Below are 144,179 nucleotides of genomic sequence, written 5' to 3'. Positions count from 1 at the left end.
GTTGGAACATTTGGATTAGGTTGTTTTCATGGAGATGCGCCCCACCCAACTGTGGATGATAACTGATGGGATATTTCTGTGGAGGCATGGCCCCACCCATTTGGGGTGGGCCTTGATCAGTGGAGCCATATAAATGAGCTGGCTCAAAGAGAAGGAACTCAGTGCAGCTGTGAGTGACGTTTTGAAGAGGAGCAAGCTTGCTAGAGAGGAACGTCCTGGGAGAAAGCCATTTTTGAAGCCAGAACTTTGGAGCAGACGCCAGCTACATGCCTTCCCAGCTAACAGAGTTTTTCCGGATGCCATTGGCCATCCTCCAGTGAAGGTACCCAATTACTGATGTGTTACCTTGGACACTTTATGGCCTTAAGACTGTAACTGTGTAGCCAAATAAACCCCCTTTTTATAAAAGCCAATCCATCTCTGGTGTTTTGCATTCTGCAGCATTAGCAAACTAGGACAAACATTATATTAAGGGAAAAGTGCAATAGAGAGGATTTAGTATGAGAAAATCTATCTGGAGGAAGTGGATATAATACATCATATTTATGCACAATGTTTTATATTAATCCATTGCCATAATAAATATTTAGGGAGATATCAAAGAAGAAAAATTATTTAAGAAAAGTTAAGCAGAATAAAGGCAGTGGGGTAATCTAAAAAAAAAGAAAAATTTGTAATAGACAGCATTTAATGTTTACACTAATACTGAGGAGAAAAAGGATCCAAGAGGCAAAGATATATAAAAGGGTATTATATATATATATATATGGTGGTTATATATAAACGACGGTTACTAGAATGATAGGGAGTGCATTTTCCTTCCATGATTTTCCTTTCTCATTTGAGTTTTACCTTAATAGCCTTTCACATAACTATCTACCTTTATCAGACTAATAATGGCATGGGTACACTTCCACAATAGGATGCTAGAAATGCACTACTAGTTCAAAACAGCAAAAGTCATAAATTGTTGAAGCAGTAGGAAAATGATGGAAATTATCACAGGCCAGAAATTACTAACAATATGATTTTTTTTAACAGGGTATGAGGCACTTTATTTTTTTAAATTCATTTTTATTGAGATACATTCACATATGCAGTCATACAAAGCGTACATTCAGTTGTTCACAGTACCATTACATAGTTGTGCATTCATCACCAAAATTAATTTTTGAACGTTTTCATTACCACACACAAAAATAATAAGAATAAATATTAAAGTGAAAAAGAACAATTAAAGTAAAAAAGAATACTGGGTGCCTTTTTTTTTTCTTCCCCCATTTTTCTACTCATCCATCCATAAACTAGACAAAGGGGAGTGTGGTCCATATGGCTTTCCCAATCACATTGTCACCCCTCATAAGCTACATTGTTATAAAATCATCTTCAAAATTCATGGGTTCTGGGTTGTAGTTTGATAGTTTCAGGTCACTCCGCTGGGTGTCAGATCTCACGTAGGGAGGAGAGCAGTGATTTCACCTGCCAAGTTGGCTTAGCTAGAGAGAGAGGGCCACATCTGAGCAACAAAGAGGCATTCAGGAGAAGACTCTTAGGACACAATTATAGGCAGGCCTAGCCTCTCCTTTGCAGCAACAGTCTTGCCAAGGACAAGTCCCGTGGTAGAGGGCACAGCCCATCAAACCACTGGTCCCCTATAACAACATGAATTAAGAGAAAAAATGAGTGTGTAAGCCAGCATAAATCTTGGAGGCATCAGTCCATTCCAGTGGACTGGATTTGGTATTGATTGGACAATGTATGTGTTTGCTCATGTTGGAAACAGGAGACAAAAGAAATCTGTGGTTCATTTGGAGCCCTTTTTAAAAGTGGAAAGTAGAATTACAGACACCAGCATAAAGCTGGGACCACAGAACATGTGTGTTCTTCTGGACAAATAAGAAACAAATTCATCTGACCAAGAAATAGAGTGGCCTGATTTCCTACCTTAGTTTTAGTTCTAGATAGAACAGGAGTAAACAGATATATCCTTTTCCACTTCCTACCACAAGACTACCCTTCTTTTAATTTGGAACTAATTCTTATTACCTCAAAGCATATGATAGCACAACATCATGAACTAATTAACAGCACTGAATTGCATATTTGAATGTAGTTCAAAGGGGAAATTTTAAGTTGTATATATGTTACTGGAATAAAAATTAAACATATAGGATTGGACAACACAAACAGGGACCCTAATGTAAACCATGGAATGTAGTTATTAGTTTAATTATACTAATATTCTTTATCAGTTATAACAAATGTACCATACAAAGGCAAGGTGTTAATTATAGGGGTCTTTGTGGAAACTCTGTATTTTCTGCATGATTTTATGTGAACCTACAACTTATTTAATAAAACAAAATGCAGTGATCAGCAAAACAACAACATAGCCAACAAACAATATAATCAAAACCAGAGCTGAATGGTGCTGAAACAACAAGGAAAATGCAAGCAAGAAAGTTAACAATAATATTTTCAATCCCTGAGTCAGGTCATATTTCAATCCACTGGATGGGCCAATGAATTAGTTTTGCTGTTGTAAAAAAAAAAGCATACTGAGTTTAAATTTGTAACCTTAGACACCCAGTAAAAACAAGCCAAAAACAACTGTTTCTGGTTGAATGTGCAAAAAACAGTCTCAACGATTTCCCATAGTTAAATTTCCAGAGATCAACTAACTAAAAAATATAGGAGACCACAGTCTACCATGGACAAATAAAAGTAGTGGAAAAATATCAGACTTGCAAAGCATGATGATATTAGAGTTATTCAGGAAATCATATTCATATTTTGTTTCTTAAATATTAAAGGAATGTGAAATGCATGACTAAAGAAATTATCAGAATTGACCAGGGAACTTTGAAATACCTATAAACAGAGCTTCTAAAAATTAAAAATGCAAACATCTGTTTTAAAATTATTACATGATAGTTACAGAAAATTTGATTCATCTGAAAAGGGAGTTAGTTAAAATGAAGTTAAATCTGTAAAAATTATCTAGAACATATCTCAAACAGTCAAAGAAATAGTCTCTGAAAGAAAGATTAAGAGAGATGAAGGCTAGAATGATCTAAAATGTTTTCATCTAAGTTTCAGAAATTGTATAGCTGAAGTTTAGAGGAAGCTGATGAAAGACACTAATCCATAGATTAAAAATCCTCTGCACATTGTTAGCCCAGAATGGTATGCTCAATGAAATGATATTTCAGAAATACTTATAAAAATAACATTTCAAAACAAACCTATACTGAGTTTATCAACAACCTTGAATAGAATAATTTCTACAGGACATAATTTAAGAAAAAAGTAAAATGAATACAAAATTAGATCATAGATGAGTCTTTTTTTTTTTTTTTTCCGAGAAATTAACAGTCTTTATTCCATATACTCTTCCTGACATAAACCAAGTAGATTTAAGCTCCCAAAGAAGAGAGGAGACCTACATTCAAAAAGGAATGAGAACATTATTGGGTCAAGCAACAAAATTGGAATACGAACTGTGAGTTAGATAAAAGCACTCTTATCAGTGATAAAGTCTCCAAATTTGACTATCGCACTGTGTTTATGTAAGAGAACACCCTAGTCTCAGGAAACACACAAGTATTTGGGGTAAAGCTTCACTGTCCAATAGAACTCTGTGTGATGATGGAAACGTTCTGTGATCCATGCTGTACAATACAGTAGCCATGAGCTATGTGTGGCTATTAAGCACTTGAAAATGACAGTAGTGTGACTGAGTAACTGAATTTAATCTTGTTTAATTTTAATTTAAACAGCTACTTCCAGTGGTTACCATAATGGGCAGCACAAGTGTAAAGGGCATGGTCTTTATAACTTAACCTTAGTTCATTCAGGAAAAAAGTATATGCAAGTGTTATACAGCAAATGAGGAACTTATTTGTGGGTAGGAGGTTGGAACTAAGATTTAAAGACATTCTAAAATTTGGAAAAAAAATGGCATAGACCCCACAGAACATTACACATGCCTCCCAAAGCCCAGCTCCTCCAAACCCACCACTTGGTGCTTCTTTCCAATGGCAAGATCAATCCCTACCCTGTCCCAATATGCACTTTCCCACCTCTATTCTCTTGCTCCCTAGCCTACATATGTCCCAAAGGACTTTACTGAAACGGCAAGTTCAGGGTCAACTTAAAAAAAAAAAAATAACAGCTTTGTTGAGAAGTAATTTACGTACCATGAAAGTCATCCCTTTAAAGTGGACAATACAGTGTTTTTTAGTATATTCAGAGTTATCAACCATCACCACTACATAGATGAATCTTAAGAACATGCTGAGTAAAACAAAATGCATTACACAAAAGAATTTATGTCATATTGTTTCATTTATATGAAGTTCCATAATAGATAAATCTAACCTGTGTTGAAAAAAGTAAGAAAATATTTAGTCTCTGTTGGATTGTTTGACAATGAGTTTGAAGGGATTTTTTGGATGATAGTGATGTTCTTTTTCTTGAAAGGTGCCTGGTTTACACATGTGTATGTATCTGTCAAAACACATCAGATGGTACATTAAGATTTGTGCATTCATTATATACAAATTTAACCTCACCTTCCCTATAAATGCATATCTGAAAGAAATTAATGAATTAATGATACATATATATGCTAAAGTGGTTCAGATTGAAATGTACTTATATGTTCTGCTTATTTTGGGATTTATCAAAGTAAGATGTATTGGTGGATGGAAACATAATGCACATATGGCAAGTGATATGTCAAAGCAAATTTGGTAAGACGTGTGTATGTATATTCTTTTACCTTTGGACATATCCTGGGTGGGAAAATCAAATAATCTACCTTAAGAATTAACTTTGCCAATATTAGCAACTACAGAGAAGTTTTTCGTCCAATTATAGAATGCACATGGCATGATATAAATAAATATTTTCTCTAAGGTGCAAGACTGCATAATTAGATATATATAAAAAACAAAAAGAGAGCTATTTTATTTCTCAAATGGATCATTGGCAAGGTTCAATTCAAAAATTTTAACCATTACTTAAAATCTGATGCAAGCAAAATTTCTCAAATAGTTCAGGCTTATTACGAATTTGAACCAAAATCAGTACTTCCTCCCCATTCCAATGGGTGTCACTTGACATGTGAAAATTGTATTGAGAATTAGGGAATTAAGATGAACAGAGAAAATTGTGGTTTTTTTTTTTTTTTTTTTTATTAGTTACAGTCTCTAGTTTATGCTGATTGCATCCCTCCCCCAATGCCTCCCCATTTTTAAGACCTTGCAAGGTTGACATTTGCTTGTTCTCCCTCGTAAAAGAACATATTTGTACATTTTATCACAATTGTTGAATACTCTAGATTTCACCAAGTTGCACAGTCCCGGTCTTTATCTTTCCTCCTTTCTTGTGGTGTCTCACATGCTCCCCACCTTCCTCTCTCAACCGTATTCATAGTTACCTTTGTTCAGTGTACTTACATTGTTGTGCTACCATCTCCCAAAATTGTGTTCCAAACCACGCACTCTTGCCTTCTATCACCCTGTAGTGCTCCCTTTAGTATTTCCTGTAGGGCAGGTGTCTTGTTCACAAAGTCTCTCATTGTCTGTTTGTCAGAAAATATTTTGAGCTCTCCCTCATATTTGAAGGACAGCTTTGCTGGATATAGGATTCTTGGTTGGCGGTTTTTCTCTTTCAGTATCTTAAATATATCACACCACTTCCTTCTTGCCTCCATGGTTTCTGCTGAGAGATCCACACATAGTCTTATGAAGCTTCCTTTTTATGTAATGGATCGCTTTTCTCTTGCTGCTTTCAGGATTCTCTCTTTGTCTTTGACATTTGATAATCTGATTATTAAGTGTCTTGGTGTAGGCCTATTCGTATCTCTTCTGTTTGGAGTATGCTGCGCTTCTTGGAACTGTAATTTTATGTCTTTCATAAGAGATGGGAAATTTTCATTAATTATTTCCTCTATTATTGCTTCTGCCCCCTTTCCCTTCTCTTCTTCTGGGACACCAATGATACGTACATTATTGTACTTTGTTTCATCCTTGAGTTCCCGGAGACGTTGCTCATATTTTTTCATTCTTTTCTCCATCTGCTCCTTTGCGTGTAGGCTTTCAGGTGTTTTGTTCTCCAGTTCCAGGGTGTTTTCTTCTGCCTCTTGAGATCTGCTGTTGTATGTTTCCATTGTGTCTTTCATCTCTTGTGTTGTGCCTTTCATTTCCATAGATTCTTCTAGTTGTTTTTTTGAACTTTTGATTTCTGCCATATGCATGTCCAGTTCTTCCTTTACAGCCTCTATCTCTTTTGCAATATCTTCTCTAAACTTTTTGAACTGATTTAGCATTAGTTGTTTAAATTCCTGTATCTCAGTTGAAGTGTACGTTTGTTCCTTTGACTGGGCCAGAACTTTGTTTTTCTTAGTGTAGGTTGTAATTTTCTGTTGTCTAGGCATGGTTTCCTTGGTTATCCAAATCAGGTTTTCCCAGACCAGAACAGGCTCAGGTCCCAGAGGGAAGAAATATTCAGTATCCGGTTTCCCTGCGGGTGTGTCTTAGAAAATTGCTCCACCCTTTGATGCCTCAGGTCACTGTGCTTTTCTGCCCAGCAGGTGGCACCTGTCAGCCTATAATTCTTGACTGGTGTGAGGCGGTATGGCCATGTTCCCCCAGGCTCTGGGGTCTGGTTCTGAATGGAAAGGGCCCCACCCCTTTCCTCCTAGAGAAGACAGATCCCCCAGGTGGAGGTCATAAGCATTTCAATGGTCTTGCTCTCTGCTTGTGCTGTCTCCGCCCTTCCCAGAGTCACAGCCCTGGAAACTGAAAATGACGGGCTTTCTCCACTGAGCCAGAAAAGAAACAGTCCCCTTCAGACCCAGTCCAAGGCGACCCTCCAGCTCTCCCAGGTCAGTCGTCACCCAAAGCCTCTGTCTGTTTTTGGGGATGTGTACCTGTAGTGAGCAGTTCACACTCGCTACTTAAAACCCCAGTTGGAGCTCAGCTGAGCTATATTCGCTTGCTGGGAGAGAGCTTCTGTCTGGCACCACGAGGCTCCGCAGCTTGGGCTATGGGGGAGGGGGTCCCACGACCTGGCTCCGTAGGTCTTACTTACAGATTTTATGCTGTGTTCTCGGGCATTCCACCCAATTCAGGTTGGTGTATGATGAGTGGATGGTCTCGTTTGACCCCCTGCAGTTATTCTGGATTATTTACTAGTTGTTTCTGGTTTTTTGTAGTTGTTCCAGGGGGCTATTTAGCTTCCACTCCTCTCTATGCCGCCATCTTGCCCGAGTCATGAGAAAATTGTTTTTCTAGTAAGATTACCATATTCATATAAATGGCATATATGACATGATTAGCCATGGTTAGTATGTTTCTATGACCCCTTCCCCATTTCAGATATTGTATTTGTTTAATTAATAATGTTTATTAAGCACTGATTTTTTGCACTCTGCTTTCATTTTAATACTTCAGCCTTAAGGATAGTAAGATATACAAAGATAAAATCAGGACTATATGACACATAGGCACATGACTTTACTTCAGAGAAAATAAGTGAGAGCAGAGAAATATATAAAGAACACTCCTGATTGTCAGAGGAAGGAGAGAGAAATTCGACTGCCAAGTAAGGACTGAAAGTTTTTTGAAGTATTTAATCTGCAAGTGATCAAAATCCATTATCTTCTTGTGCATTTGAGTAACTGGTAATCACATACATTAAAGACTAAACTTTTGAAAACACATTAAGGAAACAACAGCAATAAAAATAAAACAAAAGTCTGTTGAACTTTTATCATCACTGTGTTTTCCAAATGTATTTCTCCTTGGAGCACTTTTTTACAGCTGTATTTGTTATTTATTGCTGTGTAAAAAGTCACTCCCAAATTCAGGGCTTATACAGCAATCATTTATTGTCTCTCAGTGTCTGAGTATTAGAAATCACAGAGGAGCTTAGTTACATGGTCCTGGCTTAAGGTCTTTCATGAGGGTGCAGCCAAGCTATTGGTTGGGCTACATAATCTGAAGCCCTTATTGAGGTTGGAGGATCTGAAACTCACACTTGTGGTTGTTGGCAGGAGTAGTCAACTCCTGTATGGTATTGGGTGAGAAGTCCCTAGTCTTGGTTCTTCAGCACAGTAAGCTCTTGAACATGGTGGCCTGAGTATTCTTACAACAGGACTGTTAGTTTCCTCAAGGCAAGTGATGAGAGAGAGTGGGAGGGAGAGAGGGAGGGAGCATGGGAGAGAGAAAGAGAAGCCAGGAGGGAAGGAGGGAGGGAGGAACAGAGGTAGAGAGTCAGTCCCTGAAATATAAGTCAGAATCTTTTTATAAACTAATCTTTTAAGTGGCATTCCACTGTTTCTGCTCTATTTAATTCATAAGAAGTACATCACAAAGTCCAGCCCATACCCAAGAAGTATGGACACCAAGAGGCAGGGAGCATTGGATGCTGTCTTAGAGGATGTCCAGCACAATAGTCTACTAATATTTCAAGTAAATATTATTTCATAAAACTAATTCTGATAAAGCCCAGGATAGCATGTCCATGTAAATTATCTTGTTATTTTGACCTTCTAAAGTCATTGCAATATACGTACAGTTATCCCTTCCACCTCATGACTTTCCCCATTGTGGTTTCAATATATGTGGGCGGGCATAAGAAATTAAGTGGAAATGTTTTAGGAATTTTACAGAAGCCACAAAATGACAAACAAAGGCCAGCAGACAACACACAAGAGCTCAAAATGTAGAGATACCTGAAAAAGTTTAATAACTCCTGAATGTATAAAATGTATGTACTGTTATATAGAATATTACCTGTACAGTTATTTTACTGTTTAATAATATAAATAAACAGCTACACACTTTTCTTAAAATTAAATTTGTAGCAAAGTAAAAAGTAAAATTATATTTTAAATTAAAAAAAAATTGTAGTAAAAGAACTATGATTTTAGGCACTGGCTTGCGGATGCCAAGCTGTTTATGGCAATCTCTCGTGTGACATCTCACAGTGATCTCACAGTGATCTTGGCATCTCAAGTTCCTTGTATCTTGTGTCATTTAAACACCATAAACTCTATTAAAATCATGGTTCCTAAGTATATTGTTCCTAGTGGTTCAGAAAGTACTCCCAAGGAACAGAGGAAAGTGATGAACTCGAAAGGAAAAAGTAGAATTGTTATATATGCTTTTTCAGGCAAAATGGCTACTGCTGTTGGTTGTCTAATGGCATTAATGAGTTGACTGTAAGGCATATCAAGAAAAAAGAGCAGGAAATCCATAAAGCCATTGCTGTAGCTACGCCACAATTACAAAGCATTTGCATAAACCATGAGATCTGCATCTCTCTGGTGTAGAAAGTGAAATATTCTTTTGGGTGTTGGATTGTTATACTAAAAAAAAAAAAAAAAGGCATTCTGGTGGACTGGCATCATATAAGACAAGGTTAAGTCTTTATATGATTCCCTAAAGGAAAATGAAGGTGAAGGGTCTACCCCAATGGATTTTCAGACCAGCAAAGTCTGATTTGATTTTTTTTTTTTAAAGGTTTAGCCAATGCAATGTAAAAGTACTGGAAGAGGCAGCATCTACTACTCAAGAGACAGTGAGGGAGTTTCCTAAAACCCAGAAAAAAATATGCAGATTTTCCAGGTGGCAGGGGCACCGCGCCCCTAACCACCACAATGTGGAAGGGATAACTAGCTATCTCACATCTCTTTATTTGCTTACTCTTCAAATATTATTTATTTTTTCTATTTAACAATTTTTAAAATCAATGGAAACATATTTAGAAAATGCCAGCTAAACTCTACTGCATTGCTTTACAGTAGATCTTGTAAAGACCTCTAGGATGTTAGATTTTTTAATTTCCAAGAGATATGGTTGAAATATGCAGGATTTCCAAATTTATTCAACCACTGGGCTGGTTATTTTTTATTTTAGCTTTCAGATCCATTATGCTTCTTTCTCCATTCCATCTTTGTCCCAGGAGATTAATCTCTAGATTGGATCCCCTGAGCTCCCTTGTTTTCTGGTTTAGGTTTGAATTCAGCCAGTAGGAGATGGGAACAGGATCTCAAAACATGTGAAGAGAAAGGGTTTAGGGTATTCCTCCCACGTTGCTCTCTGCCTTTCCATTGCTCTGAAAGTGACTGCAGAACTGGTTTCAGATTGTGGGGCCAGTTCAAAATGAAAATGCAGTTCCCTTTGTTCTAAAAGAAGGGAAAAAGTGCCATCAAAGGTATTGCAATATAATTTTTCTTTCAAGGATACTTAAATAACTTAAAATGTAGTAGGATTAATAATGAAACATGAATAAGAACACAAACTTAAAAATTGCAAAATTCTTCTTGGTGTCATAATTTTGCACAATATAATAAATAATTCTATTAATGTGATATTTGGTGGATTGTAATATATTTTTGGCTCAGTTTTATGAAAACATTTTATTAAATTGTTAAAATTTATACTTTCAACAATTTCATTTTTAACTGATAAAATTGAAAGGAATACCATTTGCTCTAGGCAAACATTTCCGATCAATAAAATTGAGAATGATGTCACTTGCTCCTAGCAAATGCAAGATTTCAGATTTTTAAAAATATTTTTAAATTTTGATTAGGATCTTTTGGCTGATGCAACTGTTGGTGGAGCTAAGAGGATTTTATAGATTGTAGCATCAGAGTACCTTTTGATAAACTTTTTGAAAGACGTATTTTCGTATTTCAAGACTTGATAATACTTGTGAAAAAAATTTTCCAAAAAGATGTCACCCTTCATACAAATCAGTTTGGTGTAAGTCTGAATTCAATTTTACATGTAAATGTATCAAATGGCATTTGAATCTTTCTTCTGACATTTCCTGTAATCTGTGAAAGTCAAACAAGAAACCAGATGTAGCTTCATGAATGGTATTTAATTCAAAATACCTTTTTCATGCATTCTATTGCAGTACCTTAAATTACAAGGAGAAATAATTTCTGAAGTTTCTGCATCATTAATAATTGGTTCAAGCAAAGCTTCATATGAAAAGGGTGTTGTTTTTTCTGTCAAATGTGATATTCAATTTCTACTTCTAAGCTGGTGGATATTTTCTTTGCATTCTTGCAGCAGTTTTCAGAATCAGAGATTCCAAATTCCTTGATGAATTTTAATAACTCCTGCATGTGCCTTTATTCATAATGTCCACATGTACACTTCTATTTTATGATAATTGACTGACAATGTTTGCCTCTTGACATAATGGTGATGGCAGTTCCTATACAGTTGCCAAGACCAGAGTTTAAATATTTGTGCAGATGACGAGAGACGGATTCCAAAAGTGGACAGAAGAGCTGGTCCTGTGGATGTGACATGCTTGTAAACAGGACCTTTGAAGATGTTATTAGTTAGGATGTACTCAAACTGAGTGAGGGTAAGCTTTAATCTTATATGACTGAAGTTCTTACACACAAAGGAAGTTGGACACAGAAGAAGAATCCATGGGGAGGAGCCAGAAGCTGGAAGTAAATGGAAACAGGAAGAGAAAGGAGAGGACATTATCACATGATGGAAAAGCCAAGGAACCGCAAGCATAACTGGCAGCCAGGTCCCAAATGCCACAGCTTTCAGAGAGAAAACATGGCCTTGATGATGCCTCAATTTTGAACTTCTCTTTGCCTCCAAACTGTGAGCCAATAAATTCCCAATGTTTAAGACAACCCATTGTATAGTATTTGTTTCAGCAGCTAGGAAACTAAAACACTTCCTCAGGAGCCCACAGTCTTCCATACTGCCCGAGGTGTAAGCATGCATTCCAGCTGGGGAATGCATGATGCCCTCTGACACTTTGTCCCACAATCTGTCTCTTACTCTGACTGAGAGCTGCTCAGTGGATTCTCTATTGCCCCATATGACTTTACTAACATAGGCTAGTTCAAAGATAAATTACATGAGAATTTCAAGATAGCAACAGGAAGGCATTAAACCAAGTATTGGGGTCCTTTTGAGAGTCAGGCCCTGCACAGCTGCACAGAGTTGCAAGTCCTGAGTGGCTGTAAATCTCTGTGGCCAATTGCCTATTAGGTGGATCTCTCCTCAGGTTCTGGTAACTTTTGCTCCTTCTTGCTATGTGTTTTCAAAGCTTCTTGCTCTTGTAAGTCCCCAAGTTTTCATATCCTAAACTTATGTAAATAATATTTAAAATTTTTGAATTTTCCATCTCTGTTTTCCTAATGGTTTATGCAATAATAAAACCCCTTGGTAGTGGACAACTTCAGAAATACTACTTGTAAAATCCCCTTTGGAAAAATTTGGTGGAGGGAAAGGGTATCTCTCTAGCTTTTACTCTAGCCTCAGTTTGTCTAAGGAATTAGCTCTTGACTGGTTCTCTTTTGAAACCTTAGCTCATGGAATTGTTGGGATTCTAGATAATTGAGTTTCTTGTTGAGGATATTTTCTGAAGCAATGTTGAGAATATTGTCAAATAATGAGTAACTGGTATTGATGATATGCAGCTGCACCACAAAGTGGGAACTAGTCACATATTTCTGAGACACCTCCATGGCTCCCTATGTTTCAAAGTACAAGGGGTTATTTCTGCTTCCAGAGAGATAGAGCAGATGATTTTTTTTTCATTCCTCCCGCTCAGTACAACTAAAACCCTGGTGTGTGTGTATGTATGAATATATACATACATATATATATATATATATCGGAGTGTAATCTCAGTACTCAAAGAATGACATGGCAGTAAGTCTCCAGGGTTTTCTCCTCATGTACCATATACCCCAGACTTGGAGATGAAGATGGAAAACTAGAAACGTCTACAAGCAGAAAGATGGCTTAAGGAAAGCTTGCTCTCTCTAGTCAAAGAAACAGGAAAAGGACAGCCAAGCCATAGAAAACAAGTCTATCTAGTCCAATCAAATAACAGAAAAAATTGTGGCTCCACCCTCACTTGTACCAACAAACGTCAAGTGGGGAGCCTAGACTTTTTACCTTGCCAGCCTGTAGAAAGCCATCCCAAACCTTCACCTGGGGTGGTGACTGAAAGGCTGAGTAGGGAGCAAAGACTTTCATTCTCATTTAGCAGTAACAAGCTCCCATTTTCCTCTACTCCAAACTAAAGGTGTCAGTGGAGCCCACATGAGGAGGCTGGACTTTCATTCCCACTGGACAGTAATAAAGTATCATTCCATGCTGTGGTGGTATCAGAAGAAGCCTATTGAATAGTCAGAACTTTTCACCACTGCCAAGCAGTAACAAGGCCACACCCCAGTGGTTTCAGTGGGAGCATATGGGGACCAGCAGTAGCAAGCTTCTCCTACCCTGCCCAGCCAGGTATGTCAACAGAGCCCTAGTGAAGAGACTAAACTCCAGCCCCTACCTGACAGCCCATCCCTCCATTGGGTATCAACAGAGGCCTAGTTGGGGGCCTGGGCCTGACTGTCTAACCCACTGGTGCTGGTTAATTCCATATGTCAACCTCACTAGGTTATGGTGTTCAATTGTTTGATCAAGCAAGCTTTGGCTTGATTTTTACTGTGAGGGTATTTTATAGACGGATTTGCAGCTGTAGTCAGTTGATTGCATATACAGGTGATTGCATCTACAATTAACAAAGGAGATTTCCCTCAGCCATGAGGGGTGTATCCTCATCTAATCACTTGGGAGACTTAAAGCCAAAACTGAGGATTTTAGAATACAGAAAGGAGAATTTCCATCTCTACTTCGGCCAACCAGCTTCTCTTGGGGAATTCAACTTCACTTTCATAAGACTTTCCAACTTTCAGCCTGCCTTATGTAATTTGGACTTGGTACATGAGCTGACTCCAATAATACATCTCTTAATATTTACATATGTATATACCCTTTTAGTTCTGTTTCTCTGGAGAACACGGACTGATGCATCAAATGATGAAATAGAAAGTCCCAGAATAAAATTAGACATCCTCAGCAAACAAATAGAAGACATAAATAAGAACCAAGCAGAAGTTTTATAACTAAAAATAAAATAAGCAAAATAAAAAACACAATGGATAAGCTCAACAGCAGAAAGGAGGGGACAGAAGAAAGAAACAAATGAGGAAAAAGAACACAAATTACAGAAGCAAAACACAGAAAAAAATGAACAGAAACTATAGGACATAAAAATTATTTAAAATTCATTTCATCAAAGTGCCTGAAGAAAAGAAGGAAATGGATAAGACTGAAAAAGTAATCAAATAATTGTTGAAGACTTCTCAAATTTGGAAAAGGAGAGATTCAAGAAGCTAAGCAAACCCAGTGTACTATCCACTCAGTCCACACCAAGACTTACCTAATCAAACTATTTGAAGAACAGTGAATTTATCATTAAAAATCATTAGAGATCAGAAGGAAGTGGCATATTTTTCAAGTGCTGAAAAAAAAAGATTTGTTGAACTAGAATTCTATATCTAGTGCCAATGTTCTTCAGAAATGAAGGAAAAAGAGATAGATTTTCAGATGCAGGATGCTCAAAGAACTTGTTGCCAGCACAATTACCTTAAAATACAAAAGAGAAAGTAAATAATAAAATAATTATTTTGGAACAACAAGAAGATAGGAAGAACTATGGAAATAGAATAAAATATGAGTAATGCATTAGATTTTCCTTCTCGAGTTTTCTAAATTATTTTTGATTTTTGTAGAAAAAATCACTACACTGTCTTATGCAGTTCTGAATAGATGTAGAGGAAATATTTAAGGTAATTATATTTTGAACAGAGAGAGTAACATCACATATGAGAAGATTTCTATACTTCATTCAAAGTGGTAAAATGTCAGCATCAATCCACCATGATGTAATGCACACCTATGTAATATCTAGATGAAACAGCAAAAAAGTTATATAAAATACTACAGATAAATCAAATGGAATTTTAAAACATGTCAAAATAATCCAGAGGAGGGAAAAAAATTAATGAAATGAAAGACAAAGATAACCAACAGAAAACAGAACAATGGCAGACTTAAGCCCTAACATATCAATAATTACTTTAAATGTAAATGATCTAAATATACCAATTAAAAAACAGAGATTTGCAAAGTAAATTAAAAAACATGACCTAACTATACTGTCTATGAAAACTCACTTACTATATAATGAACAAATTAACCCAATTAACAATGACTTGAGGGATGGTGTTTGTGGTTTTAGAAACTTACTTTACAGTAGAATCTTATATAATGCTGTTTATTATTCCATGAATACAAATATAGGGGCACAAAGAAAAATAAGATTAGACTATAAAAATCAAGCATACTCTTCCTCTGCCCTGCAAAAAATAAAAGAAAACTCACTTACTGTATAATGATATATATATATATATATATATATATATATATATATATATATATGAGTAAAATAAAATAATTTAAAATGATATATCATGCAACATTCAAGGATACCTGAAGTGGATATAATATCGAATAAAGTAGACTTCAGAGCAAAGAAAATTAGCAGACAGAAAGGACAATTACATCCTGATACAAGGACCAATTCTCCAAGAAGACGTGGTAACCCTAAATGTGTATGCACTAAACAACAGAACTGCGAAATATGTAAAGCAAAAACTCATAGAATAAAAGGTAAAATCACACAAGCCTTCAATTATAGTTTTATACTTCAACACCCTTGTCTCAGCAATTAATAGAACAATTAATTAGTTATTTTGCAAGGATATAGAACTTAACAACACCATTAACCAACAAGGTTTAATTGGCATTTATAGAATGAATATAAGCACCACAAACTGGAAGCAACCCAGATATTCTTCAACTGGTGGATGGTTAAACAAACTGTGGTGCATCCATGTCTTGGAATACTACTCAGCAATATAAAGTTAGGAACTTTTGATACGCATAGCAAATTAGATGAATTTCCAGACAATTACCCTGAATGAAAAAAAGCCAATCTCAAAAGTCTGCTCACCATATCAATCCATTTAAAAATGTCTTTTTCTTAAAAATTGTAATTGTTCACATACCATACAATTATCCAAATATCCAAAGTGTACAATCAGTTGCCCCCAGTACCATCATACAGCTGTGCATCCATCACCACAATTAATTTTTGTTCAATTTTTAGAATATTTCAATTACTCCAGAAAAGAAAAAAAGACAGAAAAAAAAAAAAAAAGGAAACTCAAATCCTCCCATACCCCAACCACCCCTCTCTCCATTGTTGACTCTTAGTATTGGTAGAGTATGTTTGTTACTGTTTATGAAAGAACACTGAAACACTACTAACTGTAGTATATGGTTTGTAATAGGTATACATTTTTTCCTATATGCCTATTATTAACTTCTAGTTGTAGTGTCATACATTTGTTTTGGTTCATAGAAGAGATTTCTAATATTTGTACAGTTAATCTCAGACATTGTTCACCACAAAGTTCACTGTTTTTTAAACCTCCAGCTTTCCTTCTGGTGACATACATGACTCTGAGCTTCTCGTTTCCACCACATTCATGCACCATTCAGCACTGTTAGTTGTTCTCACAACATCACCTCTGTTCATTTCCAAACATTAAAGTTCAACCTAGTTGAACATTCTGCTCATACTAAGCAACCACTCCCCATTCTTTAGCCTCATTCTATATCTTGGTAATTTATATTTCATGTCTATGAGTTTGCATATTATAATTAGTTACTATCATTGAGATCCTGCAATATTTGTCCTTATGTGTCTGGCTTATTTCACTCAGTATATTGCCCCAGTATATTGCTCTCAAGGTTTCATTAACCCATTTTTTTAAAGATGGTTTTGTTCACACCCCATACATTCCATCCTAAGTAAACAATCAATGGTTCCCTGTATAATCACATATTTATGTGTTCACCACCCTCACCACTATCTATATAAGGACATCTACATTTCTTCCACAAAGCAGGAGGAAGAGTCAAAGAAGGTAGAGAGACAAAAGAAAAAAGAAAGAGAAAAAACAAACAAACAAATGAACAAACACAAACATTATGACAGTTAGGAAGCAGCAAAAGGAAAGATAACCTTAGATCAAAGTAGAATAAAGAATCAGACAACACCACCAATGCCAAGAATCTCACACCCCTCCCCTATGGCCCCGTCTTATCTGCATTTACCTTGGTATATTGTCTTTGTTACACTAAAGGAAGCATAATACAATGACTCTGTTACTTCTAGTCTCTAGTTTATGTTGATTGTATTTTTACCCCAATACTCCCCTATTTTTAACACCTTGCAAGATTTACATTCATTTGTTCTCCCTCATGAAAAATATTATTTGTATATTTTATCATAATTATTGAACACTCTAGGTTTCACTGAGTTATACAGTCCCAGTCTTTATCTTTCCTCTTTTCTTCTGGTGTCCCACATACTCCTAAACTTCCTCTTTCAACCATATTCATAGCTTTCTTTTTTCAGTATACTTACATTGCTGTGCTACCATCACCCAAAATTGTGTTCCAAACCTCTCACTCATGTCTTTTCCTACCAGTCTGTAGTGCTTCCTGTAGTATTTCTTGTAGAGCAGGTATCTTGTACACATGCTCTCTCATTGTCTGTTTGTCAAAGAATATTTTGCACTCTCCCTCGTATTTGAAGGACAGTTTTGCCAGATATAGGATTCTTCATTGGCAGTTTTTCTCTTTCAGTATCTTAAATATATCACACCACTTCCTTCTTGCCTCCATCATTCCTGCTAAGAAACCTGCACATAGTCTTATTAAGCTTCCTTTGTATGTGATGGATTGCTTTTCTGTTGCTGCTTTCAGTATTCTCTCTTTGTCTTTGATGTTTGATAATCTGATTAAATACCTTGACATAGGCCTATTCAGATCTCTTCTGTTTGGAGTACTCTACACTTCTTGGATCTGTAATTTTATGTCTTTCATAAGAGATGGGAAATTTTCATTGATTATTTCCTCTATTATTTCTTCTGCCCCTTTTCCTTTCTCTTCTCCTACTGGGACACCAATGATACCTACATTCCTGTGTTTCATTTTGTCCTTAAGTTCCCAGAGACATTGCTCATATTTTTCCATTCTTTTCTCTATCTGTTTTTTGTGTAGGCTTTTATGTGTCTTGTTCTCTAGTTCCTGAGTGTTTTCTTCTGCCTCTTAAGATCTGCTGTTGTATGTTTCCATTGTGTCTTTCATATCTTGTGTTGTGCCTTTTATTTCCATAGATTCTGCCAGTTGTTTCTTCAAACTTTTGATTTCTGCCTTATGTATGTCCAGTGTTTCCTTTATCTCTTTTGCCATATCTTCTCTAAACTTTTTGACTTGATTTAACATTAGTGGTTTAAATTCCTTTATCTCAGTTGAAGTATAAGTTTCTTCCTCTGACTGGGCCATAACTTCATTTTTTTTAGTGTAGATTGTAGTTTTCTGTTGTCTAGCCATCTGACCTCCTTGACCACCCCAGTCAGGTTTTCCAAGGTAAGAACAGGTTATGGTCCCAGAAGGAAGAAATATTCAGTGTCCAGTTTCCCTCATGGTGTGTCTTAGAGGATTGACATACCCTGTGCTTTTCCGCCCAGCAGGTGGTGCCTGTCAGCCTGTCACTCCAGACTGGTGTAAGGAGGTGTGGACCATGGCTGCTTTCCCCCAGGCTCTGGGGTCTGGTTCTTAATGGAAGGTAAGTAGTAGAACTGGGCCCCACCTCTTTCCTCCTGGGAAGATATGCCCCCTAGAGAAAGGTTATTTGCATATAAACAGATTCTTTGTTTCTCTGGCTCTGTTATCTCCATCCTTGTCTGGGTCACAGTGCTGTGAATTTAAAATGGTTGACGCTTTCTGTACTGCAGAGCACTGCAAGCTGAAAATGTCTGAGGCTTTCTCCACTGAACCCCCCTCCCCAGGTTGAGAGAGAGAAGAGAAAAGGACAGAAAGTGCCCTTTCAGGGTCAGTCTATGGCCCCCAGATTCACCCATCAGCCAGAGATAGTACCCAATCCTTTGGGCTCCCCATCCTGAGACAGATATGTCCCCTGACTCTACAAGATCAGTCATCACCAAAAGCTTCTGTGTGCTTGTTGGGGATTCATAGTTTGTATTGAGTGGTTAACATTAAAACCCTAGTTGGAGCTGGTCTGAGGTATACGCTCTTGTTCAGAGTGCTACTCTCTAGCACTGTGAGGCTTTGCACTTCAGGCTGCTGTGAGGGAGGGGACTGTTGGCTCAGGTCTACAGTTTTTACTTACAGATTTTATGCTGCAATCTTGAGCATCTTCCATTTCGGATTGTTGCACAATGTATGGACAGTTGTGGTTGTCTCTCAGAAGTTATTCCAGATCTTTTACTGGTTGTTCCTCATTTTTTATTACCTGTTCTGGGGGACTAACTAACTTCCACTACTCTCTATGCTGTCACCTTCTCCTTCCCCTAAAAATGTCTTTGAAACAAAAACATTGTAGACATGGAGAACAGTTTCATGGTTTCCAGGGATTGAAGACTTCAGGAGAGGGCAGTTGGGGGGTAGAGGTACCTATGAAGGAGCAACATTTTGGATTTTTGTAGTGATGAAAATGTTCTGCATCTTTCCTGTAACAATGTCAGTATTCTAGTTTTGATATATTAGAACAGTTTTCAAGGTGTTACCATTGGGGGGAAGCAGCAAAAGGAAACCTAGGCTCTCTCTGTGCTATTTCTTACAACTGTGTGTGAATCTAAAATTACCTCAAAATAAACATTTTATTGAAAAGAAAAATAAAAGACAGAAACAACCCAAGAACCAGAAATAATAGCTTCCCTGAGCTCAGATTCCCAGTACACACTCATCCTTCTTTGTGACCACACACATTTTGATGGTGGAATGCCTGGGGCTTGGAAAGTTGAGTTTGGCAATAGCAGGAGCCCTACAATGATGTCTCTGATGTTGAGCATGGTCTATTGTTTTCTGTCCTGATTCCTTTATTACATACAGATAAGGAAATTCGTTGCTGGTAGGAACTATAGTTTGGTTTTTTGTTTGTTTGTTTGTTTGTTTTAATGAGTTTGTGTCTCAATCTCAACACAAGACCATTACAGGTAGTTGAACTGAGTGGGAAACTTTTACATAAATGTTTGAGAATGACATATGGGAAGAGAAAAAGATGACAACTAATGAGTTAATGGAGTCAAAATAACCAATATCTGAACATAGATTAGTGGAATTGACGTTCTGAAACTCCATTTTATGTTTAGTTGATTCAGAAGGGCCCACTGTGATTATGATATGGTCAAAATAAAACATGCCTCAAGATTAAAAAAAAATACATTTTATTTAGAATGACATATTGATGGCTAATTTTTTTTTCATTTTTATTGAGATTGTTCAGATACCATACAATTATCCAAAGATCCAAAGTGTACAATCACTTGCCCCTGGGTACCCTCATACAGCTGTGCATCCATCACACTTAATTTTTGTTCAATTTTTAGAAACTTTTCATTACTCCAGACAAGAAATAAAGTGAAAGATGAAAAAAGAAAAAAAAAGAAAATGAAACTCTAATCCTCCCCTATCCCTAACCAACCCCCCTCAATTGTTGACTTCTAGTATTGAAATAGTACATTTGTTGCTGTTTATGAAAAAATGTTGAACTACTACTAACTGTAGTATATAGTTTGTAATAGGTATATAGTTCTTCCCTATATGCCCCTCTATTATTAACTTCTAATTGTATTGTCATACATTTGTTCTGGTTCATGGAAGCGATTTCTAGTAGTTGTACAGTTGATCATGGACAGTGCCCACCATAGGATTCAGTTTTATACATTCCCATCTTTTGGCCTCCAACTTTCCTTCTGGTAACATATATGACTCTGAGCTTCCCCTTTCCACCTCATTCACACACCATTCAGTGCTGTTAGTTATTCTCACATCATGCTACCAACACCCCTGTTCCTTTCCAAACATTTAAGTTCATCCTAATTGAACATTCTGCTCATACAAAGCAACCACTCCCCATTCTTCAGCCTCGTCCTATATCTTGGTACCTTATATTTCATGTCTATGAGTTTGCATATTATAATTAATTCCTATCAGTGAGACCCTGCAATAAGTGTCCTTATGTGTCTGGCTTATTTCACTCAGTATATTGCCCTTGAGGTTTTGTCATCAACCCATTTTTCTTTTAATATGGTTTTGTTCACTCACCATACATTCCATCCCAAGTAAATAATCGATGGTTCTCTGCATGGTCATACATTTATGTGTTCACCACCTTCACCACTATCTATATAAGAGCATCTACATTTCTTCCATAAGGCAGGAGGGAGAGTCAAAGAAGGCAGAGAGGCAAAAGAAAGAGGAAAAAAAAATGACAGCTAGGAAGCAGCAAAAGGAAAAATAACCTTAAATCAAAGTAGAATAAAGAATCAGACAATACCACCAATATCAAGTGTCTAACATGTCTCCCCTATCCCCCCCTCTTATCTGCATTCACCTTGGTATATCACCTTTGTTACATTAAAGGAAGCATAATACAATGATTCTATTAGTTACAGTCTCTAGTTTATGCTGATTGCATCCCTCCCCCAATGCCTCCCCATTTTTAACACCTTGCAAGGTTGATATTTGCTTGTTCTCCCTCGTAAAAGAACATATTTGTACATTTTATCGCAATTGTTGAATACTCTAGATTTCACCAAGTTACACAGTCCCAGTCTTTATCTTTCCTCCTTTCTTGTGGTGTCTCACATGCTCCCCACCTTCCCCTCTCAACCGTATTCATAGTTACCTTTGTTCAGTGTACTTACATTGTTGTGCTACCATCTCCCCAAATTGTGTTCCAAACCATGCACTCCTGTCTTCTATCACCCTGTAGTGCTCCCTTTAGTATTTCCTGTAGGACAGGTGTCTTGTTCACAAAGTCTCTCATTGTCTGTTTGTCAGAAAATATTTTGAGCTCTCCCTCATATTTGAAGGACAGCTTTGCTGGATACAGGATTCTTGGTTGGCGGTTTTTCTCTTTCAGTATCTTAAATATATCACACCACTTCCTTCTTGCCTCCATGGTTTCTGCTGAGAGATCCGCACATAGTCTTATGAAGCTTCCTTTGTATGTAATGGATTGCTTTTCTCTTGCTGCTTTCAGGATTCTCTCTTTGTCTTTGACATTTGATAATCTGATTATTAAGTGTCTTGGCATAGGCCTATTCATATCTCTTCTGTTTGGAGTACGCTGCGCTTCTTGGAACTGTAATTTTATGTCTTTCATAAGAGATGGGAAATTTTCATTAATTATTTCCTCTATTAATGGTTCTGCCCCCTTTCCCTTCTCTTCTCCTTCTGGGACACCAATGATACATACATTATTGTACATTGTTTCATCCTTGAGTTCCCGGAGATGTTGCTCATATTTTTTCATTCTTTTCTCCATCTGCTCCTTTGCCTGTAGGCTTTCAGGCGTTTTGTTCTCCAGTTCCTGAGTGTTTTCTTCTGCCTCTTGAGATCTGCTGTTGTATGTTTCCATTGTGTCTTTCATCTCTTGTGTTGTGCCTTTCATTTCCATAGATTCTACTAGTTGTTTTTTTTGAACTTTTGATTTCTGCTGTATATATGCCCAGTGTTTCCTTTACAGCCTCTATCTCTTTTGCAATATCTTCTCTAAACTTTTTGATTTGATTTAGCATTAGTTGTTTAAATTCCTGTATCTCAGTTGAAGTGTCCATTTGTTCCTTTGACTGGGCCATAACTTTGTTTTTCTTAGTGTAGGTTGTAATTTTCTGTTGTCTAGGCATGGTTTCCTTGGTTATCCAAATCAGGTTTTCCCAGACCAGAACAGGCTCAGATCCCAGAGGGAGGAAATATTCAGTATCTGGTTTCCCTGCGGGTGTGTCTTAGAAAATTGCTCCACCCTTTGATGCCTCAGGTCACTGTGCTTTTCTGCCCAGCAGGTGATGCCTGTTAGCCTATAATTCTTGACTGGTGTGAGGAGGTATGGCCATGTTCCCCCAGGTTCTGAGGTCTGGTTCTGAATTGATGGCTAATTTTTATCCAATCTTAGATTCCTTGTCTTTTAATCAGCTAGTATTGTCCATTTATAATATCATGATTAATCATATATATGAACTGTATTTCCTTCATTTTAATTTCAATGTGTGCCATGCTTTATGTGTCATTTTTTATTGTGGTAATGTATTTTTACTATACAAACATAAAATTTGCCATGTAACCATTTTTAAGTATTCAATTCAGTGGCATTAAGTAGAATTATAGTGTCCTACCATCAGCACCTTCCATTAGCCAAATATTTTCATCACCCAAACTGAAATTTATACTCATTAAGCAATATTGCCCTTTTTCCTTTTCTTCTCTGAACTAAACTCTAATCTATATTGTCTCTATGAATTTCTTTTTCTATATATTTCATAAAAGTGGAATCATACAGTATTTGTCATTTCGTCTCTTATTTCACTTAGCATGAAGTTTTCAAGTTTCATCCATGTTGTAGACAATGATTCAAGGAGCACTGGATATAAGACCTCACTGAAAGCAAAAAAAAAAAAAAAAAAAAAAAAGGTAAAGAAATATGCAACAGACTCAAAAATCTATCACTCTGAATTAGGGCAAAAAAAAATAGACTTCAAGAATTGCATAGCTTTCAATTGATAATATGGGTAATTCCCTGGAAAATCTAAGTGAAATATTGAAAAGACATAAAAAATATAATGCAAACATATTTTCCTGAAAAAAGAGATACTGAAAAAATTGAAACCATGGTATCAATAGAGCAAATTAACATATGGTATGATATGTAAGCAAAATACAATTCATTTGACCTTAAAATGAGAAATATTTGCCTAGTAATATCACTGGGGCCATAATACTTGAACTCAATTTTAGCACATTACCTGGATCCAGATTCTTATAATGCAAATGTTCTCCATTAATCTTCAACAAAAGAATGATTGCAAGATAAAATATAAAGTTTATAATTCAAGTAAAGGTATATATGTCAGTATTTTAGAAGTAAAAGAAAGGAAGAAAATTGAGATGAGAAAAATACAGATATTTATCTAAAGTTAACACATTAAAGCACAAAGGTAATAAGAATAAAGATATATAAATATAACAATTAGAGAGGAGGAGAAGATGGCAAGTGTTTCTGTACTACTTTAAATGTGCTAATTGTCATCTTTTAGGTGGATGAGTAGTCAATAGATATGGTCCAAAATTAATAAATCAAGAAATGAAAGTTTAGACACATTATTTCATGTTATGATGTCACTATGAAAATAACAAATCATAGGAAATGATTGGTATTACCTTTGAGGAGTGAAATTATTAGTAGGACAGCATGGGTGGGAAGATTTCTACCTTCCTTTACAAAATTTACTGGACTAATTGAGGTTTTGTTATGTGTAGTTAGTATTCTGATAAAATTGAAATATTTTAATCTGACATAAAATAAGGAAAAATGTGCACTCCTCTGTACCTCTAGTAATATATATATAAATTTTATAAATGCATATATAAAAGCAGATATGCTGTTATGAAGCTTACACAGCCATTTACTTAGAAAGAAATGTAAAGATAATTCATGATTTTCTTTTTCTTTTCTCTTTTCCAGTAATAGCCTTCCAATCCCAGTTGTCCCCAGTATCTAATTTCTGTTTTTAAACTCTTCTCTATTCTCACCTCCTGGAAGAAGTCTTAGGTACTTGGTAAATCTCTGTCTGAAATTTGAATCCTTCTAAGAACTAATAGACTTTAACTCCAATTGTGGAAAACAGTATCTGCCTAAAAGTTAAAGGCAGTTTGTGAACATATTATGAACACATAAAATTGCTAATATTCTTTTCTATTAAGTATTTCCAGATGGATTTGAAAAGTTCTGGGAGAGGATGGTTTATATGTTCTCATGCAAATTAAGCTAAAAAATTATGATAATGAGTTCCAAATATATCCAGCATGGAAAAAATCCCCATGAGGCCCAACATTAACTATGCATCTTCTTTGAAAATAAGACAATTAGAGAAATTTGTGAGGTTGTCATGAAAACAAACAAACAAACAAACAAACAAAATCTAGAGTTCTTGTACTTATCATTTTCAAACATTTTATGAAACCACCTGCAGAACAATGTTTAGATCTTATTTCAAAAAAACAAAAACAAACCCAAACAGGGAATAACTGACCCTTTTCAAATAGTAATTGATAACAATGCTGTTAAATAGTGGAGTTTTTCATTGAGAAGTGTGAATGAACTGCTTGAATTATCAAAGATTGAGCAAAATTTAAATTAACTAATTTCATTAAATCAAAGATCAAAGGGCTAAGAACATAATCTCTAAACATAATGGAAATGCAGTAAATGAAAAATGAAGATAAGTATGCAAAAAACACAATTCATCCAAAAATTTGTCTGAGATCAAAAATAAATAAATAAATAAAGTATTAGCTATGTTCCTATTAAACTATCACTTTGAGATATCTTTTCCTTTTTTATTTTGGCAGTGCCTAAAAAAATCCTTAAAATTTTTATTTACAAATCTGTTATTCCTGTTAGATAACTATAAATCCATGCTCTTCTGTAAGAATTCCTTACATTTTCTCCAATATAAACTGACCATTAAACATTTATTCTTTTAAATGTATGATAATAGCATTTCCCTACCCACCTCTGCATGGAGCTTTCTTCCCCAATCATGATTACCAGAAATTACAAAAAAAAAACCCTTATATTTTAAAATGTACTTTAATAATTAATGTCTCTTCTTTGCTTAATAAATCTGAAAAATGGTATTAAAAAAGAGATAAATGCCATAAACCAAAGAAAGAGTGGTAGAGTCATGCCTAGGATATAGGTCAGATGCTTTTATAATCTGCTTATTTTCAACAGAAAAATGCTTTGAATTCTTTGATATATTATTTCTGTAATAAGATAATAAATAAACTTATATTTGAATATGATTTTAGAGTTAATATAAAACACTATTTCATTTTGAATGCAAACAACCTTTGATAAATATGTTAATTTCTCTATGAAGGTAAGGAAACTGAAGTTCTGAGAAGTATTGTGTTGGTGTAAGTCACAGAGACAGTAAACAGAAAATTCAAAATCTAAAACCTATGTCTTCTGATTCAAAGTACAATATGATTTCCCCACTAGTGAGGTTCAAATTCTTCCTAACATAAAAAGCTACTTTGGAGTAAGGCTGTTTTACTTCAAGATCAAAAACAAACAAACTTAACAACAACAAAATAGACCACAAAATGGTCATATGGGGAATTTGGGAAGGGTGTAGAAAAATACATGGTTGCTCAAACAGTTCAACAAAGAACCAGGGCAGGAAGACAATAAGCTAAGTCATTTGAGTTGCAAAACTTTATGAATTATTTATTGACTATATTTTCTAGAAAAGTGTAGTGCCTGAGGCATAAATCAGTCTTCTAAACAATTTCAGAAAACATCAAGGCTGGTAGAAGACAGTTTAGTTATTGAGATCCATTTCTGTGTCCTCCTTGAATTTTATCTTCTATAAGCATTTTCACTGAACAAATGACCTAAGCATGGGCCATGGACTATGATGTAGTGTAGATTTTCCATCTACCTTAAAACCCCATAGGTGCATGCCTTATTGAATGAATGAAGAAGCTAAAAGATGGTAAGAGGTCCTAGCAGCAGTGGACTAAAAGCCTCCATCAGGCCTTAACTTGCTTGAATGAAGTGCCATGGGCTGCTGCACCTGCCACTATTGAAATGCTAATGGAAGAACCAGTGCAAGTTTTGAGCATCCAAGTTAAAGTGCCAGCCACCTTATAGCCTAAGTGGGAAAACAGTAATAACTTGTTGCCTGGGCCTCAGACTATACAAAATGGGGAAAATGAGGTCAATTGACCTTGGTGCTGGCCTATGCAGTCACATCAGCTGGGAATCCTAGGTCCCTGGGTAATAGGAGCTACCCAAAATATTGTAATAAAACCTCAGTTTACACACACACAAAAAATGTCTGTTAAAATCTTTATCACCAATCTGGGACTTCCTATTCCCATGGGAATATATGACTACATGGACTCTTCTTATGCCCAAATTAACAATTGATGTAATGGTAGATGACTCTCAAGATTTGCAGGGGGGAGAATATATGGTATTTAAAACCTCCCCATAGTGTTTCTCTGCCTGGCACCTTGTTATCAACCAATGAAACTCTAGCATGTGTATTGCTAGATCAGCCGGAATCACCCCTTATTGTTTCCACAAACATCTTTCTTTTCACCTACAGCACCCTAGAAAACACCTCCTGCAGTGGGCTTCAGTGGTAACTCAGGCCCACAATTGAACCCAATGTTGGATTTGCGTGGATTTCCCATCTTTAGGCATTACTGGCCTTCCTTGGACTGTGATCCCTGCTAATTGGACTTCATGGAATACCCTGCTGACCTGGCAGGATTCAATACATCAGAAAATCTGCAAAAGAATCTTGTCATTTAAGACTGAAATCCAACTACCATCTGGTAATGAGACTGGGGTTTACATCTCCTCCCTTGTACAAGAACAGGTGAACAAGCCCTGACCTGTACTGGGGTATGCTGTACATGATGGTTTAGGGTAGTGGCTGATGACAAAAGCTGCAAAAGTAGACCATGTTGTCCCTATCTGTATGGAACAACTTGATGAAATTCTTATGGTGGGGTGCCTACCCTTTGAATTGTGTAATTTTACTGTTAAATTACAAAAAAAAAATAGTCTTCTCCCATGGCAAATATCTCCAACTAACATGGGGCGTATCCTTCTCCTAAGGGATGGCTGTGGATTTGTGGACAATACAGTTGGCCCTATTTACCCTATAACTGGACAGGAAGTTGTATATGGGGATAGCCCTATGTCCCCACTAGCTTATGTGACTCATTACCCTGTATTCCTAATAATTGGGAAATGCTTAAAGCTAGATATAGAATAAAATGCACCCCTGGTGGTGGTATCCTTTATTCATTCTTGTACCAGGTAGAGCTATAATAGTTATTGAAAAACATGTGGCAGCTTTAGTCAATCACATTGCCTAAGCACTTAATAATTCAAAAAAGCTATATCCTTGCTATATGAAGAAGCCACACAGCTTAGGAAAGCAGTTTTACAAAATAGAATGACATTAGGTATCCTCACTGCAGCACAGGGTGGCACCTGTGCTGTAATTAATGTACAGTGCTGCATATATGTTCACAATTTTTCACAAGTTTTAAGTACATAATATTGATCAATTATCAATAGATCTCTTGTCTAAATGGTTTAATTCCCTTTCTTGGCCATGGTGGCATCTCTTTGTAGGGTTATCTCTGTGTGTGTGTGTGGGGGGGGATTTTAGTGTTCTGTTGTCTATTATACTGTTGTGGAATATGGATACAATGTCTGTCCTATGGCCAATGTAATCTGGTGCATGGGGGTGGACTGTGAGGACCTGGGGCCTGGGACCCCTCCTCCATAGTGAAAGTAAATTCCTGCATGTAGCTGCCTACTTGAACAGGAGGGACATTAAAGGTCATCAGACTTCTGTGGGGGGATGAAATAATGTACAAATTGTATTGTAAACAAAGCATTTAAAATCCTCTCTCCTGATCACTGTTGATAACAAATCTCCACACCCCTGTGTCATAAGACCCTGCCAAAACTCTGTTTTCATACAGCAATGTCTTTGTTCTAACCCTTATAAACAAGCTCCTGTTACCCCCACTCTTTCTGCACACTAACTTCCATCTTTCCCTGCTGGCCACTGCCATGGAACCATCTCCTGTCCATAAGTCCTATTAAACTCATGCCTAACTCCATGTCTGATATGTTCTTTGGTATTGGGGCTGAGCTGGTTTGGAACACCTTCCAACAACAACAAAAAGCCCAGGACCAGATGGCTTCATAGGTGAATTCTACCAAATATTCCAAGAATGATTAACATAAATCCTACTCAAACTCTTCCAAGAAGTTGAACAGGAAGGAACACTACCTAACTTGCTCTATGATGCCATCATCTTAATACCAATTCCAGATACTACAAGAAAAGAACACCACAGACTAATTACTGTTATGAATATAGATTCAAAAATTCTCAACAAGTCCTTGCAAATCAAGTTTAACAGCACAATAAAAGAATTATAAACCATAATCCCAGATATGCAAGGGTGCTTCAATATAAAAAATCAATTAATGTAATGCAGCATACTAACAAATTGAAATAATTAAAAAAACATGATAATCTCAAGTAGTGCAGAAAAAGCAACAGATAAAATCTCACATACTTTCTTGATAAAATAGGAATAGAAAAATAGGAATAGAAGGAAACTTCTTCAACATGATAAAGAACAAATATGAAACACCCACTGTAGCATCTACTAAATGGTGAAATATTGAATGCTTTCCCTCTTATATATGGAACAAGAAAAATATGCTCACCATCACCCACTGTTATTCAACATTGTACTAGAAGATCTTACCAGAGAAATTAGGAAAGAAGAATATGAAAAGTCATAAAAATTGGAAAGACATAAAACTTTCATTATTTGTAGATGACATCCTCCTATATATAGAAAGTCCTAAAAAATCTACAACAGGCTGCTAGAGCTGTTAATAAATTCAGGAAAGTGGTGGAATACAAGATCAACTGGCAAAAATCAGTAGTGTTTGTATACACTAGTAATGAGCAATCTGAGGAGGAAGTCAAGAAAAAATAATTCCATTTACAACAGCAAGTAAAAGAATTAAATATCTAAGAATATACTTAGGGAGGATCTAAGATAGTGGCATAGAAAGGAGTGGAAGCTAAGTAGTCCCACTGGAACAACTGAAAAAACCAGAAACAACTAGTAAACAATCCAAAATAACTGCAAGGAGACTAACATGACTGTCCACTCATCATACACCAATGTGAATTGTGAGGAATGCCTGAGATCACAGCATAAAATCTGTAAGTAAAAACTGCAGATCCAAATCAGGAGACCCCTCCCCCACAGCACAAGCTGCAAAGCTTTGTGGTGCCAGAGAGAAGCTCTCTCCCAGCAAGCAAATATAGCTCAGCTGAGCTCCAACTGGGGTTTTAATTAGCGAGTGTGAACTGCTCACTACAAGTTATGAATCCCCAACAAGCAGACAGAGGCTTAGGGTGATGACTGTCCTTGGAGAGCTGGAGGGTTGCCTCAGACTAGTTCTGAAGGGGACTCTGTCTTCCTTTTTTGGCTCAGTGGAGAAAGCCTCAGCCATTTTCAGTCCCCAGTTCTGTGACCCAGACAAGTGTATAGCACAGGCAGAGAGAGACCATTGAAATGCTAATGACCTCTACATAGGGTGTCTATCTTCTCTAAGAGGAAAGGGGTGGGGCCCAGCTCTGCTACCTGCCTTTCATTCAGAACTTGGGGGAAAAGAGCCACACCTCTTTACACCAGTCAAGAATTATAGGCTAACAGGTGCCAACTGCTGGGCAGAAAAGCACAGTGACTGGAGGCATCAGAGGGTGTACCAATTTTCTAAGACACACCCTCAGGGAAACTGGATACTGAATATTTCTTCCTTCTGGGACCTTAGCCCATTCTGGTCTGGGGAGGCCTGATTGGGGTAACCAAGGGAACCATGCCTAGACAACAGAAAACTACAACCTACACAAAGAAAAATGAGGTTATGGCCCAGTCAGGGGAACAACTTGCACTTCAACTGTGATGCAGGAATTGAAACAACTAATAATAAGTCAATTCAAAAAGTTTAGGGAATATATGGCAAAAGAGCTGAACTGTATAATGAAAACATAGGATGTACATAAGGTAGAAACTGAAAGTTCAAAAAACCAACTGGCAGAATCTATGGAAATGAAAGGCACAGCACAAGAGATGAAAGACACAATGGAAACATATAACAGCAGATCTCAAGAGGCAGAAGAAAACACTCAGGAGCCGGAGAACAAGACACCTGAAAGCCTACACGCAAAAGAACAGATAGAAAAAAGAACGGAAAAATACGACCAATGTCTCTGGGAAATTAAAGACAAAATGAAAAGCAAGAATTTATGTGTCACTGGTGTCCCAGAAGGATAAGAGAAGGGAAAAGGGGCAGAAGCAATAATAGAGGAAATAATCAATGAAAATTTCCCATCTCTTATGTAAGACATAAAATTATGGATCCAAGAAGCACAGCCTACCCCAAACAGAATAGATCTGAACAGGCCTATGCCAAGACACTTAATAATAAGATTATCAAACATCAAAGATAAAGAGAGAATCCTGAAAGCAGCAAGGGAGAAGCAATCTATCACATACAAAGGAAACTTGATAAGACCGTGTGTAGATTTCTCAATAGAAACCATGGAGGCAAGAAGGAAGTTGGGTGATATATTTAAGATACTGAAAGAGAAAAACCACCAACCAAGAATCCTATATCCGGCAAAACTATCCTTCAGATATGAGGGAAAGCTGAAAATATTCTGTGACAAACAGACAATGACAGAGTTTGTGAACAAGTTACCTGCTCTACAGGAAACACTAAAGGAAGCAGTGCAAACAGAAAGGAAAAGACAGGAGTCAGAGGTTTGAAAAAACATTTTGGGAGATAGTAGCACAGCAACGTAAGTACACTGAACAAAGATGACTGTGAATATGGTTGAAAGAGGAAGACTGGGATCATGTGGGACACCAGAACAAAAGGCAAATGATAAAACTGGGACTGTGTAACTCAGGAAAACCTAGGGTTCTCAATGATTGTAATAAAAGGTTCAAATATGTTTTTACATGAGGTAGAACAAATGAATGTCAACACTGCAAGGTGTTAAAAATAGGGTGGGATGGGGGAAATACAATCAATGCAAACTGGAGGCTAGAATTAACAGAAACATTGTATTATGCTTCCTTTAATGTAACAAAAGCAATATACTAAAGGTAAATGCATATGGGGGGGTGGAATAGGGGAAGGGTATGGGACTCCAGGTATTGGTGATGTTGTCTGACTCTTATTCTACTTTAGGTTAATGCTATCTTTCCTTTTGTCACCTTCTAGCTATCAAGTTTTTTGTTTGTTTGTTTGTTTGTTTGTTTTTCTCTCTTTCTCTTGCCTTTTTCTTTTGCCTCTCTGCCTTCTTTGACTCTTCCTCTGTCTGTGTGGAAGAAATGTCCTTATATAGAGAGTGGCGATGGTGCTCAATACATAAATACCTGACTATCTGGGGACCCAATGATTGTTTACTTAGGATGGAATGAATAGTGTTTGAATGAAACCATCTTAAATGAAATGGGTTGATGAAGAAGCCTTGAGGGCACAATTTTGAGTGAAATAAGACAGACACAAAAAAAGACAAATATTGCAGGGTCTTACTGTTATGAACTAATTATAATTAGACATGAACTAATTATAATTAGACATGAAATATATGTTACCAGGACATAGAATGAGGTTAAAGAATGGGGAATGGTCGCTTATTATGAACAGAATTTTCAACTAGGTGTGAACTTAAATATTTGGAAATGGACAGGGGTGATGGTAGCATGTAATAAGAATAACTGACAGTGCTAAAAGGTGTGTGAAGGTTGTGGAAAGGGTAAACTCAGAGTCATGCATGTCACCCGAAGGAAAGTTGGAGGTTAAAAGATGGAAATGTATAAAACAGTGAATCTTGTGGTGGACAATGTCTGTGATTAACTATACAAATATTAGAAATCTCTCTCATGAACTAGAACAAACGTATGACACTATAACTAGAAGTTAAGAATAGAGAGACATGTAGGGAAAAATATATATACCTATTGCAAACTATATACTACAGTTGGTAGTACTTTAACATTCTTTCATCAACAGTAACAAATGTACTATACCAAAACTATGAATCAATAATGGAGGGGGGGAATGGTTAGGAGTATTGGAGGATCTGAGTTTCCTTTTTTTTTTTTTTTTTTTTTTTTTTGCCTTTATTTCTTTTCTGGAGTAGTGAAAATGTTCTAAAAATTGAAAAAAAATAATTATGTTGATGGATGCACAGCTGTATGGTGGTGCTGTGGGCAATTGATTGTACACTTTGGATCTTTGGATACTTGTATGGCATCTGAACAATCTCAATAAAAAATTTATACAAAAATGAAAAAAAATGTAAAAAAGTAATATAAAAGGAAAAAGTTCACAACTAGATATTAATTCTAAGGAGCATACCTTTTGGTCTTGCAATTAATTCATTAGTTCATTTTATTTTAAAAGTTATTTAAGCACCTGATTTGTGCTAGGCCTTGGAAGTGAGCTATGGTAGGTCTGTATAGATTAGAATGAAATAGCAACACATCCTAAAGTAACTTGGGTGGAGAATAAAAATATATATTTGGGGCCCCTGTGAAGAGCTGGGGGAGAATGCAGAGGTGTTGGACTTCCTCCCCTGGATTAAGGCAGAAGAAAGCAGGATCAGATCACAGTGGGCTTGGATGCCATGTTAAGGAGATTGGATATTTTCCAAACAGTGTCTGGGTAATTTCAAAAAGAGTTTTGAAATTATAAAAGATTCCCCTGGAATGAGTTGTAGTGGATGCCATGCCTTTTGGTATGACCAGTCTAGCTCTAATTCCACCTTCTTTAAATGACATTGCCCTGATATTCCTTTATTGAATGTGGTTGAGGTGGGTCTGAATGCACATTGTAGGCCCAGGGGTAGGCATGTGACCCTGACCTGGGGATTTAGTGTTTTTCATTCTCCTGGACAGAGGGATTGACTTCAACATGAGAATATAACTCAAGCTGGTCCACAGAGACTCAATCATAGGCTATTTTTGTTGGAACTATTGGGTATATGAAGGTATTTTTTGGGGTTGTTGAGCTTTGAAACCATAAACCTGGAGTTTTGGGGACCACTAAGAGGGAAAGATCAAAAAATAAAGCCAATACAAATGAAAGTGGAATTGAAAGATGAAGAGAGATGCTTTCTGATGGCATGGTGATATAACTGCACCTGAAACTAGAACCATGTCTGGACTTTTCAGTTATGTGGGCCAATAAACTCCCTTTTTTAAAAAAAATTCTTAAACCAGTTAAATAAAATGTATTTCTTTCTCATTAACCAGAAGAATCCCACTTGTTTGGATAGAGAGAAAAATAAACAATAGAAGCCAGAGATAGAGAGAAAGTCCCCTGGAAAGGAAAATCAGACTGTTGAAGAATTTGGAGATACAAGGTTAGACAACAAAAGTTAACCAAGCCAGATTTGAGCAGAAGTCGGAAGGGTAAAGAAGTTTGTGAAATTCTATAGAGGCAAACCATACATACAGCTGTCAGTAGAAATCAAAAGTCATCCTTGGATTTCTCCAGAATCCAAGGTGTTAAGTCAGGGTAGTTACAGTTTTATCAAGGGCTGAAGGAAGAGCTCTAGCTTAGGGTGAGGCAATGATGTGAAACCAGGGCACAAATATTCAATAAGGGCATCAAGCTGTTCTACATCAGACTTAAGAAAGAGCTATTTGCCTATTTCATGCCTGCTTTCATATGCATTTTATATCCTAGAACTAGTCACAGTGCAGAGTAGATTTTTGATTTAGAAAGCAGATCTGAGAGTGTTTGGATGGCTCATGACAGAGAAAAGGAATGGGAGAGAGGCAGCCAGGTCACACTGCCAAGATAAGGTTCTAAAGGAAAAAATCCTTTTTTCTTGACTGTTGGGGTACAACTGCTCATTTGATATGAATCTTTGGTAGATTCCTCCAGTGCTTCCAAAGGCTTAGAATGACTTTGAATCAGGCTCCAGTCATAGAAAACCCATGCAACCATTATGCCATCTTGGGTGAATCTATTTGCAAATGGGCAGACATTGTGAGCCAGTATATACAAACATATATGCTCCAGGTAAGTATAAAAGTGACCCAGAGATTCACAGGGGTGTAAATCTCTCTGGTAACACAGGATTTAACTCCCAGGGATGAACCTGGACCTGGCATCATGGGGTTGAGAACATCTTCTTGACCAAAGGGGGATATAAATGAAACAAAATAAAGCTTCAGTGGTTGAGAGATTTCAAATGGAGTCAAGAGGTTACTCTGGTGGGCACTCTTATGCTCTATATAGATATCCATTTTTAGGTTTTAGTGTATTGGAATAGCTAGAAGTAAATACCTGAAACTATCAAACTGCAACCCAGTAGCCTTGACTTTCGAAGATGATTGTATAACTATGTAGTTTACAAGGGGTGACAGTGTGATTGTGAAAACCTTGTGGATCACACCCCCTTTATCCAGTGTATGGACGGATGAGTAGAAAAATGGGGACAAAAAATAATTGAAAAATAGGGTGGGATGGGGGTGATGATTTGGGTGTTCTTTTTGACTTTTATTTTTTATTCCTATTTTTATTCTCTTTGATATAAGAAAAATGTTCAAAAATAGATTGAGGTGATGAATGCACAACTATATGGTGTTACTGTGAACATTTAATTGTACAACATGGATGATTGTATGGTATGCAAATATATTTCAATAAAACTGAATTTAAAAAAAAAGAAAATATTTAACCATGGATGAAATTACTTATATGTGGAAAACTACAAAATTTGCTAAAAGAAATCACAGAAGGTCTAAATAAATGGAAGGGAATTCCATGCTCATGAATTAGAAGGCTAAATATTGTTAAGATGCTAATTCTAGCCAAAATTATTTGCAGATTCAATTCAATCTCAGTCAAAATTTCCATAGCCTACTTTGCAGAAATGGAAGTCAATCATCAAATTTATATGGAAGAATAATAGACCCAATTAGCCATAAACACCTTGAAAAAGAACAAATTTGGAAGACTCATACTTCCTGAATTTGAAACTTATTTAAATGCTGCAGAGGTCAAAGGATCATGGTCCTGGCACAAGGAGAGGTATATACACCAATCAAGTAGAATTCAGAGTTCAGAAATAGACACTGGTATCCATGGCCAATTGATTTTTGACAAGACTGCCAAATCCAATTGGGAAAGAATTGTCTCTTCAACAAATGGCCCTGGAAGAACTGGGTATCCATATGCAAAAGAATGATGACCCCTATTTCACATCACATACAAAAATTAACTCAAAATGGATTAAAGACATATAATATAAGAACCAGGATTATAAACCTCCTAGACAAAAGCATCTTCCGGACCTGTGTTAGATATTTTTTTTTTCTTAGACACTACACCTGTGTTTGTTTGATGCTCTTATGTATCCCAGAAAATATAATGTTATTTTAATCCATTCCTAAGAGTGTAGACGTATTGTAGGTTGAGCCTTTTAGTCAGGTTATTTCAATTGAGATGTGACCCACCTTATTCAAGCTGGGTATTAATCCTTTTACCAGAGTCCTTTATAAGAGAATAAAAGCCAAAAAAAGCTTAGAGGAATTTAGAGAAAAGCCTCCAGAGGAGCTGAGAGAGGACAACCAGAAAACAAAGAAGCTACTGAACCCAGACGCTGAAAGCAATAAAACCCAGGGGAGAAGCACCAGCAGACATCACCATGTGCCTCACCATGTGACAGAAGAGTCTCTGATCATCAGCAGCCTTTCTTCAGGGGAAGTATTATCTTGCTGATGCCTTAATTTGGACACAGTCACAGCCTTAGAATTCTAAACTTGTAAGCTAATAAATCCCCATAGTTAAAAGCCAACCTGTCCTGGTATATTGCATTTTGTCAGCTTTCCCAAACCAAAACAACACCCAAAGCAGAAGCAACAAAAGAAATAATAGATAAATGGGACCACCTCAAAATTAAAATTTTTGTGCATGAATACACTTTAACATGAAAGTGCAAAGACAACCTACTCAATGGGAGAAATTATCTGGAAACCATGTATCTGACAAGGGCTTAATATCCAGTATATATAAAGAAATCCTACAAATCTATAATAGAAAGACAAACAGCACAATTTAAAAATGGACAAAAAGACTTGAACAGACATTTCTTCAAAGATGATATACAAATGACTAAAAAGCAAATGAAAAGAGGCTCAACATTATTAGCCATCAGGGAAATGCAAATTAAACCACAATGAGATTCCATTTTACATCACTAGTATGGTAACTATTAAAAAAAAAAATCAGACAAACAGACAACTACATGTATTGGAAACAGTGCAAAGAAATGGGAATTCTCATTCATTGCTGGTGGCAATGTAAAATGGTGCAGCACTATGGAAGACACTTTGGTAGTTCATCAGCAAGCTAAGTACAGAATAACCATATGACCTGGCAATCCCACATCTAGGTATATATGAAAAAGAAATGAGAGCAGGGGCTCAGATATTCACACATTGATGCTCACAGTGGCATTATTCACAATAGCCAAAAGATGGAAGCCACCCAAGTGTCCATCAACCAATGAATGGATAAACAAGATGTGGTATGTTCATACAATGGAATATAATTCAGAATTAAAAAAAAAAATGAAATCCTGATTCATGTGACAACATAGATGAACCTTGAAGACATTATTATGAGTGAAATAAGCCAAACATAAAGGACAAATAATGTATTATCTCACAGATATGACATAATTATAATAAGCAAACTCATAAAGTCAGAATCTAGAATACAGGTTAAAAAGTGCTGGGCTGGGAGAAGGGAATGGGGAGTTAATGCTTACATTACAGAGAATTTCTATTTGTTCCAAAATATAAATTTTGGAAATGAATGGCTATGATGTTATCACAACATAGTAAATGTAATTAACATCACTGAATTATATATGGAAATATGATTAAATGGGGAAAATTTAGGTCATATATATCTTTCTAGAATAAAACTTAAAAGAAAAAACAGGGCATGCAACATAGTGAACCCTATTATATAAATGAAGAGCTATAGTTAACAGAAGTATAAAAATGCTCTTTCATGAGTTATAACAAATATACCACATCAATGCATGCTCTTAATATTTGAGTGGTATTCAAAGAAAAAACCCTAATGTACACTATGGGCTATAATTAATAGTACAATTATAATAATATTTATTAATTGTGTCGGAAATAAAGCGGTACCTGTAAGGGAATAAACGCTCTCTCGGTTCTGGAGGAGAAAAGAATTTATTTACGATCTTGCAAGATGGGGCGACCAGCCAAACACGCGGAAGGCTGGCGCCCCAGAGGAAGAGAATGGCGATTTTTAAATCTCCTACTCCTAATTCGCAAGTCCCTCCCCTGTTTCCCCATTGACTGGGTACTACAGAGGTTACAGCTTATCCGAGAACACTAACTAATTCATCTTTTGAGATTTTAATTTGTACAGCCAATCCCAGAGAGCCAACTAGCTCATTATTGAGATTTTGAACTGATTAGCCAATCCCCCCCCAAATTTTTATTTTTTTGCTGTGAGTTCCCGCCTCTGATACTACCTCAAGTCTCTTTACATCAGGCAGATTCTCTCTTCTCTTTGTCTGGGGCTTATTTAAACTGGTTTTGCCTCCATTTCCCTTATTCCATGCTGTCTCTATGTGAAAACGAAACTTATTCCTTTCTTACAATTGTAACAAAGGTACCACACTAATTCAAATGGTTAGTAATAGGGGAATATATGGGAACTCTGTATTTTCTGCATGTATTTTTCTCTAAACATACAATTTCTCTAAAAATATATATTTAAAATATACCCTGAGTATTTGGGCCCATATCTAGCTCCCAGGAATCACTTGTTAAAAACAGTGTGTGAACATTCCTATTACTCCACATGACCAATATTCTCCAGCTTTCAAACTTTGCCAATCTATTGAATATAAAGAGAAATCTCATTGTTTTCATTTGTATTCATAAAATAAGCAGTGAGCCTCCATGGTTTCTGGTGAGAAATTTGAACTTAATCTTATTGGGGCTCCCATGTAAAGAAGAAGTTGCTTTTATCTTGCAGCTTTTAGAATTATCTGCTTGTCTTTGAAATTCAATAGTTTCATTATAATGTGTCTGTGCATGTTTCTCTTCTTTATCCTGTTTGGGGTTCATTGGCATTCTTGTACATGTATTTTCAGGTCTTTTGTTAAACTTGGGAAGTTTTCTGCCATTATTTATTTGCATATTCCTTCTGCTCCTTTCTCTTCCTCCTACTTATGGGATCTTACCGCCAATTTGTGTACATTGGTGTGCTTGATGGTATCACATAGGTCTCTTAGGCTCTATTCACTTTTCTTCACTCTTTTTTCTTTCTGCTCCTAAGCCTGAATGATTTAAATGGGCTTATTTCCAAGTTCAGCGATTCTTTTTTCTGCCAAATCCAATCCGCTTTTTAAACCCTCTAGGGAATTTTTAATTTCAGTTATTGTGGCCTTCAAAGTTTATATTTCTGTTTGGATCATATTTTTTTAATTTCTATTATTTTCCTGATGTCTTCAGTTATTTATCCATGTTTTCCTTTAGCTATTTGAGCATATTAAAGATCATTTATTTTAAAGTTTTTGTCTCCTATGTCCAAAGTCTGTCTTTCTTCATTAATGCTTTCTGAATTTTTTCTTGTTCCTTTGGATGGATCATCATTTCTTATTTCTTTGTTTGTCCTATAATCTGTTGTTGCACACTGTACATTTTAAAATTTTAATATGTTATCTCTGGAATTTAATCCCTGAGCTGTATGTTTCTTACATTTTTGTCCAGTTATATGATAGAGTTCCTTTAGTGCCAAGAGGTGACAAAAATAAACAATTCAACACAAACACACAAAACCCTTTCATAGTCTTAGCAAGTTGGCTCTGTATTAACTGGTGCTTTTGGAATTTTGCCTATGGGAAGCTCAGCCACAGGCAAAAATGTGGCTCTTTGTTTTTCTGAGCATTCCTTTTGTTCTGGGCATGCACTCATAGCCTTAGGAATTCATCAATTTAAAGGGATTGGTATACTCCCTCTGCTATCTATGGAATGACCCTCCCCCCAGGTGCTCTATTGTGTATCTTCAAGCCAGTAATCCTTTGCCCCAGGTCACTTTGATTTGATTATTTCTTACACTGTTTTATCTATCTTCAAGCTGCTTCTGCATATAGGGAAAGTTCCAGCATGGCAAGCCAGAGACAAGTGTCCAGGTTCAGTCCTTCAAGCTGCCACCAGATAGAAGGACACCAAAAATATGGGCACACCGGTTTGCATATAAAGGTCATTCTGCTCCCTCCAGAACTGGGCCAGGGACCCATGCTGAGAGCACAGGCTCACCTCATACCATGCTGGGGAGGAAATAGAGGCCAGCAAGTGTTCATAAACTTCTACCACTTTTAAGTTGCATTTTCTTGATTTGGTGATTTCCCAGTTACTTCAGCCCTTTAACTTTATTATGGAACACAGAGGAAGATTGTTCTTCCAATTTTTGCTAGTTGTTTAAAGATTTTGTGGCAGAATGGAACTCTGGAACACTTATGCCAATCTTGGTCAATTGGAAGTCAAAAAATTATTTCAAGGAAACTTCACTTTGTGATTTTTAGCAAATAATGTGGACTAAGTTTAAAACTTGAGTGATATTGTGATAACAAAACTTTTCAATTCACATCCACTTGTTTATGTAAAGTGACTCTCCTTCTGAATTTATTTTAACCACAGAAGGTCATAATTGAATTATGTACCAATTCAATTGGTAGAGCTTTAAGGAAAGGTAAATCCTGATGTATTAAGTATACATGCCTAAAGATTTTATAGGAAACACCATTGGCTTCTCCTAGAAAAATTTAAGGCATATCAGATTATAAGATTTCTTAAAGAGCTGGGTCACTTTTACTAGTGTCACTCTATTTTTCATCTTTGTGACAACATGAGTTTACTATACCTTGCCAGAGATAATTTCCAGATTTTACCTAGCAATATGTTATAACATCTGGCTATGTCAATTTACCTTCTACCATGTTATTCCAATGGTCTTTTAAGTCTCATAAATACTTTCATTGTGATTCAACAGTAATCAGTCATTTGACAACTAACAATATAATATGGTTATGATTTATTGGGTTGGCAGAGACTTGAAAATAAAGATTAAGTTTGGAAATTATGCATTCATTTTAATGGATGAAATTCTGTTAGTCAGCAAAACCTATCATTTAAGCAGGTATTTCAAATTGTTCAATGAGCTGCAGCAATGAATTCTAAATATTTATTTTGTATTAAATATGAAGACTTTTTATCCAAATAATAAGGTGTCTTATAAATTTTCATATTGTGTCCTATTGAAATAAGTAGGAAAACAAATACTACATAATCTGTTTATATATTTTGCTATATAATAGTATTCTTTGTTTTCATTGCCCATGATAGGAACATGTATCTTTATTTCATATATTGTATCAGATGATTCTGTTGCAGAATAAAGGAACCTCTAGATATTTTAGGTAAAAGATGATTTAATAAAAGTATTTTACCACAGGGTAGAGGTTGAAACTGACTGTTAAAACTTCAACTTCCATCTGAGACCAAGGGAAGAAATGTTTATTTGGTCTAAGGTTTATATTTCCTAAACAATATAACTGTACAGTCAGTTTGTTCAAACACCACAATTACATGGAAATTTGAATAGGAAGTGAGATATGGTAGGTCTGTATAGGTTAGAGTGAAATAGCAACACATCCCGAATTAATTTGGGGAGAGAATAAAAATATATATTCAGGGCCCTCCTGAGCAGATGGAGAGGATGTGGAGGTGTTGGACTTCCTCACCTGGATTGTTGCTGATGTTCTCACAAACATTGAGGACTCCCCCTGAGTGCCTCTTGGTTGCTCGGATGTGGCCCTCTCTCTCTAACTAAGCCACCTTGGCAGGTGGTCTCACTGCCCACCCTCTTATGTGGGACCTGATTACCAAGGGTGTAAATCTCCCTGACAATGCAGAATATGACTCCCGGGGATGAATCTGGACCTGGCATGATGGGATTGAGAACATATTCTTGACCAAAAGGGGGATGTGAAATGAAACAAAATAGAGCTTCAGTGGCTGAGAGATTTCAAATGGAGTCAAGAGGTCACTCTATTGGACATTCTTACACACTATATAGATAACACCTCTTAGGTTTTAATGTCTTGGAATAGCTATAAGTAAATACCTGAAACTACCAAACTCCAACCCAGTAGCTTTGATGCTTGAAGACAATTATCTAACAATGTAGCTTACAAGGAGTGACAGCGTGATTGTGAAAACCTTGTGGATGGCACTCCCTTTATCCAGTGTATGGATGGATGAGTAGAAAAATGGTGAAAAAGCTAAATGAAAAATAGGATGGGATGGTGGGATGATTTGGGTGATCTTCTTTATTTTTATTTTTTATTCTTATTCTGATTCTTTCTGGTATAAGGAAAATGTTCAAAAATAGATTGGGTGATAAATGCACAACTGTCTGATGGTACTGTGAACAGTTGATTATACACCATGGATGATTGTATGGTATGTGAATATAGCTCAATAAAACTGAACTAAAAAAAAAATAGACCTGTCATACACCAAAGATTTATATGCATCTCTATATAGTCAAAATATAAAAGAAATGCTGTTACTACAAGGTTTTACAATGGTGATGGAAGATTATATTTTAATACAAAAGCAAAGATGTGTTTAGAAAACCCTATAACATAATCTGTATTTTTGTGGGATTTAATAATTAATTCCAAAATTAGCTAACTTGTCCATTCTTTCAAAAACATAATACCTAGAAATTCAATGTCATAATCCTTAATTAATATTGTAAATAGGTATGTTTACTCTCTTTTAAGAACCTTATTTCAATAATTGATTGATAGCTTTCACTTAAAGTCTTTGTAGAATGTCGTTCTTATCTTAAATATACACAAATGCATGTTTTCCAATCATTTTCTTAACACTGTCTTGTTAAACTTTTGCTAAAGTTTTATATATATTTTGGTATTATCTATTTGCTAAAGGGTGACCTTTGGATTTCATTGGGCAGTATCAGTACTAATAAGTTGGAAGATGAGATAGCTAAGGAACCTAATATAGAAATAATGATCAATAGTTTAGTTGGAATACCAGAGAAACTGCACAGCATAATCAAGTAAGGAGTCTTTTGAACCTAACCTATTTTGAGAGAAGTTTTAATTGGTTTCACAGATATAGGGAACATTTAAAAAATTTTTGTATCACTGCACTGCCTGAGATATCAAAATCCATTAAAAAAGGATAATAGCCTTTTTTTTAAACCAGATACTAAATTGATCCTTGCTGTATTGTTAATAGAAGTTCTTTAAGATTAACCAGAACTAAGAAACCATATTAAAATTAACTTATTTATTTTTGATTACTTATACCATCACTCTTAGGTGCTGCTGTTCATTTTCTCTTAGATAGAGGTTTCCTTTTATTGCATGTTGCAGGACTTTCTCTCTATAAAACCACTGATCTGCTCTTTTCTTTACATTTATTTATACTTATAATCCCCCTCCTATCACCCTCAAATTTGTCAACACCTAGAAATGTTTATTCTGTCTTATCAATAACATTTGTAGTGAATACGTTTTTTTTTTTAAATAAACCATTATAATTGACAGTTAAAACATATTGTTGGAACTTACATATACTTGCATACTTATGCATCCTTGCAGAATTTTGATTGTTTTTATGGGGTGAATGTATAATGGAAAAAATAATGTTTAGCATGTTTTAACAAAGTGCACATTTTAAAGCATAGTTCATAATTTGATGTAATGCATAGATAAATAAAAATTGATATGCATATTCAACTCTATTATAATTGGAGAGATTCTAAATCAATTCCCTTATGCTGTGTCATAGAATATTCTATAAGAGATTTAGCATGTGAACATGAACAATATGTTAATCTGTGAATAGCATGGTTTTGGAAATCATTGGCCCTGGATTCAAACACAAGATTTCGTACTAAATAGTTACCTGACTAGCAAATTTTTTAATTTCTCTTGGCCTCAACTGCTATATTTTCTAGATTAATATAAACTAGTACGAGCACTAACTATGCCTTCTAGAAACTTGCAATCCCAATATGGCAATATTTTGATAGGATTCTATAAATGTTAGTTGTGATTATACATTTGGGTATATAAAGAGTTTTTGAATTCCTCAAGAACATAGACATTTTCATACTCCCAAATAAAATAAACATTATTTTGGACTAGTTGAGGCCAATAACTATTATCTAGAAATTGTATTGCCAGCACATGATGGGAGCTAATTTATTCCATGTAAATAGGGAATCAGAGCTAAACTTGCAAGCTGAAATCAGGACATGGCACTGGCTTTCTCTGTACTCTTGGTAGGAATTTTAAAGGAACCATTGCCAATGACTGCCTACAGTTTTCAGATATACAGAGGCAGGTGCCTATGAAAGCAGAAGACACACTTTTCTACTGGGAACTGACCCACTTCTCACTTCTCCAGTTGCTACATATGTAACATTTACAATAGCTCTAGTGATCAGAAAGCTAGAACCACAATATGAAATCTAGTCATAGTTAGTGAGAGTACATAGGGGTAGAAAGTAGAGCAATGTCAATATTGTTAGATAGGAAGAGATAAAGATAGACAAAAAAAGAACTAAATAAAAGCAGACAAAAATATATTGAAATATGTTAACTTAAATTTAAATGATTAAATTGTATAATAATACATGAAGTGTATATCTGTGTGTACACACAAACATACATATTTCTAAATATATACAGAAGAGTGCCAAAATAATGAATTTCACAAAATGGGAGAATTTATTTTACCTTCTAGAAACATGTCTGACTAAAGTACAATACCATTATGAATAAACTACATAAACTATTGCTGTGATGGTTTTAAAAGTATCAAGATGCTGAACTAAAGTTCCCAGAATTTTCTTTCTATATGTTTCCATTAGGGTGAGCTCCAAGGGCTATTCTCTTGCCAGAGCTGGAGAAGAGACAGGAAGCAGTAGCCGTTTTGGATAATATATACATCTTCTCCCAGTTACTCAATTAAACATTAATCTAGGTGCTGCTGTGAATGGACTTTTCAGATGTCAGTAAAATTCCCCAATAAGTTGAATTTAAGTTAACCCTAAAATCTGGGTGAGGATATAATAAAAATAAGAGTGAATGAAAATGAAATAAAATATAAGAGAAAACAAAGAAATAAAAAAACACATTCTAATTTTTTCTAAAAAAGTTCTGGTCAGAAAAAAGGGGAAGCACAGATGAACATTACAAATATAGAAAGGATGTGAATGTAAATATAATTGTTATCAAAACAAATGTAAGATTATAGTATTGACAATTTTATGATAATTTTGTAAGCTTGCATGCAATAGACTCTATTTTAGATCAACTATAAACTAATAAAATTGACTCAAAAAAAGGTCTAAATACATCAAAATCCATTGAAGAAACTTTAAAGTAGGAAGAAAAACTGAGTGTATATCAAAATTAAGTATACATGTGAGTTTTCCAAAAAATTCAGACAATGCCTGTTTTACAAAAAAATTCTCAACAATTGAGGAAAAACAAAACATCAATAAATAAATTATGACCATTAAGAGAGAGGTCAGCAGGAAAAAAGAAGTAAGAAATCCATAGTTATCCATATATTAGCAAAAACAAAAAGAAAATGAAATGAAATTAAAATCCACTCCTGGAAAAGGATAACAGTAGTTAAATCAACAAATTCAAGCTTTGCAAGGTACCTTGGCTTAACTGTGATATACCATGTGCAGAACATTAAAGAGAAAATTTTAATAGGTTATTTATGGCCATAAAAATGCATTATACATGGAAGTGGAAACCCAATATTGTAAACATGGGAATTCTACCCCTTAATTAATCTGTCAATAAACTTTCAATCATAATCCAAGTAGATTTTATAATAGGATTTCACTAATTGATTTAAATCTCTATGTGGTAGAGTAAAGGGATAGTGGTAGCCACAATGCTCCCCAAGAAAACACAGTGGGCAGAGGCATTCTTGTCCTACACAATATAAAGTCATTAAAAAGCTCTAATAATTAAACAACTTTCAGAATAGTACACTGAATAAAGATAACATGAAAATTTTCCAACATACAGAACAATACTACATATTATAAACATTCAGCAAATATGCACCACACAAATATATAAATAAAACAGATATAAATTCATGATATGGACCAAGAATGACAGCTTACATATTTTATTTTTGGCTAGTGGTGCCTCTTTATGAGTTGTATTGTCTGTATTTTTCTTATTGATTATTTTTCTTTGTAAACCCAAAGAAATAGATGAAAGCGTATTTCAAGGAATGCAATGGGAAATATGGAATTTACATGGTATGCTCAGATAATGATGAGTATTTTTAGAACAGGGATTTGCTTTACATATTAGAAAAAGCCCAGAGATAACACTGAGAATGAAAATTGAAATCAAATTATCGGATACCTTAATTGGTATGCTTTAAAATGTTTTTAGTTTTAAAATATTTTTCAGGCAATAAGAAAACATTAATTTTATCTTGGAAAAGATTCATAATCATTTTTTTTATTTTAGAATAATCATTAAGGAAGCATGTGTATTTTATATAAATAGGCTGATAATATGTCTCCAAGGAAATTCGTTAATAGTATATAACCATAAAGAATAACAGAAGAAATGAGAGCTTGAACAGTGGATGTAACTGTAAGTAATGGATAAATTCTCAGACACAGAGATGAACAGCACTCTTTCTGTCTTAGTATAAAAGAAAATAAGGTAATAAAGATAAAGAACACAAAAAGAAAGATAGGTTTTTAACGACAATTAATTTTATTTTAGATGGGTTAAGTTTCATGACACTGTGGAAATCCTGCTGTGGACTGACATTAAGAAATAATAAATGACAAGCCATCAATCAGTATTTGGGAAAAAGTTGATACTACTTGAGTAGGAGTAGATTATATCATAAAAGAGTATTATAAGAATTCAGTGAGATAACCAAATAGAACATTTGGAAATGTAAATATTAAAAGGGATGGAAAACAAAATAAAATACTTTGAAAGAGATTGCTTAAGAATCATCAGAAGATAGCAAACAAAACAAGGAGCACATAAGCCAAGGAACATATGCAAAGCAAAACAAACAAAAAGCAAACAGAACATCTAAAGTAGGAGGGACTTTACTTTACTTTCCTGATAATTTTCTTTCCATCCCCATATAAGTTTGGAATTTCAAATAAATTGAAGAGACAAAAGATGCTCAATTACATTATTGTAAGATTATCAGCATCAATAAATTATTCTTGATAGTCAAAGGTAAGCAAGGTTGGGAAAGATGCATTGAATGAGGATAGAGTGGATGCTGATGTAAATGACCTTCATAGGTGTTTTAGTTTCCTAGGTTACTCAAAGAAATACCATGAAATGGTTCAAGTTAAGCAATGGGAATTTGTTTGCTTATAGTTTAGAGGCAGAGAAAATGTCCAAATCAAGGTATTATCGGGGCGATGTTTTCTTCCTGAAGACTGGCTGTGGCAATCCTTGGCTCCTCTGTCTTGTGGCAAGGCCCATGATGGCATATGCTGGTCTCTCCTGTCTCCTCTGGGTTTCACTGCTTCCATGGCTTTCTTTCTCTCTGTATCCATTCCACTTATAAAGGATTCCAGTAAGATGACTAAAATATAAACAAATGGAAGGACATTTCATTTTCATGGATTAGAGGACTAAATATGTTAAGATGTCAATAACCTCCAAAGTAATTTATAGATTCAATACAATTCCAATCAAAATTCCAACAACTTATTTGCAGAAATGGAAAAGCCAATCATTAAATTCATATGGAAGGTTAAGTTTCCCTGAATAAATAAAGCCATCTTGAAAAGAGGAGGACTCACACCTCCTCATCTTAAAACTTATTACAAAGCTTCAGTAATCAAAACAGCATGGTACCAACACAAGGGCAAACACATATAACAATGGAATGGAATTGAAAGCTGAGATATCAACCCCCACATTTATGGCCAACTTATTTTGACATGGTGTCAAAGACCACTCAATTGGGAAAGATAGTCTCTTCAACAAATGCTGTGGCAAAAGTGGATCTCCACTAAAAAAAAAAAAAAAAATGGAGGTCCCCTAACTCATGCCATATACAAAAATCAAGTCAAAAAGTCTCAAAGACCTTAATATAAAAGATACAATTATCAAACTACTAGAAAAAAACAAAGGGAACCTTCATCAGGAACTTGTATTAGCAATGGTTTCTTAGACTTTACACACAAAGCACGAAGAAGAAGAAAAAAAAAAAAAGATAAATGGAATCTTACCAAAATTAAAAACTTTTGTTCCTCAAAGGACTTTATCATGAAAGTAAAAGACAACCTACACAATGGGAGAAAATATTTGGAAACCACGTATCTGATAAAGGATTAATATCTAGAATATTTAAAGAAATCCTTCAATTTAACAACAAAAGGACAAACCAATTTAAAAATGGGCAATAAACTTGAACAGATGCCTCTCCAAAGAAGATATACAGATGACCAGAAGCATATGAAAAGTTGCTCATCATCGTTAGTCAACAAGAAAATGCACAACAAAACCACACTGACATACCATTTCAGACACATTAGAATGGCTGCTATTAACAAAAATGAAAATAACAAGTATTGGAGAGAATATGGAGAAAAAGGAGCTCTCATTCATTCCAAGTGGCAATCTAAAATGGGGCAAATGCTGTGGAAGATAGTTTGGCAGTTTCTCAGAAAGCTAAATATAGAACTACTGTATGACTTGGCAATCCCACTATTAGATACAGACATAAAAGAATTAATAGCCAGGGTGCAAAAAGATGTTTGCACACTGATGTTCACAGCCACATTATTCAATTCACAAGAGCCAAAAGATGGAAGTAGCCTTAGCGTCCATCAGCCAGTGAATAGATAAAATATGTGGTATATACATACAATGTAATATCATTCAGCTGTAAAATGAATGAAGTCCTGATACATATAACAACATGGATGAAACTTGAAGACATCATGTTTAGTGAAATAAGCCAGACAGAAAATCCAAATATTGTATGATTTCACTGATATGAAAAATTAGAATAAGCATATTCATAGAGTTGGAATCTAGACTATAAATTACCAGGGTAAACAGTGGGGACAGGGATTGGGAAGTTAAGTCTTAGAATGTAAAGGTTTCCTATTTGGAACAATGGAAATGTTTTGGTAATGGATGTTGGTGATGGCAGCACAACATTGTGAATATAATTAACAGCACTGAAATATATATCTGAATGTAATTAAACGGGGGAATTTTAGGTTATATATTTGGTAACAGAGTATAAATGCTTTTAAAAATCCACAGAACTACCCATGCAAATAGTGAACCCTAAGTTAAGCCATGGAATATAGTTAATAGTACAATTATAAAAATGTGCTTCCATTAATTGTAATAAATGTTCTGCACCAAAGCAAGTTGTAAATAATTGAGTGGTATATGGGAATCCTGTGTTTTATGCATGATGGTTCTGTAAACCAACAAATTCTCTAATAAAGAAAGGAAAAAGAAGCCCATGAATTTGTAAGTATGTCCTGGAGCCTTATAAATGCATCATTAATGATTTTCCAGTAAGGGTTTTCACAAGGAATGTCAAAATATGAGTGGAATGTCAAAATATGAGTTGACATTCAAAACCTTTTATAATTGCTTTTATTAATAAATATTATTTTGTTTTATTTATAGACAGACTTTGAATTCTTGATAAATTTTACAGGTAAAGAACTTCTGTACAACCATAGAATAGATCTTTTGATAGTTTCCAGAGTGTAGAGTGTGATACAAAGTAAAAAACAAAACAAAACAACAACAACAAAAAAAACTATTTTGCTTGGTAAACACTGCTTTCATTATTTTTGATGTTTTCTGTTATGAAAGTGATATTATTTATAAAATTATATTTTATATATAAATTTTTTAATTTATTTTTTTTCAAATCCAATATGATATTATTATGGGTCTTAGAATCCTGACAAAGGCATTTACACACATGTAAAAATATAAACACATATCTCTCTGTTCTTCTATAGGAACATTGCACTAAAATATCCCTAGCCTGTCTGCCTTTTCCCCCACCTTTCAGAATCTTCTTATGATTGTTTTTTTTTTTCATATAATGCCTTTAGATTTTAGTTGTACTTAGTGTGTATCATAGGGAAAATTACATCTATTACACCTTCTTTGATCACATCTATGGTTTTAATTGATCAAAGAAAGTAGATTTCAAGACCAGAAAGATTATAGGGGATAAAGAGTGGCATTACATAGCAATAAATGAATTAATTCTGCAAGAAGATGTAACAATCCTAAATGTGTGTGCGCCCATAAACAGGGTGTCTAAACACATGAGACAAAAACTGAAAGAACAAAAAGGAGAAATGGAGAAAACCACAATTATACTTGGAGACTTCAACAACTCACTGTCAGAAATCAATAGATCCAGGAGACAGAAAATCAGTAAGAATTTCTAACATAGAAATAGCACTGTCAATCAATTTCAACTAACTGACATATATAGAATATCTCATCCAATAACAGCAGAATATACATTCTTCACAAGTCCACATAAAACAATCACCAAGATATGTCATATTTTGGGCCATAAAACTACCTTAAAATAATTTAAAATAATAGAAATCATAAAAGTGATTTTTCACACCATATTGAAAATAAACTAAATAACCAAAAGATACTTAGAAAATACCAAAATACATGGAGACTAAACAAAACATTTATATATGACTCATGGCTCAAAAGAGAAGTACCAAGAGAAGTAAGAATAAATATTATAACCAAATGAAAAGAAAAATACAACTCATCAAACTTTGTGGAACAATGTGAAAGTAGTGATTAGAGGAAAAGTTATACCACTAAATGCATTGCATTAGAAAAGAAGACATTAAAAAAAAGTTAGAAAAATAGAGTCAGTACCCCATGCTCCCATTTTAGGAAACTTGAAAGGAAGACAAATTTAATGCTTAAGAAGCAGAAGATAGAAAACTAATAAAAATCAGTGAAAATTTCAATGAAATTGAAAACAAGAAAATAATAAAGTCAAATAAAACTAAAAACTTATCTTTGTAAAAGAACAATAAAACTGATATAATCCTAATGAGGCTAAGCAAGAATAAAAAGTTATGAGGCACAATTCTGAATATCAGAAATAAAATAAGGGCCATCACTACAAATCACATGGATATTAAATTGGTAAGAGAAAACTAAAAGCAACTCCCTGGCCCCAAATTTTAAAACCTAGATGAGAAGGACCAATTCCTTGAAAGACAGAAACTGAATTAAGGAGAAAACAAAATTAATATGAATAGCATATCTTCTACAGAAATTGAATTAATGTTAATTAAACATTAATTAAATATTATATTAATAATTAATTAAAACCTTCCAAAAAGAAATCACAAGATCCAGATGGTTTCATCAGTGAATCCTACCAAAAATTCAAGGAAAAGGTAGTAAGAATTCTCCTCATCTACTCCAGAAAACAGAAGTAGAAGGAACACTTCCCAACTCATTTTATCACCATATTATCCCAATAACAAAACCAAGTAAAACCATTTCAAGAAAAGAGATGTTCAAACCTGTTATTCTCACAAACAAAGACACAAAAATTTTTATTAAAATATTAGAAAATCGAATCCAGCTATATATAAAAAGATAACATCAGAACCAATTGAGTGTAGTCCAGGAATGCAAAGCTTGCTCAACATTCATCAATCAATTAATGTAACTCAAAATATTAAGAGACTGATAAGAAAAACTATATGAATCTATCAGGAGTTCCAGGAAGAAGATTCTATGTAATTCAATACATACCCATGATAAAACTCTCAAAATCCAGGAATTAGAGGAAGTATCCTCAACCTAGAAAAGAATACATACAGCAAAACCCATATCAAATCAATAGTGAGACTGAATGTGTTTTCCTTTAAATGAGGAGCATAGTAAAGATATCCTCTTAACTTTCCTATACAACAGTGTACTGGAAGTCCTAGTTAGTGCAATAAGATTAGGAAAGAAATGAGGTACACAGATTAGAAAAGAAGAAAAGAAAAGTCTTATTCACAGATGGATTGAGTGTCTATGTAGACAATCTCAAAGACTGTAAAAAATACTCCCAGAACTAGCAAGCAAGTATATCAAGGTTGCAGTGCTTTTGTATACATCAGTAATGAATAATAAGAATTTGAAATTGCAAAAACAAATGCCATATACAATAGCATCAAACAAAATGAATACTTATATACACATCTGACAAATATGTATATGGTTAGTATGTGGAAAACTGAAAATATTGATGAAATAAAGAAGTTCTAAATAAATGGAGAAACACTTTGTATTCATATTTTGAAAACTCAGTAATTTTAAGATATCAGTTTGTGCCAGTTTGAATATACTGTGTCCCCCAAATGCTGTTATCTTTGATGTAATCTTGTGTGGACAGATGTTATCAGTGTTGATTAGATTGTAATTCTTTGAGTATTTCTTTGGAGATGTGCCCCACCCAGGTGTGGGTGATGACTCTGATTGGATAATTTCCATGGAGGTGTTGCTCTGCCCATTCACGGTGGGTCTAAGTTGAGTCACTGGAGCCATATAAATGAGCTGATGGACAGGGGAACTCAGTGCAGCTGTGAGTGACATTTTGAAGAGGAGCTACAGCCAAGAGGGACACCTTGAAGAAAGCACAGGAGCTGCAGATGAGAGACAGTTTGAAGGTGGCTGTTGAAAGCATACTCTTGCTCCAGAGAAGCTGAGAGAGGACAAATATCCCAAGTTCAACTAAGAGTGATATTTCTGAGGAACTGCAGCCTAGAGAGGAATGTCCTGGGAGAAAGACATTTTGAAACCAGAACTCTGGAGCAGACACCAGCCATGTGCCTTCCCAGCTAACAGAGGTTTTCTGGACACCATTGGCCATCCTCCAGTGAAGGTACCCGATTGCTGATGTGTTACCTTGGACACTTTATGGCTTTAAGACTGTAACTGTGTAACCAAATAAACCCCCTTTTATAAAAGCCAATCTATCTCTGGTGTTTTGCATTCCAGCAGCATTAGCAAACTAGAACAGATTTTGTTACCGGAAGTGGGGTCCTTTTGCTGCTGAGTTTGCAAATACGAAACATGTTGGAATAGCTTCTTAAATGGATAAGGGGAAGACTGTGGAAGAATTGTGAGAAGCTTGATAGAAAAGGCCTAAACTGCTTTGAAGAGACTGTTTGTGGAAATCTGGACTCTAAAGATACTTCTGATGAGGTCTTGAACAGAAATGATGAATCTCTTTTTGTGAACTGGAAGAGAGGTGATCCTTGTTTTAAAGTGGCAGGGAATTTGGTAAAACTGAGTGCTGGTGTCACATGGAAAGAAGAATTTGAAAGTGACAAGCTGGAATACTTAGCTGAGGAGATCTCCAGACTATGTGTGGAGGATGTACCCTGGCTTCTCCTTGTGGCTTATAGCAAAATGTGAGCAGAGAGAGATAAACTTAGAACTGAACTCTTGGGTTCAAAGAAACCAGAAGCTGATAGCTTGTAAAATTACGAGCTTCAAGGGGGTGGAATCCCAGAAGCTACAGCCCAATGTGAGGATGTAACCAAAAATGGAACCCAGCCACCATTTCAGTATAAGCCAATACTGGAGAAGGAGTTAAGCAGATAGGATTTGTGGAAAGTCCTACTGTCTGATGGCTTTGACTCCTGTGTGCTTCATGCAAAGCCAACATAACTTTTGTGAGATCTTTATAGACAGAGCCATTGCCAGTCTGGACTGGAGGAGACAGACAAGGAACAAATTGAAGGAAAAATTTCTTCCAAGACAGAGCCATGGAGGTTGAGGTCTGGAGTCAAGAGGCCTTGGGCTGGGAGAGTGGAGTGGCCCACACGCATGGAAAGTGTGAGTTTGCCCTGCAGGTTGAGGGTGGGCATTCTACCTTGATGCTCTGGAAGAGTTTTGCGACCCCAAGTCCCAAAGAGAGTGAAGCATATTCCCAGGGAATTGGGGAGAGCCTGGCTGACACCCCACTGTTCTGAAGGGGTTGAGTGTGTGCCCAAGAGATGGAAGGGAATCTGGGTGCTGCCCCAATGTTTGAGGAGGGTGGGGCTGAAAAGATGGTCTCCCCAGTGTGTGGATATGTTGGAGAACTCACCCCAGAGTTTGGAGAGGAAAGGGCTGCTTCAAAGGTTCTTAGGAAGGGTTAGACTCCCACTCTCTCAAGCCCCAAGGATGCAATGTCATTCTGTTAACAACTTTCAGACTTTGAAATCTAATGAAGTTTGTCCTGTGGGTTTCAGGAACAGTTTTGGTCCTGTGAACCTTGTTTTCTTTTCAGTTTCTCCTTATGGCAATGGGAATGTTTATTCTATGACTGTCCCTTCTTTGGATATTGGAAGCACATAACTTGTTCTAAGTTCACAGATCCACAGCTAAAGGAAAATTATGCCTTAGGACTGTCCATGCCTATAATTGATTTTGATGGAATCTTGTACATAACTATTGTTACTGAGATGATTTAAGTTTCTGTGATATTGTGGGATGAATGTATTTTGTATATGGAAAGATAATGTCATTTTGCGGTCCAGGGGGTGGAATGTGCCAGTTTGAATATATCATGTCTCCCAAATACCATTACCTTTGATGTAATCTTGTGTGGACAGTTGTTATCAGTGTTGATTAGATTGTAATTCTTTGAGTATTTCTTTGGAGATACGCCCTACCCAGGTGTGGGTGATGACTCTAATTGGGTAATTTCCATGGAGGTGTTGCTCCGCCCATTTGCAGTGGGTCTAAGTTGAGTCACTGGAGCCATATAAATGAGCTGATGGACAGGGGGAACTCAATGCAGCTGTGAGTGACATTTTGAAGAGGAGCTACAGCCAAGAGGGACACCTTGAAGAAAGCACAGGAGCTACAGATGAGAGACAGTTTGAAGGTGGCTGTTGAAAGCAGACTCTTGCTCCAGAGAAGCTGAGAGAGGACAAATATCCCAAGTGCAACTAAGTGACATTTTTGAGGAACTGCAGCCTAAAGAGGAATATCCTGGGAGAAAGACATTTTGAAACCAGAACTTTGAGCAGACACCAGCCACGTGCCTTCCCAGCTAACAGGTTTTCTAGACACTGTTGGCAATCCTCCAGTGAATGTACCTGATTGCTGATGTGTTACTTGGACACTTTACGGCCTTAAGACTGTAACTGTGTAACAGAGGTTTCCTGGGCACCATTGGCCATCCTCCAGTGAAGGTACCCAATTGCTGATGTGTTCCCTTGGATGCTTTATGGCCTTAAGACTGTAACTGTGTAACCAAATAAACCTGCTTTTATAAAAGGCAATCCATCTCTGGTGCTCTGCATTCCAGCAGCATTAGCAAACTAGAACACAGTTCTTCTCACCCTAACCTATGGAATCAATCCAATCTTGATCCAAATTCCAGAAATCTATTTTCTAGATACAGGCAGAATAACTCTAAAATTACATGGAATTGCAAAGAACTGATAAAAGCCAGCATAATACTCAATGGGAAGAACAAAGGTGAAAACTCACACTATCTGATTTTCAGACAAAGTAAAACTATCATAATCAAGACAGCATGGTATTGGGGAGAAAATAGACACATACCTCAATGGAACAGAAGGTATTGTACAGATATCAACACATACAAAAATAAGTAAACATACTTTGGAGAAAGGTGCAATGGCAAGTCAATGGAGAGAGCATAGTCCATTCAACAAATATTACTGGATCAACTGGATATTCATATGTAAAAAGACAAGACACATACCAGATCCTATACCAAAGTAACTAAAATTGGATTGTTGACTAAGTGTAAAATGCAAATTTTTAAATTTCTGTAAGAAAACATAGGAGAAAATCTACATGACTTCAGGTTTGGTGAAGTGAATATTAGATACAACAACAAAAAACACAATCAGTGAAAGACAAAATGGACCCATAAAACTTAGAATTCCAATTGCTGATGAGGATGTGGGGCAGCAGAGCCTCATCTATGACTGCTGGAAATTTGAAATGGTGTTTGCACTTTGGAAAAAGTTTGGCAGTTTCTTGCAAAGTTAAACATAGTCTCACCATAAATCCATATGATACAGCTATCACACTCTTGTGTATTTAACCAGCTGATCTATATGACCACACAAAGTCTTGTATATTAATATTTATAGTAGATTTATTCACAATCACAAAAATCTGGTTACAACCAAGATGTCCTTCATTATGTTAATGGATAAACAAACAGTGGCACATTCATACAATAACTACAAAATGGAACAAAATATAAAAACACTTCTGGATATCCGTCTGGTCCTAGATTTTGTTAAAGAACATGGATTCATGTTTAGCTCAATATAGTTAAATAAATATATATATCTTTGCTCTGTCAGTTCAGAAGGCCTATAAGCATTAATATTGCATCTGCAGTGAGCAAATTCAGTGCCAAGATCTTGTTTTCTAATATGAATAAGAGGAACCAGAGATCCTTTTAGATTTTCCTGATTTTAAGGCTCAGGAAGTGACTATATAAGATGAGTCTGGAGCCTCTTGTAACACCAGAAAGTAAGCAAGTGCAAAATAAACAAACAAACAAAAAAAACAGACTGACACATTCATAGATAAGATATGTCAAATACCCAGGAGCCAACTAAAAGAGCACCTAATGGCCAACTTCAGGAATATTTATGTAAAAAATTAATAAATAAGTATTGGATTATAACCCAAAGAATAAAATACATATCTAAGGTTTCATATTGTCATAAAATAATGTTTGAGTAAATAAATAAATGGGGGTGTGCAACAGACACATCTCTTATTCAGAAGAATTCCATATAATGTTGATAGACACTCCTAAGAAAGAGGTGGAATATAACTCCTCACCCCATAAGTACGGACTGCATACTGTGACTTCCTTAGGAAGAGTACACTATGCAATGGCTGAAAATGAGCAACTTTACAGCAAAGAACCTGATAAAAACTTCTTCTGCCAGATGATCAAATTTAACAACCACAATGAGAAGTCATACTGATGTGATGAGAATGGCATTTTACCTCTCTGTTCTTTCACCCCAAAATACAAAACTCTGATCTAATCATGAGGCAAAAAAAGTCAGACAAATTTTCATTTGAGGGACATTTAAGAAAATATCTGGACAGTACTTTTCAAAACTGTCAGGTGATCAAAAACGTAGAAAGTATGAGGAACATTAATTATCCAGAGGCTCTTAAAAAGATATGATTAATAAATGTAAGGTTCATCCAGGAAGGGATACTCGACTAAAATAAGGGTATTAGGTAAAATTATGCAACTCTGAGCAAAATATGATTTTAATTAATAATAATGTATCAATATTGTTCATTAGTTGTGACAAATATGCCATACTACTGATAGTCACTAGCAATATGGAAAACTGGGTATGGGGTATATGAGGATTCCCTTTACTATGTTCACAACTTTTCTGAAAATCTATAACTTTTTTAAAATAACAAGCTTATTTTAAAAAGACTTGAGGAGTGAGGCATGCAAATAAGTGAATGAAACTTGAGGACATTCTTTTGAAAGAAATAAGCCAGAAATGAAAGATCAAATATTGTAGGGCCTCACTAGTATAAACTAACTATAATGAGCAAATGCTGACAATAGAATTTGAAAGTATAGGTTACCAGGGCATAGAACATGGGCAGAGATTGGGCAATTGATGATTAAGGAGTAAATAATGCTCAATAAGGTTGACTGTAAAGGTTCCTAGATTGTAAGATCTTTCAGCCTGGGTTTTAACTGTTATTACTTAATTCTGAGATGTTGAGCTCTTTGTGTATAATCTGGTAGTTCCCTGGAACTCTGGGTATGTGTGTGACACCTGAGACTCAGAATTAGCATTCTACAGCTCTGAAAGTCAGCATTACTTCATACATCAACTGCTAAAGAAGATGAAAAAGAGATCAGACTTCAACTAGAGATATGAATGAAATATACCTGGTTAGGACTAAGGTAAATCAGAATACAGGGTAAACGATGATATTGATTGTATTTTAAAAACTCAACTCTGTGTGAGACTAAAGTAAGAAATCTTTATTTGTTATAAAATTTATATGTTCTGCATCATACTATCTAATTCATCCTGTATTGTCAGTTTATTTAAACAACATAATTAAATTGAACCTAGGATAGGGAAAGAAATCTTGTTATACTGTACAAGTTAATGTAATACTCTAATACATCCCAGAATATTTTGGGCAGAAAATAAATGAAATATTTGCAAAGACCCCTTGAGAGACTGGAGAAAAGTATGAAAATATTAACCTTTCCCACCTGGAGAATTCCTGATATTCTCTAAAGTATTAGGGATTCCCAAATTAATAAGCCAAGCCCTCAATCTTGAGGCTTGCCCCTATGAAACTTACCTCTCCAATGGCAAAGCTGAGCCTACTTGTAACTATGCCTAAGAATCAACTCCAGAGAACTCCTTTTGTTGCTAAGATGTGTTCTGTATCTCTAAGCCAACCCTGCAAATTAACTCACTACCTTTCCCACATGTGGGACATGACACCCAGGGGTGTAAGTCTCCCTGGCAATGCAGGACATGACTCCCAGGGATGAGCTTGGCCCTGGCATCATGGGATTGAAAATGTCTTCTTGATGAGAAGGGGGAAAAGAAATAAAACAAAAAAAAAGTTTTAGTGGCTACAAGATTTCAAGGATAACAAAGAGGTTATTCTTATGCACTGTATAGATGTTCCTTTTTGAGTTTTCAGTGTATTAGAATGGATAGAAGGAAATACCAGAAACTGTTGAACTGTAATCCAGTAACCTTGATTCTTGATGATGATTGTCTAATTATATTGCTTTTATGGGGTGACTGATTTTGAAAATCTTGTGACTGACACTCCCTGGATCAGTGTATGGACAAATGAGTATTAAAATAAAGACAAAAATAAATATAAATAAATAAATATTGAGGGAGAGGATACGGGATATGGGATGTTTTGGAAGTTCTTTTTATTTCTATTTTTATATTTTTTGGAGTAATGAAAATGTTCTAAAATTGTGTTAATAAATGCACAACTATATGATACTGTGAGCCACTGATTGTACACTTTGGATGGATTATATGGTATGAATATATGTCATTAAAACTGCATTAAAAAAGATATATCATTACGTGCCTTAAAAAATAGAGTATGGAAATTATCAAATGGATAAGATATATATATATAAATATATATAATATATTTATATATATATATATATATAATATATATATATTATATTATTTATATATATATATAATAGATTTAACTTAATGGATGATTAGAAATAATGGGACTGAAAAATGAACTGCATGTCTCTTATTTAGGGAATTCATGTGCAGAGATCATCTTTTGCAAGGAACATTGTTCTATCTGTTACTTAAGATCTTAAATAGTAAAGATTTTAAAGATATGTTTTCATCTACAAAATATCCATTTGAAGTTTTCTGTAGTTAGATTGTATTAAGTCACATAGCAAGTACTCATTGAGTACTGTCAAGGTGAAATGGCTCACTGCGAGAAAGATAAATTGGAAATATAATCCCTATGTTTTATTTTTATAGTTGCTAAAGTAAATACCATACAATGGATTGGTTTGGCAACAGGAATTTATTGGCTCATGGTTTTGGAGGCTAGAAGGCTTGCTTCCTCCCCAGAAGAATATCTTCTGGTTGCCTGGAAACCTTTAGGATTCCTTGGCTTTTCCATCACAGGGCAGCATCTTCTCCTTTCTCTTCAGTGTTCATTGACTTCCAGCTTCTGGCTGTCCCCTGTGGCTTCCTTCTATTTCTTTCTGCAATTTCCTTTGCTAATAGAGACTTCAGCCATATTGGATTAAAGCCCATTCTCATTCTGTGTGGGCACACCTTAACTAATAACATTCTCAAAGGTCCAAATTACAAATGGGTGCATAACCAGTGTATGGTACTCAAACATGCCTTTTGTGGGGAACATGATTCAATTCCAAAAACCCACGAAAGGATTGAGTCATGGGGTGGAGGTGGGGGTTGGGGTTGGGGTTGGGGATAAGCAGTGCCTTAAAAAACAAACAAACAAAAAGTAAACAAACAAAACCGAAGCATCCATCTAGTATTCTGAGGTAAATGTAATAATTGTCATAATACAAATGCAGAAAAATTGACATGGATGTTCAGATGATGTGATTATTTCAGACTGGAGAAGTAAAAATGAAGTAAAAAGTATTTACTTAATCACTCAGCACATATGCTGGAAAATCAACGTATTCTATTATTATATTTAGTAGAATTCTATGGGTGTGTATTTTGAGTTTTGTCATTATTTACTTTTTAAGATTTAACTACAAAAGGATTTTTCATTACATTACTGTTTCATTCCTAAGCCACATGCCCCTCCAAAGTATAGCATTATAATGGCAAATTTTATCTGTTTTAATACATTTCACCAGATTAAATATCTATAGTTTTATTTTTAAATTCCTAGTTATAAAATCTGAATTTTATGAAAATGTTTGACCTAATGTATGCACATTACTTGACATTTTCCATTTCTCTTTGCAACTCTCAGAGTGCCAGAAAGTGTTTGAAGCAGATAAGCCTTAAATATGGATTTCTTAAACCCTTCATTTATAAGTGAGGGAATTACAACCCTGTAAGTTTACCAGTTTAACTTTCCATAGTAACCCAGAAAATGACAAACCAGGATTACAATCTAGTGTCTTAAAAACCTCCCTGCCTGCTCAATGCATTGTCCATCACGACACAGTTCACCCTTTTCTTTTCTGTTTTAACCCTTGCATGCAAATACTAATCACAAATTACAGACCCTGAAATATTTTAATTATAATGTACTTGAACTACTGACCAGTGTTGGACTGAATGGGTCACAGTGAATCAAAAAGAGGGGTCTGCTTTCAGCTTTTACTACATCAAATATTTGAGGATTTCCTACAAGTAACACAAGAGAAACCTTACCTTTCCCCCAGGAAATACAACCAGGAAAGAGTTACCATTTCTGGTGCTTGTCATTTTTTTGTTTGTGTGTTTGTTTGTTTAGATCTATATTTCTACCATTTTTTTCTGATGGAAAGACTTTCTTTAATACAGCATGTAGTTGCTGATTTCAAAACTTATTACAAAATTAATCAAAACAGTGTGTTACCAAAATGAAGGTAAATATCTAGACCAATGGAAAAAATAAGAGTCCAGAAATAGACCCATACATTTATGGCCAACTGATTTTCTACAAGGGTGTCAAGTACATTAAATGGGGAAAATATTCCCTCTTCAACATATGGTGCTGAAAAACTGGATGTCAACATGCAAAAGACTGAAGCTGGATCCCTAACTCACAGTATATACAAAAAATTAATTAAAAATAGGTCAAGTACTGAAACATAAGAGCAAAAATCATAAAACTCTTAGAAGGAAACGTACATGAAAGTCTTAATGACCTTGGATTTTGCAGTAATTTCTTAGATATAACACCAAAGCAAATGACAACAAAAGAAAAATAGATAAAATGTATTTCATCAAAATTAATAACTTTGCCTATCAAAGGATATTATCAAGAAATTGAAAAGGAAACCTACAGAATGGAAGAAAATAGTTGCAAGTCATATATCTGATAAAGGCTTAATATCAATAATATGCATGACTTGCTACAATGCAACAAAGGAAAGACAAATAACTCAATATAAAATAGGCAAAAGCCTTGAATAGAAATTCCTCCAAAGATCTACAAATGACCAATATGTACCTGAAAAGGCACTTAAACTCATTACCCGTTAGGGTAATGCAAATTAAAACCAAAATGAGATACTGTTTCACATTCACTAGCAATTAGTTGAAAAAAAAAAAAAGTGTTGATGAGGGTTGGGAGAAATTGAAAACCTTACACATTGCTGGTGGGATTGTGAAACAGTGCACCTCTTTGGAAAAAAATTTAGTGGTTCCTCAGAAGTTGAACATATAATTACAACATGACCTGGCAATTTCACTTCTAGATATATGCCCCAGATAACTGAAAACAGACACTCAAACAGATATTTGTACAACAGTTCATAGCAGTATTATTCACAATAATCAAAATGTGGAAACAAGGCAAGTGTCCATCAACAGATGAATGCATCAACAAAATGTAATACATGCAGTGCCAATTTGAATGTATTATGTCAAACACCATTATCTTTGATGTAATCTCATGTGGGCAAACTTATCAGTGTTTATTAGATTGTAATTCTTTGAGTGTTTCCATGGAAATGTGCCCCACCCAACTGTGGGTGATGACTCTGATAAGTTCCATGGAGATGTTACCCCACCCATTTAGGGTGGGTTCTAAATTAAATCACTGGAGACATATAAATAAGCTGACAAAACAGAAGGAACTCAATGCAGCTGAGTGACATTTTAAAGAGGAGCTACAGCCAAAAGGGACACTTTGAAGAACTCACTGGAACTGAGAGAGGAGCTTCAGCTTACAGAGACATTTTGGAGATGGCTTTTGAAAGCAGACTTTTGCTCCGGAGAAACTAAGAGAGAACAAATGCCCCAAGACCAAATAAGAGTGACATTTTTGAGGAGCTGAAGCCCAGAGAGGAACATCCTGGGAGAAAGCCATTTTGAAACAAGAACTTGAAGCAGATGCTGGCCATGTGCCTTCCCACCTAACGGAGGTTTTCCGGACACCATTGTCCATCTTCCAGTGAAGGTACCCAATTGTTGATGCATTACCTTGGACACTTTATGGCCCAAAGACTGTAGCTGTGTAACCAAATAAACCCCCTTTTATAAAAGTCAATCCATTTCAGGTGTTTTGCATTCCAGCAGCATTAGCAAATTAGAACACATGCATATAATGGAATATTATTCTACTATGAAATGAATCAAGTCCTGATATATGATACAACATGGGTAAAACTTGAAGACATCATGTTGTGGGAAATAATTCAGACACAAGAGGACAAGTATTGTGTGATTTCACTTACATGTAATACAGAGAATAAGCAAACTCATAGAGACAGAAAGTGGATTATAATTTACCAGGGGCTAGAGGTAGCATGGGATGAAAGAGTTATTGCTTAATGGGTAAAGGGTTTGGATGGTGAAAAATTTTGGTAATGGATGGTGGTGATGACAGTACAACAGTAAGAATGTAAGTCATTATATATGTGAAAGTGGTTAAAGTGAAAAACATCCAGTTGTCAAAAAAAAAAAAAAAAGATTCCAGAAATGTAAATAAATTAGACTTCAGAAATGCAATTTTTTTCAAATTCTTATTTGAAATATAAATACCACAGCCTGACTAATTAAAATACTTTTGATAAGAAAAAAATAATTAATTTTCAAAATAATTAATTTCCAAACAAGTTTCATTCTAAAACAATCTTTGTATAAAAATGATAGGAAGTTTTCAAAATGTTGTGTCAATAATGGTTTACTTAGTAATATGAATATGTATTAGGAAATACATAGAAATTATTCAAAATTCTTATGCAGAATGTTCTCTTAACTGTCAGCATATTGCTGTGTTTCTTCTTATCCCAAGGTAGGAGATGACAATCAGATTTGAGCAGCATGTGAAAATATTCCAAACCTACTCTTGGTCCACATTTGGAAGAATTGTCTGATGAAAGAAATATGGAAAACACCTATTCAACTATATTAATATCAAATTGTCATGCTCACATAACACAAGAACTGGATTTATTAAGAGAGCACATTTGCTTTTGACATCATATGCTCAGTCAGATTCAGTTATCCCATGCCCATAGTAAAACTGAGAAGACAGTTTCTAGATAGAAATGGTAGAAGCAGAGAAGGGTCTTTCACCACTAGCTATGTCTCCAAATTCTTGAAATGAGTATTTTAATACTCTTCACTTAAATATTCTAAATCATCATTGCTTATTGTATATGCTTGTTCTATAAAGCATGTAGATGTAAAGAAATTGAACTCCTACTGCAAATGATAATAACATGCTTACTGTGCTGGTTTGAATGTATTACGTCCCCCAGGAAAAGCCATATTCTTTGATGTAATATTGTGTAGGCAGACCTATCAGTGTTAATTAGATTGTAATTCTTTGAGTTTTTCCACGGAGATGTGCCCCACCCAGCTGTGGGTGATGACTCTGATTGGATAATTTCCATGGAGGTATTGGCCCACCCATTCATGGTGGGTCTGAATTAAATTACTGGAGCACTATATTAGATCAGAGAGAAGGAGCAGGCTTGCTACAGCCAAGAGGGACACTTTGAATAAAGCACAGGAGCTGCAGATGAGACAGTTTGAAGATGGCCATTGAAAGCTGACTCTTGCTCTGGAGAAGCTAAGAGAGGACAAACACCCCAAGAGCAACTAAGAGTGATATTTTTGAGGAACTGCAGCCTAGAGAGGAATGACCTGGGAGAAAGCCATTTTGAAACCAGAACTTTGGAGCAGACACCAGCCACATGCCTTCCCAGCTAACAGAGGTTTTCCAGACACCATTGGCCATCCTCCAGTGAAGGTACCCGATTGCTGATGTGTTACCTTGGACACTTTATGGCATTAAGACTGTAACTGTGTAACCAGATAAACCCCCTTTATAAAAGCCAATCGGTTTCTCGTGTTTTGCATTCTGGCAGCATTAGCAAACTAGAACAGATTTTGGTACCAGAGAAGTGGGGTGATGGTGCTGCTGAGTTTGCAAATACCAAACATGTTGGAATGACTTTTTAAATGGATAAAGGGAAGATTCTGGAAGAACTATGAGGAAATGACAGAAAAGTCCTAAACTGCTTTGAAGAGACTGTTTGTGGAAATATGGACTCTAAAGATACTTGTGATGAGGACTTGAGCAGAAATGGTGAATGTATTGTTGCAAACTGGAAGGAAGGTGATCCTTGTTTTAAAGTGACAGAGAATTTGACAAAATTGAGTCCTGGTGTTGGGTGGAAGGCAGAAATTGAAAGTGATGACCTGGAATATTTTGCTGATGAGATCTCCAAGCAAAATAGAGAAGTAGCCTGGCTTTTACTTGCAGCTTATAGTAAAATGCGAGAGGAGAGAGATAAGCTGAGAAATGAACTCTTGGTTTCAAAGAAACCACAAATTGATGGCCTTAAAAGTTCTGGGCTTCCAGGGGGTGAAACCCCAGAAGCTACAACCCAGTGTGAGGATGTAACCAAACATGGAACCCAGCCACCATTTCAGTACAAGCCAAGATTGGAGGAGTTAAGCAGAAAGTATTTGTGGAATGTTCTATTGTCTAACAGCTTTGACCCCTGTGTGCTTCATGCAAAGCCAAAAGAATTTTTGCGAGATCTTTATAGATGGAGCTGCTGCCAGTCTGGACTGGAGGAGATGGACAAGGAACATATTGAAGAAAAAATATCTTCAAAGACAGAGCCATGAAGGTTGAGGTCTTGAGCCAAGAGGTCTCCAGCTGGGAGAGCAGAGTGGTCCACATTCATGGAAGGGGTGAGTTTGCCCCAGAGGTTGAGAGTGGGCCTTCTGCCTCAACATTCAAGAAAGGTGTTGCTACCTCAGGCCTCAAAGAGGGTGGAGCATATTCCCAGGGGACAGGAGAGAACCTGGCCTCCACCCCACTGTTCTGAAGGGGTTGAGAGTGTGCCCCAGAGATGGAAGGGAATCCAGGTGCTGCCCCAATGTTTGAGTAGGGTGGGGCTGAGAAGATGGTCTCCCCAATGTGTGGATATGTTGAAGCACTCACCCAAGTGTTTGGAGAGGAAAGGGCTGCTGCAAAGGCCCTTAGGATGTGTTAGACTCCCGCTCTCTCAAGCCTCAAGGATGCAACGGCATTCTCTTAATGAATCTCAGACTTTGAAATCTAATGGAGCTAGTCCTGATGGCTTTAGAAACTGTTTTGGTCCTGTTGACCCTGTTTTCCTTACTCTTTCTCCTTATGGCAATGAGAATGTTTATCCTATGGATGTCCCTCCTTTGTATATTGGAAGCACATAACTTGTTCTAAGTTCACAGATCCACAGCTAAAGGAAAATTATGCCTTAGGGCTTACCACACCTATAATTGATTTTGATGGAATCTTTTACTTAACTATTGTTTCTGAAATGATTTAAGTTTTATGATATTGTGATGGGATGAATGTATTTTGCATTTGGAAAGAATATGTTTTTCTGGGGTCCAGGGAGTGGAATGTGCTGGTTTGAATGTATCATGTCCCCCAGAAAAAGCCATATTCTTTGATGTAATCTTGCATGGGCAGATGTATCAGTGTTAATTAGATTGTAATTCTTTGAGTATTTCCACAGAGATGCATCCCACCCAACTGTGGGTGATGACTCTGATTGGATAATTCCCATGGAGGTGTTGGCCTGCCCATTCAGGGTGGGTCTGAATTAAATTACTGGAGCACTATAGAAGATCAGACAGAAGGAGCAAGCTGCTACAGCCAAGAGGGACACTTTGAAGAAAGCACAGGAGCTGCAGATGAGACAGTTTGAAGATAGCTGTTGAAAGCAGACTCTTGCTCTGGAGAAGCTAAGAGAGGACAAATTCCCCAAGTACAACTAAGAGTGACATTTTTGAGGAACTGCAGCCTAGAGAAGAATGACCTTGGAGAAAGCCATTTTGAAACCAGAACTTTGGAGCAGATGCCAGCCACATGCCTTCCCAGCTAACAGAGGTTTTCCAGACATCACTGGTCATCCTTCAGTGAAGGTATTCAATTGCTGATGTGTTACCTTGGACACTTTATGGCATTAAGACTGTAACTGTGTAACCAAATAAACCCCCTTTTATAAAAGCCAATCTATTTCTGGTGTTTTGCATTCTGGCAGCATTAGCAAGCTAGAACACTTACTATTTCCACAACTTAGTAAATTATGTCACTTCACAATGCTTTCTTAATACCAAAGTTAATGTGTTATTTCATAGATGTCTCAGAAACAGTTTTTTGATTAAACATTCCTTATCACATTTTCTTCCTATTATACTTCAGCTCAGTTAACAGTATTTTCCCTAGCTCTGGGTGAAAAATTTCTCTGTGATGGTTGAAGAAAAATTAAAAAAATTAAAAACATGCACAAATTTCATCCAAAAAATTATCAATTAGGTTGATTTTGTGGTAAGTTTGAAGTGAAATGGAGCACACTTAAATTTAAATTTAGGCTAATATGAATGCAAATTTATGTTTCCAAAAGTTTAATGCCAATGGATGGTACCATATTAATTTAGGTTTTGCAATAATAAACATTTTAGAAATTTACCTACTGTAGAAAATCAGTAGTTAACAAGGACACTTCTTGGTATCTGTTTCAAGACGCAAAATTAAAATCTGAAATCTTGTTATCATGTAACAACCTTTGTCTCTGTAAAGAAGTAGTATTTAAATTTCAGTCATAGAACAGAGAGAAAGAAAGGCTCAGTTGGATAGGCTTCTTTTAGTCCAAGGGATATTTGATTAAATACCTAAAAGTTCACACCTGCTCTCTGCTACTAAATTTGCATTTCCCATGGACATGTTACTAGTACTGTAGCTCAAAATTCCTAAATTGCTTAACTTAAGAGAGTTGTTTGACTAATGGAATTGTTCTGTTTTGCCCATCATTACCACATACAGACTGTGCCTATCCAAGGAGACGATTGCTAACTGCCATGTATAAACCTAAGCAATGAGTTTGGCTCAGAATAAATCTAAGACATGGTGAAATATAACAAAAATTAAAAATCATCTCTAACAACAATGGCTGGCCCAGGTAGAGCTAACTGCCCACTTAACTGATGTTAGCACCTCTCTCAGTGTAAGGTTTACTTTTATTTTATAAGTTAGCAGTGTCTAGTGCCATTTGTTATAAACTGACATGTCAGAATTTGGCACTGAACAGGGTTAGCGGCACCTTAAGTGTACCACTGGGAAGGAAAAGCATACCACTTCTCAGCAGCGTATCAGTACTGGGAGACCTCCTTCTCTGCTATCAACAGATCTAAAGCTAAATGGAGATATGAATCCTACCCATTCAGTCATGAGAACCACTCTTTCATTCCCGGAGGCAAAGGAGAAAATATTTATTGAAATTTTTAAAGGAAGCAAATAAGGGAATGCAAAATTCAGCAGGATCTGTTATGTGATTGTGCCCATCAATTTTATAGAACCGTGAGTAAAAATCAGTATAAACATATTCAGGGCTAGTATGTTCCATATACAAGATGCCAATTCTTAGAAAGCCAGTGCCTTAACTTCCACCAAAAAATAAACTCCATGATAGAAGGATTTTTTCTTTATTTTCTTCACTGCTGAACCTCTAGCCCCTAGAATAGTGCTTGACTATATAGTGGATACTATATAATTATTGAATGAATGAATGAATGAAAAATGAACAATGCAGTCTCAGTCAGATGCCAATTGTGTGGCCACCTTAACTGAACAACAGTGAAATGTGTAAATGGTCAATACCAATACAGATGCTACTTTTTAACCCTTAAGTGGAGTTATATTTAGGAATTCAGAAATAATGATTTTAATTCAATGTCACTATGAGTATATAATATATAAATTTCCAAAAATAAATTATAAGTATATTCACAAATGTACCAGTTTGCATATACTATGCTTCCCAGAAAAAGCCATGTTCTTTGATGCAATCTTGTAGGGACAGACATATTAGTGGGGTTAAGTTCAAATGTTTGGATTAGGGTGTTGCCATGGAGATGCACCCCACCCAACTGTGGGTGATGATTCTGGATAATTTCCATGGAGGTATTACCTCACCCATTCAAGGTGGGTCTAAATTAAATCACTGGGGCCATATAAATGAGCTGACAAACAGAAGTAAGTCAGTGCAGCTGAGTGACATTTTGAAGAGGAGCTACAGCCAAGAGGGACACTTTGAATAATGCACTGGAACTGAGAGAGGAGCTTCAGCTTATAGAGACATTTTGGGGACAGCCTTTAAAAAACACACTTTTGCTCCAGAGAAGCTAAGAGAGGACAAATGCGACAAAAGCAACTGAGAGTGACATTTTGGAGAGAAGCTGAAGCCTAGAGAGGAATGTCCTGGGAGAAACCAGAACTCTGGAGCAGATGCCAGCCACATGCCTTCCCAGTTAACAGAGGTTTTCCAGACACCATTGTCCAGCCTCCAGTGAAGGTACCCGATTGTTGATGACTTACCTTGGATACTTTATGGCCTTAAGACTGTAACTTTGTAACCAAATAAACCCCCTTTACAAAAGCCAATCCATTTCTGGTGTTTTGCATTCTGGCAGTATTAGCAAACTAGAACAGATTTTGGTACAAGGAGTGGGGTGCCAGTGCTGCTGTGTTTACAAATACCAAACATGTTGGAACAGCTTTTTAAATGGATAAAGGGAAGATTCTGGAAGAATTGTGAGGAGCTTGATAGAAAAGGCCTAACCTGCTTTGAAGAGACTACTGGTGGAGATATGGACTTTAAAGATACTTGTGATGAGGCCTTGAGCAGAAATGATGAATGTGTTGTTGCAAGCTGGAAGGAAGGTGATCCTTGTTTTAAAGTGGTGAGAATTTGGCAAAATTGAGTTCTGGTGTTGGATGGAAGGCAGAATTTGAAAGTAATGACCTGGAATATTTAGCTGATGAGATCGCCAAGCAAAATATAGAACAAGTAGCTTGGCTTTTACTTGCAGCTTATAGTGAAATGCGAGAGGACAGAGATAAGCTGAGAAATGAATCTTGGTTTCAAAGAAACCAAACATTGATGGCCTGGAAAACTCTGGGCTTCCAGGGGTGGAAACTCCAGAAGCTACAGCCAAGAGGGACACTTTGAAGAATGTACAGAAGCTGAGAGAGTAGCTGCAGATGAGAGACAGTTTGAAGATGGCTGTTGAAAGCAGACTCTTGCTTTGGAGAAGCTAAGAAAGGACAAATGCCCCAAGAGTAACTGAGGGTGACACTTCAAAGAGGAGCTGCAGCCTAGAGAGGAATGTCCTGGGAGAAAACCATTTTGGAACCAGAACTTGGAGCAGACATCAGCCACATGCCTTCCCAGTTAACAGAGGTTTTCTGGATGCCATTGGCCATCCTCTAGTATCGGTACCCTTTGTTGATGGACACTTATGGCCTTAAGACTGTAACTTTGTAACCAAATAAACCTCCTTTTATAAAAGCCAATCTGTTTCTGGTGTTTTGAATTCTGGCAGCATTAGCAAACTAGAACAACAAACATACACATGTACAAACACAAAATAAACTAAATCTTAACTGATGTTGACCTAAAGGACCAGACATTTAAAAACTGAAAGCTATATAAAACAGTAGATTTGCAGGACTCCACAGATGTCTTATTCTTCTGTATTTATTAGGTACCCACCATAAGAGTTACAGAGACAGAATTCGTATCACAACTATATTTGGTTGCAAAGTTTATTTGCATGTAGGATATTTTGTAAAAACAAACAAACAGACAAAAAAACTATAAATTGTAATGAGGTTTTTAGAAGTTTGTTTCAACATTTACATGAAGAAATATGGTATGATGTAACTGGAATACTAGAACTCTATCTCACTCAGGCATGCCTCTATCCAGATCCAGGTGTTGTCCCTCTTCTCTCATCCACAAGGTCCAGTGAAACGATCAGCAACATTTCTGGCTTATGTGTTCTTTCTGAATATTAATGTTTGGAGGGAGTGGGAGGAAATTCATTTCTCTCTGTATCTGTAGAGACACTGACAGTGTTTCTAGTTGGATCTCCAGTTGCAGTCTCACTGGCAGGGACTATTGTTCTGAAACAGCTACATACATGCACAGTGAATATGAAGGATGAAAGTCACTTAGAGATTTTTATGATGTTTCCTTAAACCAGAGCAAGAAAGTAGTAACATGTAAATGGAACAAATACTTTAGTATACAATTTCATAGAAACAAGGACTAAATATAACCTATTTAGTCTATAGGATTCTTAGCCCTTTGGTGGGCATGGGTCTATATCTGGTATGAATCCAGCCGTCGACTGTCTACAAGTTGTTTGTGAACTTCTTGAAGACGTAAAGTATATTTTCAGTGAATTTTATTTCAATAATGCTTAGCTTGGCATCATGAGTTCTAAGGTCCTTCAACATTTTTTCTTTATTCCACTTCTCTTCAAGTCTTAGTGTTTTCCAGTACTATGTAATAGCTCAATTGCCTTCTAATTCTTTGTTTACAGTCTCACTGGGAAATTTTTTTTACTGCAGCATCTTCAGCATCCACTTACATATTACTTATTTCCAAGTTTTATCCAAAGTTCAGACACAACTATATTTTCAGTTACTCTGGTGTCCTAAATGTATCTTAAACTCAACATTTCCAAAGCTGAACATAGAGAACATTTTCTCGAAAATCACAGTCTACTCTTCTTTCTTGGCAACTGTTTTTATATTATCAATGTGTTAAAGGCACCATCAGACTTATTTTACTAGATTTGAATCTTAATCATTCACAATCAGTTAAGGGAAGTAAAGGACTAGATTCCCCAATACTCATGGGTTTATGACTCCATAAAAGACTAAGCATCCTTTCTTTAAAACATCATAAATATGTTTAAATCCTGTCTTCTCCACAACAACTGCCTTGGTCGAGAGTTTCACTATTTCTTACCAGAGATGCTACAATGCTTTTCCTGCAACCCTACAATCCATCCTCCATATTGCCATTAAAACCATATTTTTAATTCCATATATGATGATGTTATTCCCCTGCCATGCAGGCCCATTAACAAAAGGATTAATATGAGATTCCTTATAATGGTATATAATGTGGCCCTGATTTGCTTTCAAATTCACTATAGATATATAATCATTTCCAAAACATCCTAATGCTCTTCCATATTTTATACTTTGCACACACTGCAGCCTTTCCTATAATATCCCCACCCCAGTCAAAATAGCTAACATATTAATCATTTATATGGTTAGGTCTAATAATTGCTCCTCTGGGAAATAATTCTTGATATCATTTTCCCCTGAGAAAATGCAAAGTTTTCTATACTCTAGTTCCAAAGTATTTTAATAAATATTCATCACATTATATGCTATATAGTGAAGATATATTACTATGAAAGTATAATGCAATGTGAAATAAGGGAAGGTTTAAAGTAGATCTTATTTATCCATCTATCCCTAGGATCCCATGTATCACATAATATAGCTGCCCCCAAACTATTTATTGAAATAAATAACAATATTCAATAATATTTTAAAGCACTTATAGTGTTACACAAAGCTTGTTAGATGCTTCAGAAATAAAAATGAAAAGACACACCTCCTATCCCCAAACAGTTTTAAGTCTAGTGGTGTGGCAGTTTGGATGTATTGTGTCCACCAATACACCATATTCTTTGGTGCAGTCTTGTGGGGGCAGATGTATTGGTGTTGATTAGGTTGGAACCTCTTGATTGAGTGTTTCCATGGAGATGTGACCCACCCAACTGTGGGTAATACCTTTGATTGGATTATTTCCATGGAAGTGTGGCCCCCATGGAGGTGTGGCCCCACCCAGTCAGTGTGGGTCTTGATTAGTTAACTGGAGTCCTATAAAAATTGCTCACAAACAGAAGGACCTCAGAGCAGCTAATAGTGACATTTTGGAGCTGCAGCCAAAAGGTATTTTGAAGATGGCCATTGGAAGTAGACTTTTGCTACTCCAGAGTTTGATTGGGAGAAACTAAAAGAATACCCCCAGATGCCTAGAGGGAAATGTCCTGGAAGGAAGCCATTTTATTTTATTTTTTTAAATTCATTTTTATTGAGATGTAGTCACATACCATGCAGTCATACAAAGCATAAATTCAGTTGTTCACAGTACCATTATATAGTGGTGCATTCATCACAAAAATTAATTTTTGATCATTTTAATTACCACAAACACAAAAATAAGAAGAATAAAAATTAAAGTGAAAAAGAACAATTAAAGTAAAAAAAAAAAAAAACACTGGCTTTTTTTTTGTTTTGTTTTGTTTTGGGTTTGCCCCCATTTTTCTACTCATCCATCCATACACTGAACAAAGGGAGTGTGGTTCATATGGCTTTCCCAATCACATTGTTACCCCTCATAAGCTACATTTTTATACAATTGTCTTGAAGATTCATGGGTTCTGGGTTGTAGTTTGATAGTTTCAGGTATTTACTGCTAGCTATTCCAGTTCATTAGAACCTAAAAAGGGTTGTCTATATTTTGTGTAAGAGTGCCCACCAGAGTGACCTCTCAGCTCCTTTTGGAATCTCTCTGCCACTGAGGCATATTTCATTTCCTTTCACATCCCCCTTTTGGTCAAGAAGATGTTCTCCATCCTATGATGCCAGGTCTAGAATCCTCCCTGGGAGTCACATTCCACATTGCCAGGAAGATTCACACTCCTGAGTGTCAGATCCTATGTAGTGGGGAGGGCAGTGAAGAAAGCCATTTTAAAACACAACCTGGGAGCAATCAGACACCAGCCATGTAACTTCCAAGCCAATAGAGGTTTTCTGGATGCCAATGGCTTTTCTTCAGTGAAGGTACCCTACTACTGATGCCTTCGTTTGGACATTTTAATGGCCATAAGACTGTAACTTTGTAACCAAATAAACCCCTTTTACAAAAACCAATCCATTTCTGGTATTTTGCATAATGGCTGCATGAGCAAACAAGAACAAGTGGGAAGACATACATGCAAACAAATTATTATAATACCCTATGATACTTGCAGAATGTAAAGAGGTAGTAAGTTCAGTAGGAAAAACATGATAGTTTCATAAAACTGCCCTATGGAGTAAAGAAAAACTTCACATAGGTGAAAATAGTAGAGTTGAGACTTCAAGTCTAAAAGAATTTACATACTGGAAAAGAAAGAAGTTTGCAGCAGAAAGCTCACCACCTGTATAGGGCAGAGATGCAGATTGTGAATGAATGACTCAATGAATGGAGGATTAATTTTGTAGCAGTGCTTGATCTATTCTTCATACCCCACTCCTTACTGCTGAAGTAGCTCCCTCCCTGTCGGAAATAAAGCGGTACCTGTAAGGGAATAAACGCTCTCTCTGTTCTGGAGGAGAAAAGAATTTATTTACGATCTTGCAAGATAGGGCGTCCAGCCAAACACGCGGAAGGCTGGCGCCCCAGAGGAAGAGAATGGCGATCTTTAAATCTCCTACTCCTAATTCGCAAGTCCTTCCCCTGTTTCCCCATTGACTGGGTACTACAGAGGTTACAGCCTATCCGAGAACACTAACTAATTCATCTTTTGAGATTTTAATTTGTACAGCCAATCCCAGAGAGCCAACTAGCTCATTATTGAGATTTTGAACTGATTAGCCAATCCCCCCCCAAATTTTTATTTTATTTTATTTTATGCTGTGAGTTCCCACCTCTGATACTACCTCATGTCTCTTTACATCAGGCAGATTCTCTCTTCTCTTTGTCTGGGGCTTGTTTAAACTGGTTTTGCCTCCATTTCCCTTATTCCATGCTGTCTCTATGTGAAAACGAAACTTATTCCTTTCTTACAGATTCCCTCCTCTTTCTTTTTTAAACACTTTTAGTTTTCACATTTTAGATTCTCAAATTTGCTAAGGGCTTTTTCACATTCCTCATCATATGGATCTTTCTTATTTTTGATTCTAGTGGTTTTGATGGGTTTTTGAACTAGCCTTTGAGCACACAGGATTATGTAGCACCCAGCTGTTATAAACATTTTGGCTGGAATGATAAGGAAAATTAAAATAGATGTTGCAATTCCTTTCCATTTCTCGAACCAATTTTCCAACCATTCTATGAGTGGGTTGTTAATGCTAGAATTCTTTTCTAGTTTCTGAAATAAGGCTGTTAAGCCTTGTAGGGCTTTGGTGATAGTTCCATTAGGCGCGGTATTATAGGGGATGAATGTGCGACAATTTCCCCCAACTATAGCACAGATGCCTCCTTTTTCAGCTAGCATCATGTCTAGGGCCATTCTGTTTTCCCATGCCATTCGGCTAGTGGCATCTAACTGTTCTGCTATTTCTTTAATGACATCCCTGGTATAGTTGATAAATTTTAGCTGATGATTGACATTTTTATTGATGGTGACCCACCAGAATAAGGACGATTTAAATTCTGCAGCTACTTGATTTTTGGCTTTAAACTCATTAGGAACTTTCTGGGGAACCCCTATACTATCTACAAACATTTTTTTATTGAAGGAACTAGGTACACTTTGTACATTTTTCTTTTCTCCTTTGCCTTGGGTTGGTACTTTTTTATTACTTTCAAATGCCAGGGTAAATGAGATAGCCAATTGAACCAGAGCACAGGTTCCTCCCCACCTTTCAGGTAGTGTTGGCCAGAGGATGCCCTTCCCACAGTACCACCAGAGGTCTGCTCGGGGTATAGTTAGGCTGGAGAAGTTGCCAGTACTATCCTTGCTCACATTCCACACCTGTGTACACAGAGCCATGGTACCAAGATCCTGGAGCCCTTCTTCCCATCTGGAGAGACAGGCAGAGTGGTTTCCGGGACCAAGGTGAGACGCTGGTATGGCTTTGACACTTCCCTCCTGGACTGGAGGGAAAAGGGAGGACAATGTACTACAGCTTTCACCAGGAGTAGCATTTTGAAAGAGGAGTGTTATACATTTAAACTCCCTTTCATGCTTTTTCATCCCCAAGGGGAAGGGCATAATCTGAACAGTGGGTTGTTTGGTTGTATAAGCATAACAGTCACTTCTGTTTAGACTCTGGATGGTATGTTTGCCCCATTCTACCCAGGCATTTGTATTTCCATAACCTGTCTCTATTTCTGTGGTTTGCTTTAAGTCTTTGGTCTTAAGTGTTCTAATGACCTTGGGTCAATTTGAACTGGAGAGTTAAATTCCCGCCAAGTTTCCCTTAATGGTTTTTCCTCCAACCTGGGTAAGACCCATCCCTCATACTGTGTGGTCCACCAAGCAGTGTTCCAAGAATAACAGGGGTTAGGTGTCTCATAAGTTATACTCTCAAATGTTCGCCCCCCAACAATCTTGCTTTCTATTTGAACAGTCTGCTTACATAAATGCTTATATTCCTCACTCAGTTGTTGCTGACGTTTTAGATTTTTACAGCTCATTACTTGACAAACATCAAATTGTACAGTTTGAGACTTTAAGCCTTTGACTACACTTATAACCAGCTTAGCAGAACCTGTTACTCCTTGAATATAGAACATTATGATCAGTATAAGCAATTTCATCATTAAGCTATACACAGAGCACAATGCAAACATAGGGTTTAATCCAGCCCTTCCTCCCTCCTAGTATGTTCTTTCAACTGTTGCCTATTTAAAGTGATCCTTAGGGGATCTGAGGTAGGAGTCACTTTCCAGGATTCAGGTTGAGTTGCTGGATACTTATCGTCTGGTTCAGGCACCGGTCCCTTCACTCGTGTGTAATGAGTCCAGCCTCTTTCTGCCGTTCGGACTGCCGTCTCAGTTGTCAGCAAGACCTGATAGGGTCCTTCCCAGATCGGTTGAAGTTTGGATTCTTTCCACGACCGGATCAGAACCCAGCTGCCAGGCTGATGTCGATGGGCAGCAAATTCAAGAGGCGGGGTCTGAGCCAGCAGTCCATGGTGCCTGAGAGATGATAAAGTAGAAGACAAGGCCAGTATATAATTCTTAAGAAAAAGATCTTTTGTGTCTAGGGAGGGGAGCTCTCCAGTCCACCTGGGGAAAGGCAAACCAAAAAGCATTTCATAAGGGGAAATTCCCAGTTCTTTTCTAGGGGCAGTCCTGATTCTTAGTAGAGCTATAGATAAGCACTTGATCCAAGGTAACTTTGTTTCCAAAACTAATTTAGAAAGATGTTTCTTTATGGTTTGATTCATTCTTTCCACTCTCCCAGAGGATGGTGGATGCCAGGGAGTGTGGAAGTCCCAAGTGACACCCAGGCTTCTCATGATGTTCTGCAGCACATGGGAGGTAAAGTGACTGCCATTGTCAGAGTCTATATTTTCCACTAACCCATAACGGGGAATGATTTGTTCAAGGATAACTTTAGAAGTTCCCAATGCTGTAGCTGAGGATAGAGGGTAGGCTTCCACCCATCCAGTGAGGTGGTCGACAATTACCAAAATATATTTTAAACGACCGATTGGTGGCATTTCAGTATAATCAACTTGAATGCTCTGGAATGGTCTCAGGCCCGGCTCTCTTCCCCCTTGTACCTGTTTTCTTAAAACCTTTTTATTAATTTTTTGACAAATTATGCACTGCTCACAGATTTGTTTAGCAACTGTATAAAGGCCTACACATCCAAATTGTCTAAGTACTACATCACACATGGCTTGTACCCCCCAATGACTCCCCTGGTGTAGGACTGCTAATATCTCCCTCATTATTTGTTTATTTAACATTTGTCTGCCATCTGGGAGAAACCATTTCCCCTGATCATTTAAGGTTGCTCCTAACTGTTTCAACTCTTTTACTTCTTTGGCAGAGAATGTAGGGACCCCAAATTCTTTAGGGATAGAGGGTATTAGGATCATTATTTTTAAAGGGGGGTAGAGAGAGGCCTCCTTAGCCTTTTCATCAGCCAACCTATTGCCTTTTGCCTCAAAAGTAGGTCCCTTCTGGTGTCCATTTATATGCACCACTGATATTTCTCTAGGTAAGAGTAGATTGGTTAATACTTGTTTCACCAATTCCCCATGAACCAGTTCTTTTCCTTTGCTATTGATTAATCCCCTTTCTTCCCAGATCTTTCCAAAGGTGTGGACTACCCCAAAGGCATACTTAGAGTCAGTGTATATTGTACCATCCTTTCCTTCTAATAATTTGAGGGCTTGATTTAGTGCATACAATTCACAAGTTTGAGCTGACCACTTATTGGGCAATCGGCTAGCTTCTTTTACTTCACAAGTTATCCCATCCACAACTGCATAGCCATTGTGCCTTTCTCCTTCTAGGACTTTGGAGGATCCATCTATGAACAGTCTTTCCCCCGAGTGCAGGGGAAGATCCCTTAGGTCAGGTTGGACTCGAGTTTGGTATTCAATTAGGTCTAAACAGTCATGCTCAGGGGTCTCTACTTGCTCAGGCCCCTTCCAGAGGAAGGAGGCCGGGTTTAGGCTATGATCTGTTGTTAAGACCAAATCATCTTTTTCCATTAGGATTGCTTCATATTTTAAGATTCGAGAATCAGTTAACCATTTCCCTGCCCTTTGAGACAGAATAGTTCTCACTTGATGAGGAGTACTAACTACTAATGCCCCTCCAAAGGTTAATTTCCTGCTTTCTTCTACTAAAAGGGCAGTTGCTGCAATGGCTTGAACACACCCAGGCCACCCCCTAGAGACTGGATCTAAAACCTTCGAAAGGAAAGCCACCGGCCTTCTTTGGCCTCCCCAGATTTGGGTTAGGACCCCCAAAGCTGTTCCCTTATCTACTGTAACAAACAGGTGAAAGGGTTTTTCGAGGGAAGGAAGTGCTAGAACAGGAGCTTGCACCAGTGCCTGCTTGAGTTCATTTAATGCCTTTATTTCCACTTCCTCCCATTCTATCTTGTCAGGCTCTTCCTCTAGTAATTTTTGGTATAGCTCTTTAGTTCGAGATGCAAAAGAATCTATCCACAATCTACAGTACCCTACCAATCCCAGGAATTTTCTTAGCTCTCTTTTTGTTTGAGGAAGAGGCAACTCTACTATGGCCTGGATTCTTTCTGGATGGATTTTTCTTTTTCCTTCACTTATGAGGTGGCCTAGGTACTTAACTTCCCTTGCTACAAATTGCAGTTTACTTTTAGATACCCTTAATCCTTGTTCCCCTAAAAAGTTCAGTAGATTTTTCGTAGCTTGAGCCACCACTTGCCTTTCTTTACCTGATATTAATAGATCATCTACATATTGCAGAAGGGTGATTTCAGGTGGGACTGGAAATTTTTCCAGTACCCTCTCTAACTCTTGCCCAAAGAGATTGGGGGACTCCGTGAAACCCTGAGGTAAGACCGTCCATCTGTATTGCTGCTTTCGCCCATTGAAGGGATCTTCCCACTCAAAGGCAAACAGGTCTCTACTTTCTGGATCAAGGGGACAGGCCCAGAAGGCATCCTTTAAATCTACTACACTAAACCACTTATGATGGAAGGGAATTTTACTCAGGAGAGTGTAAGGATTAGGAACTACAGGGTGTCGAACCTGGACAATTTTATTAATGGCCCTTAGATCCTGCACCATTCTCCAGCTACCATCTGGTTTCTGAATGGGGAGAATGGGAGTATTAAAAGAGGACATACAGGTTTCCAAGAGTCCATCCCGAAGGAGACCCTCAATGATGGGTTGGAGTCCCTGTCTTCCTTTAAGAGGAATAGGATATTGTTTCTGGCACATGACCTCCCCTTCCTTTTTTAACTTGATTTTAATTGGGGGAATTTGCAACCCTCCCCTGTTTCCTTCTTTTACCCATACCTCCTCCTTAATGTCTCTTTCATCTTCTTCAGTGAGCAGGGCCAAAACCTCAATCCGTCCATTCCTTACCTCTAAATCCAGTCCCATAGGTATTATTAGGTCTCTTCCTAATAAATTACTCCCAGCTTCTGGGATGTGCAACAAGGGAGCTATGATTTGATTATTTTCCCAACAAATGTTAGTAGGTTCAAGAATGGGAACTTTAAATCCCTCCCCTTTTACCCCTGTGACGGTGAGGGAACTGCCAGAGAGCCTGGCCCCCTTTGGAAGATGATTTACAGAGGAGCAAGCTGCTCCAGTGTCTACCAAGAATGTAATTTCCTCTTGATATGGGCCCACCTTTAAATTTACTAAAGGCTCCCGGTGGGCTTCTGAGATGAGGAGCCTCTGACTCTCCTAGTCTTCAAAATTCATTAGCGGTATAACTCGACCCTCCTTCTGTAAGTCTGGGCACTCCCTTTTGAAATGGCCAGGCTTTTCACAATGATAACACCCTGCAGAGTTCTGCATTTTCCTTGCTCCTTTTTTTAAATCAGCCCAGCCCCCTCCCCTATCTCACCTCTGTCTGCATCCCCCATTTCCTGTTTCTAATCTTTTCTTGACCAAGTGGTCAACAGTGGCTATCATGACTTTAGCCTGCTGCTTTTGTTTTTCATCCTCCCTTCTTACAAATACTTTCTGTGCTTCCCTTAATAACTCCTCCAATGGCTTATTCATCCATCCATCTATTTTCTGAATCTTTTTCTGAATATCAGGCCAAGATCCCTTCACATAGCTGACCTTTAACATTCCCTGGGCTACAGGGTCTTCAGGATCCATACCTGAATATTTCCTTACTTGTTCTCTCAATCTTTGTAGATAAGCAGAGGGAGACTCATCTTTCTCTTGATTTACCTCAAAGGCCTTATCCAAATTTTGAGATTTGGGTACCGCCAATTTTATTCCCTCTACAATGAGGTCTCTGAGATCCTTCATTTGTGCCCTATCCTCTTTATCATTATTATCCCAATCAGGGTCAGTATTTGGAAATTTTTGCTCTGCTGCCATCACCCCTTGCCCTGGCGGGTGTTGCCTTTCCCATTCTTTCATAGCAGCCCCTCTTATCATTCCTCTCTCCTCTTTTGTAAAGAGGATGTTTAATATGGACATAAGTTCAGACCACGTGTATAGGCTAGAGCCTAGGAACTGATCTATTTGCTCAGCCAGCCCCATTGGGTCCTCTATTAGCAATTTCATCTCCTTCTTAAAATTTCTTACTTCTGCACTCGTTAATGGGGCATTTACATACCCGACTTCCTTTGGCCCCATAGGCACCTCCCTCAAGGGGTAAAGGGATTTAACGGGGTGATGTTCCCTTACTCTCTTTCCTTCAAGAGTTTTTGGAAATGGAAAATTCTGTACATCCTTTTTGCACTGTGTTAATTCTTTCCTCAACCATTGATGGGTCATATCTGGTGGGGCAGTTGGCGCCGATGGGCCTCCTGATTCCCCTGGAACCTGTGCGGACCTTATTAGGTCCTCAGACTCTAACAATCTCTGCCCTGGGGGAGGAGGGGAATAGTAGGGAGGAGGAAGGCTTAATAAGGGGTCCCAGGGTTTAGATTCTACCAACTCATCTTCCAAGTTTGGGTTTTTATCTTTCACAGGGTAAAGGGGAGTTTTTTTGTTCTTTAGCCAGCACGTGGCATAATCAGACTCCTCCTTAGAAAAGGGTTTCTTCTCATTAACATAAATTACAAGGTTGGCACAGAGCCAGTCCTCCTCTGACCCATACTTTGGCCAGAATACGTCTGGCGGTGAAATGCTTTCTTCAGTCCAAATGTAACAACAGTATTTAATCATTTTCTTTTTGTCCTTTCCCTTGGTCCGATCGCTATCGGTCCAATATTTTAACATCCTACCTAGTGGGCTATCTGGAGGGATGTCCCCGAGGGACTCTATAGGTGCCCCCTTTTCTTCTTCCCCGGCCGGCCAACTGCCTCTATTTCCCATCCTGAGTCTTGTCTGGGCTTCTTTCTCTCAGTTCCTTTTGCTTCGTCTGTCTCTGGCCCTTTCCCTCGCGGGAGAAGGGAACCGCAGATTGAGACTCCTCACTCGCTTCGTGCAGTATGTCGCACGTCTCAGTCACACACAAGCAGCTCCAGACTCATCAGGAATTCCCGACCACCAAGGCAATATATTACTTTCCTTACCTTGGTCCGTGCACGGAGTTGCCTGGTCAAACAGAGGCAAGCCCTTTCCCCCTTTTCTCATCCACAACCGGCAGATCCAAGCGTCTGGTCTCGGGTCCTTTAGCTGCCAGAGATGGGCCCCCAATGGCGGAGTCTGAGACCGCTCAATCAGCGGGGCGCGCCTTCCCTTTGTCCACCTCAGGGGTCCCCCTCCGAAGCTTTGGATCCCGGACGAGCCCCCAAGTTGTCGGAAATAAAGCGGTACCTGTAAGGGAATAAACGCTCTCTCGGTTCTGGAGGAGAAAAGAATTTATTTACGATCTTGCAAGATGGGGCGTCCAGCCAAACACGCGGAAGGCTGGCGCCCCAGAGGAAGAGAATGGAGATCTTTAAATCTCCTACTCCTAATTTGCAAGTCCCTCCCCTGTTTCCCCATTGACTGGGTACTACAGAGGTTACAGCCTATCCGAGAACACTAACTAATTCATCTTTTGAGATTTTAATTTGTACAGCCAATCCCAGAGAGCCAACTAGCTCATTATTGAGATTTTGAACTGATTAGCCAATCCCCCCCCCCAAATTTTTATTTTATTTTATTTTATGCTGTGAGTTCCCACCTCTGATACTACCTCATGTCTCTTTACATCAGGCAGATTCTCTCTTCTCTTTGTCTGGGGCTTGTTTAAACTGGTTTTGCCTCCATTTCCCTTATTCCATGCTGTCTCTATGTGAAAACGAAACTTATTCCTTTCTTACACTCCCAAAGTTACACAAGATTCCATTTCTCTTTTCTCCAAAATTCCCCATAGAAAAGTTCTTGTTTTAGCAGCTCTAGCCAGACCTGCCTTAATAACTTTAACCTCAAAGCTATGCATAATTAAAAGAAAGTTAACCGAGGAGAAAACTTTGCCTCATTATAATACTAAAAATCACACTCCCTGAAACTGCCACATGCTGACGAACATAAACCCTCCCTTACTAATTTGTTAAAACTTTCACATCCCTCTTTTAAGATTAATGAAGGACTCAACTAACCTCAGGACAAGTTCCTGCTTTCTTCTTTTCCCACAGAACTGAGAAGCTAGGGAAGCACACGCCACAAAGAAAAGACCTGAATTTAAAATGATCCCAGGAAGTAACATACTCTGTGAACAAAATTAAAGTGCCAGGACAACAAGAAAGGGAATGTCAGACCTTATAGAAAGCAAGCGGTCCAGCCATTACAAATTCCAGCGACATCACAAGCCCCCTCCTCAAGATTACAGAACTCATCAGCCAATGATAATAACCAACTTCAATCCTAAATCTGAACGTTTAATAGCCAACCCCAATGTGCCTGTACTCCTAAATCTCTATCCCCACCTCCCTTTGTTTAATCCAGAAAAATATCCCTCACCTTTCCAGCTCAGGGAGACAGATCTGAGGAAAATACTATCCTTCCGTTTTTGCCAAGTTAGCCTTAGCTAAATAACCTTTTTTTTCTTCTGAAAATCCCAGTGTCTACTGATTGGATTTGTGCATAGTGGGCGAGGACTCATTTTTGAGCCACAAGAATTTTCCTAAAACTGGCTTCATTGTCTTATTTTAAGATGTAACAATTTCTCACATAGTTCAAAATTTCACATAGTACTGAAAAAGGGGCACTTCCCAAATATGGGTCCATTGCTCAGCGTGGCTAATAGAAGTCTCATTGAACCCAGCTGAAGAGGAAACCATGGTTTAATTTACACCAGCAGAAGATGGGAAATTTTTCCAAATCTGCCCTCCCCAAAGTGTTTCTCCAATTAGGTTTTATACCCAGGTTCAAAGGCAAAGAGAGATAATCAATGAATTAACATACAAAAGGCGTGATAGACAAAAGGCCCATCTATTTCTAGGAGGACTGGGACAATCTCCCAGTGATTCTTTAATTGGCTAAACCCATCAGAGACAAAGGGAGTCAACTATTTTAGTTAACATGGAGAACTTCAGTAATTTATCTTGCTTTCCTGTTTTCTTCAGGAGTTTGGTGACACCTGTGAAAAGTGTAAACTCTACATTTACATCTGTTTGTAGACCTTACATTTACAAATTGCTCCTTTGTGAGAATAAGAGCTTTCATTATAGCCTGCTCCAGCTTTGAAGGTTGCATTTTACAATTTCCTGTTTGTTTACAGTTTTTAAATTATATGTAAAATGTTACTGTTACAGTATATAATAAACTGAAATTTCAGATCCTAAACTCCATGGAGCATAAAATGACAGAACTAGCCAGAAAGTCATAAAAATGTGCTTGTCACCAAGTTAGAACCCAGTGGAAAGTGCACTGTGTATAAATACAAAAAAAAAAAAAAAAAGAATTCCATGACTATGTTTTTTGAAATATTACAAAAGATAGCCAAAATAATAATGTCAATTTCTTTGACTGTTCTAAATATGTTGTATTTTGCATTTCCTTTAAACAATACTTTCCTTAGCAATAAGGAAAAATGTAGCTATAAATTATGGACATTTTTCGTGCACTTTAGTAACCCTAAATAAATACGTGTTTAGAATTTAGGAATATTCAATGCACATTGCCCATGTTTCTCAGAGATACAATTACTTACACTAAATATCCAATTGTTCAATTAAAGAGATGGGGGAGGACAAAGAATAAAGAAGATAAATCCAAATTGGAAATATAGAGCTCACTCAGGGTAACCTACCCTTTTTTAGTAGCCAGAGAAACCCTTCCTGAAAAAGTGATATTTAAAATGGCACAGGGTAGATGACTAGGATTTAGCCAAGTGAAGGAGGTAGAGAGTTTTTTAGGCATAGGCAGCAGCAAAAGAAAAGATAGTGGAGCCAAGAACTGAAATAATCCAGTATCTCTTGATCATATAGGAGAAGAGATTATTGAAAAAGCAAAAATATAACAGAGTCTGGGCCCAAAGCCACTGGACTTTTACGTCTGATAATGTGTTTTAACTTCACTCTGAAGAAAAGGAAATATTTAAAGGCTTAATAAGGGAAATGGCATGGCTGGGTGCTGGGGAAGTCATAGATAGGCTCAGCAGCCATTTCCCAGGCCTTATCTACCCTGTTTCTTTTCCTTTTTTGCTTGTTTGTTTGTAGATGTTTCAATATGTTTTTTATTTCCCAGCAGGAGTGAACCTTAAATCTAAAGGAATGACTTGACCTTAGCTTGAACTCAAAACAAGCTACCCCAGCTGCTTCCCAGGCTGGGAACTCTGCATAATCATTGCTTGAAACAGGCTTTTTGCTCAATGCCAGAGTCTCCTCTCTGTGGGGTGTATAAAAGCCCCACACTTAGGTAAACACTGGCATGTTTCATCTCTGATGCAAAGCAGGGCTGCAGAACCACCATTCTCTGACTCTGGCCAGAGAAGTTAGCCTCCCTGGGGAATGGGCCACAATGGGGCCCCTTTCCCTGCTCTTTTGGTCCTTTTGTGCTTTGTAAGAAAGAAAGTGGACATTTATTGAGGATCTCTGTTGTGCCTGAGCCTGTGTTCCCATGACAATACTGCAGCAACTTGCTCCACACTGGGTTTGTGTGTTAGGCAGATCATTCCTGCTACAGATAGGAACCATATTAAAGGGAAAAAACACTGCAGGAAGGAAGAATAATTTGTTGTTACTGTGGTACAGCCAAGAAACAGTGGCAGCTAATTTAAGGTGGCGGGAAGAGGAATTCAGAAAATTGCACAAGTTAGAGATATACTTAAAAAGTATAACTAATACTTTCAGTTAGTTATATGTAATGGATATGAGAAGTAATATGTAATGGAGTGAAAAGAAGATCTAATACTGTGAGAATTATATTCAGTTTAGCTTTCACATGGAGTGGGGGCAGCTCAGGCAATGGCAGAGGTTCAGGAAGCCAAGCCATAGTCGACGGCCAGTCCTCCTGTTTATCTGCCCACTGTCCTTGCAAGATGGAGACTCGGGGGTGGAGGTTCCTAAAATAGCTTCATATCTTGTTACCAAACTATATCAGACTGACTCTGCAGTTAAAGAACAAAGGAAAGAGGCCATGTAAGCATAAAAGTGGTGTCAGTGCCTTATGTGGGCGTAACAGTTAGAGTCAGGGGTGGAGACTTGTTTCAAATGTTTCAAATTTGCATAGGCTGCATGATTCAAATTTGTATGGGTTAGTTAGGCCTATCGAATAGGCTGCAACCTCTGGAGTATCTAGCCAATGAAGAAACGGGAGGGACTTGCGTATTAGGCTTAGGGCATAAATAGTGCTGTGTTCTATTGTTCCCCACGCCAACCACCACATTTTGGTTGCATGCCAGTTCTTGCAATATTGTAAATAAATTATTTTCTTCTCCACAATTAGGTGAGCATTTATTCCTTTTTAGGTATAGTGCTTGTTTCTCACAATATGTTCTGTTAGATTTTTGTTTTATTTGAAGTGGAGCATATTTAGCAGAAACAATGCATTATTTTGGACTTGTTAAATACTAGATGCTTCTGAAATATCAAGTGCAACTGTCCCTAGGCAGATGGGTATGTGAATCAGGAGTTTAAAAATAAAATTGTGAGGCATCATAAAAGTTTGTAATTAAAGTTGCCTAAGAAGAAGGTATGGGTTAAGACACAAATGAACTTGGAGCTACACAGAGACATAGTGCAAGCCACTCCTACCTTAAACTGAACCATGGCAAAAGTCTCCAAATTGATCATCAGCATTAACTCAGATATTTCTTTGGTATTTCTCTAATCTAATATATAGAGAGGATGTATTCCAGAACAGATAATAGATTCCTTAGAAAGCAGCAGGGTCAACAGAGCTGATTAAAAAAATGAAAGAAAAAAGGAAGGAAGGAAGGAAGGAAGGATGAAGGGAGGAAGGAAAGAGGGAAGGAGGAAAAGGAGAGGAAGGGAGGGGAGGGGAGAGGAGAGAACAGGAAAAGATGGGAAGGGGAGAGGACAGGAGGAGAGGGGAGGGGAGTGGAGGGCAGAGGAGGAAGGGACTGCTGAACACATTAGGGTCAAATACAAAGCCATAAGAAACAACATAAAAAAAAAATCTCCGCAAGGAGTTTACACTTCACAGGATAGCAGATTAAATGGTTACATACCAACCTTCTACTGGGAACAAATAGTCAAACTAAACAAAAGTTTAAATATTTTAGCAGATTGTTGATACCCACAAATGTATACCAGATTCTAAGGAAAAAAAAGCATGGTAGTGTGATATTTGCTGTTTTTCACAAGCTTTTTTGGAAACCAGAAATGTTGTCAGAGTTTTTGGCATGGGAGAAACAAAAATTGGTGGGATCAGGGACTCTCATAAATATGCCAAGTTTTCAGTTAGAAAACCCAAAGAGTTCAATTCAAGGAGGTAGATGAGCTGGAGGAGTTTAAACTTTAGATGAATTAGGATGATCTTCCACTACAATAACAAACTGTGATTATCAAAAGTAAATTATAGAAGATCATTAAGTCCTTAAAATATCACTAACATTTTTCATACATAGCATCCAGAATGAAAAAACAAAATTACAGGGAACACTAGGAGACAAGAACAAATGACTGAAATAACAGAAAGAAACAGAAAATAGAAACAGATTCTGAAAATCCATGTATTAGTTATTAAATACAGACTATGATTTATGATTTATAGACTCAAACATTATAAAGAATTAAAGTGTAGAATTGCAAACCATAAGATTACAAATAGAAATTTTAGAAATGAGATAAATTATTAAATTAAATTTAGCAAGTCTGTGAATGCTTTTAGCAGCTGAGTAAACAGAGCAGAAGAAAGTTGGCATAAAATAACCAGATCAAAGCTTAACTAGAAAGAAAACCATACCTTAGAAATCATAGAAATCCTGATAAAACCAAAATATAGAATAAATTCTAAAAACAAACCAAAGAAAATGGCACACTATATTCATAAAAGAAACATTAAATTTTAGAGGTATTTTATTGACAGACACAATGAAAGTCAGAAGATAATGTAAAGCTATTTTCAAAGTTTTGATAGTAAAGAATTGAAAATACAGAATGCCTTGTCAACATACCATTCAATATTAATGGTAAACTATAAAATATCTGGAAGAAACCATAAGAGAAAATCTTCATATATGCAAGTGTATCATAAACAGATCACAAAAAAGAGCAAACCATAACAGAAAAACAATTAAATAAATAAAATAATAAAAACTTCTGCTCTTTAAAAGAACCAACAAACATAAATAAATATAAAGAAACAAACAAAATCCAAACTCAGAGAAAATCACAATACATATTACTGATAAAAGACAACACTCAGTAAGAATTATACATGTAATACAAATGCAACTTGAAAAATTGGACAAACAATTTGAACAGACAATTCATAGAAGACAACAATATGAATGGCCAATGTACACATAAAAAATGTTCAATAGTACTAATCATCAGAGAAATGTAATTATAAATCACAATGAAATATTAGACTAAAATGAAAAAGTCTGATCATGCCAAATTTGGGTAAGAATATGGAGCAACTGAAACTCTAATATATTGCAAGTATAGATTTAAAATAATACAACCAATTAGTAAAAATGTTGAGTTATTTTGTAAAGTTAAATATACACTGAAACCAAATGACCAAACAGTAGTAGAATAAATATGTCTACAAAAACATAAACATACACAATAATGTTATTAACAACTTTGTTCATGATAGCCCTAATCTGGAAACAACCCAAATGTCTCTCAACAGATGAAAGAATAAACAAAATGTGGTATGTTCATACACTCAAATACTATTCAATAATAAAAAGGAATTAACTACTGATGTACACAAAAATATTCACAGACCTCAAAACATGGTTGATTTCATGAATTAATCTTTACTAACATAAAACACACCAGAGAACCCTCACTGATACATTCTCCAAACACAATGGAATAAAACTAAAATCACTAATAAAAAGAAAAGTAAAAATCTTCGTATACTTCTTAATAACCCATGCATCAAAGCATAAATTGCATTAATTTACTAGAAGTTAACAGAGGAGAATATACACATGACCTTGGGTAGGCAAGGATTTTTTTAACTGGAAGACAAAAATCACTCAACATAAATGTAGATGGATACACTAGACTGTATGAAATTACGAACTGGCATTTATCAACAGATACCATTATGGCAGTTAAAAGACAAGGCACAGAGTAGGAGAAGATGACTATAATACAAAATTGCAAAATGACTGTTGTACAGATTGTAAAAGTGTTCCTAAAAATAAGCAAGAAAAAGTAACTTATTCTACACAAAATGGGAAATATACCATTATTTTATTTTGTATTTCAAGAGACAAAAAAGAGGCTATCCACATGCCCAGTTAACATATGAAAAAGTGTCCATCCTCATTACCTGTCAGGAAAATGGAAAGTGAAACCAGAATAGTTACCATTATGCACCCACTAGAATGTCTAAAATTAAAGAGTGATAACACTAATGTTGGAGGAAAGCTCTCATTCACTGCTTCTGGGAGTATGAATCAGTATATCCACTTTGGATAATGTCACTACCAAATAAAGTTGAGTTTGAAATTTCATTCATACATACACACACAGAAATGAGTATATATATGTGTATCAAGATATGTTCAGGAAAGGTTATAACAACATTATTCATTATTCATACACTTAATAGGAAACAACCTAAAGATTCATTACCACTAGGATCTACCAATGTACTGTGGTATCCACAGACAATGAAAATTATTGGACTTCCCCCATTGTGGTAGTTTGAAGTTGTAGTACTCCATAAAAGTATGTTCTTTAAGTTAATCCATTCCTGTGGATGTGGACCTATGGTGAAAATGACCTTTGGTTGAACTACTTAAGTTAAGATGTGACTTATTCATTCAGGGTGGGTCTTAATACTCTTACTGGAGTCCTTTATAAGAGAAAAACATTCAGACAAAGAGAGAAAACCATGGACACAAGTAGCTGAAAGCAATGAAATCTGAAAGAGGAGACCAGCAGATGCTGCCATGTGTCTTGCCATGTGACAGAGGAGTCTGGGATCACCAGCAGTCAGTCTTCAGGGAGAAAGTATTGTCTCGATGATGCCTAGATTTGGATATTTTTACAGCTTCAAAACTATAAGCTTGTATGCTAATAAATTCCCCTAGTTAAAGCCAATGCATTTTGTGGTATCTGCTTTGAGTAGCTTACCAAACTAAAACACCCATATTGAGCAATAGAGCTAAATGTCACAAACAAAATGTTAAGCAAAAGGAACCAGGCACAAAGGATTATATTCTGTACAATTCCATTTTTTTTTTATGAAGTTCAAAGACAGGCAAAACTAATCTATTATAACAGCAGTCACATTATTGACTACCTCTGTGTGGATATGGGGAAGAAATGGTTAGTGATGGAGAGTGGGCTTCTAGATCCAGGTAATAGTCTATTTCTTGATCAGAGTGGTCTTCAAATGGTGTTCATGCAATGATAGTTCACCAAAATGAAAATTTAAGATTTGTGCTCTTTTCTGTACAAAATGATTTGTGCAAATTTCTGCAAAAACTTATTTAGTAAAAAGGAAAGATAGGATAGTGAGAGGGAGAGCAGAAAGAGAATGTAGAAATGAATGGAGAAAGGCAGAAAAAAGTAGGAAGGCAGTAAGTTGCAAGGAAGGGAGAGAAGGAAGAAGGAAAGGAAGGAAATTTATAGTATGTTTAAAAGTATAAAAATTATGACATCTATAATATTTGATCTATTTCTATTCCCTCTTCTACTTCTTAATATATATTCAATTGCCTCATTCAGGACTTTTCTCTGTTCAATAATCTTAACTAAAGTCAAGTGGCCAGACTTATTTAAAAATTATTTGAGTAGATATGAATTATGGTTATACAAAAAAAGGTAACGGGATATTTTCTGCTTTTTTTATAAATGTTCATAAAAAATGCTAAGCCTTTTAATTGTCCTGATTCTGATTACCTTACCAAAACACAGGACCCATTCCTTCAAAAATGGTATACAATGTTTCGGCATCCACTTTCTTTAAGAAGCCTAATTTTTATCTTTCATAAATAAGAACCATTGTTTCCTACTTCATAAAATTAAAAAGCTTGAAGATATCCATACTATTTTTCATGAGACCCCCAAATCCAGTTTATAGCATGTTACACAGCAATGTTATTTGATATGCAAAACATACCAAATCGTTACTGACATTTATCATAGCCTCATTCACTCTTATTAACAAACGTAAATATTTAATTTTTGTTAGCATATGCTGAATTCATTCTAAAGATGTTTGTAGATATCACATGCACAAAATTTCTTTAATCATTTTTATTAATATAAAACACTGAAAGAACTACAATTGACAATTCTCTCTTCTGCATAAGTCAAATTAACTGCATTATTCTAACTGATGGGATAATTTATGTATGTTATACATTTGACTCTATGTCATTTATCACAAAAGAATATGCACTTCGTTGGATACAAATCTCCCTAGAACAAACACAATTAGCCAGGATAAACTAGTAATAGGCTGTCTCCAGGGGAGGCAACAGAGCCTCCCTTAGTGGACAAACAGTGTTTCTGAGGCCTGCAACCTTCTGTGTCTGGGTGTCTCTAGGTGGAGAAGGGCTGTTTCCCTCATGAAACTGGAAGAGCACTTCCTCTGGGCCTTTGTTGCCAGCAGGGCTCCTGCTTGATTTCTCTTGACAGTGCCATGGAACTCACCTGGATGTTTTGGCCAGGGGGAGGAGTGAGCAGATCAGGTAAGTCTTCTGCCACTAGGATGATGGTTGGGAGATGCCGAGTCTGGACAGCCTTCTAAGGTTGTTGGACAGGAACTTGTAACATGTCCCAAGCTGTGTTGCTCCTGCAGTCCTGGGGTTCTGAGCCTGTCTGCCTTCTGCCTTCCTCTTGTCTCCTTTCAGAGTCCTCCTGTGGTTGCCTGTTGTGCTATTTCTGGGGGACGTACTTGTAATTAGGAGGAAGGAGCAGGAAGAGAAGAGTTTACACCATGTTGTTCAGACTAGAAGGTGACAGTGTCTTTAAATGGCAAAGTTTACGAGTTATGTGTAGGCGGAAAACCTGAAAAGTAGTAGTTAAGGATGTAAAAGTTAAAGATTTAGAAAAGAACAATACCAAGGTATAATACAGTTTCAAGTAAAGAGTAGTTATATTACCAAATGCTTCAGAGACGGAAACAAAGAGAAAACTAAAGAACACTGAAAAAGACCTCTGAATTTGACAGCTAGAAGGTCAGTGACCTTGGTGAAAGAAGCCTGCTGGAGGAGTGGAGTCAAATATCTGTCCCCAAGAGGTGAGCATCTGGAAAGGGGCCATGGAGGACTTGTTATTCTTACATGAAGTTTAGTAGGCTGTGAGGGGGAATTTGAGATTAAATGGAAGCAGTTCCTTTGGGGAATGGGACCAGGTCAATTAAGAGAGGCCTTGGGGACAGCATATCAGGAACAGGGACAGGTCAATGAGACCCCAGAATAGGGAAATAGGAAGCTGTAAAAGAACTAGTGCTGAAGAAAATTATTTGAAAGGGAGAAATAAAAGCAGTGGCTGGCTTTGGATTCCTTTTTCTCTTTTTACCCCCTCAGATTGTGAGAATGTGAACAGTCTTTGAAATCAATTTGTCCAACATAACAAATTTCGTAACATGATGCATTTTGCATCTAGATACTTATTAAAAAGAAAGCCAAGTTTCTTATGTTATAAAAATTGAATAAGTAATATACTAAAGGCCTCTCATATTGCTACAACTGGCATGCCATACTTATTTAAATAGGTATACTTTGGAAGAGCTATAGAAATATGAATTTGTTTACAACATACCATTCATTTCTCCACATTTAAAAGTATTAGAGTGATAGCTACAAAAAAAAAAAAAAAAAAAAACTTTTTACTGAAATGACTCAAAAGGGTAGAAAGATAGATTTTTGGAATTGTGCCTGCCTTTTTCTCATCTTCCTGCAGGTGATGAGAACCCACCAGATAATGGGAAAATTCCAGTAAAAGAATTGATCCTTTGATCAGCAAAATCAGCTCAGTTAAGCAAGGTATGTCATTACTCTGTCTAACGCGCAAGTTCTGTGGTTTGTAGACACGTTTGTCTCTTACAGAACTGTAACTACATGTCGGTGTATTTCTGTAATTGTCATAGGAAATCTGAAATGACATCTTTTAATGTCAGATTTTAACAAATTTTAAGACACAGTTCACGTGTTAAAAAGCATTGTTTTGTTGTTAAAATAACCATAGCACTGACATAATTTTTCATTGACAATATTTTTGAAAGAAAAATGATTTAATTACTTTTTAAAATTATTAGTTTGTTGCTCAATAAGAATGCTATGCCAAAAAGAAAATCACCTTTTCCTCACAAAAGGAATAGCTTGACAGATTTTTGATACATTTCCCATAGCATTATTCCTATGAACTGCAATTCATAGTTCTGAATAATGGAACAGGTGGAATATCTGAATAGGTGGCTTTGTAATGTTGTCTTTACCCTTTAAATCATTTCAGAATAAGCATAAGTCAGAGATCATCATTTAGAAAATGAGTTTCCGTGCTGCCATTTATGATTTAAATTGGTGACCCCAATTAAATACCAGTCTCTTGAGTTTTTAGGATCCACTCATTTGCTGTGAAATAGCTTGTTTTCCTTCCGTTGATATTGATTAACTTAGTTGAAACTTTTAGTAATCTTACATATAGGGTTACAAAGGTTAAAATTTAAGTGAATTTTAATATGTTATGAGCACAAATTAACTAGCAACTTTGGGCTCAATATCATAATTTTGCACCACAAAATTTGTCAAATAAAAAATTAATTTGCAGTGCAGCACAATCTTCACAAATGCTTGATATGTTTGATATTCTAAGATTTGTTTTATGTTCCCTTTTCTATCCTTGTCTCTCAATTTGCTCACAATGAAAGCATTCAAAGAATGCATTTTTAAGGCAAACATCATTAAAAGTTCTTACTCTGACACATTAGGCTATTTAATGTTGCCATGAAATACATATTCTTCATTATTCTCCAAAGCATATTTCTAGTTCTGGTATCATTCTTGGGATATTTTAATAACCTGTATTTTTCCTTGCTAAAATAGACAATTTTCTCTCTGTCGACAATACTACATGTGAGAGAGAGATTCTTGGACTCAAAGGGACAAGAGAATCCTAGAAAGAATCAGCATGAAGATTCCCTTTATATTTTATCTGGCAAAACCTAGGCAATAATCCAAGTAGAGCAATAACTCTCTTCCCTTAAAGAACTGGGCTGCCATTGAAAAGTAGCAATGCAAATCCTCATGGAGTTTTACCTAGAAAAAAACATATAATAGAAACACTGGGAGAAAAAAAAATGTGCTGAAGTCTGCCCATTCCTGCTTTGTTGCCAAAAAGTTAAGAGGAAGTCAGAGAATAAAGGGTTAGTGAGTGAATTAAGGCTATAAAATAGTAACAGAAGTTTGAGGAAAACTTAAACAGTGGAACTCTGTAAAACCTGGGCATTTTTTAAGTGTCAGTAAAGAAAGAAGATTTATATGAAAAATTGAATCAAAGAGAGAAAAAAAGTTGAAGGTGATCATTAGACTTGGTTATTGATGGCCTCTTTGTGGGAGAGGGAAGGCAAAGGGACATTTCACAGAGCTGAAAGGTGAAGAATGAATTATTATCAGAGATGAGGAATTAAACACATGGGCTTTGCTCTTCTTCCTCCCAGAACCTGAAATGATAGTAATGAAAAAAAAAAAAGTATGTGCTTATAAAGACAATGAGTACTAGAGAGAAGAAGACAGCAGGTGAGATATATCAACACATTTTTGAGAGATGGTAAACAAATGGATAAAGGGTGAATGACTTACAGAACAGAGAAAACTGAGAGCTAAGTGTCTGTAGAAGAGTAGGAAAAGATGAAGCAAGCTGCCTGTGAGGCAGAAAGAACCCAGGCAAAATTCCCAAAAGGGAGGCATCAGGTACTTCATGGGCAGGGTGAGGGGTGGATATAGTTAAACATCTGCATGAGGAGGAGTTACATTGCTCAGATTTCCCCCCCAATCCCACACAGATAGGTGAACATGCTTCCATGACCAGGCAAGGAAAGAGTGATTTATGCTTTGGAAAAATTGAATCAGAGTGGACCAAGATTCAGGAATGCCAGGGGTAGGCTGAGGGTGAGGGTGAGAAACTGTCTTGACAGCAAAGGAATTAAATGAAAGTCTTCAAATTACACCCTGTGATCCCCATCCTGGTTCCCAACCAACTATTATTGTGAAGGTACCTGGATTATACCCCTAGACATAAGATTTGAGAATTTATATCTGAAGAAACTGGCCAGCCTGAAGGAGAACAAAACAAAATAAAGCAAAAACCTAGAGATACGGACAGTATGAGGATTGACAACAATGCTTCATTATGAAATGAAGCCCATCATTCACCAATCACCCTCCATACCCAACACACATGGAAACTCCATAGCCTTTTATATTTTTATTGTTTTAACATTATATAAAGATATAATTTATACATCATAAAATTCACCCATTTATAGTGTACAATTCAGTGGTTTTTAATGTATAGGTAGAGTTGTGCAGCCATCACCACAAACTTTAAAACATTTTCATCACACAAAAAAGAAATCTTTGCATCCATTAGCAGTTACTGCCCATTTTTCTCCAACTCCCCCAGGTTTAGGCAAATATTAATCTATTTCTGCCTCTATAGATTTGCCTATTCTGGACATTTCATATAAACGGAATCATGCATGGTCTTTTGTGACTAACCCCTTTCACTTAGCATAATGTTTTCAAGGTTCACCAGTATGTCTTATTATTTTTAACATATAACTATATTATTGAGGTATAATTTACATAGTACACAATTCACTCATATAAAGAGCACAACTCACTTTATGAATTATACTAATGATTTTTAGTATGTTCACAGAATTATACAGTCATCACTAAAACTACTTTCAGAATATTTTTATCACCCCCTAAAAGAAACCCCATACTCATTTGCATCACTCCCATTTTGCTCCAATAATCCCAGCCCTAGGGGTTTCTTTTTCTACAGAATTGCCTATTCTGGACATTTCATTTAAATGGAATTATACAATATATAGTCTTTTGTGACTGACAGTCTTCTTTTACTTAGCATAAGAGTTCAAGGTAGCACTTCATTTTTTTTTATTTCTTCCAACAAGTTTTTTAATACCTTACTCTTAATTATCACTCAGCAGCCAAAGATGAATAGACATTTGATCAAATCTTATAATTTGATGAAAACTTATAATATGATAATTTTGAGGAAATCTCCCTATAATTTGAATAAAATGCAAGACAAAGAAGATAGAAAAAAGAATAGCATATTATATGATGAGATCTAATGTCCAATTATTAGTTATGAAAGAATGAACAGAGAAAAACTGGGAGGAGATTATAAAATTCATGTTTAAAATGCATCATTTGATTCATAAGGATCATTTGAATCAGGATTAAAAGGTTACACCAGTCGCCTATCATCACAATATGAGAAAATATCCTCCCTTGAATTATCATCCTGTGATTCATAACACAAGGATATAGGAAAAATCATAAAGGTTGTCACCAATGGGATGGGGGTGGGAAACACTGATCATATACAATGAATAGAAATCAGAAAGTCGTCAGACTGTTCAGCAGTAACCATGAGAGACTGATACAGTGGTGCATGCCTTCAGAAGGCTATGAGACATTTATTTACAATTCAAAACTCCATACCCAAATGTTAATCAAGATTGCAACTACAATTAAGGTATTTTCAGACATATGTGTCCTTAAAGAAACTTATTTCCCAGCCATCCTTCCCAGGAAATTATTGCAAGATAAGCAGCCTCCAAAAGAGAGAGGAAATGAAGAAACAAGAAGATACAGCATCCAGGAACTTGTGATTAGACAAAGGAAATAAATCAAGGAGAGAGTCCAGATGGTAGTGAATGAGCATGCTGAGACTGTGGATGTAGCTGTCTAGAGATCACCTAAGACATATTGGAGCACCTTTAGGAGATGAAAATGGAATAGACAGAAGTTTGATGTGGATAACTGTTAGAAGAAAAGTTTTCCAGTCCCATTCAATGCACTGAATGTGTGAGGGAAAGGAAAATATATTGGTGGATGGGACTTGTAGGCCATAATAAGACAATTTTCATCTTCCATAATTAAAAAAAATAATTAGTAAAATTGTAAAGAAATAATAAAGAAGTAGTAGTAATTATTATTTAGCAATATAGAAATAAATGCCAGAACAGATACATAAAAAATTTGCAAGAGGGTAATATTTTTAACATGGTGATGTAAGATATGTCCTGGAGATTCTCCCCTCAGAATAAACAAATAAAAGGACAAATCCCACTTGATCAAAACTCTTGAACATGCTAGAGACTGGAGAAGGACTCCATAAATTTTGAATCAAGGAAAGGAAAAAAAATCTCCTAGATAAGGGAGGAGATTTCTCTCCCATAATTACCAGTCCAGACCCCTCCCCTTCAGTCATCCCTGCACAGCTTGGGGGTTGCACAGAGGAAGCATGGCCTAGCTCCTTCCAGCCACAGATGCAAACTATAGAGCCGCTCAGAACAGTGAGTTAGACCTCCATGCATATCCAGGCACAGGGACACAAGTTCCACAGAGACTGGGGCTGGAACACAAGCTGCTGAATGCCTCATGCAAAAGGACCTCCAGGGGGGGAAAGAGAGAGAGAGAGAGAGAAAGACCACAGCAGAACTGTTGGCAAGAGATACATACACTCAATCTAGTCTCTGTTTGTTGTGCCAACTAAACACAAAACAGACCTTTCTGGACTGGCCCACCTTTCTCCATTGACCTCATCTGGGTCTCCAGGCCAGGATATACTAAAGGGGAAGAAAGAAACCAGAGGCAATGAAGTCTCATGGAAAAAAACAAAGGGTAGATGGGGGGAACTGAGATGCTGCAAGACAAGATGGGTCCCAGAACTTAAAATTTTAAGGAAAAGTGGGCACTAAGTGACCTCCCTAAGTGAGGGAGACAATATAATCAAATCATAGAAGCTAGGGAATAAATTCCACACAAAAACATACAGATCAAGATTTTTGAAGAAGGACTAGAGGAAAGGAAGTATTCTCCTGGAGGTGAAACTATTGCACAAAGAGTGCAATTTTTAAAATTGTACTGCATATCCAGAGCAAGAAATAGACGAAGAAGAGCTTAGAAAATCTGAACAGTTAAGCACAGACTACTCTAAAGGTCCAGAATAAGTTGGACAAAGCATCAAAGAAGAGCCTGAACACAAAGCCAATCAACAATAAGAACTCAGCCAAAAGGCAGAAACTGACCTTTAGAGTAAACACATCAAAATAGTCAGAAGCCCAGACATCAGCAAAAAAAAAAATCACATACCAAGACACAAGAAGATATGGCTCAGCTAAGGAAACAAATTAAAATTTCAGAGAAGACACAGCATTTGGAGCAATTAATCAAAAAGTTTCAAATATATCTCTTAAATCAATTCAAGGGGATGAAAAAACAATAAGGATATATAGCTTAAGGATATTAAGAAGATAATGTATGAGCATAAATAAGAATTCAAAAGTTTATAAAGGAACATAACAGAAATTATGGGGAAAAAAGGCACAATAATGGATACTAAAAATGCATTTAGGCATAAAACAACAGACTTGAACAGGCAGAAGAAAGAATCAGTGAACTAGACAGGACATTGAAAAAAATCATACAGTCACAAAAGCAGATAGAGGAAAGAATAGACAAAATTGAGCCATGTCTTAAGGATTTGAGTGTCAACATGAAGCATCCAAACATATGCATTGTTCCGGTTTGCTAATGCTGCTGGAATACAAAACACCAGAGAAGGATTGGCTTTTATAAAAGGGGGTTTATTTGGTTATACAGTTACAGTCTTAAGGCCATAAATTGTCCAAGGTGACACGACAGCAAGTGGGTACCTTCACTGAAGGATGGCCAATGGTATCCGGCAAACCTCTGTTAGCTGGGAAGGCACATGGCTGGCATCTGCTCCAAAGTTCTGGGTTCAAAATGGCTTTCTCCCAGGATTTTCCTCTCTAGGCCACAGCTCCTCTTCAAATGTCACTCTCAGTTGCTCTTGGGGCATTTGTCCTCTCTTAGCTTCTCTGGAGCAAGAGTCTGCTTTCAACGGCCATCTTCAAACTGTCTCTCATCTGCAGCTCCTCTCTCAGCTTCTGTGCACTCTTCAAAGTGTCCCTTTTGGCTGTAGCAAGCTCACTTCTTCTGTCTGAGCTTATATAGTTCTCAAGTAAACTAATCAAGGCCCATGCTGAATGGGCAGGGTCACACCTCCATGGAAATTATCTAATCAGAGTCATTACCCACAGTTGGGTGGGTAGCATCTCCATGGAAACACTCAAAGAATTACAATCCAATCAACAGTAATACATCTGCCCACACAAGATTACATCAAAGGTAATGGCATTTTGGGGGACATAATACATTCAAACTGGCACATGCATCATGAGTGTCCCAGAAGGAGAATAGAATGGAAAGGTGGCATAAGAACATTTGAAAAAATAATGGCTGAAAAGTAACCAACTCTTATGAGAGGCATAAATATATATGCCCAGAAAGTGCAAAGTACTCCAAACAGGATAAACCCTAATAGAACTACCCTGATGCACATACTAACCAAAAAGATAAACAGAATTCTAAAAGCAGCAAGATACAAGTGATTCATCATCTACAAGTCTTATCCTCAATAAGACTAAGTTCTGATTTCTCATCAGAAACCACAGAATTGAGAAGACAGTGGTATGATAACCTAAAAGAAGTGAAAGAGAAAAACTGCCAGCTAAGAATCCTTTATTTAGCAGAAGTGCCCTTCAAAATGAGGGAGAGTTTAAAATATTCACAGATAACAGAAACTGAGAGAATTTGTCAACAAAAGACCTGCCCTACAAGAATCACTAAAGGGAGCTTTGCAAGTTGAAAGGCAAAAACAGGAGATAGTGGCTTGGAGAAGTGTGAGGAAATGAAGAAATGAAGCTCTTCAGTAAAGCTAACTAAAAAGGTAAATGCAATACCCAATAGTACAGTATCCTCAATATAAAATTCTGCTCATTAATTTCTTTAAGAGTCAGAATACAATTGAATGATAAAAGGTATATTTCCTGATACTGAACATGCAAATTATAGAGAGGTAACGCATGATAAAAATAACACAAAGAGGAGAAACAGAGGGATATGGGAGAGGAGAATGTGTATTCTACTGCAGCTAATTTGGCATCTTTTTAAATTAGTAGCTTATAGATGTGTGTTGTGTAATACAAACCAGAGAGTAACTACAGAGAATTTTTTTTTTAAATATACAGAAATAAAAATGAGAAAGTGGTGTTAGATAAATCACAAAATATCAACTTTACATTAAAGGAGGCTGCAACAAATGGAAAGAGAGACAAAAATATATGTTATATAAAAACCAAAGGACAAAATTGCTGAAGCATATACTGCTTTTACATTAATATTAATGAATGTTAATGGATAAACTCCCCAAAGGACAAAGTTTGGCAGAATAGAATTTAAAATCATGATCCAATTATATGTTGTTTACAAGACACTCACCTTAGAACCAAATACACAAAAAGGTTGAAAATGAAAGGATGCAAAAAGATAATCCATGAAAATAGTAACCAGAAAATAGGTGCACTAGCTATACTAATATCAAACAAAATAGACTTTAATTTCAAAGATGTTATAAGAGACAAAGAAGGAAACTATATGTTAATGAAAGGAGAAATCCACCAACAAAAAATTACAATCCTAAATAATTATGCACCTAAACAGGGTGCCTCAAAATGCATGAGGCAAACACTGGCAAAACTGGAGGGAGAAATAGACACTATTACAATAATATCTTGAGAAAATTTGATATACCATACTCATCAATAGATGGAACATCTAGACAGATGTCAATAGGAAACAGGAAATTTCAATATGATAAAATAGCTAGATCTAACAGACACATTTAGAACATTACACACATTACACCCTGAAACAGCAGGCCAGCCATACAATATTCTCATGTGCACATGGACCATTCTTCAGGACAGACCACATGCTGGGTCTCAAAACAAGTCTCAATAAACTTAAAAAGATTGAAATTATGCAGAGCGTCTTCTCATGATAATGGAATGAAGCTGGAAATTAATAACAGGTGGAAAAATGGAGAATTCATAAATATTCGGAAGTTTAACAATGCTGTTTTGGTTTGTTAATGCTGCTGTTATGCAAAATACCAGAAACAGATTGGCTTTTATAAAGGGAGTTTATTTGGTTACAAATTTACAGTTCTAAGTGTCCAAACTAAGGCATCAACAAGATGATACTTCACTGAAAAATGGCCGATGATACCTGGGATACCTCTGTCAGCTGGAAAGGCAAGTGGTTGGTGACTGCTAGTCCTTTGATCCCAGATTGCATTTCAAAATGGCTTCCTCAAAAATATTTCTGGGCTTCTGTCTTCACTCAGCTTCTCCAAACATCCTTCTGTATGCACCTCCAAGTTTCTCCAAGAATCAGCAAGCATCTGGGTCTTGGCTTAGTATATCCAAGGGCATTTTCATCTCTCTGCTTTCTGTGCAAGCTCCCTTTAAAGGACTCCAGTGAACTCATCAAGACCTACCCTGAATAGGCAGGGTTAAATCTCTATGGAAATATCCGATCAAGGGGCATACCCTAATCAAAAAGATTGATCAACCTGCCCCCACCCAAGACTGCATTATAGAACATAGCTTTTTCTGGGGGACATAATATATACAAACTGGCACAAATGCACTCTTGAACAATCAGTGGGTTAAAGAAAACATTACAAGGGAAATCAGTAAATATCTTGAGACGAATGAAAATGAGAATACAACATATCAACACTTATGGAATGCAGTGAAGTTAGTATTAAGAGGGAAATTTGTAGCTGTAAATTCTTACATTAAAAAAAAAAAATGAGAAAGAGCTAAAATTAAAGACCAAACCATACACCTGGAGGAACTGGGGGAAAAAAAAAAACAAAAAAAAACAAAAAAAAAAAAAACCAGGAAATTAAACCCAAAGCAAGCAGAGAAAAGAAATAACAAAGATTAGAGCAAAAATCAATGAGATAGAGAATAAAAAAAAAAATGAAGTGCATTAACAAAACCAAAAGTTATTTCTTTGAAAAGTTTAATGACACACCCTTAGCTAGACTGACAAAGAGAAAAAGAGAGATGCTGCAAATAAATAAAATCAGAAATGAGAGGGGGCTATTACTGCTGATCACAGAGAAATAAAAAGGATCGTAAGAGGATACTATGAACAACTGTATGCCCATACATTAGATAGCCTAGATTCAATGGACAAATCCCTAGAAACACAAGAACAATCTGCACTGATTCTAGAAGAAATAGAAGACCTCAACAGACTAATTGCAAGTAAAGATATTGAACCAGACATCAAAAACCTCCCAACAAAGTAAAGCCCAAGACCAGATGTCTTCACAGATGAATTCCACAAATCATTCCAAGAATAAATACCAACCTACTCAAACTCTTCCACAAAATTGCATAGGAAAGAACATGATATAACTCATTCTCTGAGGCCAATGTCACCCTAATACCAAAACCAGATAAAGAAATTACAAAAAAAGGACAATTACAGACCAATTTCTCTTATGACTATAGATGCAAAAATCCTCAACAAAATAACTGCAAAATTCTTTAGCAAAATCCAGCAACATAATAAAAGAATTATACATCATGATCAAGTGGGTTTTATCCCAGGTAGGCAAGAGTGGTTCGACATAAGAAAATCAATTAATGTAATGCACTGCACTAATAAAATAAAGGGGAAAAAAACACATGATCATCTCCATTGATGCAGAAAAGGCATTTTGCAGAATCCAGCATACTTTCTTGATAAAATCATTGGGAAAATAGGAATAGAAGGAAACTTCCTCAACATGATAAAGGGCAAAGGTGAAAAAGCCACAGCTAATATCATACTCAATGGTGAAAATCTGAAAGCTTTCCTTCTAAGATCTGGAACAAAACAAGGATTCCCACTCTCACCACTGTTATTCAACATTGTGCTAGAAATTCTAACCAGAGCGGCTAAGCAAGAAAAATAAATACAAGGAATCTAAATTAGAAAGGAAGAAGTAAAACTTTCACTATTTGCAGATGACATGATCCTACATAAATAACATCTCCCAAAAATCTATGACAAATCTGCTAGAGAAAATAAACAAGTTCAGCAAAGTAGCAGGATACAAGATAAACAAGCAAAAATCAGTAGTGTTTCTATACACTGGTAATGAACAATCTGAGGAGGAAATCAAGAAAAAATCCATTTAAAATTGCAACTAAACAGATCAAATAACTAGGAATAAATTTAACCAAGGATGTAAAGAGTGTACAATATGGAACACTACAAAACTTTGCTAAAAGAAAAGAAGATATAAAAAAAAAATGGAAGGAAATTTCATGCTTATGGATTAGAAGATTATGTATTGGTAAGATGTCAACTCTACCCAAAATAATTTAGAGTCACACAATCCCAATAAAAATTCCAACAGCTGACTTTGCAGAAATGGAAAAGCCAATTATCAAATTTATTTGGAAGTGTAAAGTTGATCCGAATAGCCAAAACAAACCTGAAAGAGAAGAACAAAGTTGGAAGACTCACATTTCCTGAATTTAAATCTTATTAGAAAGCTAGAGTGGTCAAACCAGCATGGTACTGGCCCAAAGACAGACATAAAAATTCAAAGCAGGGACTTGAACACATAGTTGCACACTGATGTTCATAGCAGTATACCATAAAGATGGAAGAAACCCAAGTGTCCATCAACCAACGCATGGATAAACAAAATGTGGTATATACATTCAATAGAATATCAATTAGTATTAAAAACAAATGAAGTTCTGGTTCATGTGATAACATGGATAGACCTTGAAGACAGCATGTTGAATGAGATAAGCCAGACACACACACAAAAAATATTGTATCACCTCACTTATATGAAACAATTAGAATAAACAAACTCATAGAGTTAAAATCTAGAATATAGGTTACAAGGGTCTGGGTTTGGGGTAGGTGCATGGGGAGTCAATGCTTAATTTTTACAGAATTTCTGTTTGGGTTGACTGTAACATTTTGGAAATGGAAGGTGGTGATAGCACAATATTGTGAGTGTAATTAACAACACTTAATTATGTATGTGAGTGTGGTTAAAAGAGGAAATTTTTAGGATATATATATGTTACAAGAATAAAAGTTAAAGGATAAAACATAGGACTGTGCAACACAGTGAACCCTGTTGTAATGCTGGACTATAGTTAATAGTGCAATTATAAAAATTTTCTTTCACGAATTATAGCAAATGTACCACACTAATGTAAAGTGTTATTCATAGGGCAGTATGTCAGAAAAAATACAACCTAATTTGAACTATGGACTATAGTTAATATAATTATAATATTCTTTCATCAATTGAAATGAAATTACCACAATAATGCAAAGTGTTAATAATTGAGGGGTGGGGTATATGGGAATGCTGTATTTTTTACATGATTTTCCTGTAAACTGACAACAACCCTAATTTCAAAAATTTTCTTAAAAATTTGCAGGAGTTTACCTCTTGGCCTCTCAACCCTGTAGAGTGGTGGATAGGGTAAATTATTTACTGTAATTTTCTTCTTTTTTTCCTCCCCATCTTCCTCCCCCTCCTTTTACTTTTGTTTTGGTTATTCAACTCTTCTCACTATTTGATTTGCAAACTTAGGTTACTTTAATAAAACCACACCACAATTACTTGTTTCTCAATGCAATTTTACTGAAATATGTTCACTCACCATATAATCCATCCAAAGTATATGATCAATGGCTCACAGTATCATCATATAATTGTTCATTCATCACCACAACCAATTTTAGAACATTTTCATTACTCCAAAATAAAGAAAAAAATAAAAATAAAAATAAAAATAAAAAACAACACCCAAACATCCCGTACCTCTTAATCTCCCCTATTATTTATATATATTTTTTGTCTTTATTTTAGTACTCATCTGCCCATATACTGGGTAATGGGAGTGGTAGTCACAAGGTTTTCACAATCATGCAGGCACACAGTAAAAGCTATATAGTTATACAACCATCATCAAGAATCAATTCTACTGGATTACAGTTCAACAGGTTCTGATTTTTCCTTTTAGTCATTCTAATACAGTAGAAACTAAAAAGGAATATCTATATAATGTGTAAGAATAACCTCCAAAATGACCTCTCAACTCTATTTGAAGTCTCTTAGCCACTGAAACTTATATTTTGTTTCATTTCTTTTTCCCCTTTTGGTCAAGAAGGCATTCTCAATCCCATGATGCCAGGGCCCTGGGAGTCATGTCCCATGTAGGGAAAGGGTAGTGAGTTTATTTGCAGAGTTGGCTGAGAGAGAGAGAGGCCACATACGAGCAGAAAAGAGGTTCTCTGGGGGTGACTCTTAGGCAGAATTACAGGTAGGCTTAGGTTCTCCTCCATGCTGAAGTTTCTTTTAAGTCAATGAGCAGTGAAAGAGTGATTTCTATTTAGATTTTTATTATTGTTGGTTATTTTGATAAGTTTAGTAGGAAAGTAAGGCCAGTAAGTTAAAGTATATAGCCATGTTAAGTTATAATTATTACTTTTTTGGTAATTGTTCACTTTATAAGTGCGAGTTTTTTTCTTATTTGTGTTAAGATGGATGATATAAAATAATTTTTTTCAGCCTGTAAGTTAAATAACAGTGGATAATGAAAAACTGATGATGTGAATTTAAGGAGACATAATGGAGAAGTTTCTGAAAGAGCTGGGAATAAATGAGATCAAAATCGTGGGTAGAGTACTTAGGCCCTGTAATAGTCACAGTAACTTCTCTATTAAATACTCATTTTGTATCACTCAGATTATCTCATTTCATCATCCCAATAACTTTATGATGCAGGCATTAGGATTTCTGTTTTATCATCAATAACTTAAAATTTAAAGAGGTTGATGGCTTGCTCAAGGTAACATGTAGTAAGTGGAAGAACAGCAGTTTAAACCAATATTTTCCTCTTAAGCTTGTGAGCCTGAACTCTCTGAGCCTTAAGTTCTTCATGTGTAAAGTTTGGGGAATAGCAATACCTCCCTCATCTTGTTATTTTAAAGATACAATAATGTAATTAAAGTACATAGCAGTAAACTGACTGAGAGTAAAAATGTTGTTATCTGTCATCATCACTACTATTCCTGCTATTAATGAGCATATAATAAAGTTAAGATTATTTAAATAGAGGACATAATATTTGAATATGATTTTTTGAGGTTAAATGCTGTTTACATTTTTTAGGTGGCAAAAGTATCATTCCCAATACACAAAATCACTTTAAAATTTTACCAGAAATAAACATTCAGGAAACCTATTGTTCAGTAAAAATACAAAGGAAAAGAAGGGCAGGCACATTTTTGAGATCAAAATTTTTTGTGGATTAACACAATTAAAATGGTTTTCTCTGTTTAAACAAATATTTATGATGATTTGTGTGTCTATATTACGCATGTCTGTGTTTATGTATATGCATATATATACATATACAACATGCTTAAATATATAATAAAGTATGTAATGATACATATCAGATTCACTGGCGAATAAAATAAATGCAATTTAATTGCTGCATATTAAATTCACCTTTGCCTAATTGTAATGAAAAAGTGCAAAAACACACCAGGTTGTCCAGTTCTACATAAAGACAAAACTGCACTGGTTGAAGTTACTCTTGGTTGTTGGATTCTTGGCTTCTTCTGTAAGCTGGTAATCAAAGACTCAGGAAACCTCCCATATTTGAGGATTCATTCCTGCATTTTCTGACTTTCAAATAGGATAAATCAGGCACTATAGTTAAAACACTCTCAAACAGGAAAAAACTTGAAGGAGAAACAGAAAACATAAATGCAAATGCTATATGACAGCCATAGCTTAGCACCTGTGGTGAGTCAGATGATATGTAAGCATGAACTTCAAGCACATGACATTCATTTGATGTAAGTTCATCAATACCTCTGAAATCATACCATTGCTACTCTTTGCAATTCCAGTATGTGCTTAACTGCCATTCACTTCTTAATTACTTTCTCAACTGTCAATGTGTCAAGGTAATAAAGATTGCACCTACACAACCTATTAGAGAACAAAGCAATGATAATAATTGCTCATAAATTGCTTGATGTCTGCATCAGCTGCTTCAACTCTAACTCATTTAATATGCAGATTGAATTCACCTTCTACTGATGAATTAGTAGCATTTACAAGTGCATGGGTAGACAAGAAATGCTAAATTAAAACTTGGAGGTTGTAAAAATAAAGCTGGCAAAGCCAAATCTATTTCATTCAGCTAATGGATTGTTCTGTAATTGGAAAAAAAAAAAAAAAAAAAAACTAAATTAGTTGCATTTATGGTATACTATCTTAATTATTGCCCTATGAGTCCATTTAAACATTTATGAACAATTCCTTCCAATTGGTTTGTCAGCTCTATTCAAGAAAAGAGCATGCTATCAGCTGTACTTTTGGTTTCTTCATTTCTCTGTGACTCTTGTCATTAAAAATTTATACCAAGGAGCTACAGGAATATTATGAGTTCAGATCCTGGAAGTTTCTTAGGCCCCAAACAGTGACTCTTGACTTAGGATTAGGCACTTCCAAAGAAAACTAGAAACATGTATAAACCATTTGTTTCAACAGTATTTGTACCTGGGCATTACCAGTTGCTCTTTTTTTAACCTGCTCAGCTGAAGCTCAATTAGTGAGCTGAGATTACTTGTCTATCTGGCAACATAAAATCAGTATATTCATGAGGAAGTGATAATCAATGCATCATTATATTTCCTATGGAAGGGAGGCTGAGCTAATACATCCAACAGTGCTCTGTCAACTCTTCACACTACAAAATGAAACATTTTTTCTCTCTCTTCACATGCTCAGGAAAAATAATGGGTAGATTTTGGCTGTCAGATATTTGAGATTTATGCATTTGTTTGTCAAGTTGTGTTATATATATACAATTAATTTTGCCTGCTTGAAATGACCTCTAGCATTTGCATTGCTGTAAGAGCATATTAATTATCAAAGTCCTAAAGGACAAATTTCATTCTTATGATTATTATGTGCACATTAGCACTTTCCTCCATCTGTATGTGTGTGTGTATGTGTGCATTTTCATGTACTACCTTTATCTTTATAGGTTCATTTTCAACATTCACAAAAAAAGAGTCCGATGTATTATGCAAAGCAAAAAACAGTCTTTGGCAGAATACCAACTCATTGTGTATTTCATTCACTAATCATTGCTTTGGATTTACAGATACAAAGGAGGTAAATGCTTGATTAAAAAGATAAGGGAAAATTTGGCATTATGTGCCTATAATAATGTCATGAAGAAAGTGTGATTTGCTAAAATAAAATGATTCTATATGAATTATGGTTTATCAGGAATTTCCAATCTTGCATTTATCCAATACATGTCAGCAAATTCAGATGAAATTTTATTTATAGTCTAATATGAGTAATTATAATTTAAGTCTAAATCTGCCCATTAGCATATAAAAATCTAGGATCAGTATAAACAAACCAAGCTGACTTGCTTACTGCTTTTCTCCTATCCCAATTCATTTTTTTAGAGTAATTCATCATTGGAATTTGCAAACAAAATAGGGATTCCTTGAATAGGAAATCAAAAATCCAAATAATTGTATTCTAAGGAAGAAGGTCAGCCTTTGCCTCTTCTTCAGCTACAGGAAACTAAAGGAGGCAGTTCCATTTGGTCAAGTACATTTTCCTAATCTTGTGGAGAGGTGGTCAGTAAGAAAATCAGTGTCACGACATTCTCAGTGACCTCACTCTGTCACATCCCTGACACATCTCCATCAGTGATTCATGCTTGGGCTGTGAGAACCTTCATGCACGCACCTCCACATGAGCCTGATCTTGTCAGCAATGCAGGAGTTCCAAGAAAGCTATTTTTTGTCCTTTCTGTGAATGTGTATATTCAGTGTGGAATTGGGGAAAATAGTCTAACCTAGTTTCCTTTGATTTGTTAAATTTTTATTGCATGTCTCTTACAACAAAGAATTTAGTCAATTGGGTGGGAAAGAAAAATAAGCTAATCACTGCATAGAGATAAGTGCTTCAATAGACGTAAGTGTTTCACACACTTGCTCTCTGTAGAGTATTCCCTTCTTAATATCATACCTATGGAGCATGATCAAAAAGGACACACTTTCTAGCCTATTTTCTCCAATCTAAGTCTGGCTATGTCCCAAGCAATCTCTTGGAATGAAGCAATAGTTCTTCTCTTGGGAATCATACACCTTCCTCTCACTATTAACTTGTGATTCCATGAAAGTCTGTGTCCATCTTCCTGCCAAAAGTCACTACCTACATGCTAATATAGCCAAACCCTATTCCACCATATATTGCAATGCCAAAGTTGTCACTGTGATGTTCCATATTTATTTCCATTGAGATGCTATTTCAGCCTAGTTTCTTATATTTGTAATATCTGTCACACACACAAAAATAAATATCACCAATCAGAGCTTAACTGACCTAGTAATTTTTTTTTTCCTATTACATGAAGCACATTAGAATTCAACTTAAAACTTCCTCAGCTAAGTTCATTTGCTTGGTTGAGAGTTGTAGAGATACGTTTTGTCAGTAATTGAAACAGAGTTGCTGCAGAACACAAAAGACACAAATATAAATAAGCCTACAACATTCTTTAATATTCAGTTTTTTGCTCACATATGGTATAACATGTTTTAAACAAGTCTAAAAGTAGAGAAAAGACGACATTTGTACTTGAAATTGAATTTGTTCAGGTTTAAAATATTTTAACAGCTGAACAAAGTAATACATTGTATTCAATTACAAAATAATTGAACACTCCTTTTAAAAAGTTTCAAATAGTAGCAATTCTAGAATCTGTAACAAATACTCTGCCTCTTAAATGGGTTGTGATTTTTGCTTCAATTATATCTTCTTTTGTATCTATTGTGACATGTATTTCAGGATACAAAGAAATTTTATACATCTTAATTAAACCAACCCTTTCACAACTTACTCAGGCATTATTTTTCATAGTATTCAGATGGAGAAATTGGCTGAAAGTTTAAATCCAAGGAAAGAAATCTAAGAACCTGCAGTGCTTAAGCTCAGTGTCCTAGAATAAAAGTTAAGGTTTTTCTTCTTACTCTTAACTACACAAAGAGGTAAATGTTTAGAAATTCTAAATATTGGTAGAAGTGTTCCAGGAAATTGAAAATATGGTTTTGGAATGCAGAGATGTGATTAAGACTGACCATGTAAATTTCATATTTCACTGAAACTTCTCTTGATATTATGATTCTCTTTCTCTTACAATTATGTTCTGGAGATGAAAGATGTGTGAATGGATATATACAGAATTAGTAGGAAGGGGAGAGGGGGAGTTTCAGTTTGGGGTTTGCAATCTGATACTCATATTAAACTACTCAAAAATTTTTCAAAAGGCAATAATCATATTCCCTTCCATTTATACATGTGTGAAACATATTTAAAATAAGCTGAAAGGGAAGAGACAGGAAAGCAAGAAAGAGGAATAAAACATAGGAATAACATACAGATTTCCAGCTTATTCAGGAAGGGTTGTGTTTTCTAGATTGACTTGATAAGATTTTTATAAGAAATATTCAGTCCCCATTGTTCATGCCTTTTAATTTTTAAAATTTATTTCTGGTACATTCAATTGAGAAATACCTATTGAATACCTATCATAGTCAAGGCCCCCCAAATTAAATCACAGATAAAAGTTAAATATGTAGCTAGTTGTTCACCCTAAAATTCAAGATACTTTGAAAACTCTTTGACCTCAAATTATTTCTCTAGAAAATTCAGTTGTGTAATAAAATCAATGTTAATGGAATAAAATATATGATATCTCTTTTACTAAAAAGGTCAATCATGCTTCGATGGTTGTAGAGAACTGCCATTGGTTTCTTCATATCTTGGTTTTCTCCTGAATCAATGACATGATTTTGCAACTGATATGATCTTGCTCATATCTTGATTGCCAGGATCTGAAACAACATAGGGTGCACGATTATAGGTACTCAAAGCTTTCCGAATCAAACCAAATTAAGATATGGAGTGAAGGATTAAAAAACAAAACAAAACACTATTTCCTGCTGTTCTGGAGCAATTTAAATATTTCAAATATTACTGGTCTAGTTGGTGATCAGTACTTTAGGAATCACATTTCCTGTGAATTTGAAAAGACATAAAGAATGAGGAGAGAAGAATAAACCTATCGATTTAAGTGAAACTGTTACCTGAGAAGGTATCTTTACACTACTCTTGAAGAAGTGAGACCTTGAAGGGGAGGAGTGTGTTTTAACACCTCCATCTCTAAAGGACAGTCACAAGGAAGCTACAGAAAAAGTGAAATGTCTGAACACAGTATACATTATTATGTCAAGAAAGTGAAGATATCCAGGAAGTCAGCAAAAATAAGGTCACAAGAGCTACAGCCTAAATAGATATTTTAATGAAAAAATAAAATATGCTAATATGGAAAGGTGCCAGAGTTGTAAAAATATATAAATAAATAAATCCAACCAGTAAACCTTGGACTATTCAAGAAACAGCTTACCATAGCCAAGGTTGTCATGATTTATTAAGATTTCTATAGCATAACAAAGCTTATATAAGTATCTTTAATCTACAGGTGGTGTATTTATAAGGAATTATTCTTTCCTCAATTGCCTGACTTTCATTATAAAAGTATACAGTTTGACTTCAAGTTTAAGCTCTGACATGAAGAGCTCAGAATTAATTATTCTAGTCCTTACAACAAGAAAAATCTGTATAAACTGGAAAATCAATGATATTTCTTTAACTTTTCAGAAACAGAGGTTTTAGGAAAACAACTTCCCTGAAGTCTGGAGTAACAAGCACATTTAGAGAAATACAGAAATTAAGATTAAGATCTGCTTACCTGTAGCAGAGACCTCTGAAGTCATATACTAGTAGGAAAACTCAGATAGTAATTTTAGCAAATTGCTAGAGACTGAGGGTGGACTAGCATTAAAGGACTATCCTGAGGTCTGCAGTCTCATGGGTCCCCCACACTTTTGTGGCATTATCTCCAGGAATGTACTTACATTCTCAAAGCAAAGATCTGGAAAAGATTACCTCATGGTTATAACAATAAAACATGAAGAGTATTGGTAAGTAAAGAAATTGAAGCAATCATCAGAAACATCCCCACAAAAAACAATCCTGGGACCAGATATCTTCAGATATCTTCACAAGTGAATTCTATAAATCATTCCAAGAATTAATACCAATCCTGCTCAAACCCTTCCACAAAATTGAATAGGAAGGAATACAACCTAACACATTCTATGAGAATAACATGACCCTAATACCAAAGACAGGTAAAATAATACAGGAAAAAAAAAAAACAAAAACAGACCAATTTCTCTAATAAATATAGATGCAAAAATTCTCAACAAAATACTTTCAAACCAACTCCAACAGCATGTTAAAAGAATTACACACCATGATCAAGTGGGTTTTATCCCAGATATGCAAGGATGGTTCAACATAAGAAAGTCAATTAATGTATACACCACATTAACAAATTAAAAGGGAAAAAAAACACATGATCATCACAGTTGATGCAGAAAAGGCATATGATAAAAACCAGCATCCTTTCTTGATAAAAATGCTTGGAAAGATAGGAAAAGAAGGAGACTGCCTCAATATGATAAAGGACATATTTGAAATATACAGCTAACTTTGTACTCAACGATGACAGACTGAAAGCTTTCCCTCTAAGATCTGAAACAAGACAAGGATGCCCACTGTCACCACTATTATTCAACCTGGTCCTAGAAGTTCAATCAGTGCAATTAGGCAAGAAAAAGAAATAAAAGGCATACAAATCGGAGAGGAAGAAATAAAGCTTTCACTATTTTGCCAATGACATGTTCCTTAAATAGAAAGTTCATAAAAATCTACAACCAAGCTACTAGAGCTAATAAATGATTTCAGCAAAATGATGGAGTAGAAGATCAACAAGTAAAAATTATTAGTGTTTCTATACACTATTAATGTGCAATCTGAGGAAATCAAGAAAAATTCCACTTAAAATAGCAACTAAAATAATCAAATATTTTGGAAAAAAATTTACCCAATGATGTAAGGGACTTATATTTGGAAAAGTACAAAACATTGCCAAAATGAATCAAAGAAGTCCTAAATAAATGGAAGGCCATTCTCTGTTCATGGATTGGAAGACCAAATATCATTAAGATGTCAATTCTACCCAATTTATTTACAGATACAACACAATCTCAACCAAAAATTACAATAAGCTACTTTGCTGCAATGGAAAAGCCAATTATTAAATTTATTTGGAAGGGTAAGGGGGGATAGAAGGGGTGTGGGATTTTTCTTTATGGAGTAATGAAAATGTTCTAAAATTGATTTTTGTAATTAATACACAACCCTGTGATTTTACTAAGAGCCACTGATTGCACTTTGGATGGACTGTACAGTGTATGAATATATATTAATAAAACTGCTTTAAAGAAAACCAAGCAGTCATCTTTTCCCAACAACCCCCTCATTTATATTAATTGATGGGTAATATTGAAATAACTTAATCCCAAACTAAAGAGAAAATAATGTTTAAGCCAAATAATAATTATAGACCAATAGAATATTCCAATATATGACAAGTGAAAACTGTTTATGAAGTAGAAAGTGAATTTGAAATAAGCAGGTTCCAAACACAGATCATTCATTGTTGAAAAACAGACTGTCAACTACTATGCACAATGTTCTGCTGATTATGAAGTACACATCTTCCTGTAATGACATTGTACTGAAAGTAAAATAAGTGCAGCACCTACTGTACTTGAATATATATATATATATCCAGGGGAGATCCCTGGATGGAACCCAATGTGGTTGTCTCCTGCTGACCAGCAAAGTAGTTAACATGTTCAAACTCTGGGGAGTCTGTGTCCCAGGGGTGAAAATTGTTTATTAACTAGGCCAAAGATCAGTGTTGAACAAGTCACTTAGCCAATGTAAGACCGATGCTGAGCACACCAAATATTTTGATAGGACAAAAATCAAGATGTAAAGATTCAGCAGAGATAATATCTTGTGAAGCCCAAATTTAAAAGTTATTCTTATATGCTTTATTTCACACCCTTATTACATAATTTTTAACAACTAAATTTCCATAGCAATAAATTAAAAAAAATTGCATTTATAACATTAGATTACATATAAATAATACAATCATTGTGAAAGGAAGAGCTGCCTAAAATACTTTAGATTTTTATGGGATATCTTTAACTTCAGAGAGCCCTGAGGCCTAAATAGAAACAGAGAATGTGCACATTTTTAACATATGATAACACCATGCCTTTAAACAATCTTATATTTCCATTCTAAAAGCTAACAGAAAGAAAAATCTGTCTGGAAAGAACATGAAGAAAACCTGGAACTATAGTGATTGGGTGAAAATCAGCTTGACTGAATTTCTTGACATCATTCTTATTTGCTCAGTGAATAAATGAGAAAAGTGAATAAAGCACTTGCACAGTGCCTAAAGCCTAGTAGTTGATGGTGATGTTATTTTCATTCTCTTCCTTCCCCCTGCCTCTTTCTCTCTCCCTCCCTCCTTCTTTCCCTCCCTCCCTACCTCCCTCACCTTCTATGTCTCCCTTTCTTCTGTCCCTCTCACTTTTTCACTCTATCTTCTGTGCGTGTATGTGTATTTATCATTCCTTTCAGTCTTAACATCACATTCACCTAAAGGTAGATTCATTTGCTCACCTACCTTCTCACCTACCATTTATGTGGTTTACACTATATCTATAGGATAACATAATATTGTGATCTATAAAGTCCTTTCATTCATATATACCTAGTCATCTAAAACAGATATTATTTCCTATAAGTCTAATTTATTGTTTGTTTGCATAAGCAAAACACACACACACACACACAACACACTGCTACTTAGTCACTGAATGTCCATCTTCTATAATTATCTCTGATGCTATAACAAAGTGACAGAAATGATGGAGCAAAAGCAGCTGATAGATGTCATCTAATTTTACTACATTAAGTTTTATGCAGACAGAAGGATGTTTGGAGATGCCAAGCTAAGAGATGAAGCCAAGAGTTTGCATTGGAAAGGCTAAGAGAGGACTCCCAGAAGCTTAAAGAGAAACACCCCAGGAGAACATTACAGAGATCTGAGAGAAGCTAAGAGAGATGAGATCTAGAGATACTTTGGAGAAAGACATTTTGAAATGTAACCTGGGAGCAAAGGACCAGTAGACACCAGCCATGTGAATTCCCAGCTGACAGAGGTGTTCCAGATGCCATTGGCCTTTCTTCAGTGAGGGTATCCTCATGTTGAAGCCTTAGTTTGGACACTTTTATGACCATAGGACTGTAAATTTGTAACCTAATAAGTCTCCTTTATAAAAGCTAATCCATTTCTGGTATTTTGCATAATGGCAGCTTTAGCAAACCAGAACAGCCATCAACAATAATGCAAGGTGAAAATACGAATTGACTATAAAATGTTTGCTATAAGTTTACTATTATATTATCTTGATACTTGTCAATATAACAGTGGAGAATCTTTCATTTGTTGACCTTTATTGCTAGCTACATTTCTCATTGGGTTGGATTGATTTAAATGTCATCACATTTTAACTTTAGGGAAGGAAAGGGAATTAAATTATCTTTCAAGAATCCCTAACAGTTTTAAAGGCTAAGATTATTTGCCTCTGGGCATATTGTTTGATGTAATCTCAAAATAAAACAATATGAGGAAATATCATTATGTGGAAATTTCCAGGATGCAAAAAAATAAAAAATAAAAAATCACACAGAAATAATGCATAAACATACTGTTTAAGTAAAAATAACAATACTGCCCCCCTGTAAAAATTCCTTGTTAGATGGTCATTTGGCTATCATGTGGCAGAATTTAGCATCAAGAAAGAAGAGATAATATGCAGCATATGATTATTAATTTACACTTTTTAAGGACTTACTCTTTTAAGGACTCTAGCCAGCTAACAGTACCAACTTACTTATAAATGACCATTTATTTGTTGCATGTTTTGATGTTCAAATCCACACATGCAATGATTAAGGAGGAAGAACACTCTTGATGGCTTTATTTTTTCTTATAAATTCCACATTCCCCAACTGCTATATTTATATATTTATGCTTTTTCTTTGTTTAGTTTCAAGAAACAGAAACTGACTCTGACTTTCTAGGGTATAACAACAAAAAAAAACTATTTTGGAAGGATATTATGGTAGCTCATTGAATAAAAAGAAACCACTGAACCACAAAGCCTTCAAAAGATAAAGGCAGGAAAGTTTTGGGGATCTTAAGATCCCTTTAGGTCACTGATATTAATCCATCTTGACTCCATAGTATATTAACTCAAGTCTCAAGTTTTGAAAGAGCAAATCAGATTGCCCTAACTCCTGTCAGGCAAACTAATTATGTATGGTAGAACAAACAGCCTCTAGAGGCCTTTTATGGTTGTCGATTGAGACCTTTACCATTTGTATCATTTCAGTTTATCCTTCGTAGTATGATTACCTTGCTGCGCTGAGGGTGATTCCACCTTTTAAAGATATATTTATTTTTATTATGATGTGAATTCTAGATGCAAGTCAATTATTTCTTCTACTCAAATGAAGAAACAATAATCAATTCTAACTTGGTAAGAAAGAGTCAATGTCTTGGTCTTATTTGGGCAGAGTATATTTGTACCCAATAACATGTCTAAGTGATATTTTCACAGATTTTTTTTTCCTTTTCAGTACATTTTATTTTTAGGGCTGTTTTACATTTACATAAAATTACACAGAAAGCCTGCACAGTTCTCATATCTCTCTCTCCCCCCTTCATACTCAGTTTCTCCTATTACTGATATCTTGCATTTCTGTGGTACAGTTATGAAAATGAAGAGCCAATATTGATACAATATTATTAACTAAAGCCTATAATTTACATTAGGGTTAAGTTTCCATATTGTGCAGTGCTATGAATTTTAACAAATGTAGAATATCATGAACCAACCATTGCAGTATGATGCAGAACAGTTTCACTATCCTAAAAATGCTCTGTGCTCCACTTACATAGCCCTCTTCCCTCTCCCCCTGAACGCCAGGCAACCACTGTTAATTTTACAGTCTCTATAGTTTTACCTTTTCTAGAATGTCATATAGTTGGAATCATACAGTAAATAGCTTTTTTATACTAGTGTCTTTGACTTAACAACATTCATTTAAAGCTCCTCCATGTCTTTTCATATTTTGATAGCTCATTTACTGTTTAAAAAGTATTTAATTGTGGTAAAATATATAAAACATAAAAATCACTTTAGCCATTTTAAGTGGAAATTATTTGACATTAAGTACATTAAAAATACCTTTTGAGATTCGCCACTATCCATTTCCAGACTATCTTAATCATGCAAAACTAAAACTAATATGCCTTTGGCAATGACTCCACATTTTCCCATCCCATTATTGCTTCTAACAACTTGTGGTGGTTTGAAACTGTATGTACCCCAGAAAAACATGTAATTAAACTTAATCCATTCCTGGGGGTGAGAACCCATTTTAAGTGGAATTTTTGATGGGGTTACTTCAGTTATGATGTGGCCCAACTCAGTCAGGATGGGTCTTAATCTTATTACTGAAGTCCTTTAAAAGCCAAATGAAATTCAGACAAGGACAGAAAGCCACAGAGTGAGCAGCCAGAAACTGAACATCAACAGAATGCAGAAGAGAAGGGAGCCATCAGGAGACACCACCATGTACCTTGTCATGTGACAAGGTAAGGGCCAAGGATCACCAGCAGCCAGCCCCCGAATGTCTGTCTTCAGGGAGAAAGTACCAATTTATGATGCCTTGATTTGGATTTTCTTTTAGCCTCAAAACCATGAGCAAATAAATTCCCATTGTTTAAGCTGAATCACTGCATAGTATTTGCTTGAGCAGTCCAGGAAACTAAAACACCATTATTCTGCTTTCTGTCTCTTTGAATTTGTTTATCTGCATTATTTCATTGCAGTGAAATCATACAATATTTGTCCTTTTTTTCTGGCTTATGCCATTCAACATGATGTCTTCAAGTTCATCCATGTTGTCACATGTACCAGAAGTTCTTATTGCATCTGAAAAATATGCCATTATATGGATATACCATATTTTGTTTATATACTTTTTATATACTTTGATGAACACTTGAGTTGCTTCCACTTTTTGGCTATTATGAATAATGTTGTCATGAACATTAATGTACAAATACCTGTCAGAGTCCCTATTTTCAATTCTTTAGGGTATATACTTAGGAGTGGAATGCTAGGTAATATAGTAATCCTATGTTAAATACTCTGAGGAACTGTCAAACTGTTTACCACTGTGGCTGCACCATTTTATATGCCCACTAACAATGCATGAGGGTTCCTGTTTGTTCTACATCCTCACTAACCCTTGCTGTTTTCAGGTTTTTAATAAATAGTCATCCTAGTGGGTGTGAAATGGTATCTTTGTAGTTTTAATTTGCATTTTTCTAATGGCTAATGATGTTGAGCATCTTTTCATATACCTATTGGCCATTTGAATATCATCTTTAATTAAATGTCAGTTCAAATCCTTGACTATTCATTGGGTTGTTTGTTGTTTGTTTTTTGTTGTTGTTGTTGTTGGTTTGTTGGAGGTCTTTATTCTGCAAGAAAGCCACTAGGACTAATAAATGAATTCTGTAAAGTTTTAGGATATAAGACAAACACACAGAATTCAGTTGGACCCCTGTACACCAGTAATGAACAAACTGTAATGGAAATCAAGAAAACACTTCCATTTACAGCAGTATCTAAAAGAATAAAATACCTAGGAATAAATTTACCAAAGGAAATTAAAGACCTGTACACAGAAAACTACAAAACTTTGCTGAAAGAAATTAAAGACCTAAATAAATGGAAAGACACCTTGAGATCATTAATTATAGGACTTAACATTGTTAAGCTGTCAATTCTGCCTAAAGCAATCCAAGAATTTAATGCAATCTTATCAAAATTGCAGCTGCCTTTACTGAAGAAGTGGAAATGAGGATCCTCATATGCATATAGAATTGCAAGAGGCCCAAAGCCAAAACAATCTTGAAGAACAAAGTTGGAGGACTCAAACATTTTGATTTCAAACTTACTAAAAGTTACAGCAATTAAAACAGTACAGCACTGGCATAAGGATAGACATAGAGACACCTAGAATAGAATTGAGAGTCCAGAGTTAAATTCACACATCTTTGGCCAATTGAATTTTGACAAGGGTTCCAATTCAGTCAATGGGTACAGAATAGTCTCTTCAACAAGTGGTGCTGGGATAATGAGATCTGAATGCAAAAGAATGAATGGAGATCCCTATCTCTTACCATATACAAAAATTTACTCAAAATGGATCAGAGAACTAAATATGAGCTAATACTATAATTATCTTACAATAAAACATAGGGTAATATCTTCCGGACCTTGTACTAGATAGTGGAATTTTTATTTTACATCACAAGCATGAGAAACAGAAGAAAAAATAAATAGAACTTCATCAAAATTAAAAACCTTTGTACATCAAAGGACATTAGCAATAAAGTGTAATGATAATGTACAAAATGGGAAAATATTTGTAAATGATTCATTTTTAATGCAGAGTAATACTCTATTGTACGGATGTGCCAGTTTGTTTATCCATGAAGGACATGTTGGCTGTGTTCAAATTTGGTCATTATGAATAAAACTGCTATAAGCATTTTCATGCAGGTTTTAATGTGGATATAAGTTTTCAACTCATTTGGATAAGCAACAAGAAGCTCAATTGCCGCATCACATAGTAAGACTATATTTAGCTTTTTAGAAAAGCTGTACCATACAAAGTTAATTTTAACTGTTTAAATTTTCTTTCTTTGAAATAAGTCTAGATCATAATCCTCATATGAAATGCTGCTCACTGGCATTATCTTATGATGATGACAATATATCCTCTCCTTCATGAAATCTCTGTAGATTCATCCTAGATTTTTTGGCAAATACACTAGTTAGAACACTGGGATCCCAGGATAGGCACTGATCTACCTGAATTTTCATGAAGTATGTGCTATATTACCACTCAAATTTAGACTTTCAAACAACTAGTTTCTTCAGGTCAAGGATATTTTGGTTTTAAGTCATTTCTTAAACCTAAGATACAGTCCCCTAAATCTGTGCTTACATAATTTAATATAAATTGTATTTGTTTCAGAAGACTGTTTAGGCGATTGTTAGGTCCATGGAGTTTTGAATGGACAGACATGGATGTGGCTACACTTCTGTGATTTACAGTTTTTGAGGCAATAAGCACATTGGTTCAACATTTTTGTAAACAAAATAGTGATGTCAACAGCAGCAACAACTTCATACCCTTTAAAACTAACATTCCCAATAAAGGAAATTTATACTCAGAAAAGTAACTTCAAAAAAAAGCAAAACCTTAAACAAGTAGATGATTGTTTCTCCAATATTTATAAATGTCAAAAAGTAAAATCAATATAAATGTACCACAATACAGATTTACATTACATTAACTAGATGAAACAGTATGTTATATTAGAATATTAACTATAAATGACTTTGTAAACAAGGAAAAAGTAATGATCCAAATATGAAATTAAATATAATTTTTATTTTTAAATATAAGATACAAATATGCTGATCATTGCATGCATGTGGAAAAATTAAGGAAATTAATTAAAATAAAAATAGTTTGTTAGAGTTGCATAATTATGATTTTAGAAATTTTGAATTCTCTTTTTGAATATTGCCTTAAAGTTGAACAATATATTGTAGAAATGTGTCAGGTGTCCAATCGACACTTTTGTTACATAGCTATTCTCCTTTCTCAAAGTTAGGACAGCATTTGGCCATTTTTGGACTTTTTAAAATATCATCCATTCTCAATGGTTTGCAAAAGAGATTTTTTTTAAGTAGTTCTGCTATAAATCCAAGGAGCATCCTTGTAAATACAAAATCCATTGAGCTTCTCTTGTTCTTTAATCTCTCTATAGCCTTTGCTGCTGCTAATATTTCAGTCTATTTACAGTCTCTCTTCTCTTTAGACTGCCAACTCCCTGTGGCTCTAATCTGACTTTACCTCTTTCCTCTCACTGCTTTTCTGTTATCACCTACTGTTTCTACTTTCTAAATGTGTCACTCAAATGTAAGCCCTGTCACACAAATGTAAGCCATTCACACAGTTTTGTCCACTTCCCTCTTTCCTTGACCTAAAAAATGTACAATAGTTGCAGCAATTACTTCTATGTAATGACTCCCCAATGTGTTATCTACCTTGTTGAGGTTGACTTATGGCTTCTTATATTGCATTACCAATGTTCTGCCCCTATTTTTTTTAACTTTACTGTATGCCTATACTCAAAACTTACATTTCCCTAAAACCCATTTTTATCCCCAAATTTATTTCTATACCTTAAATTTTCTACATCTTGTTAATTGTCTTTATATACAAAAGCTCTTTGCCACCTCATGCGCCTTCATAACCAATAACCATAACCTAGGTATCCAAGTGTGGCTGATCCTTTATTACATAGTTCACAGATGATCTCCACCTTGACCTTTCTACTGATCCAGTTAGAGTTGAGGCCTTTCTCATCTCTGTACGTCAGCAATATTCAAAATGCAATGTGCACAGCTCAAAACAATTTCCTAGGACAACACACTGGGGAAGAAAATATTATAAATTATATTTAAATTCTTCTCTCATTCACTTTTACTTCTTTGTGTGTGTGTGTTTGTGTGTGTGCGTGCATGCTGTTGTTAAACACAGTGTTTAGTAGAGCTCTGTGAATACTGCAGTTGCCCAGCAAGTCAAGAGTAAATATATAGAGAAATACAAACATGATTCCATGACCTTGTCTTAAGGAGTGAGGACTTTTGACAAAAATTATAACAGCTTCTTAGTGTTCTCTAACTTGAACTTTCATTTTGGTAGTATTCAGTACAGATTGCCTAGCTACAGAATATATTTCTGCATCAAAACACAAATTTGAATATTCATTAGATGGTAGTAAAGATTTATCAAGATTAACATAAAAACTTTATACCATAATATATTGAATTTTGCATCTTCAAGAAGTAAAAGATAAGAATGGATAAGGTCTGAATATTTACTTCATTGATATTATATTTACTTGTTTATATAAAATCAAAACCCAGTACTTTAAATCAACAATGAAAGGACTAAAATATGATTTTTTAGGAACATTATAGGATTCTTAAGAGTTATTGAACTCAGGAGGAACCATACAATAGAGATAGTGATATGAAAATCTTTAAGGGTTGCTTACAGGATTCTAAAACCCCATTCATTGCTTTCAAAAATATTTGTAGACAATTTAGTTTCTCTATATTGTTAGATGCTGTAAAAAATTAATGGTGGGAGAAGCTAAGATGGTGGCATAGAGAGGAGTGGAAGCTAGTTACTCCCCCCTGGAACAATTCATAAATGATAGAAAAATTAGTAAATAATCTGGAATAACTGCGGGAAGACAAACGTGACTGTCTATTCATCATACACCAACCTGAATTGGGAGGAATGCCTGAGATTGCAGCATAAAATCCATAAGTAAAAACTGTGGACCCATGCAGAGAGCTGAGAGCCCCTCCCTCACGGAAGCCTTGAGGTGCTAGAGAGCAGAACTTTCCAAATAAGTGAGTGTACCTCAGCCCAGCTCCAACTGGGATTTTAATATTAACCACTCAATACAGACTGTGAATCCCCAACAAGCAGACAGAGGCTTTTGGTGATGACTGACCTTGGGAGAATAAGAACACATATCTGTCTCAGGACAGGGAACCCAGGGGATCAGGTGCTATCTCTGGCTGATGAGTGAATCTGGGCACTTTCTGTCCCTTTCTCTCTATGTCAACCTGGGTGGCTCAGTGGAGAAAGCCTCAGCTGTTTTCAGCTCACAGTGCTTTGCAGTAAAGAAAGCCTCAGCCCTTTTAAAATTGCAACACTCTCACCAGCAGAGTCAGAGAAACAAAGAATCTATTTATATGCAAATGACCTCTCTGTAGGGGGCATAGCTTCCCAAGAGGAAAGAGGGGGACCCCAGCTCTACTACCCACCTTCGGTTCAGGCCCAGCCCCCAGAGCCTGGGGGAGGAGAGCCACAGGCCACAGCCCCTTATACCAGCCTGTGACAGGCTAACAGGCGCCACCTGTTGGACAGAAAAGCACAGAGTGTGTCAGTCCTCTAAGACGGCACCATCAGGGAAACCAGATACTGAATATTTTCTCCTTCTGTGACCTGAGCTTGTCTTTGTCTGAGAAAACCTGATTGGGGTGGCCTGGAAGGTCAGATGCCTAGGCAACAGAAAACTACAATCTACACTAGGAAAAAAAAACAACTTATGGCCCAGTCAAAGGAACAAACCTACACTTCAACTGAGATACAGGAATTTAAACAACTAATGCTAAATCAATTCAAAAAGTTTAGAGAAGATATGGCAAAAGAGATAAAGGCTATAAAGAAAACACTGGGCATACATAAGGCAGAAATTGAAAATTCAAAAAAAGAAAGTGGCGGAATCTATGGAAATGAAAGGCACAACACAAGAGATGAAAGACACAATGAAACATACAACAGCAGATCTCAAGAGGCAGAAGAAAACACTCAGGAACTGGAGAACAAAACACCTGAAAGCCTACATGCAATGGAACAGATGGAGAAAAGAATGGAAAAATATGAGCAACATCTCCGGGAACTTAAGAATGAAATGAAATATAAGAATGTACATATCATTGGTGTCCCAGAAGAAGAGAAGGGAAAAGGGGCAGAAGCAATAATAGAGGAAAAAATCAATGAAAATTTCCCATCTCTTATGAAAGATATAAATTTACAGATCCAAGAAGCACAGCGTACCCCAAACAGAACAAATCTGAATAGGTTTACTCCAAGACACATAATATTCAGATTATCAAATGTCAAAGACAAAGAGAGAATCCTGAAAGCAGCAAGAGAAAAGCTATCCATCACATACAAAGGAAGCTTAATAAGACTATGTGTGGATCTCTCAGCAGAAACCATAGAGGCAAGAAGGAAGTGGTGTGATATATTTAAGACATGAAACAGAAAAACCACCAACCAAGAATCCTATATCCAGCAAAACTGTTCTTCAAATATGAGGGAGAGCTCAAAATATTTTCTGACAAACAGACAATGAGAGACTCTGTGAACAAGACACCTGCCCTACAGGAAATACTAAAGGGAGCACTACAGAGTGATAGGAGAAGACAGGAGTGCATGGTTTGGAACACAATTTTGGGGTATGGTAGCACAGCAATGTAAGTACACTGAACAAAGTTAAATATGAATATGGTTGAGAGAGGAGGGTTGGGAACATGTGAGACACCAGAAGAAAGGAGGAAAGATAAAGACCAGGACTATGTACCTCGGTGAAACCTAGAGTGTTCAACAATTGTGATAAAATGTACAAATATGTTCCTTCACGAGGGAGAACAAGTGAATGTCAACCTTGCAAGGTGTTAAAAATGGAGAGGCATTGGGGCAGGGCTGCAATCAACATAAACTAGAGACTATAATTAACAGAGTCATGACATTATGCTTCAAGGTAAATGCAGATAAGAGGCGGGGATAGGAGAGGGGTGTGAGACAATTTACATTGGTGGTGTTGTCTGACTCTTTATTCCACTTTGAATTAAGTTTATCTTTCCTTTTGCTGCTTCCTAGCTGTCATGTTTTTTATGTTTTTTGTTTGTTTTTCTCTTTCTTTTTTCTTTTTCTTTTGCCTCTCTACCTTCTTTGACTCTTCCTCATCCATGTAGATGCCCTTATATAGATAGTGGTGAGGGAGGTGAACACATAAATATGTGACTATACAGGGAATCATTGATTGTTTACTTAGGATGGAATGTATGGCATGTGAACAAAACCATCTTAAAAAAAAATGGGTTGAGTGTACAAATATTAGGAATCTCTTCCATGAACCAGAACAAATGTATGACAATACAACTAGAAGTTAATAATAGAGGGACATATAGGGAAAATATATATACATATTGCAAACTATATACTACTTTCAGTAGTATTTCAACATTCTTCCATAAACAGTAACAAATGTACTATACTAATACTACGAGTCAACAATGGAGGAGGGGTGGTTAGGGGTATGGGAGGATTTGAGTTTCCTTTTTTTTTTTTTTGCTTCTTTGTCTTTATTTCTTGTCTGAAGTAATGAAAAGTTTCTAAAAATTGAACACAAATTGATTGTGGTGATGGATGCACAGCTGTATGAGGGTACCGGGGGCAATTGATTGTATACTTTGGATCTTTGGATAATTGTATGGCATGTGAACAATCTCAATAAAAATTAAAATTAAAAAAAAATTAATAGTGACTGGAAGGACAATAATTTTTGAACTGTTAAAAAATGGAATCTGTTCAACACTTTGCTAGTTTCAAGTAGAATATATTCCCAATACATTCATTATTCAAGCATCACATGATTAATTGGGTGTGATGTGTCTGCCAATTTGTTAGAACAGTCCTGGAGATTTAAAGATAGAGGATACAGCATTAAGGTCCTAAAAGAATTCATTATTCCATACCTTAAGGGGTGCATTTACAATGTACTGGAGAAGAATAAAGAATAAACTAAATTCTGCCCAGGGATAACAGGGAAGAACTCATTAAGGTGTTTATATTTATGTAAGCCTCAGGGGTTAGTGGTGTTTCACTTGGTGAACAAGAAGAACAGCATATCAGGGAAATGTAACTGAATGTGGAAACCAAGGGAAAAGTGGGAAAGCATGGCATGCTCTAAGAATAAATTGTATGACTTAATTAGAAGGTTAGAGCAACAACCCAATTTTTAAGATGATTTGAACTTAAGTCAAGGACAAGAGATAAGATCAGAGCACTATTTAGATATTAGAATAACAGAATTTTGTGAAAGATAATATTGGTAGGGAAAATGAGGTAGAGAAGGAGAAGGAAAAGTGAGAATGGATTAGTAGGTGTCACACCTGAGCAACTGAAAGGATGCTGGTAACATATGTAGAGGCACAGAATGTAATGTAGTAATATCTACAAAATTCTGGATTGTAACCTAATGTTAAGTAACCAAATATAAGTTGTTTATGCAAGATTTTGCTTGATATGGATAATGGCAAATAAAGAAGAGGGGCAGACTCAGTAGCACAATATACAGCTAGAATTTTACTCTCAGATAAGTTGCCTTTGTATTAGGCAATGTAAAACATTAAATTTGAGATTTATTTAAATAAAAATATATATTCTGATTGTTTTCTTTTAAAAATGAATTATTTAATTCAAGATATTCTTTTATTCCCATGATATACACTCACAGCTCAGTGATAAAGGACAATACCCCAAAATAATTTTACTCCAAAAATAAATGGGTAAAAAAATGTTTAAATTTCACCAAAGAAGATGCACAGATAGCAAATTATAGCAAGTAATCACATGCAAACTTGTGTAGAATCATTAGAGTTACTATACACAATGAACAAAATGTATAAAATTAAAAGACTGATGATACAATGTGTTAGCAAAGATGTAGGGGATTTGTAGTACTCATGAACTGCTGGTAGGAGTGTAAAATGGTGCAGCCACTTTGGAACATAGTTTGGCCATTTCTTTAACATTTAAACATATTTACACCCACTAGAATGGCTACTATTAAAAAAAATAGCAAATGTTGGAGAATATATGGAGAAATAGGAAAACTAGTCATTCATTGTTGGTGGGAATGTAAAATGGTGCAACCACTGTGGAAGACAGTTTGATGGTTCCTCAGGAAGAAGTACAGAATTACCATATGACCCGGCAATAATACTTGTAGGTATATACCCCAAAGAACTGCAAACAGGTACTTGAACAGATATTTGCACTCTGATGTACATAGAGGCATTACTCACAATTGCCTAAAGATGGAAGCAGCCCAAGTGCCCATCAAGATATGAACAGATAAACAAAATGTCACATATACATAAAAGGAAAATTATTCCACCAAAAAAAAGGAATTAAGTTCTGATACATTTGACAACATGGATGAATATTGAAGACCGCATGTTGAGAGAAATAAGTAGACACAAAAGGAAAAATATTGTAGGATCTCACTGACAGGATAAGCAAATTCATAGAGTCAGAAACTTGACTATAGGTTTTGAGGGGCAGGGCGGGTCAGGGAGTAGGGAGTTAATGTTTAATTGTTAAAGAATTTGTTTTGGGTGATAGGAAAGTTTTGATAATGGATGGTGGTGGTATTGCACAACATTGTGGATTTAACTAATGCCACTAAATTTAACTAACTCCACTGAAACTCTCACAAACATGGAGGCAAGAATCTAACATACAAAACTAGGAATTTGAATCCAGTGACAACAATAAGGATGATCTATCATGTCCAAATACAGTTTACAAGAATGTGAATGTGATTTAGCACTGTAAAACTGACAATATAATCACATAAAGAGATAAAAAGTAAATAATGATTTCAAAATCTTAATAATTATAGTAATGCATAATTCAATATCCATAATCTGATAAGAGTATCTATTAAAACCACAAAAATCATACTAACTTGTAAAATTGGAGCCATAATTATTGCAAGCATCTCTCCAAAATCAGAAATGACTTCAAGATGCTTGTTTTTGCCATTTATGAAATATATTAATGAATGTCTTATCCAAAGCAATAAGGCAGTATAAGAAATAACAGGCATAAAGGTAAGAAAGAAGAAAGTAAAACAGACTTTATTTATAGGTAAGAAGTTTAGTACACAGAATAACCAAAGGAATTTAAAAACTACTGTGAATAATAAGTGACTTTAGAAAGGATATCGGAAAAAGATCTTATAAAAATAAAAGTTGTATTTCTACTGTTTCTTAGAAATCCTGAATTTCTAGCAAACCATCCTAAGCAGAACTTAACTAAGTGAACCAAGATGGTTTGAAGCTGTTATGTATATCAGAAATTCACATTCTTAAAGCTAATCCATTACTGTGGGTGTGCACCCACTGTAAGTAGGATCCTTCAGTGAATAGGATCTTAAATTAAGATGTGCCCCACCTTATTCAGGGTGAGTCTTACCCTCTTACTGGAGTCCTTTACAAGGGGATAGAAGACAGAGAGAAGACACAGAAAATGGCCCCAGAGTAGCTAAGAGATGAAATTCAGAGAAAGACAGAGAAGCTAAAAGAGAGAAAAGACCAAGAAGCTGAGAGACAAGGACACACACAGTAGCTCAGTAAGGGAGACAGTGAAGCCAGAACCTGTAAGCAATGAAACCCCAGAGAGAAGGGAAAGAATAGTAAATGTCACCATGTGTCTGGCCATGTGACAGAGGAGTTGAGGATCACCAGTAGCTGTTCTTCAGGTAGAAGGCATCCTGTTGATGCCTTAACTTGGAAATTTTTCATGGCCTCAGAATTGTAAACTTGTAAGTTAACAAGTCCAAATTGTAAAAGCCAACCAATTTCTGGTATATTGCAATTCATCAGCTTTAGCCAACTATAACAGGGACTAAGCACAATTAAAGGTTAAATATACTAGAAATTTAAAGAGAAAAAAAGACACCAACTTTTTGTGTGCTTATGAAATTGCATAAATAGATGGGACCATGTGAATATGCTTTATCCAAAAATAATATTCAAAATATCTGAGGAAAAACTGTTACTTGCTCAGAGAACTTCTCTAGTTAAGTTGATCAAGCAAAATCTGATTCAAAATTTTCAAATAGATTCCACAGACAATAAATAATTTATCCATTGTAGACACACACTTTAAACTTTGGAAGAAAATTTATAAATTACTAATGCAGGATATATTCAAGGTGAAAAATAAATTCCTTAGAAATATAGGAAATTAAATGATAGAGTGATATACACTCATGTATATATGTATATTCCCTTTATGTTGGCTTATTTAGCATAAATAAATGAATCTATATGCCTTTTAAGCATTTACATTTGGAGACTGTGTTTTCTACACATATTCATTTCTGTAGTACAATGAGAATTGATGAGAACTTTTTCATTGTTGTCTTCCTTGAAAATTCATGTAAAACTATTTTTGCTGCAATGCAATAAAGCTGACATAGTCTTAAGAGAAATATAGAATCAGTTTCTCTATCTAAGAAAATCTACATAGTAAGATTTTCTCGAGAATAAAGCTTGTATATTTTTTGCATTTCTCAGAAGTTTGTCACTTTTTTTTTAATTTTCAAAAATGCTAAATGTCAAATCTATAAAATCAATTCAAAGTGTGAGTCACACATTCTTCCATTCCAGCAATTTAGGAAATTATTTTCATGGTATCTGGATCATAATTTATCATTCATCTTTTTTTTTGTGCTCTATGGAAGAATCTAAGGAACTATTTATGGCTCCATCTTAACAAAAGTTAATATAAGAGGAATGCTGATAAATAGGATTACTCAGTCATCCTATGACTTTCCTATAAAAGACATACTTTATCTGCCTTGGGGAAACAATCACCAAACACAGTAAGTGGTCTGATGTTATCACATGAGATGTATTGCCCTACCTCTTGGCCCAGTTTCACTTTTAACTGAGTAACAAAAATATATTGTATTTTATCATTGCTTTGACAAAAGCAATTTTAGTATTTACTCTAAAATATCATTGATTTCTTTAGAATAATGTAAAAGGCATTATTTCCCTTAGCATGGAATAATTGTGATGAATAAAGATCAAATGTGGTAAAGTTAAAAGAGATAATAAATAGGTCACTGAAATTATCTGACATCAATTTTCACTTTGCCCAGAAAGAAAGCAAAATTAGACTTATACTCATTCAATGTTGTTAATAAATGGAAGAACGACACTCTAAGCATAACTTTTTCTCCTGCCTTTTAAAGATGTGAATACTCAACAGAAAATGATGTATCCAATTCATAAATCTGTTCTTGAAATCAAATTTTTGCAAAGGTTTCCTGAAAATGTTTATAAATTTTTTGTATAACATTTATATAAAAAGGTTTACAAAGTAGATGAAGTTTAAATAAATATATTTTTTTACTGAAGAAATGCACAATAAAAAATATTGTGGTTGCAAAGTGAAAAGAGCTAACCATCACCTTGGAATTTTAAAAATATTTTCCCTTTTTTCAAAACAAAAAGTGAAGATTTCTAAGAAGCATTATGGCCTATTAAATGTCAAAACAGCACAAATGTGCCAGTCTACTGAATTAATTAAATATTATCTAGCAAGATGACATTTTATTAGCAAGCTGCAAAGGAGTATTTTTCTCTCTCCTCCCAAGTTGCAGAGAAATCAAAATGAATATATTTGTTAGCCAGACATTCTAGTTTCCTCCCTGTTGCGTTATTTATAGCAAAAATATATTAAAACATTCTCTGCATCACAGTTTAAAAAAGAATAGATTAAATAACATAGTCTTGAATATTCAACAGTAAATATAATGTTCTGGACCTGAATTATCTCATTTTCAGATGTGTAAGATTCTCTACATAGTTCTTCTTTCATCCTCTGTCATTAGTAAAAACAAAACACATGGCCAAAACCACCTTTAAATCTTATGTTCATTCAACTACACACTTAAAAATTGTCCTTTTATGACATCACACAAAAAAGAGAAACCCATTTCCGTAACATCATTTTGTTAATGTGACTACTCCTATTTTCTCATGATTTAGCACTATTGGGATACTGTAATTAAATATTTGTTTGTAAAGGCAAGTTGAGTACACTAATATGACTTTTTTAGTATTGGAAACTGAAATATGAAAAAGCTTTGATTTTTTAAAGACTTATTTCTGTACTTCTGAGTAGTGTTATACAAACTAATAAATTACCAAACATTTATTAAATGACCATAAAGTTCCCAACAGAGCAGAAGGCACAGTGAGGAAAATATAAAGGTCTGAAATTTGGGGAATATAAGAAAAGAGACAGCAAAACCTATAACAATAAAAATTGTATTATATGACTTTACAAAGCCAAACATCAGGTGTTTTCCTTTACCTTTTGGTGTTTAAATGCAATTCTGTGTTTCAACTTTCCAAATAATTTATTAAATTATTAATTTTATTCTGAAATACTTTCAAACTAACAGAAAACTTGCAAACATAATACAGAAATGAATGATAGCTCCTTCACTCAGTATGGTCTATTTTTAATAATCTGTCACATTTTCTGTATCATTCTCTCTCATTCCTGGACCAACAGTAAGTAGATTGTATTCATTATGCCTTTTTTATTCCTTTATATTTAGAAAAATATATATTATTCTTTATAACCACAAGAGTAATCATATTTCTGGAAATTTAAATTTGATAAAATACTTAATTTACAGTCCACATTTCAATTTTGTCAATAGTCCCAATATTCTATAGAGCAATTTTTCTCCCCCAAACCAGTGTTGAGTCATGTGTTGACTTTATGTGCAATGCCTTTTTATTCCACAAGTTGGTGACTGCTTTTACATGCCAAATTAAGCTATGATGTCCAGTTGTTCGGTCAAGCAAGCACTGGCATAATTGTTCTGTGAGGGCATTTTGCAGGCTTAAATCATTAGTCAGCTGATTTTATCTCTGGCTGATTACATATAAAATCAATAAAGGAGATCGCTTTCAGCAACAAGAGAAGTCTCATGCAGTCAGTTGAAAGCATCCAGAAAGAATTTTTTATCTCTACTTCCACCAGCTAGCTTCTCCTGGGGAATTCATCAAAACTTTCATTAGAGTTTCCAACTTCTGGCTTGCCTTATGGAATTTGTCATTAGGTCTCTTGCTGTAGGACTGGAGTCCCCATCTTTCTGGCTATCAACCAGGATCAGCTTTCTCTACCTAGAAGGTGTTTATACTCTGTGGCATGTAGCCACCTCATTCTTCAAAGCAATGGAGAATATCCCCCACATTTAAAATCTCATAGGGAACAGTACAATCTCTTTAAGAGCTCACCTGATTATGTTAGACCCACTGAAAATAATCTCCCCATCTTAAAATCAACTGATTTGGGATCTTTATTACATTTGCAAAATCCTTCACAGAAGTACCTAGATTAGTGTTTGACTGATTAACTGAGAGAAGGTTGGTGTTCCAGTTTGCTGAAACTGCTGGAAATGTAATATACCAGAAATGGATTTGCTTTTACAATGGGGGTTTATTATTTCACAAATCTACAGTTCTAAAACCATAAAAGTGTCCAAGCTAGCACATCAATAAGAGGATACCTTCACTGAAGAAAGTCCAATGGCATCTGTGGTTCCTCTGTCACATGGGAAGGCACATGGCGACATTTGTTGGTCCTTCTCTCCCAGGCTCTTGTTCAAAATTACTTTCTCCAACAGGTCTCTGGGTATTTTCTAGGTGTCTTTGAGCTCTCTTCAAAAGTCTCTGCCTTTTATCCTCTCATAGAAGATGCTAGTCAACTAATTAAGACCTACATTGAATAGGCAGTGTCACTTCTCCATGGAAATAATCTAATCCAAATGTCCCACCCACAACAGTTTCAGCACCCCCCCCCTGCAAGATTGGATTAAAAGAACATGGCCTTTTCCAGGATACAAAATAGCTCCAAACCAGCTCAGGGGGAGGTCCAGCACGGAGCAAGAATCCTGGAGGGCCACCACGGGGCAAGAATCCTGGAGGGCATCTTAGAATTCTGCCTACCATATTGGCCCATTGTTTTAAGGCCCATCCTTCCTATTCTGATCATCTAAATAAACCTTTCCACTAATCCCTCTTGTGGCCTTATTTAGTAGTGAACAAAATTCATTTTATCATCAACCTTTCTGTCTTAAAATGAAATTTGAAATTACTACTACCAATTCCATATAAGCAATTCAAATCCCTATACAATTACTTAAATTATATAGATCTCATCTTCATTTAATTAAATTATATCATTTATTCTCACCTGAATTAAGAGAAAACAGCACAATTCCTGATTGTCTCTATGGGGTTTTCCGTCAAAAGAGAATCAACAACCACCACCATTGCTGGGCTCACTGACAGATTTCATGGATTCTGACAGTGCCCATTAATGCAAACTCCTTATTTCAAGATTGCTAATGATCTGGATTCATAACATTCTTTGCCTGTTTTCATGGCACAAGCAAGATCTCCCAGAGGCTAGTCACTATTGTCTCTCTAGCTATTCTCCACGTATTCTTTATAGCTATTACAAATTCCTTGTGAATTAAAATACACCACAGTCTTTCTTACCTCCACAGTTTCATTTACTCTGTTTCTTCTGCTGGAAAATCACTACCTCCTCTTTTTCACTTGGAAAACTCTTTCATATTCTTCCAAATTCAACTCATTCATTCAACAAAAATATTTAGTAACTGTGTGCTAAAAATATTTTCAGTCTAAGCAGAAAATAATAGAAAACTATTAGTTTACACAAGATATATAATTTGTTGGAAAATATAATCAGTTAATCAAGGTATAATTATGAATTTCACACCTTGAGATGAATTATTTGAAAAGGAAAGTGCCAGGTACTAAATACATCACATATTATAGCACCTAATTCAAAATTTAAGGTTAGCAAAATATAACCTGTGAGAGTGCTATATAAGCTAAGATCTGATGGGTGAATTTGTCAGATTGAGGTGGAAAGAATATTCAGGCAGAGTGAACAGCATACATGAAGAATCAGATGTGAGAAAAATAATATTGTATAAGAACAGGAATTAATTTAGTCCATCTGGAACATGTACTGTGGGAGAGAATAATGAAAAGTGAATATTGGAAAGTTAAGTTGGGGGCTATTTATTCCACATTTTCTATCTTAAGGAGTTTGGATGTCAACCTTAATATAATGGGAAAACAATATTGGATTTTAATCAGAGGAGCACAATTCTGAAAAATCAACTGGCTGTTACAAGGAAAGGTCAGGAATGAGTTTCTCTTAGAAATCCCCTTACCCATCCCATCCACAAATAGTGTTCCTCTGTACTCACAAAGCACCCAGACATAGTTCTCTTAGAGACTCACCATATTACATCAAAAAGCTCCATTTTCTAACCCCTAGATATCATTTAAATGCCTAATCTGTACAGATACTCTAATCCCTATAACAATGTGATAAAGTAAATATCATCATTAAAAACAATTGTATAGCAGAAGAACTGTTTTTTTTCTAAGTTTTTGCCATTGACAACCTGGCCTACATAGTCTTCTGAGAACATTTAATTTAAACCATTCTGGCCACTCCATTTTCCTAGTTTCTAAATTCTACATATTCTATTTGTGCTCATTAGTTATTTACACTTTAATTGGTGCCATCTTGGGGTCATTTAGCAAGGCAGTAATAATAAAATGTATTCACTGCAATCTCATATAGTAATTCAATCATCAATTATCTTATGTTCTGTATACTCATAATTAATCTACTGATCCCTTGGAGGCTCAACAGAATGTCATGTCATTTCTTAAGAATAATATAATTCAGGGAAGCTCATTCCATATTTCTTATTTTAAGGCATTAAGTTGTCATCTTTAATCTAATGAAGCACCACCTAATTGGTCTCAATCCGGGAAGAATAATTTCAAAAAATCAACCAGCTGCCATAAAGATAGGTCAGGAATGAGCTTCTCTTAGAAACATGCCTTGCCCATCCCATTCTCAAACAGTGCCCTTTTAAAAAATGATTTGGAATCTAATTGGGATCTATTTTAGTATTTTTTATCATAGTTGTTTAATTATTGATTGCTTCCATTAAATTCATGGAACTCAAGGTTTATCAAATTTATTAACTTGTCAAGCCAAAATACCATTCCTTATTGCATAAGTAATACTTTTGTAAAGATATTAAGACATTGGAAAGGGAAAAAGATTGATTAAAGTGATGAAGATTTTGATTCATTTGTCAAATATTAAATAAAATCCTTTTAGGTGAGTTCATATTGGCATTTCCTTTTTTCTTTTTCATCTTTGAAAATAGTTGAGGATACCTGGTGTTATCCAAAAGTTAAAAAGAAACCATTCTAGTTTTTGGTTTGTTTGTTTTGTTTTTGTTTTTGTTTTTGTTTTTCTGTTGGTACCATAGCAAATTACTACAACCTTAATGGCTTAAAACAACATCGACTTGTTATATCACAATTCTTTAAGTCAGAAGTCCAGACAGACTCAACTGGGTTATCTGATTAGGGTCTCATAAGGTCAAATCAAGGTGGCAGCTAGGGCTGGGCTCTTATCTGGATCCTCAGGAGAAGAATTCCCTTCCAAGCTCATTCCAGTTCTTAACAGAATACAATTCCTCTTACAGTGACATGACATAGGTGCCTTTTTTTCTTGCTGGCTGTCAGCCATGGGTTACTCTCAACTTAGAGAGGCTGCTCTCAGGTTTCCCAAGTGGTCCCCCCATATTCAAAACTAAGAGCAGTATGTTAAATCCCCCCATTCTTGGAATTCCTGTCATCCTATTTTACTATCAGCTAGAGAAAACTCTCTGCTTTTAGAGGGCTCATATGATAAGTCTACCCAGGTTTTCTTCCTTTGATTAACTCAAAGTCAACTGAAAAATCTCTTTCATTGTGGAACATAATATAATCAGCACATGTAGTCTCACTGTATTCATAGTCTCATGTTGAGAACAGGAAATCTAAGAGGACCATTTTATAATTCTACCTAGCACAGAATCCAAAAATTAAAAAAGAAATCCTTCCTTTTGGCTCCTAAGATCTTATCCTTTGATTCACAGAGCAGCATCTTTAGATATTGGACAGAGGCTTAGGTGGCATTCTCCATGCTCAGTGAGAACTGAATCTTCAAGAGGACCACACTGTCAGGTGGAATAAAAGGACATTACTTGGCCTTTATTTGTGAGTTCTAGTAAGGTGTCTTACGAATTTTAGATGAGAAATTTACATATTATCAAATATTTTCTGCATTTCCCCAATTGATATACTATCATATGCTTCCAGTGTTCTTTTGAATATTCAAAACATTTACAACATACTTCTTAAAGTATTCTTTAAAACAGCACATCACAGTACTGTTCAAATGGAATAAAGACAAGCTGCCCTATTAATTTGGTATGAATTTCTCTTTTGTTTGTTTCATCTAAAAAGATACTTGGTGTGCTGGTTTGGATGTATTATGTCCCCAAAAACGCCATGTTCTTTCATGCAATCTTGGGGGGATAGACCTATTAGTGTTGATTAGGTTGGAACCTATTGAGTGAGTGTCTCCGTGGAGATGTGACTCAATTAACTGTGGGCAAGACATTTGATTGGAAAATTTCCACAGAGGTGTTACCCCACCCATTCAGGGTGGGTCTGAATTAAATCACCAGAGCCATATAAAAGAGGTGACAAACAGAAGGAACTTAGAGCAGCTGTGAGTGACATTTTGGAGAGCAACTGAGAGAGACATTTTAGAGATGGCCATTGAAAGCGGAAGTATGCTAGCCCAGAGTTTGCTGCAGAGAAGCTAAGAGAGGACAAAACACCCCAAGAGCAACATTTTGAAGAAACACACAGGAGCTGAGAGAGGAACTGGAACACAACCTGGGGTCAGCAGACACCAGCCATGTGCCTTCCCAACTAACAAAGGTTTTCTAGATGCCAATGGCCTTTTTCCAGGGAACGTACCCTATTTTTGATGCCCTACCTTGGACGCTTTATGGCATTAAGACTGTAACATTGTAACCAAATAAACCTCCTTTATAAAAGCCAATCCATTTCTTGTATTTTGCAAAATGGCAGCATTAGCACATGAACACTTGGGAAGTAGGGTAGAGTATCTTGACTTTGCAAATTATGTAAGTAATGGTGTCCTATCTTTCACCTTTTTAAAACTTTCTTTCTGTGAGGCAATTATGGTAAATATAAAATGATCAAGATATTGAGGATGAGTTTAGTTAACATTTGGAAATGACCCATGGCAAGGTACTACACTAAGCACATAATATTTTATACACCTAACATTGGTATTGCATCAACGAGATTGACTCTAATTTAAAGAAGAGCAAATAGTCTGAAGATTTTAAGTAACTTTGTTTGAATCAACATAAGTTCACATAACTAATAAGTGCAGAAAGTAGAAACTTGGAATTAGAACAAAGATATTTCTGACTATTTCTGATTGTAGCTATTCAGCTGTACAGAAGTGAGATTTTATTTTTTGGAATGATTGTATAGTACATTTAATGTTACTTATCTCAAATCCAAGTGAAATTATAATGAATTCTCCTGATATTTTTAAGTTATTACAGACTTTTGTTATTATGCTACACAACTTAGTACACAATGTCTTCAATTTTTATTTATCAAACTGAGCAACTAGGAACTGAAGATTTTTTGTAAGGAATATGCATTTTATCCTGAATATATGCTTATATTTACAAGTTAATTTCTGATAAGTATTTAAACCAAACATATTTTACTTTTGTAAATTTGTAAAAAGTCAGCTTTTACATATTTAATGAGTTTAGACATCTTACTAAAATAGCATAAATTAAGACACAAATGTATCTTTGCATTTTCAAGTGAGTCAAGACTTCAAATTAGAACTGAACTGAAAATAGTTCATATTCTCTTTTGGATACATAGATTAATATTCTTCAGCACAAGCTTTTTACTTGATTAGAATTTGTTTTTAAAATTAGCTTTTCCATTTATTAATTCAGGTAGATAACATGAATGAAATAATTGCACAATTAATAAGACAGCTTAATCAGAATATTTCTTGAGGATAGGAACTGAACTTATGCTACAACTGTCTAGAATCCAATAATAATAAATACATATTCCTGTTTCACAAATTTCTATTGTAAAGGTTTAATCACATCCCAACCAGGCCATTGCTGACTGTTTTGTGAATTGTTTTATAAGTGCATACAAAATTACCAGAATTCATTTACCACAATATCTGACCACAAATACGCTCAATGCCAAATGGAGGTCAAAGGGAATTAAGTAAATAGGGAAGGAAAGAAAGAAAGAAGGAAGAAAAGGGAGAAGGAAAGAGGAGGGAAGGCCAAAAAAAAAAAGAGTGTATGAAAGAAAGAGAAGAAAAAAAGTAAGGGAATAATAAAGGAAGAAATGCAAGATGGAAGGAGGGAGGGAGGGAAAGAGGAAGAAAAGAAGGAAAGAAAGAAACTATTTTTAATTTTTTTGGAGATGGAGTAAATGTTATCAACTGCCTTTTTCAATACTGAGTCTTCCTAGAGATAAACACAAATGTACTGGCTAATGCTACTATATTTTCAAGTCCTCTAACCCAACCTGAACTCTCAGTATCCGTAATACTTCTACTTCTCCTTGATCAACTTCAATCACTATTTATAATCTTTTCTTTCTTTAAGCTTAATTCTTTGTCACAATAGTTGGCCTTGACTTTTACCCTAACTTCATTGAGAATGTCTAAAACATAAAATGAGAAGTCTTAATTTCACAAGATTTTTCCTAAAAATTATTATCAATCCTAAAATCTAGTCTCAGAAATTGAGATGTTTCCACTCCTAATCAAGTTCTGTTTTACATTCATCTTGCTTTGCATTTTTAAAATCTAACAGTCTGTCTTTTAATTAGAATCTTTATACCTTCTATGTTTGATGTGATTATTGATATGGTTACATTTAAATCTATAATCTTGTTATTTGTTCTCTATTTGTTCCATTTCTTGTTTGTTATGCCTTCTTTTGGATCATTTATTTTTTCTTTATTATTTCATTTTATCTTTTTTGTTGGCTTTTATCAAATATTCATTTTTGGTTGTTATGTTAGAGGTTACTGTAGTGTTTACAGTATTCTTTAACATATCACAGTCTATCTTTAAGTGATATTACATTCATGTAAATAATGGAAATCTTTTATTATTATACATTGGTTTATCCCATCTTTGTCTCTATACTATGTTTCTCATGAAATTTATGTATATATAAGTTACAAATCCCATAATATATTATTTTTGTCTAAATGGTCAATTATATTCTAGAGATTTAAGTAATAACCAAATATCTTATATTTACTCACATGACTGTCATTTTTGGTATACTTTATTTCTGTGTATCAATCTGTATTTCCATCTAGTACCATATCCCTTCTCCCTGAAAGTTTTTCTTTAATATGTCTTCTAGTGCAGATCAACTGGTGATGAATTCTTTCAGCCTTTGTATGCCTGAAAAAAATTTTTATTTTGCTATCATTTCTGAAAGATATTTTTCCAGTAAGGAATTATAGTTTTATTTCTCTTTACTTTTATACTTTAAACATATTTCTCCACTGTCTCCTGGTTCACGTTGTTTCTAACAAGAAGTCTGCAGTTATCCTCATGTCTGTTCCACTCTATGTTACGTCTTTTTTATTCTTTCTGCTTTAAAATTTTTCTGTTTATCAAAAGTTTCATGTCATTTATATTGTGACGTTATGATTTTCCTTGGTTTAGTTTTCTTCATATATGTAGTGCTTCAGATTCATTCAGCATCTTGAGTGTGGGGGTTTATATTTTTAAACCAATTCAAAAATATCCAGCAATTTTTCCTTCAAATATTTTCTTATTCTTTTTTTTTCCAGAGATTCCAATTACATGAAAAATAGGATGTTTGAAGTTGACCACGGGTCACCAATATGCTTTTTCTATATTATTATAGATTTTTTTCCTATAAGTGTTTCACTTCAGATAGTTTCTATTATTTTGTCTTCAAGTTCACTAATGTTTATTTCTGCAATTTCTTACACATCATTTATCTCATACAGAGCATTTTTCATCTTACACATCATAGATTTACTTTTTAAAAGGTTGTGTCTTCTACATGTCTTCAATATTTCTACATATTTTTGAACATATGGGATACAGTAATAATAACTATTTTAAAGTTCTTGTCTCTTAATTCTAATGTGTGTCCACCTAGATATGTTTTCATCAATTGCCTTTTCTCCTATTTATAGGTTTTGTTTTCCAGCTTTATTGTATGTATAGTAAGCTTTGACTAGATTCCAGACTTTGTAAGTTTACCCTTCCTGGCTGTTGGATATTTCCTATAAATATTCTATTTTGGAAGTAAATTTACCTGAAAGTGGTTGACACTTTTGGGTCAGGTTTTTAATATACATTAGATGTGACCAATGTTAAAGATTCATAGTCTGTCCTGGCAAAAATATCAGATAGTTGCCACAATTATTCTGAATAATATTTGGGGTACTGTTTTTGAGGGGGTGAAAGAGTGAATGCACTTTCATTTTATAACAGACTCGAGTAAATTATGCTAGCCTATTCTTTCCAAAGCAACCTGACATTTGACTCCATTAACATTCCTGAAATTACTTATTTGGCAGGAACCACATGGACTTCTGGAAAGGTGATGTCAGAAGGAACTGTTTTGAAGATGCACTTTCCAGTGAAACAACTGTAATTGGTAAAAATGATTAAAACATACAAACATTTAAGTTTCTCAGGAAACAAAGGCACATTTATTCAAGAAGATCTACTAAATTTCTTTAAGTACAGCAAAAGTCTGTGACATTTGAGCCACGAGCTAGTCTACTTCCTCCCTCCCCCAGACACAGCCCAGCATGACAAAACTTCACTCTTTCTAGGAGTGCTCAAGAAAATGGGCCTCCTTCTCTGACAGGCTCCCAGTCATATACTAAGGCATCTCCCCTGGAGGGGCAGGAAAGCAGCATTTCCCAGACCTCCCCAAAGATCTGTGTTACATAGGCTAAATTCCAGGTATAGTTTATTAGAGGGACTCCTCTCTCCATGCATTCATAAAATGCTGCTGTAACCAGTGCTCTGCCAGCAACAGTGCCAGGTAGAACTCCAGGTTCAGGACTCTCACTGAAGAAAGAATTCAGAGATGAGAGGGGCCAGTAGGAATAAGTAGGCAAGTTTATTCAAAACAGAGAGAAAGAGCACACATTAAAGAAATAATGCAGATGTGTTCAAGGGAGAAGCATGCACCAAGTGGCAGTAGGTTAGTTTGCAATGTAGGAAAGATATTCTTGTCTCAAACTTTGAACAACAGGTGTCTTCTTTGTTCTAGGAGGAGATAGTTATCTGCCATCTGCTATCTAAAATTTGTCTTTGGGCAGATGTTTAACAACTTTTATGACCCCATGCTTTCTTCATTAACTAAGAATTTGCTTAGAGCCCATGATTTTACAAGTTTTATGGTTTGGGGAGATTTTGGAACTTTAGGGGAAATTTTTGTCCCATGAGGTCTGCAACTGAAGTTTTCAGCTCTGCATTAACTCTTTTGAAGCTTAATAGAAGACCAGGGATGATGGCCTTGATGCCTAGTCTATCCTGCCTCACTACTCTACCCCAGGCCTGACAGGTCAAGAATACTGGGTTCCTTACTGTCCAGGTAGAGCAGAGTTCCTATGCTATCAGAAATGGGCTGAGAAGATCAGGAGCTTCTGCCCCTGTCCAGCATCATGCTCATAAAGCAGGGTTTTCAGTCCAAAAGAAGCAGGCCATTGTCTGAAGCTAGATATGAAGGAGTTCAGAGATTTTGCCCAGGGGAGAGGCAGATCATAAGAGCCAAGAGGTCTGAAGCATGATCCACAGGAATTGACTCTTTATAAAACAGAATCTGGGGAAGCTAAGGCCAAAGGACACTCATAAAAATAATGGTAAACAATTAAGTTATGGTTTGTAGGTGCTTGAAAGCTGCAAGCTAAACCACAGGCTAGCTAGTTTACCAGAGTTAACCAGGGCAAGAGGCAGTTGAAATGAGCCCTGCTGGAGTCAGAAAAATCTCAAAGAATGGGCTCAAGTACTAATCTTGAAAAGAAGCCTGATTTTAATTGGATCATTCCATGATGAAATCTATGACCCAGAGTATTTTAACAAACAGTAGAGCAATGAGCCTCTCTTAGTGAAACTTAAGAGGATGATGCCAACAGAGGCAGTCAGCTTAACAGAGAGATCAGAAATAGACAGTAGAGATCTACTAAAGCCACTATCATCCTGGGGTGACTATGTGCAATCTCAATGCTTCACTCATGAAGACTGACATTAAAAACTTCATGCTGTGGAGAAACAGACTTCACAAAAGCAGTCCATCCAAGTCACTAAGCAAGCAAACAAACAACAATGAAAGCAAACCCTGATGTGGGGGGGTGGTCAAGATCCAGACTTCCTATAATTCCAGTGTGCATAAAAACTATTATGAAACATTCAAATAAACAGGAAAATGTGAGCCATGTATAGGAAAAAAAGAGAGAAAGAAAAAGGAGAAGTCAACCAAAACTACTCGTGAGAGGGCCAGATGTCAGACATAACACACAAAGACTTCAATGAAGTCAATATAAATATGTTCAATTAACTAAAGGAAATCATGCTCTAAAAAGGAGCATATTCTAACAATGTCTCATCAAATAAAGTGCATATCAATAAGAAGATAAAAACTATTTTTTTTAAAAAGAGCCAAATGGGAATTTGGTAGTTGAAATGTACAATATATTGAATGAAAAATAAAATAGAGTGGCCCAACAGTGCATTTAAAATTACAGTAGAAAGAGTATGTGAAGTTGTACAAATAGAGATTATGCAATTGGAAGGATAGAAGGAAAATAAAAGAAAATCATGAAAGCTCAGAGAAATGTGGAATATCACTAAGCATAGAAATAAAAACAAATGAGACTGCCAGAAGGAAAGGAGAAGAAAAAAGGAGAAAAAAGTATAAGAATTAATGGCAGAAAATTTCACACACTTAATTTTGAAAGACAGCTTGGCTGGATATAATATTTTTACTTGACAGGTTTTATTTTTTATTTTTATTTTTATTTTTTATTTTTGGAGAAGTTTTTCTTTTTCACTCTGATGAAAGAGAGAAATGTATCAACCCTTTGACTTTTTTTTTTTTTTTCTTTTTGTCTTTGGGTGAAGCTGGGTGGGGAGATAATGCCTGGAGCTACTGAAGCTTTAGTCTCGCATAAGCAAAGTAGTCAAAACACTGAGGATGATGGGGAAGAAAGATGGAGGGAGTATGGGTTCTTAAAAAGCATACTGATGATTAAGATAGACTTTGGAATACCTTGATACATGGCTTCTTATTAAGCCCCATATGGTTTTAAATACTTTTAATTTTAAAAAGTTATTCTTAAAGCATCTTTCTGACACAAATTTCATACCAGAATGCTGGAAGGAACAGATCATAAATATAGATTCTCTGAAAGAAGTAGATAGATTGGAGGATGGTGAGGACTGTTCCACTCCAGGCTGGGAAGTTGAGGTACCTGTTATGTAGTCACAAAATATTGGGTCCAAGTGTCTTTCCATTCTTTTTATGCTGATTGCTTTCTGATTTGCCTCTAGTTTAGAGGATATAGAAGGAAAAATTCAGAATGTAGGGATTTGTTGGCTCTTCATGGAATTCTTTAAAAAGATTCTATGCGAAAGAGACAAATAGTCTGAATGTGAGAACAGAACACGTGAAAAGAAAATACACTTTGCTAAGAGAGGCAGCTTATGTCCACATGCTGAAAACTGAGTTGACTGCGAGTCTTTTAATGTGAATTCTTACAGTGTTGGAAAAGTCAGTTTCTTCATCCCAAGTTAAAGCTAGTTTATGAAACTGCAGGGAAACAGGAGACTTATCATGGGACAAAATTAATAAGTTTGGAGCCTCAGACCTCCTGCAAACACCTCCCATTAATAATTATTTGTAAGTGAAAGAGAGGCAAACCTGTCTGCAAAGATTGAATAAAGGAGGGTGCTTCTCAAGCAAAAGCCTCACTTTCCAAAGGTCTTAAGGCAAGGGCCATTAAGCCAAGCAAAGAGGGAGAAGGTGAAAACATAGGTTAAAGGACAGTTGGTGGGGAACAAGAATGTCAGAATTAATGACCATGTCAAATCAAAAGTTTTAGCTGTGGTTACTAATCTATGAAATTGACTGGAAGTAAGTAGACTGGGTGGCTATCAAGTTTTTGTAATTATTGTGTTGCTAAAGAAACCCTGATCCTGGCCAAGAACAGCTTACAAATGATTAACCCTTAAGGCAAATTGCAGGCCTGTAAACTTGGACCAACATGGGTAGCTCAATCTGCACATCTGTCAGAAAAGTGATTCCACATTGTTCATGTCAGATGTAGTTGAGAAAGATGATCCTCTCAGTGAGAAGGGCCAGGTCTATGGAAGACAAGGGACCTCCTCCCAGGGGGCAGAACCAGACCTACAGAGGTCAGTGGAAAAGGGATCTCCTCCCAGAGGACAGAGCCAGGTGTCCAGATTGGAATCTGAGGATTGACCACACTGCCTGGGCAGCAAGTCCTCACTGTTACTGTCCATCTGGTATGGTGCCAGTAAGTACAAGCATCTATGTGATATTTCTCATTATATCCTTTTCCAAGTGTAAGTTTTTATGTGGTTAGTTTCTTCCATTTCCCAAAGTGTGGATTTGTGAGTTATGGGTAGATAACTTGTCTTTTAGCAATACTGCGTTGCATATATGGAACCACTGAAGAAAGTGCCGCATCACCAAGATGTCCAGGAACTGGAGCCAGATGCAGAAACTGGATGAGACCTGAGGTCTTCTCTCTTCTTCCTGAAGGCAGATTGCTGGTGATCTGGGACTCCTCTGTCACATGGCAAGGCACATGGTGGTGTCTGCTGGTCCT

At 35.8% G+C, this 144,179-nt stretch overlaps 1 long non-coding RNA gene across 1 annotated transcript; it reads left to right on the top strand.

Moving 5' to 3' along the window:
• The first annotated feature begins 91,424 nt into the window (after positions 1-91,424).
• LOC119528784 lies at positions 91,425-139,933 on the top strand. The gene is made up of 3 exons (XR_005215766.1): positions 91,425-91,666; positions 92,332-92,414; positions 139,893-139,933. It is a non-coding gene; the product is annotated as an uncharacterized LOC119528784 (long non-coding RNA).
• Positions 139,934-144,179: the final 4,246 nt, after the last annotated feature.

The sequence above is a fragment of the Choloepus didactylus genome, chromosome 3, assembly GCF_015220235.1.
Source record: "Choloepus didactylus isolate mChoDid1 chromosome 3, mChoDid1.pri, whole genome shotgun sequence".
In the NCBI taxonomy this organism is placed as follows: Eukaryota; Metazoa; Chordata; class Mammalia; order Pilosa; family Megalonychidae; genus Choloepus; species Choloepus didactylus.
The sequence above is the reverse complement of the archived record's forward strand: the minus strand, read 5'-3'. Positions and strand labels throughout refer to the sequence as shown.